This window comes from Pithys albifrons, chromosome 8 (assembly GCF_047495875.1).
Source record: "Pithys albifrons albifrons isolate INPA30051 chromosome 8, PitAlb_v1, whole genome shotgun sequence".
NCBI lineage: Eukaryota > Metazoa > Chordata > Aves > Passeriformes > Thamnophilidae > Pithys > Pithys albifrons.
Window position 1 is genome coordinate 22,196,457 of NC_092465.1, and position 121,896 is coordinate 22,318,352.

The following is a 121,896-nucleotide window of genomic DNA, read 5'->3' on the forward strand; positions in this document are numbered from 1 at the left end:
AATCACTCACTACCAAACATAGAATGTATTCTTTAAAGGATACTACTTTCCCCACATGAGGTATCTAAAACTGATGGAAAAAGCAAAAGCTGAAAAATACAGTGATACCCTTTTCCATCTGTGAGATATGATTAAATCAAAATGCCCCAACAGCCTGACCTGGCAGCCACACGAGCCTTCACTTTACTCACCCAGGCAGGCACACAGGACAGAGCCACACTGCCCAGGGGGGTGGAGGTATCCACACAGACACACCACCAGCTGTGGGACAGACAGGTGGGCAGCCATGCACTCCAGCAGCCTGTCTGCATATAGGAAGGGGCATCCAGCAGGACCACTCTTAATGACAGGAAGATATTAAAAGTAAACAAAGCAAAGATGTAATATTCCCTTGTCCAGAAGCACTGGCAGCTTTACAGTCGCTGTTCCCACTGTTGTCAGACCTGGCCATCACAGAAATGAGCTGTCTCAACTTTTTGTTTCTGTCATATAGTGAATTGCATCACCAGCTCCTCTCCCACCAGGACTCCAGACACAAGCACCCAGTGCTCCCTTGGCCCCTGGCCTTTCTGCCCTGTTGCCCTCTTGCTTCTCCTGCAGTACCAGCACTGCGGAACAGTGGGTAAGGCAACAGTGCATGCCTTAGGCACACATCCAAGAAGGCCAGAAAGAGCACAGTGCAGCACATGTATTGTTACACTTGAAGTGAAATCATTATATTAAAAACCTCAATGGTTTACACAACATATCCTTTAGTCAGGAAAGGTAGTTCGGAGTAAAAGGTAGACAATGAGCAGGAGAAGGATAAAGTACCTCCTACTTTTTAAGCTCTTTCTCCTTTTTCCCTCCCAGGAAGCAGGCTTGCATTTTTAGGAGCAGTTCTTGATCTAAAAAACATTATCGCGATTCTTTCACACAAAGAAGAAAAAAAACATTTCTAATTCAGTGCTTACACTGGATAGTTGGTTTAGGCCCCAAAACTGGCCACCAGGACTAGAGCGGTGATCATCTCCCTGTACTTGGCACTGGCAAGGCTGCACCTCCAATCCTGTGTTTGGTCTTGGGCCTCTCACTAAAAGAAAGACATTGAGATGCTGGAGTGTGTCCGGAGAAAGGCAAGGAAGATGTTGAAGAGTAGAAAGTCATGTGAAGAGCAGCTGAGGCATCTAGGGCTGTTTAGTCTAGAGAAAAGGAAACTCGGGGTGCACCTCATCACTCTCTACAACTACCCAAAAGGAGGTTGTAGCAAGGTGGGAGTTGATCTCTTCTCCTAAGTAACAAGCAATATAACAAGAGGAAACAGCCTCAAGTTGCACCAGGGGAGTTTAGATTAGATATTAGGAAAAAAACTCTTCACGGAAGGGGTTAACAAGCATTGGAACAGGCTGTCCAGATAAGTGGTGGAAACACCAACCCTGGAGGTGTTTAAAAACCATGTAGATTTGATGCTAGAGACACGGTTAGTGTTAGACTTGTTAGTGCTGGGTTTATGGCTGCACTGGATCTCAATGAACTTTTCCAACCTAAGTAATTCCATGATTCTAAAAAAGGAGTCATAACTCTCCCACCTTTTGTTTCTTTTCCAGTTTTGCTCAGTCCCTGGTCTACTTCTGCGGCTGATTTCATCTCTGTGTTTTTTTCATATGTCTTGTGAGATTACTCACTCCATCCATCACCTGTGCATTTGACACAGATTTGCTCCCATGCCAAAGTCCTGAGTGAGCTCTGTTATGCAGTCCAGACCAGCCCAAAGCTGCAGTCACCTACCTTGTCTTCCAGCACTTCTCTCTCTTCAGGTGTGTCCTTGACAGGTATTTTGGGCTGATCCAGGCTTTGCTGAGGGGAGCCCAAAACCCTCAGAGCTGGTGGTCCCACCTGAGTTCACTTGCTTCTTCCTGTCAGTGCTGCCCTGAATGCCATTAAGGCACAACAGTCACCAGAAAACCATGACCTTGAGCAAATTCTCTCCACTGCTGCAACACAAAGTGTAAAAAAACAGGATCACAAATACTGCTGCAGTAAGGTACTCTAGATTTTGGTGCACATTTACTTGAACATTCAGAGATCCCAGCTCATCTCAACAGCTTTTAGACCTTGTTAACATTTGCCCTGGTGTTTCTTTACCTCATGCATAAAGACTTAACAGTATATAAGCCACTATTCAGACCAAAATTGAAGGATACACAAGCAAATGGACCGACCATTCATTTGTTGTGTAGTGTTTAACCGTGGTATGAAATGAGCCATAAGAAAATGGCAGCCATTTACTGGAATTAGCACACTTACAAATAGATTGGGATAGTCATAATAACAAGATGCAACTTATATACCAGAGAAGTCTGTGCTTTGATTGTGTGCATCTGTTCAAAAATAGCACTTAAATGCTGCAGCACTAGGTGGTCATGCTGCTTGGTTGAACAAAGGGAAAAAACAGACACAAGGAGGGAAAGCAAACTGGCTCTTTGGGTCAGAGTGCTGACAGTCCACCTGCTCTGCTGCTCTGCCTGAGCACCTGAACATGATCACACTTGCACTTCTGAGGGATGAATACCAATACATCCCTTAGATTCTGACCAGCTGATCGCTTCTGTCTTGCAACATTTTAATATTAATTTTGGTATCCTTTTATTATAAGGCTGATAAATACAATCTGAACATGGAGGAAACTGGAAGATCCAGCATTCTTCCACACTGACATCGCATTCCTAGAATGTAAATCTGGTTAAGGCAAGTCTTAACCCTCTGCAGGAATTGAAAGAAAATGCCACATACTCCTAGTTTAGGTCTTTTATTGACTAGGTTTACACATGGAGCACAGCATGTCTCCCATGGAATTTTGTTGAGGGCTATTTGCTCCTTATGCTGCCAGTGAGACCCCAGGAGGTGCAGTGTGTGTCTGTTCCAGCTGCAGGACATCAGCTGGGGGTCAAGAAAATCAGAGGCAGAGTGGCATAAACTATTTTCTTACTCATCACAAAAAAAGCAATAGAAGAAAAAAAAACATATTAAAAATTATGCAGATGTGATACAAGTCACTCCCCAATAAACGAGAACTTTTCAAGAAGCTATTAGAATACTACATAGTTTGTAGTAATACTATGAAAACACAAAAAATATTTACAGTCTTCTAACTCAGGGATGTGCCAAAATGCAAAAAATAATTCTGGTAACAAGAAGACTTACCAACAAAATGGTCTTGCAGCATTTCCCAAGCTGTGAATAGTGGAAATGTGTTTGGATTCTGCTTGTTCACAGACACCATTTGAGCAGCAAACATCAGGTTTAAATATCAGGTCCCATCATAGGAGAGACAGCTCCTGCTGAACATCTGGCAGTGGCCATCTCCCACCTTGGTCTCAAAGAAATTAAAAGAAGTGAATGGAACAAGGTATCACACTCTCTAGACTCTTACAAATGAACTATTTCTAGCTGCTCTGAGTTGGAAGTTTCTGAGCATCAACCAATATCAGTCTTCTCATCACAGAGGTGCAAAGAAAACCAGTAGCTTCTCCAAGGCTGGGCAAGATTTAATGCTGAACACAGTGCTAAAAGATGAGCAGAAGGCACAATCAATCTATTTCACTGTTAGAGTCAGACCAGGTTTGGGATTCCTGGAGGAACCTATACATGTCACTCCTTTTCAGTACAGGGCAAGGATCCAAGTATCTCTCAAGTGAACTGTGCCTTCTGGTGCTGCTTTCTTAGCTGCTGTACTGGATTAGCCACTAGGGACTACAAAAGAAGTTGTCCCATTCTGTTGAAGCCCAGTCAAGCAGGCAGTGGCAGGACTACCAGAGTCATATCCAATGTCACATCTTGTGGTTTTTTATATCCCACCCCAAAATTCTTGCTTCGCTTTCCTGACCTATGATATTTTCTTTCTGTTCCCTTCATCCCTAGGTACCCTTGGTATTTATAGAAGTTTTAATTCTCATTTGTTCAGCTTTGTTTATTTTGTCTTCTTGTTGTTCTCAGTATTTTCACTCAAAGCTACATGCTTTCTCCTCTCCTTTCAACATACATGCACATTTGGAGGAAAAGCCACTGTGTGAACTCTGTATTTGTCCGTGAACAACCAAGGGGTAGAGAGGCATTGAGAAATGAGAAAAAGAAATGGGGAATGAGGCTGAGTTGGTTGCAGCTGCTGTGCTGCCTCTGAGCAAGGCTAGTCCTCCCACATGAGCCTAGAACCACCTACCTGCCTCATACCAACAGCAGTGACTTTAGCAACCTAAATGTCACAAGGCTTTGCCTCCTTCTGCCTGACATTCAGATAGTGGAGGGCATGCATCAAAGAACTCACCCATTAAAATAACACCTTCAGTGGATCTTTCCTAAACCTTTTAAAATGCCAAGCAGCTGCAGTGTTTTCAACAGGTCAGAAAATACAAGACTCCCTGGGATAACTCACCATTGTTCCCAGCTCTCCTTTCTCTGAATTCTGTTGAATCCTGGTGACCGCAGCATCGCACCCAGCCCGAAGTGTGGTTCCAGCTGGTGCTCTCCTACTGTGACATTTCACTGGGACCTGCCAGGAGCTTACAACTCCTCTGTAAGGTCCCCGTTCTTCCACCGTGCTGATGTAGAGGAAACAGATTGCTGCCTCTGGCTGGTGGCCTCCATGTGACCCTCAAAACGACCAGGGAGATAAATAGGCCTTGTGAGCTCTTGCACACACATTCCTTAATATGACTGTAGAGTCATAAACTTCAGAGAAAAACAGACCAGTTTCTCCTGTCTACCCATCAGTCAAAGTAGTCTTAGAAATTCATTTTAGTAACAGCAAGCAATTTTTACGTGGCAGATGTCTTTCAAATACTGAGTGACATCATGTATTCAGAGAGTCACAGCAAGGTTTTTGTTTTGAAAAAGGTTAACTTCCTGAAGGACATATCAAAATCCCACCCTGTGAATCCCTTCTGTGCAACTGAGCTCTCCTTGTTAAAATTCTACACAAGTGTATTTCCTCCCTGCTCCCTCAGGTACCATTCTCTGTCTGTACACTACAATAACAACTGCACCTTTACTAAAATTGAACACAATAACCAGGTCTTTGTAGAGGATAATTAACAGCCAGCAGTGAATCTTTGTGCTTATTCAATGGGATATGAATGAGTTATGAAAATTCTTTGCTGGAGAGGTAATGGGATATTGTTACATTTACATATGCTTTGCCTCTTGCATGATAGCATATTTATGGTGTTCGTAGTTTAAAGTCAGAAATATGTACAGATATATTATGCATTTGTATTCAGGCATTTATGCCTCAACATGTTTGCCTCCCTTTCTGTCATTAACAAAATCCCCACTCCATCTGCATCTAATCCAAATTCCTCGTGTCCATTCTGAGCAGGATGAGTAGACCTGAGCCTCTCCAGCTGTTCCTAGAGATGCGAAGGTTCATTTTGGAATTGAATTTCCCTGGTCTTACATAAGCTATCTAGGTTAGTGCCCTCACAAAGGCTACTTCACAGAGTACTTGGAGGTAAATATAATGACATTACACAGTTCTGAAATATGTGGAGCCCATAAATTTTTGTGTGCTTTTCATTTCATGATAGAAAAGTGTTCTGTTGTTCTTTACTACCAACCAGCTAAGTATGGGGGGAAAGCAGCAACTCTCATTTGCAGCAGCGTATATAAAGCCATAAAGGGTATTCATGCATGTATGTACATTATATATCTAAAATACAGAAATACCTCTCAGCATTTAAAGAACAATTTTAGCATAATTGAAGGGAGAACATGGTCTTTTTAAAGAACAAATATTAATGACCATTGCCAAAAAGGCAAAAGAAAGAAAATATTACCAGATATGTTTAAAAATAATTAGTAAATAAAAAATTATAATAATTAGTAAAGCAAAACCACTCTCACCTGGCTGCAATTGCAGGTGAACTCCTGCGTCACCAGGGCATAGAGACACAACTGCTTGCATGCAATAGCCAGATGAGGATGTGCTGAGCTTTGCCACTGCTCTCTCTTGGGGTTACTTTACTCAGGACACACAAAAGCTCAGGAACACTCCCAGAAAAGGAGTCTTCTCATCTGACCTTAAGCCTGTAAAATGGTTGGAAAAGAAATAACACAGTCACTGGCACTCCAAGAGGTGTTCCAGGCAGCCAGGCTGGTGTAGGAGTCCTGGCTGTAAACCAGCCACAACGGGTTGTTTCTCCTTGAAGGTCAGGGTTTGCCAAAACTGGAAAGACGGTCACACTTCACACCAGTGCTCCTGGCAACAGGCCTGACACCATTTCTCTAATTGTTACCAAATAAGTGGGGTTTTTCTTCTCCCTTGCATTCTCAAAATTCCTTTTCAGCCCAGCAAGTTTTTCACACTGAAGGTGTGTTTCCAAAGCAGTGATCTTAAGAGAGGATGGGGAATAAAAACATTGCAGCCATCGGCTGCAGCACAGAAGCCCTCAGAGGTGACCTCCAAAGGTACCCTCAGAGACTCTGACCTCCCTCGTCCTTGTATCGTATTTTGAAGGAGTCTTAGATTGTTTTTTTCTTTCAAAACTAGCAGGGATAGATGAGAGGTTTTACAGGATGCTTGGTTTATTTGTTTGTTTTCCTTTTGAAATGTAGGTCCCGTCTCTATGAGAAGGGGGTCTGGCTAACTGGGCAACTAATGAAACAATAATACTGTCCAAGACAAGGAAGTCAAAGTCTGGAGGGGAAACACATTTTTTAATTTAGTTTTTTGTTTTAATTTGCTTGGCATTCCTTCTTCCTAGCTGACATCTGCTGGAGTTCAGTCATCAACTGACATTTTGGAGGAAAAAAACCTTTTTGTAAAATTTCTAGGAGGTCCACTCTTCCTAGTAAAGCCTCCACACTAACAAACAGCTGCCAGCCCACAGAATGGTGTTTCAGGCAAGACGAGCATTTAGTGCTGTGAACATTTTAGGGGTTAAACAAAGCAAAAAAAAAAAAAAAGGGAATTTGTCTTTTAAGTATCTGTCCACTGCCTTTTTAACCATTGCACAAAAGAAAACAATAAAAAGAAAATAAGATTTGCTCTGTAAATCACCTGTGGGCAGGAGACATGAGTAGGAGATATTTAGTTCATTGGCAGAGATTTCTTCTGTGCATCGTAAAATGTGCTCTGTAGTCCTTAGCTAATGTATCCTGCACCGTGGTATCAATGAATGTGAACAGTTTGAACTGCTGGCCAGAAGGGCACTCGACAAGTGCTGCACTTGAAGTTATTTATTGAACAGATGAGTTAAAAACGAGACTGATTCTGCAGAGGTGCAAAAAAGCCACTCTTTGTACAGGAGGGGGTTTTGACATTAAATTCGGTTCAATAGATGGTGATGGAGATGCACATAATGAATTTGTGACTATGGGGAAGCAAAGCATTGCTTCTGACCCAGATAAAATCCGAAGAGCTTTGCTGATGTCCACATAAGAGGAGTCCTGCCCACCTCCCCCTCCAGCCACAGCCCTGCAGCTCCCTGCCTGGGGCTGACTGTGCTCCAGCACCTTTCCCAGCTCCAGCAGCCTCGTCACGGCAACAAACACAAGCACAGATTACTACACTGAACACGTCAGGCTAAGTCAATAGTTTAATAACTACTATTAAGGCTTTTTCAAATCCATTTAACAACTGTAAATTATTCCAAAATAAAATAGCCTCAGCCAATCAGCTGTACAGTCACTGACCCACGACTATGTGCTTATTTCTCAATTAAGCAAAAGTCCACATGCTGGTTGGCTTCAGCTGCTTATGTGGGTTTGTATGTTGCAAGATTCAGTGTGCAAATCCCTCTCCCCTGCCTGAGAGCCTCAGCTGTTTCTGATACCAGGTACTGCAGCTTCAACCTCGCTGGAGTCGAGGTTGGTGCTGGGATAAACCTCTCGACTCCAGTCGTCCCCTGCCATGTCCTCTCACATCCCCCAGCCAAAGATGCTGCCCAACCACCCCAGGCCTGCAAGGGTGCAGGACCACCCTGAAGCCTCGTCATTACCTGTGCAAGGAGAAGTGTTGCTCACTGGCTGGAGCCATCCCTGAGCTTGCTGGGTCCAAGCCGGGGCTGCTGCACTCCAGTTGGGCTCCAGGGCTTGCTGGGTCCTGGCAGCTTCACCAGCACCAGGGAGACACCTGGCAGCGGTGGCGCCGGCACCACCGACGAGGCAGCGCCTCAATCAGGCCGTGGAACCGTCAGTCGTTCAAAGCCAGAGAGTTTATAGTAGCCAATCAGCCCGTCAGGAGGAGCGAGGAGAGCCCGGCAGGCACAGCAGGAATAATTGGAGGGAGCTCCTAATTAATTTGATAATAACCCTATCCCTGTACTAACACTCCACATGCAGAAATGGGTAAAAAGTGCCAATTAGCAGTGAAAGTGAAGGAAAACACGTGATGGGGATTCAGGGAACCTCGCAGCCAAGGTCTGAAGCGCACAGGTGTGCCTGGCCCCCAGAGCCGTGTCGTTTCTCCTGCAGCTGAGTGAGGTGCTCTCAGCCCTTACAGCCTTGTGTCTGCTGCAGCCTGCACCTCCCATGGAAGGCGTTAGCTTCCTTCTTCACACTTGCACTCCTCAACTAGCTGTAGTAGATGGGCTTAGGGTATGTTTTAGGGGTGCTTTAGATTTTTTTCCTGGTTGGTTTTGCAAGACCTAAAATCCTCATCCTCCGCAAATGGCAGAGGAGCCTGTGGGAGCTGCATGCCTTCAAGCCCTAGGGAGTGGTAGAGCCAATACAGCAGGGCCTCAGCTTCTTTGAAAGTGGGGCTGTAGCATCATGGCCAAACTGGGCATCAACAGACATCTTAATCCTTCCACAGCCATCAGGGGTTTTTTTATTTTTCTTGACACTCTTTGGGGCAGAAAGGGCAGAGCAGCTGTCTGTGAGCTCCCTGCCCAGCTGGTGCTGCCACTGGGGTGCTGCCAGCAAAGAAGGCACCTGCAAAGCTCATGGAGCACCAGGGCCTGCAGGGACCTCGAAGCTGCCCCTTGCCCCCTGCAGCACTCACCAGAGGCTGCTGCTAGTCCCCTGATCAGACTTAGGATTTAATTTCTAAATACTGGTGTTGGCCTGCCACCAGCATGTAAGATAGCCTTTTTAATTCTTGTATTAGTGTGTGTTGAGCTGTTCTCTATTTTCACTTCTGAATTTTCTTAAAACTGTCAGCATTCTGTTTTACTGCCTAATCCCAGCACCAAAACTGGAAAATTCAATATATTTTTTCATAAAAGAGACAACTCAGATCTCATTATATGTTGTTAAAATCTTACCAGGTATCTTGTACTCACCACCTATAAAACTCCCAGGGAAGTGTGCAGCTATAATGAGCTTCGGCTTGCTTTCCAGGTAAATATAAAGGACAGGTTTTTTATCAGTATTTGTGAACAGAAGTCCATGCTATGTGGACACTCTTGGGATCGCTGGAACACACAGCAGTGTTTTACTTAATTCCTAATCTTGCAAAGCAGAGAGCAGATGTAGCCATTTGTGTATTCCCATCACTGAGCAGTTCATAGAACTGATAAGGAGAGGAAAGCAGAAGACACAGTGAGTTACTGCTTGCTTCTGTGGGGACCAGAGCAGGGAAAGGGGACTTGAGTCCAACAACCTGTCTTACAGCAGCAGGAGGTGACTTCCAGTCTCTCAATATCCAGCACTTGCTTTCATGCACAGGATGAGGATGGTTGGATGAAACAGGTAACCTCAACACAGCAGTGTCCCAGAGTCACCAGCCCTTGGGGAAGTCAGCCAGGAAGTAAATGGATGAGCAGGCAATTGTGGGAAGTTCTCAGCTGAGTAGAGATGCCTGTGCCTGGTGTGCTGGGTGAGCTGCACCCCAGCACCCTTGGCATACCCACGTGTGCTCAGCTGGGCTGAAACCATGTTTAACAAGCCTCAGAGGAACCTCCCACCCTTGAGGAGCACCCCCAGGCTGAGGAAGCAGAGGGTAAGTAGAGGGAGCCCAGATTGCAGCGTGGGCAGTGGTAGGAAGTGGGGTTTGTACCCATGCAGCAAAGCTGAGCAAAATTCCTCTCCACATGCATCTTTAACACTGGGGCCAAATCTTGGGTTTAAAACAAAGGCAAAAAGGAAAACTCTCTAAACATTTATAAGCCTCTTTAGAAAGCTTCAATTTAAGATGAGCCACAAACCAGGCTCCTTGGTGCTGGGACTGCACAACTTTTAGCTGACCCCATATGTAATGACAACCTGAGCAAGCTATTAAATGCTTTAATGCAGCCCTCTGGCCCCCAAGGCAACTTCCTCCTATGAATGCCAAAGCCAAATCTCTGCAAGAGTAAGCTTTAAGTCTGGGAACACAAACCACCTTCCCATCTTGTTAGAGAATCAAAGCATTCACTGGGACACAATGAACAATAAATTGAATGCCCAAGTTAGGGACAAGGAAGGCTGCTTCTCTCACTGCTTTGAGAGCACTCATGTTTGGGAAATGGGGTTGACTATTTGTGGGAGCACTTGGTCACAGCATAGTCTGCCTTCTGCCTTTAATTAAACAATGTTACAGAAAGGCTGTCCTTTGTAACACATGCAACAGAGAAGGCATTGGCTGTGAAAAGCATCCCTGCCACTGCTGTCAGCTCCCATACAAGCACATTGCACAGGAGGAGGCATCTGCTCCTCCTTCCATGGGAATTTATTAATTTTAGACTGCAATGCAGTAGAGCAGACACCCCCCAGCAGAAACAAGAAATAAAACACACTCTTTCCTTAGAGCAAAGAGACCAAAACTGAAGCATGGGATAAAATTAAAAAAAACCCAACACACAAAACTTTGATGTATTTGATGCAGGAAATGACATGGTTTCTCTAGCTACATTGCTATGAAATCTTAAGTGAAAGATTGCTTCCAGCAGAACACACTGATTAAATCTGAAGAGATTTAAGAAAAATTAACATTCCAAGACCCAATTAATTTTCTGATTAAGAAGTCAAGATGGGTAGGGAATTGGGAGTGGCAGCTGAGATACAAGTCTTTCTCCTTGATTGTGCTTCTGTTTACTAAAGAAGTTTTAAAAACCACGGTACAGTAGAATAAAAGACTGGCCTTTGATGTATGTGATATGCCATAAACCAGAACCAGTCCTCCAGATTTTTGCTTGTCAGCTTTGCATTTATGAAACAGAACCTGCCTTTGAATATAGTTTAACATGATTACAGGTCTCTCTGTGACTGAAGTTTACTCCTAAAAGTAGCCTATATACATTGCCCCTCCATCCTTTATGGTGTTTAAAAAAAGAAAAAGAGGCCTGAAAGTTATAAATCCATCGCTTCCTACCTGTCTCTTTTTCCTGGAATCCCAAACTTTTACAAAATCTTGTCCTTTTTTGCTAGAGAAATTTGTAGATGATCTTGTCTTCTCCATGAGTGTAGAGGGGTTTCCTTGCTCTTATGGAAAAGTAGGAGAAAGGCAGCTCCTTATTAAAAGAGCATTTCTTATAAATGTACTTGTAACAACCATAATAATGAGAACAGTCTAAATAAAAAACATTTCTCTGTGCTGAGCAAGGATATTTTGCGTTCAGCAGAAGTGAGCCCTTATCAGCCATCCTCCATCCAGCCACAGAGCCTCCCAGAACAGATGTGCCACTTCAGCTTAAAAACATACGACTGAAGAGCAAAACCCTTTCCAAGATATCCTTTAACATTAATAATCAAGCAGCACATTACTTTCAAGGCACAGTGGCCAGCAATAATTTCTTCAGAACCATTTTCCTAACAAAATCTAAACCTCCAGCAGAAAAGTTTGACTAGAAAGAGGGAAAACAGCCCAAATTACCCATGTCAAGGAATTTGAGAGACTTTCCCATGCCCAAATCAGACACATGCAAATGCTAGAACAGGGGCTTACTTAAAAAACTGGGGCAGGAAGTAATCCAGGAGTAAAGTCAAGTATACTGAGATTCCAATGTACTGCAAGTAGTGAAAACTGAATAACCCCTTCAAGTTTGCAATCCTCATCTAAAGTACTGTATACTCTGTAAGTAAAACCTCCTGCCCCAGAAATCCAAGGGAGGGTGAAAGAACTCACTTGAAGGTTTGTCTCTTTGAAAAAGACCTGAGGAAAGGGAAAAAAGGTCCATTTCAGGGCTCACAGAATAAGTGTATTTAGATACTCCTTCTTAAGAAAGGACCCAGAAGCAAGCAAGGTTTGTGCCATAGTTTAAATCCAGGTTCCCAGGAAAACTTGCTTACAGAAAGATGAGAAGATCTGAGGATCATTACTGCAGAGGATTCAGAGAAATTATCTCCTAATACACAGCTGAAGAGAGAACTAGTCTTGGTCTCTCTTTGGCTTGAACCTCTACTGAAATTTAATGCTGACAAATCAAAAAGGGATATATCCAGAATCCGTAACCCTGATAAAAATGGGAAATCTGTATCATCTTAATCAAAGGATATGCCACCCTGAGCTGGATCTGTGTCTTGTCCCTTGGCCTCATATGACTCCTGTGTGCTAGAGGTTAAGGGTTTGTTAAAGAATATCGGTTTTGATTAAGTGTCACATATGGTGTAAAACATCCTCTTTATCGCTGGCAGTGAAGGTTGGGGGCCAGACAGTGCCTTTTAGTAAGCTTCTAATATAAATTAGGTGTCTTAGGTAATAGGTGGTTTTCAGACAGGATTGATCTTTCTATGGACCAGTGAAAGTAGGTGTGTTTGGTGAGATGTCACAAAAGTGAAGCTTCCTGGCACCTATACTAATGGGCTGGTTACCCCTTTTGGAGTAGGACTTGAAAAATGTAGCACAGGAATACCCCCCTTCCCCCTTCCTAACTTTTTCATTTTTCTTGATGTAATGGGCAAAGGTCTATATATCCTTTACTCCTTTGGTATTTCAGTCCTTGTATTTGCAGTATCACTCACTGAATCTTAAGCCACTCATCCTTTTAGTCACTTACAGCTTCCTAAACTTGCATGAACTTAAAGATGAAGTGCTTATGAGTAGACTGGGTTACTATTTTTATCAGCGTACAACCTTTAAAGAAAAAGGTATCAAGTACACCATCACCACCACAACCAAATCATTTCTATTCCCCATTAAGTCCTCCCTGGAAACTTTGATGGCACAGAAATCTAGGAAGAACTGTAGAGATGTTAAACCCTAAGTTCCCCTGCCTCAAAAATAAGAGCAAACATGCATTTCTATAGACATCAAAACGTGTCTGTATTTTCCTCTTTATGAAGCAGAAATTCTCTCAGCTTTGTGCAAAGAGTGGCATGATCAAAAGCACAAACTGAGCACATGAGATCCAGAAGCTGTAATGCAGAGTCTAACCATGGACCTCAGGTAAAGAGGGTATATACAAAATAAATCTTTCCTTTATCGTTCATTGACATATTGTAGTTAAAACTTTTCAGAAAAGTTTCTATGGGTTTATGAAGAAGTGAAAGCACAAATGTTGGTACTAGAGGCTCATAAATCCAACTGCTGAACAAAATAAATATTTAAATACACAAGAATATGTCACAAACTTTTTAGTATTTCACTGCATTTCCCACATACCCCCTCATCATTGAAGTACCAGTAAATATCAAATTTGTTAAAAATATTTGGATAATTGAGATACATAAGTCTATTCTGATTCTGACCCAGAAAGGTTTCAATACCATCAAACAAAGTACACTCATTCTTATGCCCCATGTTTCCAAACCAATTCCTAGTTGTCACCTGCATCCAAAGGGGACAGATGGCTGTTTCTGCTTGGTAAATTGCATATCGAAACAAGAAAATAGGGGAGTATTTTTCAAGTGAAGATGCTTAGTGGGGACTCCTGAGGGAACCAACACACTTGCCACTTGTTGGGGTGCTCAGACAGGCCCTCAGCAAGGCTCAGGCACCAAAATGCCTTCAGGCCTATGGGCTGGTCTTTGAGCCCCACAAAGAAATCAAGCTTGCTTATTTTAAAGGTTTGCACCTGGACTGTCAGCAATATGATATGTCTTGATTTCTAATATGTTTAAAGATATTTTGTCCCAAATAAAGACATCAAATGAAATACAAATGCCATGTGTATTCTTACTGATTGCTAGAAATAATCCATGGGTGCTTCTAAAATACAATATGACATAGTATTAAAATACGAGTCATGCAAATACACCTCCATTGCCTTTGAAAACAGAACTACTAATTTCAGAGTGAACATACTCATCTCAAAGTGGCTGCAATGCCAGTGCCCTTCCAAACCACTTCAGGATGTTACTTAGGACATAAATACACATTTTCTGAGTCTGTCTTATATGACATCTCATGTTACTCCTCATGGAAGAACTGAAAAATATTTCAAAACTGCATTCACCCATCAGAAACCTCCCTCAGCTCAGTTGGTTAAAACTTGGTTTAATAATGCCAAGGTCATGGGTTCAATCCCCGATGTGGGCCATTGACTTAAGAGTTGGACTTGATGATCCTTGTGGGTCCCTTCCAACTCAGAATAGTCTGTGGTTCTGTGAAACACTCCCATCCTGCAGGAATAGCAGCCAGCAGCAGAGTCCCTGTGATGCTGAGCATCACTTAGCTTTGCCAATTTGCTGCCACTGTGACCATGCCATGAGGAACATGCAGGATACCTAGGACCAGGTTTGGAAGAACTGACGCCAGAGGCAGGGGAGGGAGGCAGATCCACTGTAGCAGAAGCACCCTGCAAGCTTCATGAGCCTCGGCAGGGCTACCTGGTACTGCTTCCTCTGACTCCCATCACTGTTCTACTTTCTTGTGTTGATAATTTTTTTAATGGCTCAGACAATCTCAAGGTTCTCCTGTATCCTTATTACATGGTACATGTTAGCACAGCCTAGTTTGTCACAGAAGCACCCCTTCTAACTGGAGAAATGGAAAGGGGTGGTGGGATGGAGCATGACCATGCCATGCTCGCTGCTCCTCTCCCAGGCACTGGGTTGGGAATTGGTACAGAGCTACAGGGGTGTGCTGGCCCAGTTGCTTCTCCATCCTTTCCAACGGTACTTTATCTCAGTCTGGGAGTTACTATTTCCCACAAGGATACACTAGTTTATTTCGAGCTTGCCCTGTCTGTCATCAGGACAGGAGTAAATGGGCTGTTTGCAGGACCAGGAGCAGCCTGGACCCCCTTGCAGCTCCATTTATCCAGTGGAGAGGGAAGTTTGCCAGGGGTTTACCTTACAGAGCCAGGATGGCAGCAGCAGCCCAGTGGCACTTTCTGGATTGCCTTGCCATCCTCTGTTTCCCAGAGACATCACTGGTGGCCCAAACCCCCTGTGTGGGGTCATGAGGAGCACACAACAGGATCTGGCAACTGGCAGTTCATTTCCTCTGTTCCACAGCAACATTACTGCAAAGGCAGATATGGAGAGACATCACTGCTGCCGAGAAGGATTATAGAAATGTAATATTCCACATACGGAGATTGTGTGTCTCCCTTGTGTTATTTAGATGGGCAGAGGGAACGACTGCTAGAAAGGTAACATTGAACTGAACTGAAGGATCAGTTCTACACTTATCACTCACTTTTTTGTGCTGATACAAATATAAATTAATGAAAGTAGTGCCAAAAAAAGTGTTTGGATTCCTGGAATTTACCATTTCACCCTGTGACCATCAAATGGTGGTCTGCTCTCCTGGTGAGCTGGCTGCCCTTGCCTGCGGTGTGAGGAAGGGAAAGTCCATTCTGTCTGGGACTGAAGCATGGGGAGAGGGGAGGACTTAAGGCCCATTGCCATGGGTAGTTCATGGGCCTTGCTGGTGGTCCTGATTAAATGTACAATAGCTTGTCATACTTGAAAGGTCAATCTATTTTAGCCAAAAAAAGGGTAAGTCTTACCTACAGTTTGATACCCCATCACTTCTACATACTCCTGTGACGGGGCTCTCCTGCAGCCCTTACCCATGCAAAATTGCTCTGTACAGAAGTGGTTCTTCCAAGGTTTGACAGTTTCCTATTTGAGAATGGAGAAGAGGAAAATATGACCAAAACCTCTTGACCTTTAAAGAACAGCAGTGTCAAATTTAAGGGACAATTTTTGTGAAACCAAGTGTTATATTGCTAAGTGTTCTGGCTAAGTTAAAGGTCCCCAATTGCTACTCTGCACCCACTTTGTTTTTCTTAATTTCTGATTCCTATTAGCCTTTATCCATTAGGTGGGAGAAGAGTGGGTTTCACATGCTGTGTTCCAGATCCACCTCTGCAGTGGGGAGACTGAGGCCGTTCCCACTCGCACAGGAGCCCTTGCTGCACAGCCCGTCCCCAGCCCAAAGCACTATCACACACGAGGCCTTTCTGAGCTGCATCTCAGCATCTCTGCTCCTTCAGGAGCTCAGGGTGCTTTGTGCCAAGCCGGGGTGTGCCAGGCTTTGCCTGAGGCTCCCGTGCTGGCTGGTGACAGATGAGCTTGACAGCCTGCTCAGTCCAGGTGACTGAGCATTAGCTTGCCTGCGAGTGCAGGCACTAAGTAAATCTCATTCCTAATCCAAATCGCTTTTGATAAGAAGAAAAACTGTGTGCAAATGAATATTTCCATCTTATTTCAAATTCTAGGTTTCAACTGCAATATTAATGCTATTTTACAGTGTAATTTACTTGTAATAATATGTCATTATTGCCATTTTACAGTTTTCTCTTAAAGTAGTAAAGAAAATGTTTTAAAAGGCACAAATAGCTGCAGCACAAATCTCCATTCAGACTAAGAATCTGTGCTCTCCCTTCAAAGTGGCACATAATTGAAAACAATGACATTCCCAATGGGCCAAACACTCCAGTTATTAACACATTTTTATTTTGGAATAAAAGAGCATATTTACAGGGTTTTTTTCTCAGATAGCAAATATAAATTACACATTTCTCTTCCTTTCCCAGAAGGGCATCTGCCAGTGAAGCCAGGGCTAATCTCCAATACTTTCCACAAATGTGTCTCAAACCAGCACACTGGGTTCAGACAAGAACCTCCCCAAGGCAAAGGGTTTCCTGCAACACAACACGTAAAAGGCAGCCTGCAATAGGAGAACAATCCTTACCTGGTGACAAGGTTCCTGAGCCCCTGGTGACTTTACTGCTGGCTTGGTAGGAGCTGCAGAAAACTCAGGCAGCCTTCAAAAGCCAGGCTGTGTACAGAGGGACAGAGGTGTCGTAAGAAGGCAGCGTCACTTCATGGAGAAGACATACATCATACATGTAACTATAAACCAGTTTGTTTCCATCTCTCCTATATATCTGTGGATGAAAACTGATGCACTCTTAGTACTCCTCATGACTGAGGGAACCTAAAGACTGTCACAGACTTCTCATCCTTCTCCAGGATTCCCACTATTTTTCCCCCATCATGACACTCCACAGGACTGATGGGGTCAAGGCTGTTTGAGATCCAAGTGGTCAGGAGGGTGTATGTTACTCATCAAATTATCTCCTGCAGGCTGAGAGTTTATCCCAGTAGTGACTATTTCTGAGCAGCTATGAGATTTATATCACATTTCCAAAAATATGATTTCTCAGTGTGATCTCTGTCTGAATTTGGCAGAAAAATATTTAATGACTGGCAAAACATTAGTAAATAAAAGCAGATCAAGATGATGTTGTTACAATAACAGATTACATTACTATTCCCTGTCCTTAGGAAAACCCTGATTAGACAAAGATCCTCATGGGGTCTTATGAATAAGTCAGGAAGGGGCTCTAATGACCCCACGTGAGAGTGTATGAGCTGCAGCACAGCCAGCGAGGTGCCAGGTGCCTCTCAGAAGCAGGCACTGCTCTGGAGGACTAACAGCAGTCATCACAGGGGGGCTGTTGAATTTCTTTAATAATTCGGGACAGATTTTCTGCTGATATAAAATAATACTGCTCTACTGAAGCCAAGAGAATGCTGCCAACAGAAAAAAACTGACCCTTAATCTGTTTTTAATCCCTTCATTATTAATTATCTTTTTGAAGAATTGTACCTCAGTCTGAATACACCCCACTACAGAGACAAGCAACAGACTTTTCTTGTTAATCCATGTATGGGAAACTCCAATATCTGAAGTACCTTCCACCTTTGCAAGCACACCTAGCATTGATTGCTGATCTTATATCTTGAAATGCATAATTACTGAACTAAGAGAAAATTATTTTTTGCTAGTGAGTGTCAGGACAGCTCTGAATTCATGAATGACTCACCCTCAGGCACTGGTGTTTAATTTATGAGTTATTTATCTCCTTGCACACACCCCAGCACAAACAATTATACTTAGTAATTTGTTGATCTTATCAAGGCTGTTTGATGTTCTATTGCTACCTCCAATAATACTGTGCTTTGAAACTTAAACAGGATTTATAACCAAATTTGGATACTTCACCCATGATTCATATTACAGGGAAATTTAACTCTTCAGCAACTAGACAGTTTTGCTTGCAATTTTCAAAGTATCTTTAGCTAACAAATTTGGCCAGTTGGTCCTTCAGCAGCATCAGAGCCCCTCATTAGTTAGAGCTAGTTCTGTCTGTACACAGCATGAGTGGGTGTTCCTAGCAGAGGACAAGAGAGGGAAGTGGGTCCCTGTCCTGGGCCAGAGCAACAGCATCCCCTCCATGCACCCTATCCACAGTTGGGGGCAGCTGCAGTGACCTGGTGTGGTCAAAACATCCGATGTTCACATACCAGTCCGCAGTGTCCTTCCTCCCTCAGAGCCTGTACTGCTGCTCTGGCTTGCTCCTGGGAACCTTTTCATGTGGGCAACAGCCTTCCTCATTACTGAGCAAGGACTTCATTAACCTTCAAACTATTACATGTTTACTATAAACCAAGCTCTATGAACCCCTTTGCACAATGTAACTCTGTTGTCAGGTGCAGGTGCCAAACCTGAGGCCACACCTCATGCCGTGTTTCAGGTGCAGGCAGCTCCTCTGCACCCATGGCTGTGAAGTGGGCTGTGAAGTGGGCAGGGTCCTTACAAATAGGTTTCCCAAATTGCCCTCATAAACCTTCTTGCCTCCCCCTTGCATGCTGCCATGATCATTAGGCTCACTGAAATACAGCAAGTGAGCTTGGTATAAAAGGTACAAGCAGTGCAGTGATTTCACAGAATCACAAAATGGTTTGGGTTGGCAGAGACCTTAAAGTCATCCAGTTCCAAGCCCCTGCAATGGGCAGGGACACTTTCCACTAGAGTGGGTTACTCAAAGCCCCATCCAACCTGGCCTTGAACACTTTCAGAGGTGGAGCTGCCACAGCTTCTCTGGGCAACCTATTCCAGTATCTCAGCATGATAATAATGAAGAATTTCTTCCTAATATCTAAAACCACCCTCTTTCAGTTTAAAGCCTCTTGTCCTGTCACTGTGTGTCCTTGTAAAAAAATAATTTAAGTCTGCCCTTTGAGTCCAGGCTCAGATTAGCCATACCTTCAGGCCTGGTGCTGCTGCCATAGGAGGGGGCGCAGCCAATGCACCCCACACCCCACTCTGCTTGGGCCGAAGGGTCTGGGTCACTGGGAATGAGAAAATGGTCAGCACAGAGAAGTACTTCTTCCATCCCTACCCTTAACCAAAATAGCCCTGGGTATGTTATTTGTGTTTGGACAAACCCTCATATATAACCTTAGGCTTTTCAATTCCCCCTGTTGCACAGAGTTCCTGCTCTGCCGAAGCCAAACTCCTTCCCCTCCCACAGCAACAGAGGAGCTGCCAAGGACAGGGAACCCCCATGTTCCTGCTCAGGCAGCCCAGGGCTGTTGCCCCAGTTACCTTCCGAGACTCGGGTGCATGTATTTTGTTACTTGCACATCCCACATGCTCTTTCAACAGCTGCAGATTAGATTTTCCATGTGGTTTATTAAGTTTTTCTGTGCTGAGCGCACACATTTTGCATGTAGAAAATAAAACGCTACAGGCATTCCATGACTGCACAGAGCCATAATGAGCTCTGATGGGCAGGCACCTACCCAATCACTGGCTCCTGACAGCAAGCACACATGTCACCTATTTCGCAATATGCAACACGCTGCCATATGTGTCTACTGCCATGGATCCAGAATGGGCACTACCTGTAGATAGAAGCCAAGAAATAACTGCTTCAAAGACAGCCTTGAAATGCACAATTCACTTTAAAACTTTCAAAGCCCAGCCAGCTATTTCAGTCCACAGGAATAATGTGATGAATGCTATTACTTTGATTATTATTATTCATGTTTTTCCAAAGCCTCTGGTGGTTTTCCTGTTTTAAATGGAGTGAAATGGTGGATTAGCATAATCAAACATATGGAATTAGTATGGGGAGAGTAAAAGCTAAAAGAAGTGGTTATTAGTTCTAACCATTACACACTTTAGTGACTTACCCTGGTTCATCTTCTGTGAGTTGAGTTCATAAGTGGAGAGAAATGGTAAAATTTCGCAAATATTCTTTAAACTGAAAATGTTGCCATGCACACTGAACTTTGAAAATGGAGTTTTCCAGTCCCATCCTGCAGCTGGTAGAATAGATACTCAGTGTTTAAAGCACCTGGTGAAACAAGGCATGAAGCATCTCTGCCAACCATCTCGATAAGGACTGACAGAGCTCTGCAAGGACAGTTTGAACAGGCTTGGCAACTATAAGAACATAAAATGCTGCACTGAGAACACACCTTCCTGTGCACATGAAGCTACACAGCTTTTGCCAGCTTGCTGGTGCAGAGGCAGGAGGGGAGCAGTCACAGGGCTGAATGCCTGGGGGCTGCTGCTTGGGGACACGTACTCAGCAGGGCTGCCCCTTCCCAGCACAGGCATTTGATGCAATATTGATGCAACAGCATCAATAAAGTGCCAGGAGGTGTTCAGAGAAGCTACAGTGCAGCCATTTCAGCCACAAGCCTGTTCTGTGGAAAAAGAGGAAGGAAAATATGGTTTGCAATATGGTGGTTTTGAAGCAGGTGCTCTGGCATACAGACTCCTCTACAGGTCCTGTGGTCTGGGAAGAGATCAGAGTGAACTTGGATAATGAAGGGGAGAAGGTAAATGGACAACCACAGCAGGTAAAAAAGGAAAGGTAATCCTTCAGGACAGGTATTCATTTGAAACAATTACAATAGTGCTACCAACCTCTACAGGGCTGAACACAGTACATGAAAGAAAAAAGTAACATGAAATTGAGAAAATACTTACTTTTTTAAGGAGGCAAGAATGGTGGTTATGGGTCAGATCAGAGGCCCAGCCAGTCCAGCATCCCATTTTGTGACAGTGACCAACAGATACTTGACAGGAACAAGATGTACACACCAGTCTTTTCCCCACCATCCAGCAATGTGTGACTTAAGGAAACTCCAAGTGCAGAGGTGATACCTTTTTTTTTAATGGGGTGTTTTCTTTCCTAATCAACTCACTTTTTCTTCCTTCCCTCCATGGCTTTGCCTAAGCATTTTTGAACCCTGGCAACCTTCAGCATTCACATCACCTTGTGGCAAGCAGTGCACACCTGAAACCATGTGAAATAAGTATTTGTTTTAGCCTGCCACCCACACCAGCCTGAGCACTGAATTTAGGAAGACATGGAAAGCCTTCAGTCCTTTGTGGAATTTTCTGATCCCAAAGATGCTTAAATGGCAGCCAAGAGATGGCCAGCTATACCTTGGTGCCTTTCATCCTACTGAAATGTTTTCCAATAGCTGGATTAACACACCAGAGTTTCAGACAGTGGCTATCTCTAGTTCATCATTGACCACACCCCCTATCTGTTTTACTTTAGGTAACATACTATGGAAACAACATTATACTTGATCTGCTACATTAATCCACACAAAAAGCCCAAGACTTCTTCTTTGTGCTGTTCTGAGAAATGCCTATTAGGACAGAAAATTACATCCTATACCGAGGTATCTGTGAGTACAAGTAGTCTTCAAAATTTTTGGGTTTTTTTATGCTTCTTTGTAGTCTGAAATGTCCCATCCTCAGGTGCCCAACAACATCACCTTGATATTATTATTGATGCTGCCAAAAGACAGCACTAAGCTCTTATGTGTCTACAGCAATGTTTTTATTTGACCAGGAAGATACCTTTAAAAGTGAATCTCCTTATCACACACACACACACTCTATCCCTGCCCTGCATTGCACAGGACTCTCATCACAGGCAAACTGGTGATGCTTGGGTATCTTACAGCAAACTGGTTTTCTCTTGAGAAACTGCCCTCTAAGTCCTCATGGGACAAGCCTGCAACTAGACCAAAGTACTCAAATACCTGCTATGGGAGCAACAGGTCCCCTATGCCAACTGTTTCACTCTCCAGATCTGCTCCTACAGAGTCAGCCCAAGGAGCAGTGCAGGCACAGCTGCCTTCACTGATGTCTCCACATCACTTTCAGGCACTCTCTTTGGTAGTTTGGAGGCTGGTAGCACCTGTTCCACTAGTGTTTGTTTAATCCCAGAAACAAGCCATCAATGTCATGGTTATTAGGCAATGAGGAATGCAAATGAAGAAGAAGGGTTATTACTCCTCTTCCTTTGCAAAATTCTCTCCTTTCTGTATTTTGGAAGAGCAGTGCCTACAATGTTTTCTCATTCTCCTCCAGCTGGAGAAACAACATGTCTCCTTCTACTCACTACCACCATGCCACTGGCCGTGAAAACCATGCAGGTAGATTTAATGCGGTTTTTCTTAAATAGCAAATGTGAGTAGGATGGACACATTGAACCTGGAGCCACCTATGCAGGTCAAATTGCATAAATAACATGTGCCTGGCTGATGTTAAATCACAGTTCTAGCTAAAACAGAGTGGTTGACACTTAGTACATATATCTAGAAAGTTTTAGGAGTTGTACATCTTGAATGCAAAGACACACTGAGGAGAAATGGGCTGCACAGTGATAGAAGTAACAGACCTTATCAGATTATTCTTTCTTTTAATAAAACTTGGGGTTATTTTGGAATAATTGATTAGCTTCAGTAGTTAAAAGAATGTTCGTTAAAACAGCTGAAGAGATGAACTATTCAAGCAAATTAATAAACGGAAACATAAAACATTATAGAACATACATTTTTAAGATGTGGTAAATATTTTAAGTTAATTTTCTGTTTACAGAATACTCTAGTAACTTCAGAAAACCTGTCTATTGAGAACAACTTAGTTTGATTTTTAATTATTTTTATTTTAAGAGCAGGGAAGTATCATGAAGTACACACACTCAAATTAAAACAATTTGGGAGCATGGGAATATTTAGGAAACCAGAACGTATTTCCAACAGGACAAGAGAACACGTTTCAGTAGGTATTAGTGCAGTAAAAAGGTTACTTCTCTTTCAGCAGCACATATACTCCACTTCTCACTCACCTTTCATTGTGTCTAAAACCCAGCATGAGCACTTCTCTGTTACCAGCACCTTGCTGACTTCCAAGAGAAACAGGTAGGCTCTGTTTTCTTTTGGATTTGACTTTTAACACAAGATTTGATGGTCCTAATCTTTTCTCAATTATGTAACATCAAAATAACACCAGGAACAAATACCAGCCACACCAGGGAGACGATACAAAAGAGAATTTCAAGGGTTCCAAAACATCTGAAGTTCTAATTTCTCTGCTTTACAATACTTTCTCCCCCTCCTGCCACCATGAAAAAAGGAGATGCTCTTTAAAACAAAATCAGCAACTACATATTGAAGTCATCTGCCCTCCCTCTTTCTCCTCAGTGCAATTAAAGGCATGATGCCAGCTTTTCAACAATGAGGCTCGTGGCTCTGGCTGAACCATGTCTTACTCTCAGAAATGAGTAATGAAGCTCAAAGGCAGCATCCCAAGGGAAGCCTTGGAGCAGGATGTGACCAGTGCTCCCAGTGTCTTACACAGAGTGGGAGTTAGCCAGTGACAATTGTCTTTTCAAAGTTTATAGTAAGTGAATTTATCACCTCGACACAAGAAGCCTGCCACACAACACAAACAAGCTATAGGTAACAACAGCATCTCTCCCAGCCCTGACCCCACCGAGCCTGTAGCTGAAACCTGAGGTACACAGGTACTCAGAAAAAGCCAGGCTGTTTTACATACACTAAACATACTGTGAGAAAGGGCAGTTCTACAGCTCACATTAAAAGTACAAACTTGGTTTTATTTTTGCCAACACCGTATTTTTCTGTGTTACCCAGAATGACCAGCTCTCTTTCATGGTTAAAAGGGGTAAAAAAAGTACTCACAGTTGCAACCTTATTTCAGCAGAAGAACTTACCTATCCAGCACAGCGTGACCTCTTCCTTCACAGCACTATCTGTGTCACCCTCTGCTGACCTGAAAACCAGACCTGAGATGACAACATGCAACATCAGGCACCACTGCTCCAGCCTCAATGATTTATTAATTTCAAGGCAAGAGTGAAACACTTTTCAAAATTATTTCAACAAAAAAATCTTCAGTCTCATAGATAACATCATTTTTCTACATGTATTTCCTCTCTCCAGTAAAATTCATTTATGCTGCCATCATTCTTACTATCATCTTTCAGTGAATGTCCATCTACAAATTCATTAACTTTTTTGAGACAAATCATTGGCATCCTAATCTTCTAATTCCCATGAAAGACTCACTTTCAAGATACAATTGCAGCTGGCCCACACTGCCAGTTACTGTATCATACACGTCTTAAAATTCTGTAATCAGCATCCACCAGGTGCCGTATCGCATTCAGCACACCACAGTCAGTCAATACAGACATCCCCAAACACACCAAGGCTGGTTTTGTCAAATGTTTTATTGAGTGTAGACATCTGGAGTACTGTAAAACATGCATTATCTGTAGATTCAAAAAGGAGCAAGCCACATTGTCCTCACTGTCAAACGTGTCAGGCCTGGCATACATGATGGAGATTAATGAAGTATCAGGAGAGTAATATGGTTCCCGAAAAGCTCCTACAGTTTGAAGTAGGGTCTTAATCGTTTGAAATGCAAAGCTGTTCACATTTAGTGAACTTGCATGTTCACTGGAGGTGCCGTATTTTAATTCAAAACAAACAAGAATAATTTCACTGGGGGGAGGGGAGGTTCCCTAGGTAGAAACTGTATGCTTTTTGTTTCCAGATATTCCATCCCAAATAAAAATTCCTATGCTTTTTGAAGCAACACAGTTTATTTTCTGAGTGAACAACATCTGATACTCATTTCTTCTTGGGTTGCTGAGGTGTATTAAATTTAAAGAAGATAATATCTCCATCCTCCACGACATAATTTCTGCCTTGTTGTCTGTATTTTCCAGCAGCCTGTAAATGAAACAGACAAAAGGAAAATGGGTTATTTCATCAGACATTTTACAGTATTTTCAAATGGCAATTATTTAAATACATTTTGGTAAAGAAATGGTACTACTTCAGCTTCAGATTTGGACAGTCACAATACTTCTCAGTTTGACACCCCTTGGTTTAACATACATGAAATACATACAGAAATAATTTAACCTCCACTGGATCTGTAGTGCTCAAAATGCATCTGTGTTATATAGTGGTAAACCCTGTAAACCCTGTCAAGTCTTAAGATCAAGGACACTAAAACAGCTTAATTTTTTTCCCCAGCTTTCTTTTCCTTCATCTGAAAAACCTGCAGATGGCAACACTGGTGGCAGGAATCTAAACCAGTGTTGCTAGTCAGGGCAATGGGCAACAGCCCTCAGTGGCTTTCAGGCGGATACCTGACCCGCTTCCGAGGTGGCCCAGCCAGGCCTGTCAAACTAACCATGGCAACACAGTGCAAAATCTCAACTGCTTCAAGTGGGGCTCTCTTGTCTGCTTCTGCCCAGATAATGAAGGCCTGAGGAGCACAAAATGCAGGCTCAGTTTTTTTGTCAGAAATTTCCTTTAGAAGAAACTTGCTTCAGAAGGACAGACAGAAGAGCAGATAGGCTGTGAAACCAGGATACAGGAGAAGGCATACGGACCAAAGACATGAAAAGGAAATTCGTTATGGAAATGCTGTACTTGAGGAGAACAGAAAATAGGCAAGGAATCTATTAAATATCAGTAGTCTCAACATTACAATTTATTATTATATTTTTCTACCATTATCTCACATTGCAATTAAACCTAGTATTTCAGAGGCTTGGCATTGGGACTGACAGGCTGGGCGGGAGGTGGTCTGTGGAAGCATTTATCTTGAAAAGTATCTGCAATACGGAAAAGTTGAGAGCTTCTGCTTTAGTTCAATAACCATTCCTGTTTTGAAGTTTTCCCTTGCCAGAGAAAGTGCTTCCATGCAAGACCTCACTGTGCCATTATTCTCAATGACACTATCACAGTGGTGGCATGCTAAGATCCCATTACAGGAAAGCTGTTAACTAATGACCTTAGTTGCCGTAGAACAGATCAGATTAATGGTACACAGTTAACTTAGACACCTTTCTTTCACGGAACCTGCTCTATAAAGAAACGTATTTCCCCATATTGCTGTCCAGAAATTCAGAGGCTCGGCAACCTTGTTGCTGCCATTCCTTATTTAAAGGCTGTCCCCAGTGACGCTGGCATGTGAAAAACTGCAGCTAAGACAGCCACAACAATAAATATACAGTGAAATACTAATTGACCCTACCCCATATGATACTATTGATAAGCAAGAAATAGTACTTTGCAAATGTTTTTTACATTTCCCCTGGAAATTTGTTTAGATTGTAAAAGGTTTCCTTTCAAGTTCTTTCCTTTGAAGATTCTAATAATGCTCAAAGTCAAGAGTAATTAGACTAATTGATGGCATAAACACTAATAAAACAGTGCTATAAAAATCATCAGCAAGTGTAAGCTGCAGGCACAGGTACAGAGACATTTTAAAGTTGAATACATTTACTAATCACAAATATGTGCAGAAAAAACTGTCCTCCACAAACTAACAACACAGATTCTTTTTAGCACAGTAGTGCATCCTGTCAAAGTGGCATAAGACTTCTTTAATTAAATACATTTTGAGACACTAATGTAAGTTTATGTATTTTTGTTAGCAGTTTACAGTTAATTAAAAGTGACAGTGTTCCTTTAAATTCTCTAGAGACCATTTAATCCATTTCCATTGCTATCAGAAACACTGGTTGAAAAAATCAATACCCATTTGTGAATCTTGAGTATGTATTAAACAAGACACGTCTAACCAGTTCATTTGCACTTGAAAGCAGCCATCTGTAGAAGCCAGCTTTGCCTAAGCAGATATGATTGCTAATAATGTGATATCCCTGTAGACTACAAAGCCCACACAGAGCTATTCAGTGTATAGTTCACAGCACTGGCATTAAATTAGTTATGCTGTACTGGTGTTAAACACACACAAAATCAAACTTAAAAATCGATCAACTTGATAAGATACAAAGCAAGCAACTCCCATTGCCACCGTTATTTCAGTTGACTCCTAAAAGCTCCTAAATTTAATTTTGAAATTTACCATCAATATAAAAGTAATTAGCATTGTGTATGGCATGAATCATTGTATTAAATGCAAATTAGAAAAGTCCAGAGGAATATGACACTTTATTCTAAGAATAAGATTTTTTCCTAACCTGGATTTTAAAACTGAGTAACAAATGCAAATATGCTTGCTTTACAGACACTTCATAACAATAAAAATTTAATAATTAAACATAACTTGAGCATGGAAGCTTGATTTTTAGAATCTCACATTTTGAAAAGCAAATAAAAATACATAAGTAAAATACTGATTAATTTAATAGGTGTTAACTGATGCAGCTTCTCATGGAAGGCATTCTTATTTGAGCATCAATAACTGTTGCTGGCAAAATTTGAATCTCAGTTACGTAAAGTGGTTTCTGACTGCAGAATATGAGATTTATTTATAGCTGTGGTTTCACTTTACAGCTACAACTCTACTTCCCTTTTCATAAAGCAGTTCACATGCCGCAACGAACCAATTATACGGGATTTTTTCCCCTCACTTCCTGGGGTTCAAACAAACCTATTAAAGTCCCGCTGCTCAGTATGATCTTCCTTAGTGATACCACTGAGAATAGGCTGAATTTGAAATCATAGTTTTGCATACCTTTCAAGCTATCAAATAGCAAACAATAAAGCTGAACCTTTAAAATTCTTTAACACATTATAGTGTGTAGGAGCCTTCAAATACTGAGAGTAAGTAAATCAAACTAATGTGCTTTGCAATTGCAATTTTCTATGCAAATCTTAAGAAAACGTAAAAAATGCCAAACAAGAAATCAAACGTGAATGAAATAAAGGGAGGTTTCTCTGCTTGAAAAAGGTGGAAATAATGCATTAGAAACACACAGAAGAACAGCTTCTCTTATGACATTTATTTGCCATGTACAAGTTCATTTCATACTTAATAACTTCAAATCAGATATAATTCGTCAGCTCCAAAAGGGCACAAGTTTGGGCACCCGAGCAGTCTCTGCCCTCTAGTGTTGAGAAAGCAGATAAAACACTTCTCAATGCAACTGTAACCACAAAGAACCGCGAGCTCAAGAAAAAAAGTTTTTCCTTAAATATCTTCCCTGTCTATTCAGCAGACAGTAACCAGAAAAACTCACCTGTCATATTCTGTGGACTACACACAGCTATTATTGGCGCCCTGACCGACCAACGTAAGGCATGGCATTTTTGAGTAAGACATCAAAGGGCAATTGAATTAAATACTGAAATGGTAAATTTTAAGATCCTAATTATGCCTATCAGAGCCTAGAAGTGGACCCCACTAATCCTGCAAAAAAGGGTATATTTTTATAATATAATATTTTCTTAATTGTTTGCATATGACATTTGTAATACCTTTATTCCAAACCCAAAACAAGATGACACATTATTAGAAGAAAAGATTTTCTGTATTTTTTGCATTTCCATTTAGAAGTGATTAAAAAAATCTTCCCTCTCATCTTAAAAATCTGATTTTCCAAAACCAAGCTAATTTTAAAGCTTATTAAATTCTGAACACAAACATTTAAACAGAGAGAAAAAAATCCAACACATTAACATAGCATTTGGTCTTAGTGCTGACACTTAGTCCATATACTGGATACTGAAACAGTCCAGTCATTTGGTGCATTTGAACTCTTCCTTAAGTAAGCAATGAAAATAGATTTTGGTCTATTGCTAAAGGTGACTGTGAAGATTCTCTTAGCATTAAGAACTTCTTACCAGTGAAAAATAGATTTGAAGTGGAAAAATGGCACATACAGAGGAAGAGAGTAGAGAAAGATGGGGAGCTCACCTTGACAGCAGCCTCTGAACCTCCTTCTTTAAAATCTTCATATTTCATTACTTCAGCCATAATGAATCCTTTTTCAAAATCAGTGTGAATCTTCCCTGCTGCCTGAGGAGCCTTCGTCCCTTTCTGTCAAAGGAAAGACCAGAAGAAAATTAATTGCATTTAAGAAGATTGATTGCAGGAAAGAGGTTTCTCCTTTTTTATATGCTTTCAAGATCTGCTGAAACTTTGTTTTGTATCAGCTGAACTGTCAGGCATTCAGCTGGGCGATTCTGCACACTGGGACACAGACAGATGCCTTCGTCACAGATAAACCAACCGATATTAAAGAACAGCAGCTTTGTTTTTCCTAATAGGTATCAACAGCAGTATTGATTTTAGAAGCTGTGATTGTGTTTTATTGTGAGATTCGCTTCGATCCCCAGCTTTCCACACAGAAAGCGAGGAAAATAAGGATTTTAAAACAACTTTTAAATCTAAATTACTGAAGACTTATACTTACATCCAAATAATTTCAGTCAAAGGACAACATTCATTGGTGAGCCAAATTTGCAATGAGAAACAATTTATGGATCTCAAACCCTACACATTATCTTATTTGTATTTAGAATAATTTTATTAAGTTTGATATAGAACAAATGGAGTATTCTTACCAAAACATCAACTGAATCACTGAAAAATAAAAAATCACAGGCAACTATAAGATAATTTAAGTTTATGCAGTAGAGCAGAGTGCATTATAACTGCATGCTTTAAATTACAACGACATACATTCTGTGCACATACAACCATGGAGAGAAATTTGAGAAATAATGGTGACCTAAAGGCTGCTTAATAAAGCATGTTAAAGTGCTAAGGAGTCTGACACTGTAAAGCACAGTTTTTACAATAAAAGATGTATTGGGTTAATATGGCTACTCACTGATGCTTACCTGACTAAATATCTTTGCACATTAAATCAAAGATACTTACAATCAGTCTTAAGATAAACCAGCTTTCAAATTTTCTAATAAAGAGCAAGCATTTCTCCTACTGAAAACAGAGGAATTTTACAATGTGCTTTTAAAAACTACAGTAAGACTCAGAAAAACAAAACTTCTGCTTTTATATTATTTGGTATTTCAAGGACTTTAGCTGATAGTTATCATGTAAAAGAATATGAGAGGAGAAAATGAAAAAAACCAAACACACTTATAAGAAAATAAGTTTAATGTGCTAAAACACATACACAAACATCTGTAGCAGTACTATTAAAATATAAATTTACAGGAAATTATGTTGATTAATGAAAACAAATTAATTCCATTGAATGAAATTAAATACAGCACTGAAATTCATTGCATAGCACTAAATACACTGATGCAAAAAAAAGAAAAGCTCAGAGTTGCAGCTCCAAAAGTTGACGTGGTTGTAAATTTTAAGTTTGCAACTACATGCATTTCAAAATATTTTGCAATATTGATCTTTACATTAAAATATATTTACATTCAAAGGCAAACCACTACAGCTTAGCTCTTTCTGTCCTCTGGGAATAAATTAGTCAATCTCTATGGCTATAATCATCCTGAATCAATATTTAAAATACATAATATCATTTTAGGCATTAAGTAAGTTCCTAGATAAACACATAGAACTACCAAAATAAACTAGGTCTAAACAGTAAAGTCAGTAAAAGACCTGAATTACTGTATACTGATTTTAGGTTTTTGAGCCCCACTGTGTATCCATGAGGAATATAATGATGTTATATTGCTTTTATTGCTGAAAATGTAATCCGAGCAAAGCAAAGGAGGAATGAACCATCCGCAACCCAAACAAACTTGGTGAATACAAAATGAAAAGCAACATCAATTTCACTGCAGACAAACCCAGTCACACAGATTAAGCAAGCACAATACTGGTACGTCTTATCTCTGACCACAGGAGGAGGGTAGACAGATTCTACAGGATGAAGAAATTCAGACTATGTAATAGGCAGAATCAATTGTTACCTGCCTCAATCAATGCAGCTCCACTTTCACTGTTCAGCAGCTCACAAATAATTAAAGTTATCCTGGACAAAAACCTCATCTGTAATGACTAGCTAACCGCCACCATGACAAACTTCAAAGTCAGTGATATCAATCTGAATTCAATAGTGTGGAACTGGATATAGCTGATGAATAAGTATGAATCTTACCCTGATGGTCCATGCACGCACTTCATCTGGGCCTGCAGTGAAAAAGTATTCTAGTTGGAGTGCTGCATATCCAGCCTTAATGATCTTTGCTAAAGCACTGAAAAAAATAAAAAGGCAAGAATCCAATTCATTCAGCATATATACATAAAACAGCTAAATGCAGCAAGTAATCAATTTATGTGGAAAGACATCACATATTTTGAAGATACTGGGTCTACTTTTTAAGTACAGCAATAATTGCAGTAGCCTTTTACTTTGAACTCTCTTCAGAGGAACTACTTTTTTACTGCACTTTCATAAAGATAGTATTTTGATTTGTTTATTTGGAAGGCTACTGAAACATGGGATAAATATAAATCACTCTATCAGGCAGCACTTTTGGTCTCACTAAATTTTCAGGACTCCAGGTCATGAAAGCATATCTGTTTGACTGAAATTCAATATTGAAACAATTATTACAGTTCTTCAGAAAATTATGGCAAAATTTTCTCCACCGTCCTCATTCCTCATGGATGACGAAACAGTTTTGGTGATCATTCCTTCTCAAAAATATACATAACTAATACCTATGTTATAATTAAAACACTGTACAGAGATGACAGATGACAGTTAAAAACTTAATTTAAAATAAATCTTTTCACTCTGTCTCATGGTAAAGAAAGGAGAAGATTCTCTCTTTATAATGGTAATTACTCTGTCATTTATTATTCTATCAGCGCAAGCAATTAAATTACTGCAAGGAAATAGTTGATAATAAAGTGTAGGGAAAATGAATGCTAATTAACCTTTGTGTCATGTTCTCTTCCAGATACTTCTGTTTCTCCTCAGCACTCATATCTTGCAACTTGAGCTCCAAGGCCCCACTAAAAGGAATGACCAAAGCACCCGGGTCGTGCTTGTCCACCCACTCTTTAATTTTTATCAACCTGTAGACAACAAAGGGCACAACATTATCTTGTAGTGCATGCATGGCTGTACCACATTCATTATTATCAAGTAGCACATACATATTCATAAGAATTGCACGGATTTATGATGCCATCTTTTTGTGTATTGCTTTCCAAGGTCAAGGCATTAACAGGCAGCAATTGCTTCAGGTGTACTCCATTAACATTTCACTGTTTCTTGGTTTCTGTTTGGCATTTAATCTATCAGAAATAGACATAATTTGGGACAATAACTAGGTGTTTGGTAGAGGTTAAATACTTGCAATCTAAAATGTATGAATAAAACTTTCTGAGAGAAAAATGTACTTCCAAGAGTGATATTTATCAAATGTGGTAAAACTGAAACTGAAGGCCTTCAGTTTTTCCTGACTATATATATACATATAGATCGATCTCTCTCTCTCATATATATATATATATATATATAATATCTACACAAAGAACACCATAAACTCCCTCTATATATAGCAAGTCACACTTTCCTGGCTACTGGTCTTGGACTATGCCATAGCTGATGAATACAGGGCAGCATTTCTACTAGTTTTGCCCACCTTTCTACTGCTGCTCCAGAACAAAGCCTCTGAATATTACACTACAATTATTTTAAAATAAAGAATAAAATTTCTGATTTATCTTTATCCTCAACAACTGGCAGCACTCATAGTACTTTGCTGTTCATAATTTCTTTTTAGTTGAATGAAACAACATATTTAGACCTACAGACTTACGGTGGTAGTTTTTGAATGTTCAATATTCTCTTAGAGTTAAGCAAAACTGGCAGCCTCCTGGCAGCCAGGAGGGCCAGCCGTGTCCTGGGGGCATCAGGCACAGCATCACCAGCCGGGCAAGGGAGGGGATTGTCCCGCTCTGCTCTGCCCTGCCCTGCCCTGGTGTGGCCTTACCTGGAATATTGTGTGCAGTTTTGGGCACCCCAATATAAAGACATAAAGCTATAGAGAGTGTCCAAGGGAGGGCAATGAAGATGGTGAAGGGTCTTGAGGGGAAGCTGTGTGAGGAGTGACTGAGGGCACTGGGTCTGTTCAGCCTGGAGGAGACTGAGGAGAGACCTTACTGCAGTTACAACTTCCTCTAGAGGGGAAGAAGAGGGGCAGGCACTGATCTCTTCTCTGTGGTGAGCAGTGATAGGACCCCAGGGAATGGCCTGAAGTTGTGTCAGGGGAGGTTTAGGCTGGATATTAGAAAGAGGTTCTTCACTCAGAGGGTGGTTGGGCACTGATACAGGACCCACGGGGAAGTGGGACAGCACCAAGGCTGACAGAGTTCAAGAAGTGTCTGGATGATATTCTCAGGCACCTGGTGGGACTCTTGGGAATGCTCCTGTGCAGAGCCACGAGTTGGACTTTGATAATTCTTGTAGTTCCCTTTCAACTCAAAATATTCTGTGATTCAGTGATAACTTTACAGCAATAGCTTGTATTTAAAAAAAATCTTTAAACACAAGCATCACATTCATGACTTCAAGTACTATTTATTTTACATTTAAGGGAGAAATTTACAAATTACCTGTAAGGAGTTCACTGTTATTAATAGGGCACTATTTCTGAACAGGTGAGAATGGTAAGAACAACTCTGTATGCTCAGCAAGCAAACACAAGAGGTAGGGGAATACTTCCTGTACCCAAATAATCAAATTACAAAACCGTACTTTTGGTGCCAGAGATGTTTCAGACCTGAAGCACCCACCATAGAGCACAGGGCTTTATGCTTGCTGAGTTCTTTTTCTTAGTCCTGCTAATCTGCAAGATTTAGACGCAGGTTTTAACTGCTATTATACTAAAGTGCTTTGAAACTGTGGCCTGCAAACCTTTAAATAATCAATGCAAATGTCACCAGAAAAAAAAATGAACTGAACCACAAGTTCATCAACACACATTTGTCAAAGAAAATAGCAGGGGATCAGAGCTATTATGAGATTAAGTGCATGGCCCACTGAGTAGGGTTTTAGATGGGACAAAGAATAGAGAAGTTTACTCAACAGTTTTCACACGTTTGTTATATAAGGCTGGTCTTCTGTAATTTACTTATGTAAATACCCCGTCAGTGTTTTTCAATCCTCATTATACTAATCTTTTTTTTCGTCCAGTTACCCAATGAGAACACAGTCTGGCATCCAGGATTGAAACTGAAACACTACTACCTTCAGAAACATCTGAACTGAAAATCACACCTAAAGTGTGTTTCTCAATGTGACATTTAACTGCACTTCTAAAACCAACATTTGTAGTTAACTAATTTAATTTGGCTAACAAACTGGGTATCAAAGTTCTGAGCTTATAAATGCCAACCTTATGCAGAAAATATATCTCAACATGAATCTGATATTTGTATGTGTACTTCAACACTTGTGCACACATCCTCTATAGATTTTTTTAAAGAAAATATCTAACATTGGTCTCTAGACTAATTCAATAATGTGCCAAGTGAAAGACAGAATGAAACATGCAAACTTGAAGAAGTGGAATGAACATGAATGAAAGTAATGTCAAAACTGGATTCAAATTCTGTTTGGTAAATATGGTCATAACTAATAAACTAAGAACTATTGTGAAAAAACAAGACAAGAAATAATTACTTTGGTTAAAACACCAATTCAGAATAATAATAGTCTTAGGCTGTCGTTATAACAGCTTTTCTATTGAGTCCTTAGAGGGATTATTTGCATTCCTCAGGTATTCTATTGTACGATTCAGATGAATAAAGACTTACAAATCATTCCTCTACCGCCAGTGTGAGACTTTGATCCAGTGAATACACCATTGTACCTTAACTATAATTGGCAAAAAACCTGACAGTGTAGAGCATCACAAGCTTAATAACAAAGGAGAATATCTCAAAGTGTTGACAGATGATCTTCATAATGCAGGAGCAGAGCTGGTACATTTTAGCAATAAATGAGCACTGAGGTCTAAAGGTCTCTGAAGTGACTGACATCAGACCTGCTACAGCCTCACTGAAAGAATAAGGTGCTGCATCCCACTCTGTACAGACAGTCGGGTTCTCTGCCCGAGTCTTTCACTTTTGTGACTTTCAGTGTCACAGGAATTACTAAAAAGTATTAAGGAATTCCCCTAAAGGTGAGAAAAATAAAGAAAAACAAAAAAGTAAATATGCAAATATAAACACTGATATATTTCAAAATTACATTTTCGACAGAGCGAAATGCTTGACTAATAATCAATAATAGTGCAAGTTTGCTTTCCTGTTAGGGATAACCAAGTGTGCTAAACAGAACAAAATCATCTTAACAAATGGTAACAATTAATGTCAAAATCTGTTTTATTTGAGCACCTAATTTGTCCAAGGAAATTATGTATGTCTGTAAAAGAACAGCATTAGTACAATCATTTGGGTCATTGTTAGGACAAGCAAATCCTGGGGTATCTCTCCATTATTTCCCATTATACGTCATGAAAATGAATGAAAGGTATTGGATTTAGGCTTAGAGAAAAGACTTTTGACACTGGAGACAGAAACACCACACACTAATACATTAACAAAATTAAAAAGCAAAAAAAATCCCCCAAAACTCCAAACAGTAGAACTGACAGCACCCATGACCATGATTAACAGCTGAAACTACTTTAAGAAGCAACTGCTCGAGATGAAAACCCTTCACCACAAAGTAAACCAAAAACTATGTGTACACATGAAAAGCAATTTAAAATATCCCCTTTCCCAATTAGGTTTCTAAAAATGTCATTATTAGTTGAGTTACAACTAAATTCTGATTATACAACATAAATCAGAAAGAAGAAAGGTTTATTCTAGTACTACTCAGTAGTAACAGGGAGAGAACTCCTCGACACCCGACAGCCTTTCCCTGCTGAGGTGTCTTGGTTCTTCCCTCCATGTGGAGGAGGAGTGTGTCAACAGCAACTATAGAGGGTTCCTGAATTGAAATTTAATTCCATTTACCACAATACGGACAAAATTTCCTTTCTGGAAGAAAACATATAGACCCAAGACACAGCAAAACATCCATTCCTTCTGTGACAGAAAATTTTATGTACAACTGTGTAAAAACCCAACACAAGAACAAAACCAAGGCAAGTGCAAAACCAGATCTGATCAACTTGCACGTGAAGGCAGCACTCAAAATTCTGACTAAGGAAAACAGTGAAGAGGAATTCAGATAGTCACTTCCACCCAGCACTGTTACTGTTGTTTGGCAGGGAGTATCAGAAACATATCAGCATATCTACTAAACAAAAGGTGCCAGTGACTTCAAGTGCAGAAGGATCAGGACAACTATCAGAGTTAACTCCTAATACAAAATGAGGATGCAGAAGACCTTGAAGAGAGATTTAAAAATGAGGGCAGTCACTGAGAAGGCCAATAAGCAAAGAGCACCAGAAAGGGGAGTTGTAAGGAGGGGATATTTTTGCTTTAACTTGGTGATGCTTGCTGAGGCAGAATAAACCAAAACCTGCAGCCAACCAAGAAAAAAAGGTATAAAAGTTGCAGAATGTACATTAACTACAAATCAATATTTGAGAGAGTTTCACATGAGAGATCCAGCTGGGAACAGAGACAGAGTTCAGATGGAAATCTGAAGTAGTGATGGAAGAGAGAAGCTGCAGAGAAAGTTTAAGCTCAGTGGACACCTGCAAGACGAGATGATCTGAAAAACTGACCCCTGAAAAGAAAGGTGATTTGTGAAAGTATGCTTTTGTACAAGCAAGACCAAAAAAACCCCCATCTAACTCACGGAAGAGAAACAATTGTTTTTCTGTTCTACACCTGAACTGTGAGGGAAAATAGCGGAAAAAAAAGAATGTGGCAAGGAAAAAGAAAACATCAGGCAGCACAAGAAGGAAAGAAACAAATGTAGGTAAGATCAAACTAAATGATCAAAATATACAAAAGACTGAAAAAAAGATCCACAGATAGAAGTGAGAACAAGAGGACATAGAAATTCCAACAAGCTCTTCCTGTTTGCAGTTCTAAGCAATCCCAGTTTTTAAAACCTTCTAAACTCAATTTGTTCAGTGCTTGCCGAAGTTTTCCGTATGTGTAGCCTAAGCCATCTTTATTTCAATTTAAATGCATTAGCTAAACTGAGCCTGTAGGCTATGGACTGGGAATACACACCCCTATTTATTTCCTAAAAATTGAGGTCTTTTTTATTCTGAGCTTTCCTTATAAACCACACACCACTTGTAACTTTGAACCTTTTTTTTCTGGAATCTCTTCAATTGGTCTAAAAGTTTCTGAAACCCATAGTACCTAATGCACTCCTCAGAGCTCTCAATAATAATGTCTTATGAGCATCAAAAAAAGGTAGAGGATTAACTCACCTTTTCAGGTGATTCTCCTGTTTATTAAACTCAGTGTAGCATTTGCTTTTTTGTGACAGCACTGCAACATTACCTCACACTCAGTTTATAACTCACTGCATGACCCTGCTTGACTAGCTATTCTTAATACTGTTTGCATAGCTGATTATTCCTGCATAAAATCCTTCTCAGGAGTGGCACTGTAGCTTCTCTTTTCTTAATGATTTCTTCTGTTTCTTGAGATGCTCCTATATTAAAATTTTGTTTGATACATACATGGACATCTAGTTTGGGGGTCATCTATAAATTTAACAAGAATGCTCACATGGGCTCATTAATGGACATACCTAACAGTATTCAACCAGCAGCTACTTCTGTGGCTCTCATGATGAGATACTCTTTGTTTGGAAAGTGCATCACTGATAACCATGCTCAGGGTATTATCTTCCAACCAGTCTTGCACATGCAACTTGAGGTAGTTTCCATCTAGCCAATATTTCCTATCTCATTTATGAAAATGTTGTATGGCATTGAGACCTTTAAAGGCTTAATAAAAATCTCAACATGTAGTAAAGTATATTTTTTCAATACATGCAAGACCATTAAATTTATCACAAACAAAATATTAGAGTCATATGGCAATTTAGACAAGTCATAAACAGTGAACATGAATTCATGAGGATGACTGGGTTGCTTTAAGGGGATTAAAAAGTTGAATTGTTCCAACATTTTTCTTGAGATTAAAGGAAAATAAACGGATTTAAAAATATCTTGTTTCTTCTTTCCTCTTTGTGACTTTCTTTTACCTTTTGAAGCTTCGTTATCCACAAATTATCTAAAATGAGGATGAATTCGGCAACCCTTTTTTGCCAGGCCCCAAAACTGTGAGGACCACGAGGTTTAGTTGATTTGGTGGGATGGAAGAGAAAGATTAATCTACCTAAGTACCACTACTGCATGAGACAGTTCCTAGGTGATTTTTTTCCCTTCTGTTCTGTTCGCATACACAGAATCCACAACAATCACGTTCTCATGCTCTACATATGTATGTATAGGGGAATATGTGTATGTATTCACACATACCAGAAATAATCACACCCTCAGTAAACTCTACAGGAGGTTTGGGAGTACATGTTAGAGACCTTGGCAACCGTATTTCAAATCATTGGTGACACTTCGGAATATATTCTTTTATTCCCTATTTCCTAGCTGGAACACAGCAATCCTTCAATTTCGAAAGGCCCTTTCCAAGCCCCCACCTGCAGACACTCTCTAGTAACAGTTCAGAACAAAAGCACTGCCTCCACACACTGGGTTGCTGCTGCTCCCTGGCCTCAACTCAGCACTGCATTTATCATCTATCCTGCACATCCTGAATGCTTGAAGTTCCTTGATGCCTTTCCAGAGTCCAACGTCCATTTCCCCTCCAGTAGTCACTGCATTCAGATGAATCTTACAAGAGACCAAGGTGGAGAACCCGTCCCATATGTCAGATATCACATCACCCAAACCAGATTGACTTGAACATTGAAATGTGCAGTGGAATAGTCCTTAAAATTCTTTTGCCACAACATTTTTGGGGACTTGGGACACATCCCATGATCTCAAGAATCTTATGAGAGAATGAGTATAAATAAGGTTTTTCACTCTAACAGATCCGGATTCCGTATTTTTTAACTTCATTGCCATTTCAACTTAACACTGTATCCAAAAAAATTAAAAAAACAAATATCATTGAAGTTCCTGATCAACACTGTCATTTGACATTCATTACAGATGTGATTTTAACTTTCCTTAACATTCTGCTTTGAAATGTAAGTAATCACAGGTTCTCTGCCTCATATGTGCCACAGCAAGTTCTTCCATGACCTTGACCTCTATCATGACCATTATCTTAAATCCCCTATAATTCTGCAAAATCATTTGTTAGATGGGGTGACTAGTATTGCACCTATTTTAGTTGTATCCCAGATTCTCAAGAAGCATATTCAAAATCTGGACATGAGCTTCTCATCCCATTCCTTATCCATCCAGATGTTCTCTTGATTTTCTGCCGCCAGCTGCACACAGAGCAGGAACCCTACCAGCACTCCCTGCAGGCATTACTGAGGCTGTTCACCAACAAAAATAGTCCAGCCAAAAAGCAGTTTTAGGAAGGACAATTTAGTTCCAGCCCTTGTGTTTTAAGACAGATCAGTTCACTTTCATGCATATTCTTGTAACTGGCTCTGCCAGTAGAACTGAAGGGTGTGCAGGAACAAGTGAAGGCTGTCAAGGACAGGGTGTCTAAATTAACCTGCCACCCCAGAAAGGGTGATGCCATGGACCCAAGTTCAGTTGGGAATGTTGTTGTTTGTTATTGGAGATTGCTTGTAAATGGCATAACTCCTGAGTAAAAGTGATCCCATATGAGATCACTTAGACATGGATTCTTTCCGGCAGAAAGCATGAATTGATGGGAATTAAATCAAGGCAATATTCTGAAAATTCATATCAAAGCACTTCATGCTCTCAAGATACAATGCTGTTAACAAACTAACATAAGATGTTAGTGAACACAGAGTCCTCATTTTGCCTGGTCTAGACAGCTACCTAGAGACACAGGCTGTTCAGTGGTACTCTAAAACCACACAAGGACACAACCTGTCACCTACAGTTTTATACTACCAGCCTCTTTTTCAACGTATTTTATATAAAGATTTGGCTTAACTGACATGAAACCTTTTCAGTTTGCAAGATGTGGGAACTATGGAAGAAATAATAACAGAGAATGTAATATTACCTGTAAATCAAATTCAGACAGTACTTGATGGACAAAACATCTCTACAACTAGGACAAATAAAGCATGCATAAGAGAAAAATAAAGTTCATGACCTACAAACAGTTTGATTTAAAAAATTTCGAGATGGTAGAAAGACAAAGAGGTAAAACTATCAAGAATTACTTTTTTTGCTAATATATATAGAGAGAGCTTACAGTAAGAAAAATTTTTCAGTGCATTATACAGCTTATGTAATTCCATCTAACAAAAGGTCAGTCAAGGTAACCCTATTTTAAACATTTGTAAGCAGCATCATTCATGAACTAAAAAGATCTTAAAATCCATTTTTAAAACATTAGATTCCGATCTGATTTTCAAGACTGCAGTAATATCTCTATCCAAATTTCTGGTTCTCACTAAAGTGATCAAAACTAATTATGACTTAAGCAATAAAGAAAATGGTACTACACTGTCACTGTACCACCTGCTGGTACTTGAAGGCTTACAGTCTCTAATTCTCCTCAGTCTGCCAATTGCAAAAATAAAACCCAGAAAATTTAAAAAAGCAAGAAAGACAAAAAAGAGATGGCTGTTGCTGTTAGCAAGGATCAAGCACAGTCAAGACTGAACTACTGATGAAGCTGCATAACAACACAGACTGTGCACATTACGTGTTCCAGTTACAGGCGTAACAGGCTGTTTGCAGCACGTACACCTTGGACTGGAAAGATGCCTTTAAAGTCACATCTTGTCATTTCTTCTGCTATAATTTATAAAATGCAGAGTTCAGAAAGGCTGTCTTGAAAACTACAAGGAAGTAATTTAACAAATGGTCATTCATAAACTACAGCAGAAGTAGCAAATCTCAGTCACAAGACTTATGTGCAGAATGATGATGACTGAGGTACTACAGATTAGTAGAAAGAATCCCTGTTCCACAGTCAGGCTTGTGCTACAGCATGATAATTTTAACTTTTGCCTCTTGACAGGGCTTCTTTATGTCACATGGAAAACTGTATTCTGAAGTGTCTTGTACAAAGTACAATTCATATCAACACAAAGTCTCAAATATATAAACCCAAAATTTACAACCTATTCATAAATAAAATATTTTATTAAAAAAACCCCAAAACATGTGATACCTTCGCAAGAGAAACTTTGCATGAAATGCACAATGGACAACACCATTTTGAATTTATATTCTTTAATTATTTTATGTACTGTGTGCATGCAAGTAAATACAAAGCCATCCTCCCAGACAAAAAACCAATTCTACATAAAACTCCCATGCAATGAATTTGGAACGTATTTCACTAGAGTTAATTAAAAATCCTGCAACGAGTAACACAAATGCAGCATTTTTAGTTTGGGTTTTCACTGATGTCACACAACATTTTAATGAAACCTAAATAAATTGGGTCAGAATATTCCCCCCTAGTTCTCTTATTGAAATATCCTCTCCTTCACACAAATAATAGAGGGAAACGCCTTCCTCGCTTCTCCAGAATTGGCCTGTGTGATCTTAATTGCAAAGCCTCTCCAGGCCACAGAATGTACATGAACATTCTCTTCCTCCCTCTATCAGTTGTTAAAAATTATACAAGTATTAAAATTGCAAGAGTTAAACGTAACACAATATTTGATTTTAAATAACAACCCCTGCTTTTCCCCCCTGCTCTCTTGGGGCATTAACAACTAGTAACATTTTGTGATCACACAATACTACAATTTTATGTTTTAAGAAACAATTTTAATGTGACTAGCAAAAAAAAATCATAGAAGCTGCTGACACTGGGCTAAGGTTGTGGGGGTTTTGATGAAAAAAGATCAAACTTGCTACTAGAGTAGAATATGCTACTCAGTCAATGAGAAATTAACTTTGGTATTTATCCAGACAAAGAATATCATCTAAGCTCTCAGATAACAACAAAAGAGTTTAGTTGAATGGTTAATACTCAAACTCAGCAACTCAAAGAATATAAGGTTCTATTTCAGACACCTGACAGGTACCTAATCTCTCTTTGCTCCCCTATTTAGTTAATGAAGCAGGAGGCTCTTCTGAGGGGCAATTCAGAGTGCTTAAATTAGGGTTCATTTTCTCACTTTCTTCTTACAGCATCTCCCCTCTCCCCTTTCCATTGGCTGCTTTAGAAACCAACCCTCACCTTAAGTGCCTAAAACACATAAAATTGTGTGGTGTGCCTCAGTCTTACCTCCTGCTGATACATTTCCCCAAAATACTGTCTAATAAATACAACAGCATATACTACAGTGTCATATGAACATGTCCGTGTCCAAGTAAAACGCTGAATGAATTCAGGATTTTCACAGTGCTCAGAGATGCCTCGGATGAAATGCACTTCACTAATTTGAAAAGCTGTCACAAAAATGTTCAATTCCACAGACACAGTCTGTTTACCTGTCTAAACTATGGTGAAATGAAAAAAAATTAACAATGTCTGAATAACCTACTAAAACATACTTGTCCTAGGGGAACACTAACTTTGATTTTTTTGAGAAGCAGGAATAAGTATCTGGATCAGTGTCACGTTCCATTTATCTGACAGACTAAAGGATCTGTTAGACACAGATTTTTAAGGCTGAAAATGGAATGACAAAGTAAATTTCTGTCAGAAATAAATACTCCTATTCTGTGGGTGGATGTGCATAGAAGATTTTTATGTGCAAGCACAAAACTAAAATCTGTTTCTTATAAAACTATTAGTTTACCTACCTTAATTTTCATATTGGTTTTGGAATTAGGAAGCATTCACTGCCTCCACCGTTTTCAACAATAAAACAATAATTTGACTGAAACTAAGTTTCACCTTGGAGTTACAGCACTCTGGTAGGGTTTACCCTTACCAACACTAGCACTAACAACAGGACCAAAAAGCCAAACCTAAAAAGCAAGCTTTTTTTTTTTTTTAATGACTTTGCCTAAAAACTGTTTTTCAATATAAAGTCAGAACATATATGAAAAATATACTAATTCATGTTCAGTCTCTTCTAAGTAAAGAAAAGGCTCCGTGTGTGGTGGCATACATGATAGTTGTCAACATAAATGAAAATGCTCATGAATAAAAAACAGGCTGCATAAAGAGCTAATTATAATATTGCTATCAATTGCTAGCTTGCGCTTGCAAATCTTTCATATCATATAAATGCATTGTTTTTGACATTTCTCTCTAGTTAAACATCACATCACTTTTTAAAAGTAGTTCAAATATGCATGGGATATACCATAAGGAATGTGATCTGATCCACAATTACACTGAAAAGGAAAAAACTTGAGATAAAGACACAGCGATTAAAAATTTAAAACATTAATCATCTCCCAAGTGAAAAAAAAGATCTAGACTTCTAACAGACTCTATAAAATTATTTCTACTTTCTGTATATTTATCCTTTCTATCCAAAACAGCAGTTGAAAACTCTTCATCCAATTATGCAATGGAAGACTGAAACAATGCATACATGCAAAGCACTAGTGACATTTTCTTATCATTACAAACACTGTTTATTTGCTTCAAGCAACCACCTACACTCTTCCAGCATGTAAGTTTTGAGAGATGTTTCAGTAACAAATGAAAAGCACCATTCCTGTTTCAATGCTCAAATGTTTTCTTCTGTTTTAGAAGTGGCATAGAATTTAAGTTTGTAAAAGACCTGCTCAACAAGTCCTAGTATGTAATAGGTAGTTAAAAACAGACCAAACCAAAGGAAAAATACTAAAAAACCACAGTGGGCAGTTATTCTGGGACATGATAGTCTATCAATTTCTTCACCAGAGTCACTTAATCAACATACACAACGCGATTTTAGTCTTAGTTTGGGTGAGCAATGACACACCAGCAAAGAAGAAATGATGAGAGAAAATAACCCTGGGTAAACACAAGTAATTTTATTTAAAGGAAAAACTGAAGTATGTCCTGATAAATTTATTCTCTCATTGATATGACATATGATTTTCTACGTAGGAGAAATACATCTATAAAGTATTTGACAGTGTGCTGTGTGTGAAACTACTCATTCAACTGGAGAAGAGGGGAAAGTGGCTTTGTACAGACCATGGGCCAAGTAATGCACTGGATATGTTAACAGGAGAGCAAATTGGTGTTTTAGGGTATCACTAATCAACCTTCACAAGGATCAAACTTAGGACTGATCTTGTTTAAATACATTAATGACCTTGACACAAATATCAGGTGCATGCAAAGTTTATGTTCAACATAGGAGCAGGAGATATTTTCCATGAGGAAAGTCATTATCATGTATTGGAAGTGACACAGAAGGGGGATGATGAAGAGTTAGAACACTAAGCTAACTCAATGCAACAGGAAAAAGCAAAGGTAATCTACAGATCCCATTGCAAATGCTTCCCTTTGTTTAACAGGATGCATTTCATCTGCATATAAGGTACTCGTGAAAGCACGTGGAGTACTACCTGCAGCTGTGGTCAGCTAAATTCACAACAGGTCTAAGATTATCAGAGGAATGGGAACCTCATGTAAATGGCAGAGACAAAAAAATTATTATTTTCTGCTCTAAATAAGTACTGCAAGTAAACACCAATTAGATAAGATACTATTTAGTCTACAGGACAAAGCTGCCGAAATCACCAACGAAGTAAGCCAGCCATGGAAAAACATTGACTGGAAATTAGCTGAACATTTTCAACCCATGGCAGCAGAATGGTTTTCTGAACAGCCTCCCAATACTAAGTACAAACCAAATAGCTAGTCTTAAAAAAACCCCAACAAAACAACACCACCTTAATTAATTTATGAAAGTCATTATACTGCGTAGTTACCAACAATAACTGGTTCTGTACTGAATGCAGAGGAGGGATTACAGTAATTTAGGGATTACCATATAGTTACAAGGAAGCACTACACTTTGTGAATTCAGAAGAACTTAGAGGCTATGCAGAAATGCAAAAGCAGGACAAAGGTCTCAATTTCATACATAGAAACCAAGGCCTCCACTGGGGAGAAGGCACAGAGAACTCAACCAGCACACACTCGACTCGGCTAGTGCCAGCCAGGTGACCAGCACCAGGGCTCTCAGACTGATCCCCATGCAGGAAATCCTCCCAAGCCAAGGAATATGACACTACCTGCTGTTCGGTGCCGCATGTCACCGCTTTCTAAAGTGACATGGAAATCAGGGATCACTGCTGTAAGGAAACAAGATTCCAACTCTTGGGCAACTAGACTTCATGAGTTCTGTTCTTCCAAAATAAAATGTAATCAAAGTCAAAAGTAGCCCATGATACCATATATAGTTACCAGTACCACTCACGAGAAAAGCACAGGCAAGGCAGAAGAGGCAGCTGCAGCACTTGTATCATAGCTTGGCAGTAAGTCATCTCAAAATTTGGGCAAGGTACAATTTTTAAAATAGCACTAATGGGAACACTGGACTTCATTATCCTCATTGGTCAAGTGAAGAAAATTAAGAACAATGTAACTATAAAATATATAAACATTTAAAATGAAATTTTCCTACTTGGCATCACAAACAGAGATCTAAAAAAGACAGAAGCAAAATCTATCACCAATTCTCCAGACACATAAAATGCCTTTAATATAAAGCCAAACACAATCCTTCTCTGGTTCCACATCAGTATCCAGCTTTGCTCTAGAGAATCTCATCATTGGGAGTCTCCGATCCTACCCAACCCTACGCATCCCCAAGAGCAAGCTTGTTCTTGGCATGGAGCAAGACAAGGTTGGCTGTACAGGGAAGGTACATCCGTAAGCAGACAACACTTGGGGCCAGGACACTGATTTTGGAATGCCCTGGCAACCTTCACTCTGCAACATTATCATAGAATCATAGAATCGATTGGGTTGGAAAAGACCTCCAAGATCATCGAGTCCAACCCTTGGTCCAACTCTAGTCCATTTACTAGATCATGGCACTCAGCGCCACGTCCAATCTGCGTTTAAAAATCTCTAGGGATGGTGAATCCACCACCTCTCTGGGCAGCCCGTTCCAATGCCTGATTACTCTCTCTGTAAAAAATTCTTTTCTGATATCCAACTTAAATTTCCCCTGGTAGAGCTTGAGCCCGTGCCCCCTTGTCCTATTGCTGAGTGCCTGGGAGAAGAGACCAGCCCCCACCTGGCTATAACTTCCCTTCAGGTAGTTATAGACAGTGATGAGGTCACCTCTGAGCCTCCTCTTCTCCAGGCTAAACAACCCCAGCTCCCTCAGCCTCTCCCCATAGGGCTTGTGCTCCAGTCCCTTCACCAGCCTTGTTGCTCTTCTCTGGACTCGCTCCAGCACCTCAATATCCTTTCTGAACTGAGGGGCCCAGAACTGAACACAGTACTCAAGGTGTGGCCTCACCAACGCAGAGTGCAGGGGAAGGATCACTTCCCTGGTCCTGCTGGCCATGCTATTTTTGACACAGGACAGGATCCCATTGGCCTTCTTGGCCACATGGGCACACTGCTGGCTCATGTTGAGCTTCCTGTCAATTATATTTGTTTAGAAAATAAATCACACAAAACCTGACATTTTAAAATTTTGTTCTGCACAAATCCAACGCATATTAATTTTTCGCACTAAAAAGAGGACAAAGTAATTATGTAATAGACTGAAATGAACTAGGCTCAGGAGCAAAATATCAATTTAATAAATAAAACCAAACAAACAAACAAAAACCCCAATCCACTGTATAGTTACTTAAGTACCAGAGACACAATAAAGATACATGTTATAAGATATATACAGTGATATCTATTATAAAGAAATAATCAATGTAAGTCCTTCAGTAGAGTCTAGAAAAGCACCAAGCACACAGTTATACTTCCAGTGCCTTCAGTTATCAGATGAAATCTCTTCACACAGGTAAAGCCCAAAACAACGGAAATCTAAATAGAGCAAACTGAACCATGGTAACAATAACCAACATTGTATCTTTCCTAGGAAGAAAAAATTCTCTCAGAACTACACAATTGATAGTTTCTGTTGTGCATGTCTAGGTCCTGTATGCTGTCCTTCTGGTACAAACCTGTGGAGTGCGCAACAAGACATGCCCAGGGTGCAAAAGACTATGTGTGACTTAATATTATTTTCATTGTGGCTGTGCATTTCCTCAGTTTGCTATTTACCACAAAGAAAGCCCAACTATACACTATAAACCAACCAGAAAGAAGACATATTTTTTGAAGTTTTAAGAAAAGAATGCAAAGTATGGAACTTCACTGTGATGAGATGCCTAAACCAGAAGCATTTTGCACAGTACTACAGCAGTTATAACATATTACATAATAATCCTTTATGGAGAAGGCTCTTACTGAGCTTTCTCAGTAACACACAAAACTTTGTATGTTGCAATTTTCAGAAAAGCAGCACTCTCTGTATAAATGCACCCCATTCATTCAGAAGCAACCCAGATTCAGTACCATAGATGCCAAAGGTACTTTCAATGCAATGATTCATAGTTTCCCTAATAGAAAGATTCAGCAGTTTTCAGACGAGACCTTTATTCCCTCTCTGAATAAATGATGCCTGAAATTTTTATTCTTGTTCTAATGGAATTTCAATGGCCTTCATTGCAAATCTACTGGAAATTTTCGCATATTAAGTGGAAAAAATTAAATGATGTTAACCACATTTTAATGTGATTAAGGCTGACAGGGTCATTATTTCTGCTAATCACTCAGTTTAAAAAGCTCAAACAAAACTTTGTAACAGCCAACATTTTTTCTGGTTTTCCGCACGTCTACTGTAGTTCAGAATTAAAGCCAGTACAGAATATGAAATGCAGCATGTACCATAAAAAGGATATATCAAATGTTTTCTGCAACTTGTACATGAATTTCATTATAATTAAGTAAAGATTAAAAAGGGGGGGAAATCACTCTTACAGTATGTATACCCCTCTACTTCCTTCATTTTCCTCAATCAAAAGACAAAATATAACAAGGGTGTATCTCTTCTCCTGTAGCGGCTATTTGCTATTGAAAAAGAGAAAACATTTCCGCAAGTCTTTACGATGAATCAAAAGATGTATATAATCACTGGAAATTCTGTCTTAGAGCATGCCTGTTAGGGTCTGCAATAAGGAGTTCTACTTATTACCATTTCGGTTGGCCTAAGTTGAAAAATGGGCATAAAAAAGTAGAAGACATGTAAAGTGACAGTGATGGAGAACAAAGAATATGTAGTTTTCAGAATGTCTTGTAGTTGTCTCTCGTGGAGGTTTCACAACAGAACAGAAAATGAAGGAGACTGCTGCTCTGGTCACTGGCTCAGCTTGAGCAGCACAGCCTTACACAGCCAGCCCTTTGCCCAAAGGTTGGCATCGACAGCAGCAACTGCTGATGGAGCAACTCCCCAGGATCAATCACAGAGCACAGAAGCCTGGAGGGGAATTCAAGACAGTGGAAGGACTAAAACTAAAAAACAGACACAAGTTTGTCTCATTCAGACTACCAGAGAAGGGGGAATCTTGTTTGTGTATTTTGCTTCTTTCTGGGTGGGAGGAGGCGTTTCACAGGTTTTCTCTGGCTTGGGTTTTAGGCTTTTTGAAGGATTACCATTTTCGGTAAACACCACCACTGTAATTCTTATTGCCTGCTCAGTAATCAATACTACCCTATTTGGATCATCATTTCTGAAGGACCTGTACCTCTCATGCCATGTTATCTCTCTCCTCACAAACTCCACACTTAAAGGTGATTTTAAAAACGGGGAAAAAAACCCATTTCAACATCCAAATAATTTTTTTTCTATGTAAGTAACTTGCTTAATGCTTAAGTTACTTAGAAGAGAATGAAAGTGCAGACAGACTGATTCACATTGATCATTCCCATATGGTTTAAAAGATACATTTCAACCTTACTGAATCACTAAAAACTATATTGAAGCAGCTTCTTGAATTACATAAAAAAAATTAAAAATAGTAAACAAGATCATTACCTTATTAACCTTAAAGTATGTGAAATTTATCTGAAAAATATTTTATTTCCTTCCCATCCCTTGGCAAAGTATTCAATCACAGACATTTCTATAACTATTTCATGATTACAAGAAAAAATCCTGAGTAAAAAAAGAGGTTAATTAATCACACACAAGTCTTTTCATATAAGACTTTATTTTTTCTTATAAGACTTTACTTCTACCTTCATATCTACATGTACTGCTAACTATTTTAACAGCTAGCAGTTTTATTTCCTAACACACATTTTCTTCACACCTGAACACTTTCCGTAACAAGGAAAAAAGAACAGTGATGTTAGATGACTTACTATCAAGGAATAAACTACGTTAACATTAATATCATATTACAGTTGTAGTTTGTGATGTTTTCAAAAAGAAACATTATTGGTATTGTTGGACTTTGTAGTTTTAGTGTGAAGCCATGCACTAGTGCATCAACCAACAACCCCACTGAATTCCTGTGCTCATCTAAGAAGGGATCCTGCTGAATGTCCTAATGCATCTTATTGTGAATCTGCAGCAAATAAAACTTCATGTATGAGCTCATGATGTGCTTTGCTGCTGGAAAGTCACAGGCTCTGTGGGAAGCTTTTTATCTTCCCAGCAGTCAGTTCTCTGAGAACATCAGTGCAGCTACTGTAGTTACCTGTAGATTACTTGTATTTTCTCACATCTGTGTCCAGCAATCTAAACCATGATGATAAAGGGTCATTAGGTTTTGAGTGAGGAAGGGGATGGACTAGACAATTTGCTCTGATAAGCTCCTTGTTGCGAGTGCCGGTTTAGAATGTGAAATGCAGGGTTATGCACATTCTCAACTCAAAACCCTGTGCTCCCAGAGCACCAATTAAAAATCATACTCAGCCCATCTTAAACTACATGAACACATCTTACCTGAAATTTTTACAATTAATAATATTGCAATAAACTAATTCTATCATGGTACAAGAAGGACATCAACTGTCTATTAGCCACAAAAGAATTCAGGTACAATTACTAAGATAACTGCTGTTTGGAGCACAGCAAAGCAATTTCCCACAGTGGGACTTACAGTTCAATTTACCAGTTGGGCAAATATTTTGTGCTCTGTAGTGGTCCGCAGAGTTAACAGTTACCTGTAACATTTGAGCAGTGTTATACTTGGAGAAAACTTTTTTCAAACTAAACAGGTGTTTCAGCTTTATCTGTTCCCATGAATACAGATTTTTTTCCAACCTTGTTCTAAGAACTCTTTTAAGACTTTTCAATTAACATTCAATGCAAATTTATGAAAGTGCCAACGGCCCTATTTTCCCATTCTAAGCTACTGACAATGACATCTTGTAAGTTCCAGACTTCTCATTGAAAGAGGGATGAGAATAAGCACAATGTCACCTATAAAATTATGTTAGTCCTCATGTAACTTGATGAAGTGGCAACGGGGTTTTTTTCCTAACTCTTTTTCCCTACAGCATAGTCTTAATTCAGTAAAATAATAAAAAAAACCAGTTACATGAATTGAACAATAATGGAAGAAAGCTGTGTTTTCATATGCAGCAAAACCAGATTATGCCACAAATACAGTAGAGTTCCACTGACATAGTCAGTGACAGAACTGTGAGAATTCTTTGAAGTATTTATAGTGAAATTTTATGTCAAACTCCACAGAGTATCATGGTATTATATTAGTCAACATTAAATACATAGAAAGACAAAGGAGACACTGAATATTTCTTGGTCCATGTACAATCCATCAAAAGAAATTCAGAGATTTAAGAGTATCAAGAATGTAACTACCACACTTCCCTCTTCTTGAAATTAAAGATTAAAATAATTACCATTCAAACACTAACTCATCAGCTTAGATAGTTCAAAAGGGTTTTTCTCCACTGCCCTTGCAGAGATGATGATATCCTGCTATGTTGCTTTTGAGTCTTAATTTCAAGCCAGTGAAGAAAAACAGAAGGCTGATATTTTACACAAAAAAGGTCCATTTCCAACTTAGAATAATTGTAAAAATGCATGAGCTCATAATGGATTTTTCACCAAGATTTAAAGACATAATTTGAAAAAGAGCTCTTTAATTTTATCGATTTTATTTTATACATCTTCTAGTTGTTACTTCTACAAGAGAACTAGCTACATAAACCACATCTGGGGTTTTTTTATTACTACATGGTCTTTAATGAAAATGCATCATTTTGAGAACATTAACAGTCTGCATCATCAGGAAAAAAGTATCCTTAGTAATTATTCATACACCAAGCAGCTGTAAACCCAAATCATTTCAGAAGACCTGAATGTGTCAAGAACTTTGACAATTATGACTGGAGCAAGGAAACTGTAGCACTGCAGAATTTCTTATGAATTTTTCTAGTTACTTTTTATAAATGCTGTCCTAGATGACAGCTTAATGTGTACCACATGCAATATTTATTCTTCTTCAGTGTCAGACTGTCTAGCCATCCAAGGGAATACAAAGAATGTCACTTATTAGGATAAAAGCACAAGGAAGGTAATCAAGGACATATGTAACATCAGCCAATCATGCCCTATTTCAACATCCTATTCCATTCATAACAGTTCAACAATTATTTGCTTACTGATAACTTGCTTTCAGGCTGTTTGTGTTCCCCATAATGGTGGTTTGCATTTATTTTGCTCTTTAGAATTGGACACTTGCTGTGCCATGCATGTTTGTCAAAACTTTCTATCTTCTGTCAGAAATAGCTTTAGCACATCAAATCATTTCTGTTTGTCAGAAATCACTAATAGAACAATCTAGTCCCTTCTACGTCAATAGGGTACCAACAAAACCAGAAATCAGAAACAAAAGGCCATCAGACACCACACACTACTGCAAGACAGGCAGCTAAACCTATGCTACTATTGAATATACTTTGATCATATAGCTGTGTCTTTACGGAAAGGCTAGTACGGAAATTAGACTGACCAGAAAGGAAATATACTTCAGCAAGACACTGTCTGAGTACAAAGACATTAACCTGTTTTTAAGTTTGAGAACTGAATTCCTTACTAGTGTTCCATGTCTCTTTACCCTATTTCTACTTATTTATTTATTTTACCAAATACCTACAGGAAATACTTGCAGACATCTTATCTGCTGATTCCAATCTATATGATAGATCAAGTAATGAAAAAGCATTAGTACAGAAAACAAGACAGGCAGATAGAGGGAGCCAAAGACAAACATTTGCCCTCCATAAAGTTATTTTTAAATAAAAGTAATAATAATAATTTTTAATAATTCTATGCGAAACTGAACACACATGCACATGCATGCACACTTCATTAATCTGAGTATCCTGGGACATAAAGATTTTATTAAATAAAAAACAGGTATGGATTTAATGAGCCTCTGAAACAAAGCATAAGCTGGAAGTACCATCACATGTTTTAGATGGACGACATTGTGCAGGTTTTCAATGTATTAGGTGTAAGACTTTCTTTTTAATAAAAGCCATTTGGATTTAAATACATTTTTGCTTCAGAAATGTCCTACTGTGCCAATGCATGAGAACAAGAGTGAGACTTAATATACAATGAACACGATTAATGAATTTTCATTGTTCGAGTCAATGAGTACAAAACCAGCACAGGCACTTAATTCTCTTTCAAGTATTTCTCTTCTAAATGTCTCTTTTATTTATTCTATTTAACTTCTCTTCAAATTAACAACAATTAAGGTCAAGCATTGGTAATAAAGCATAATAAGATACCCATGTCTCATCTGACAGTTCTTCCATTAAACATACAAAATGTACAAACTTTCCTCTTCAATTTAACATGAACTTGCATCTATTCCTGGTTTCAAGACAAAGACCCATGGTTCTATCCATTGTAAAACTAGTGACTATTAACATTTGAACATTAGTCATCAGTATTAGTCATTAGAAGAAATTCAAGTTGAGAAAATAAACTACTCTGCCAAAACTTTAGAAGGTAAGATGTTCCTTTGGAAAAACAAGCAGTTAAATGAAAACATATTTGCACTTACTCAATACAAAAAAAATGAGCTGTAAATAACCATAAAATTAAAACAAAAACTATTTTTTTAAAAAAATGCATCAGATTTTCAAAATAATCATCGATGAAAAATGTGTCTGTCAATTGTGAAACAAAGAATTCACTTAGAACAAAAGCAAACTTTAAAAATGGGTGCCTGTACTTCCAATTGTATAAAAGTCATCCTTCATAAACATTATTTTTCCATTTATAATAAATGATGTTTGATTGGCTGATGTTCCTCTGTAGCCGTTTACAGAACACAGAACAATGTTCCATAACATTCCCACAGAGTATGGAGATGTTGCAGACCATTCATGAAAAACAATTTCAACATGAGTATTTTCCTCAGATCCAAGAAATATCTCTATAATATCAATTGCAGTGACAGGAAGAAAAATGAACTTCAACTATGAGAACCAAATGATACTAACACAATTCTGTGGCAAGTGATAGCAAGAAACGTTTCAAGAAATGATCCAGACAAATTCAATATGCAGAATTTTAGAGGTATACAGAGATACTTTGCAAATCAGATACGTCAATACTGAGTAACACATTAGGGAAAGAAAGATACTTATAAATTTGGACATTGTTTAAGAGATAGTATTACAGTGATACTGATTGCAATACCAAATTCAAAAATGCAAAAGCAATATAAGTATATTCTTTTGTTATTTCTTAATATGAGACAAAATATTATCACGGGGGTTTTTTGCTTTTAAAAAAGTCTAAAATTAAAGCTCATCTGCCAGTTATTAAAACAGTTGATGTGCCTAATTTGAGAGTGAAGGACTCTCTTTCCTCTCAAAACCCACCAGTTACAGACGGCAAGGAGGTATCAAACCCTCCCACAGAGGAGGAGCTACTGACATTGCTTCCGTGTCACCAAGGGAGGCCACAGTCACCCACCTCTCTGGAGTCACACTGGACACTCTTCCTCCTCTCCATCTTCCAGATTTTCAACAGCACACCACAAAAACAACTGCTGGTTTTCAAATGCCATTATCAGATATAATTATCATGACCCAACAGATGTTAAAAGCTGGGGACACATGCCCACATTATCTATTTTCCCCTTGATTTGAAACATACAATAAATAAGAGGGAAGCATTGCTCAGCCAGCTAAGGTTGTAATACCATTGGCCACTGAGGGACAACTACATACAGCAGACACTTAGAGGACGCTGAGCACATTTGGAAAGCCTTTCAAAAAGAGGACTGACAGAATTATGTCTCTGCAGACATCATTCAGGAGATAAATCACTGATACTGTTCCAGAAGAAAATATGCAATTGCTAGACAGTATCAGTATTTTTATTAGGTAATTTGATTTTAAAGGAGAGAACATTTTCCAAAAAATTTTGCCTACGATTTCACCAGCACCAAGACTTTTAGGGAAATAGTGAAGAAAACTGAAGCATGAAGCACAAGTTTCTCAACAGTGAAAAGTCAGCTCTTTACACAGAACATTGGGAAGAAGGAAGACCAGTTATTTATCTGCCTCTGCTTTTTTCACACCCACTATGCAGTAAGAAAATCAATTCTCAGGAGACATCTCTGCATCCCAGGTTTGTTTCTGAGCAGTTTAAGCATTCTCCAGTTTTAAAAAAGACTGAAGTTCAGAAAGGATGCTGTACATCATATTGAATCCAGAGTCACAAACATGTCACATTGCAATGACTTTGCAAAAAAATTCACATCATTGTCTTGGACAAAGTCACCACATACTGTTTTCCTGTGGAGGTCCTTCTCTTTGCCGCTCATGTTACCTGTACATTGAATTGATTGAAGTCATGTAATTAATTGATTTTACATCTAGTGCAACATTATTCTCTCCCTTAGTACTTTTTCTCTTAAGCAGCAAGTGTTTATAAAGGTGACAAAAATATTTATTGAGAAATCCCAATTCCAATGAAAATCAGGAAGAACCAAAGCTTCTAGAGTGTTTAGACAGTATATACAAATAAAGGTGCCCTTTCTTACCCTGCACAGCTTTGGATAACTTTGTAAGTAGTGAAGTTTTTGCTTCTTGCAAGTCAGCATCTACTACTTTAGATTTTACCTATGAAAATCCAAGTGTCTAAATAAAATATCACACAAATTTCTTCTTTCTTTAACTGTCATGACAGATTAAACAAAAGCATCATTAGCAGGTAGCAGTTCCTAAGACTACACAAGCCAACCGGTGGAGCATCCAAACTCAGCTGCAGTTGTTCAGCGTTACAATGGAACCCACAGAACTGTGTATAAACAGCTCAGAAATTAAGGTCATGATAGCCAGAAAAAAACCCACCAACCAACCAAATGAGAAGAGCATCTGGATAGAAAAGAAGGAAAGGAAGAGACGATGGTAAGCAATGCTGAATTGTTCAAAGGGAGGTTTGGATGACACGCAGCTGGTAAGACAGGAATCATACACACAGCAGTGATGTTGAAAAGTTACTTGTAGCTGCTTTCACTCAGCACAGCCTTACTGATATGAAGTGCTAATACACAGCCCTTTTGCATTACTCTGTCAGTGTAATCAGCCTGGTGCACACAGATGCTCTCAGAGTACACAAGAGGCTCAGTGGGTTACGGCTGGGCTGTCAGGTGTGACTCCGAACACTGGAAAAACTGTTCCTCATTACTCTGGTCACGCTGCTCTCTACAGTCTGCAGTCTTTGATGAGTTCTAAGCATAGTGTAATGATACCTTTACCTACCAGGACAGGCTCTCTCAAAAACCAGAAGGTTCACCTCTACCACAGCCACCCCTCTTTTTACCAGTTCAAGACTGAATATATCCTGACTAAGTTACTAAGACTTTATTTCCTGACTTCACAATCTACATTTTAGCTATTTAGTAGTACCATGTTGTAATCAGGTGGACCAGAATTTTTATAAACAGCTTTACCATACAGTATTGTCCATTTTAAAAACATTTTATTTGAAAATATTTACTGTCCTAATACTTGGGAGCCAAGGCACAGAGATAACACATCACACTTGGGCGAAGGATGAAGCTATTGTGCTGGAAGGTGCACTTGTGCCTGGGGTGAGGTTACACACCAAAGCTGAGAGCAGGGACCTGTCCTTCCATGCCTAAAGGCATGTCCCAAACACCTGCTACTACCCAAACAATATGTATTCACATTCAAACGGACAGGGGACTTCAGAGGGGCAGGCATAAGAAAGCAAAGCAAAGCAGGAAGTCTGGTGAAAGAAATCATCCCAACCAGAGGACTGGACTGGAACTAAGCCAGTAAGAATGGGATGAAATCAAAGGAGAGGGAGACAGAAACTGGCAAAGACCACTGGAGAACACATCAACTAGGAAAAGGGTAGGGAAAAACATCTGAGATAGACAGAACAACTAAATGAAAAGTCACAGGAATCGGTAAAAAGGAAGACTACAAGAAGTCAACTGGCAATGTCAGGCAATGATGTTGGAAGGAAAACAGACTGCCATTTGGTTGACGGATGATTAATTAACTTGTATTCATAAATTAATTTGTGTGAGAAACAATAAAGAATAACTGTTCATTAAGCAAACAACATCAACTTTCCTCTACTACACTAGGTAAGTGCTCTATGGAAAACATATGCAATCCTCTAGTTAAAACAATCTGAGCTGTAAGGTTCTCTCTCTCATTCAGGCAGTAAACATGCAGCACGATGCCTATATTCTGGATCGGCTAAACTTTGAGTATCTGACTTCTCAACCTGTGTGTGCAAAACTCTGTTTATACATAGAGAGCATAAATAAACTCCTAATATTCTTTAAAAACATTGCAGTTGTAAGGCAGGAACAAGAAGCGTAATATGTTTTAAAAAATTTTTTTTCCAAATCTATCAGCATAGAAGACAACCTTAAAATCATTAAGCAGGTATGTCACGAAAACATCTCAATACCACAATGGCATTACAACTTGTAATTACGATTTTAAAATTTCTACAAATACATTTTTGAATATATTTGTAAGAATAAAAGGTATCTGCCTAAACATCCATACCCGCAGAAATACAACCAAGAACTTCAAGTCTCCATTTATTACCAGATAATAACTTTATTCCTATCTAGTTTAAAAGCGAAAGACCAAGTGAAGCAGTTTAATTCATACTCAAACCTATTGAGTCTTCCTTGTACTTGACCCATGATATTTCTTTCTTCATGTCAGATTTCCCCACTCCCTCCATTTTTTTTTAATATTTGGAACATCTGAAGCAATATGAAAAAGATTAATAGAAAAGGATTATTCACTCTCATACTACAAGATCTAAGGAGCATCAAATGAAATTATGATGTGGCAGATCCAAAACAAGCATAAGGAAGTACTTCTCCATATAGCACATAGTTAAGCTGTGGAAGTCCCTGTTCCAGGATATTGAGATGCCAAAAAGTATACTTGGGTTCAAAAGGTCAGTGACTAAATCTATAGGATAAAAATCAGTCAAAAACTATTAACCACAAGTATACCATATCTGGTTTAGTCAGTTTTACAATAACAGATTGCAAGAAGCTGGATGCTTACACTCTGTTTGCTTAATCTGTTCCTATCATCTTCCCCGGACATCTGTTAGTGGCCTGTCAGAAACACGATACCAGAAAAGACAGACCTTACATCTGACCTAATTATGTCTCTTCCAGCTTAAGAACATTAAAAATGCTATAAAAACTAATGGAGAAAATCTTTTTTATTATGATATATATGCCACTTTTCTAAATACATAGGAATAAGATTCTAACTTCTCTATCCCATCAACACCCAACTTATTTCTAACAGAATATCTACCATAACATTTTGAAGAACAATCCCTTAAAAATTATCTTAAGATACATTTGGATATTCATCAAGTCTGAATTATATTAAACAATGTTCAAAAATCCATATTAAGTCTCAGAAAATTTAATTACAATGCTAGAAAATCATTAGCAGCATAATCAGGTGACTGAATTACAGTTAAGGCATAGGACAAAAAAATTCACTTGACAAGACCTGAGAAGTTGAGTCAAAACATCAGTTTATGCAGCTTTGACACAGGCAGCATTCCTCGTTCTCACTGCAAAGAATAAAGTCCAAACTACCAAACCAAACAGGAAGCTAAGCATGGTCCACTACATTTGCTCATTAATTAGCTCAATATATTTCATAATTGGAATCCATATTATGAGCCACTAAAAGCACCCTCTTTAGCAAGACTAAAATGTAAACCTTTAATTAGATGAAGGGCTGATAAATCTGCTATCCTGAATTTAGGCGACATCCTGTGACTCAGAAACCTGTTTTAACTGATAATTAAAAGGCTTATCTAGAACTCAAATACATGTATACCATGTTAAGGTACTAGGTCCATATAAAAACCATGAAGAATTGTTAAAAAAAGGGTTTAAGTATTCACTTAGAGCACACCAAAATGTAGTAAGAATGGTTTCAGTGGATTCCCCCATAAACATCAAGATTACTGTCATCTGATCACAACACAAGTGCAACCAACACAGCTGCCATGTCAGCTCCTCTTCAGGGGCCAGGTCTTAATCATAAATCAACTGAATGACTAATTCAACATTGTTAAAACCAGCAAGTAACTGCTTGGAGCCATTCCAGTTTTTACATCTTTCAAAAGGTCAATACACCTACTCAAACACACAATAGTCCTATCGCTCAGTGTTTTCTTCTTTTCTTGGATTGAAAAATAACACGTTGGCACTTAATTTTAAGTGTGTTTTAACTAACAATTAAAATGTTCATTAATTCTGAAAGAGTGACCCAGTAAAACAAAGACAATTTTAGTTTTCCTCTCCACCCACAATCAAAAAGCCTCTCCTCTCTTTTGCTGTCTTAAACACTTTCATAGTTGCAAAAGTCTGACCAAAACATTTTACAGTGGAGCATTTCCTGTGTTAACCTAACTTTTGTTGCAGTAATATTATGAATTAAGCTCAGAAATAAATTTTTTTGAGATGAATGACTAGTCTAAATGTGGCTTGCATTTCAAATATGAATCCCTACCCCTCAAAATAATAACAAAAATCACAAAGTGGCATCTAACAGTAAAATATATTCTAATCATTTACATCTGCTTGCACCACACAAATGACAGAAGCCCACGGTTAGCATCCTTCATAGAAAACATTTATTCTGCTCTTAAATATAAAAGCTATGTTGCATAAACAGAGGATTTAAAGCTGTTGCAGAGTGGCTGAAGGAAAGGAAAAGGCAATCTTTCTGGTTCTAGTAGATGCTTTTCCCTATCACACAATGTTTCCCACTCATAAATACATGACAAATACTTCCTCAATCATTTTTTACGAGCAGGGATGCACAGGGGGTAGTCAATGGCTAGCTTGAGGGAAAATAGGAACAGCAGGAGGCAGAAACTGTACTGAAAATGGCTATGTGGTAAATTCTCTTCTGGAACATCACTCAGATACCCAGGCTTTGATCTTTCAGCTACAATTACACTCACATCCATGAGATCTGGGTATACTTTTTAAAAACTAAACCATTAATTGTAATAGAAACAGTTAAACTGTTGCATTATATGACTCCTCAACTCAAACATCTGATTTTTTACAAAATAAAAATTGCAATTTATCTGAAGATTTGCTTTCAATTGGGTTTAACTATGTCATCATCATGACTAGTCTCACAAAAACAAGGGGTGACTGGCGACAGCTAAATCACAGCCTGGCGTCGCCCAAGTCGTCTGGCTACCATTAGGGTCTGGGAAATGGTATTTACTGTACAATTAGAGCCAGTGAGCTCTACCTGTAATCATCCAAATACAGGTGTGAAGACCGTTTTTCGGCCAGGGAAACCAGCTCATCCATTTTCACATAAACTTCCACATCTGTACCATTTCAGCAAACCTGAGGAAACCTCAGCATTTGAACTTGGAAAAAAATATCACCTGACAATAACAGAGCAAATACAACTATCCTGATTTAAAAAACCTCCTTAGATAGAACCACTTCTTATTTTAAATTGTCATACTCAAAAAATATTCAAATAAAGAACAAATGAATTTAAAATTATAAAATTTGGCCAAATATTAAGAGTTTACATTATTATATTGGCTATCCAGTGAGTTTCAAAGTCTGTATTTAGGGCTGAGAGGGTTGCTATTAAAATACGTCAAATTTTGTTCTTTAATACTAACATAAAATGTCTTGTAGTATCAAAAGGACAGTTTTAGTTGCAGTAATTTCACAGAATTTATTCTAATGATTTATTGGAGCTAACCATCTGACATTAATTATTGTTTTGGCTTCCAGTCTATGAATGTTTATTTTTCAGTTTAAAGCCTTCTCACTCTTTGATATCATATGGAAATGAGAATTTTTAATGGAAAATTGAAACCATGTGCATCTAAGTACTTAATGAAGTACAGGGAGAAACAGAGGGTATACTTTAGGAGAATTCAGATATTCTGCTTTAGATACTTTTGATTTGTTTGGATGAGTTACACGCATATATCTGTCCACAAACACACATTTATACATCTCCAAAGTATCTCACAAGTGCAGTGTTTAAGATTCTGAATTTAAGAAAAGATTTGCTGTTTGGTTGCGTTTTTTTAAACTAAACACTCTGCTGCTATAGATTTTTTTAAATCATATGTTAACTACTCAATCTGCTCCCTCCTCCACAAATCAAGTGTTTATCCTATCTAGAGCCGGCAATAACATGCTAAATGCTGTACTTCTCAACAGTGGATTCCCACCATATGTCTGCCATGTTAGGACTGGATCTTCATCCAGTTCATTGAATGTCTGATAGATTGATTTTGTATCTGTCATGTCCTTGAGTCACAATATTGATGTCAGGAATACTTCACTATCCACGGCATTAAAGCCCATCAAAGAGGCCTGTAAACCATAATACACATGCAAGCAGTGGCAAGAAAGTCAGGCAGCCAACTGCAAAACCAAGAGTACTGTTAAAATGTGCCATTTTGCCACAGTTGCAAGATTCCTGTGCAACCCACATAGCTTTAGTCTTCTGACATTCAATTCATTCCTTTGGATTGAAAAATATATTGTTCAGACAATCAGCATTATATAACATGGTGAAGCCATGTGTTTATTTAAATCAAATCTATTTTCTTCAGAGTTCATGGATTAATGTAAAAACGTAAGGAAGGAAAGCACATTCCTTTCTGCAGTTTCAGTCAGGGTTTCACCATACGCATTGTACTCAAGCAGCATGTCAGTGGGAGCATAACAAGCAACAAAAGTGCAAGATTAATTCATCTTATTATTTTAATTAATCTCCTTGGTGATCTAAAGGTGCAAGGAATTACTGACCATTGAAAAAATGTGAAACAAACATAAATTTAGACATTTAACCTGTACACACTCACCACTTGTTTTTCTTTCTAATGTAGTCTTTTTCAGAGAGATTAACCAAGTAGATCATCGGTTTTGAAGTAAAAAACAAATGTTTGTTCAAAACATCAATCTGGAAGTGAAAATATAGGAGAAGAATTTTAGAAACAGGTTATACCGACCTGAATTAATGCTATGATCAGTTTCGTCATGGCCTGTCTGAGAAAGCTACAGAATTCGACTGTAATATATAAGTCACAGAAAAACAGAGAATCAGCTGATAAACTTAACATTCATACATTATGAAATAAATAAAAATAATTGAAAAAAACAAAACCAAACAAAAAAACCCCAAACCCTACCTTTGAAAAAAGGCAGTAACAGGTAGCAAAATTAGAAGTCAATTCATGGGGTAGTATTTATAGCCTACCTCTTTGTCATTCCAATCATGGTAGAAGCGGACAGCTTTCTTTTCATCTATTACCCATGTCTTGATTTTGCACATTACATCCTACACAAGATCAAGAAAAAAAGTCAAATACTCAGCTGGACACCGGACTATTCTCTCCCATAAACAAGGCATGTATACATTTAGATTCAAAATATACACACGAATTAAAAATTAGATAATACCCTTTAGAAACAAGTTTTTACTCTCCCAGAAAAACAGAAATTGCTGCTTTAAAAGTCACTAAAGAGCAATATGGTTTATTAAAACCATACAAATCCTACAATTAGGAAGTTAAATACATAATACTGAAGTATCATCTCTTATCACAAAAATAAGCAGAGCTCATAAAATATATGTAAAAATCAGTACATTTTAGATTGCTTTTAAAATTCAGTAAGACACGACATTTCAGCATCCAGCGGGAGAGACCACATACAATATAAACATGCCATTAAGAAAAGGGAATGGGTGGGACAAAACACAGAAAATATCTTTTTTTTTTCAAATTGTGAGCAAAAGAAATGGAGCCTATTATTGATGATCCACCCTCAAGAAATTAATTCAAATGGCCAAAGCCCTTTTTATTCCACATTAATTTTTTGCCAACACCTTCTCCCTCCCCCCCCCAAATGAAACCTGCCAAAGCCTCCATTACACAATGGCAAGAGCCTTGCACTGGTGACCTCCAACCAGCTGCATTCACTTTCAGAACATCTCTCTCGGCAGGAAATCTAAAGGCCTTTTAGTTAGCAAGCTAGTGTGCATTCAGAAGGAGTAACTGCAGGAAGAGCCCAATGTGCTTTGTTTCTCTGGCCTTTCTTCACAGAAAGATTAATCATCTGTGAAATGGAAACGGCAAACAGCAAGTGACACAAACTGAACCCTTCAAGCCTTTCCTCATCAGTTTTGTGGTCGTGAATCCGAAAGCTGCGTGTGGCACGGTTCTCCTTACAGGCAGGTGTTAATAAAAGGCTCTTGGGTCTGAAAGGTCAAACTTGCCTCTTCTAGGAGTAGTACATTTTAGAGTCGCCTATTTTTTGTTGTAGATAATTTATGATCATGCTTTAAATAATGCATTTTTTAAAGTTGTAATTGACACAACTGAGCATTAAGATCTTTCAAATGCAAGGAAACATTCCCTAAACTGTTGAGCACACAACATTTTTTGCACTTAATGCTATGTGATTGAAGTACATTTATAAACAACCACAAATAACATCAGTATTTACTACCACCTTTTCTAGTCTTGCAGTAGCTTTAGTGGAGGGGGGAAAAAAAAGAGAAAAAGAAAAAGCTCTTCTACATCTTCAGATCCTGATTTGAAACCCTCCAGGAACAGGACTCCCCACAGATTTTAACAAGGAAGGGGCAAGCTAAAACTTTTAATGAAATCTAACATGTTCTGCTTAAGAATAATCACTTTTACTCTCCTATAACTGAATTTCACTCATAAATGTTTAAAAGTGGCTAATATAACACCATTTCCTACAAGGAGAAGATCAAAGTGCTATATTACAAATGCATTATGATTAAAAAAGCACTGTGCAGCTTTGCTATTAACTGTTCTTTAAACCCTAAAAGGCTTCCCATAGATCTCACTTGGCACTGCATATACAACCTTTGACAAGTAATGTAGACCATTTTTATTCATTGCCTAAAATTGTAGGCAATTATGTGCGTCACACTGGCCACCTGCAAATTCTGAATGCCTGCTCCAGTTGTCAGAGCAAAAAACTAATGTCGGAGGGGATTAATCTAGGGGGAGAGAGTCCTCTTTAATGGCTCCAGCAGGTGAAATGGCCCAGCTGGTTACGATGATGAGTGGCCAGAACAGCTTATGTAGAGACATGCAACAAGATTACACATAAAGAAGAAAACAGTGGTACCATCTTATCTTTAACCCTATGTGCTTTTTATTTTTTAATTAATCAGTATAAACAAGATAAGGAAAGCAACTCTACCACTAAGTACTTTTCATTTAAGATCTTTATCCTCAGCTTCTCTTTAAACAGACATATATAAAAATCAACACAACCCCCAAGACTCCTGTTCAGCAGTGAAGGAATTCTGGTTACACACTGTTTGGGGTTTTAAACCAATTCTGTAGGCACCTACACTTTTGGCATTACAGCTTCCTCACAACAGCAACGTATTGCTACACATAAATTGGAGCTGATAAAAACTGACAGAAAAAACCCCCACTATTACTGCGCAAGTTATCAAATACAAACTTTCAGGCTTAAGCAGAAATTAAACGTTTCCTAATCACACTGTAAGGGAAGCCCATATAACACTGAACCTCCAGAAAATTTCAAGCATCAACACAGCAAACAAAGTGTGACCTTTCTAAAGCCTACCTAAGCACAGAGCTGCCAATGAAAGCCTCTCTCCCACATTCACCTGTTACCTACAGTGACACGTCTAAACCCATTTTGGCACTGACCTAATTTTTCTAAGTTCTCATTTAGGTATCTGACTTGATGGCATTTGCAACTCTTGTTCTAAGGGAGTGATTACATGGACAATTTCCATGGGGAAGGCTGACGGGGAAGGTGGTGGGGACATACTTGCCAATTTTCTTTTGGTTTGACAGAGAAGATGGCAAAGTACTGGAAAACTTTCTGTCAATAAAAGGATGGACGCTTGTAAGCAAATACAGCATTTATCTATGAAGCTGGCAAAGCAGTGAGACACAAAGATTTCTCTGATGGACTATCTGGGCAGCAGTCACACCATGCAGAAACATAAGGCAGACAGCACAGACGAACTGAGATTCCCCTGCATCAGTGGTGGTGTCCCATTTAAATGAGACTTACTATTATTCCTTAAAAACAAATTCTTAAACATAAACGACAATATGAAGAAAAGCAAATATTTCTATATATTTCTTTTCCACTCAGCTGCCCCAGCACTCTAATGAAACATGCAAAAAGCACATTTTCATGTCTTATCTCATGTAACACCATTTTTAGTTTTATTATTTACTTCTGTTTAGGACTGGTGAAAAAGTATGAACAAACCTTTTTATCTTTAAATGACTGTTACAGTAATAGTGAAGACATTTAATCACTACTCTAGTAAACGTCAAGATGCTTAATAACAGAATACAGAGGAATGATCCACTCTGTTTCATTAGATCTGGCCTCCCCAGTCACACACTTTCAGGTCAGTCTGTCAGCAGCAGAATGATCCACTCTGCCTTGTTTGAGGAGAGGGGCACTCTTGTTGTTTTTCACCCAGCAACATTATAACAAGCACCATTCAAAAAGCTGCCACAAACCCCTTCAAAATCCAATTTACTTACAGTTGTCAAGGCATATGAAATACAGCAAATTTCATGAATATCAAATATTACTGTTTTAAAAATCACTTAATTTCTGACTATATTCATGGCAATATATTTAGCACATGTGAATACTCTGCATATTTAGCCATATGTAATATAGTGATTTTACTTTATGTCCTGCTCTTGTTTTCCAAAGGCCACAAGTAGTCAACCCACAAATGCTAAGCAGGACTTTAACAGTAAGTCCAGCAGTATAAAATAATGAAATACATGTAAATTGCATATAGAAGATTTACCAAGACATGCTCATGAGACACCAGTGTGTAGAAAAATGTGCATACATTAATAAACTTCCTGGATGAATGATAGTAATAACGTGTGCCAATGCCAAATTCTTCTTACAGCATGAGGGACTAAACTGAAGCTTGGAAAACTCACTTGCCTCCTTGGCATCAGAGAATTGTGATTTTTCTGTTGTAAATTAGCAGGGCATGTAATTAACTTCCGCAAATTTAATAAAGAAGTAAGCATTTGTGAGGATTATGACTTCACACTTCAAAGTGCAAGTGAATTCTCTGTGATCCTGTAGGCAGTGCAAAAGTCTACACTACTACAAAGAGTAACTGTGAGTACAGCAGGTTTTTTCCTCCCATCAAGGGAAGTATGGATTTTCTCAGCACCTTATTCATTTCCTTCAAAACTTCCAAGATGTAATAACTTACCATTTCCCAGTAAAAGCTTCAAAAGCAGTTAAATACTATTCATTAAAGTGTTTCAATTGTCTAAAATTTTATCATTTCTACTGCTCTGCTGCTTCGAAAAGCTCTAAGGTGTACCTAAGACATTACCTGCAGCTCACAGTTAGCTCCTCATTTCACACTGAAGTTCAATAGCACAGCACATCAATATTGGAGTGTAAAATTAACATATGCTGACTTCCTTAAGGAACCTGGTGCAGTGGTGTAAGGTATTTCATTAATAAACCACTGCATACACTAAAAGCAGTCAACACCACCTAACCAGTAGGTCTCGGAATGTAACCACAAACAGAAAATCCAAGGAGTGTGTTTCTGGTGGCACAACGAACAAGCTCTTTGCATTTTCCCTGTTACCATCTTTCAAGAGCCAAAAAAGGCCACGCTAATGACACACAGATTCTGAGAATAATGAATTACTAGCAATGTGAACTGTGTGTAGTAACCAGAACTGCCACGCAGATTTAGTGAAAGCAAACACTGCTTTTCACTACAACACATTGCTGGGTGGGGCACAAGGGAGGGTGGGTACATTATTTACCAGACACAGGACTTCTGGAAGTGCGACTGAGAAGCCTGGAGGGTCACAAGCAAGTGAACTGTACTATAACTAAAAGGATAATGCAATCTTTGGCTATATAAATAGGCTAATGTCCAATGGTAGTAATTCTACACTTATCCCTCCTGAAATACTGAAAAACTGGAGGAGAAAAGTAAGAGATTTTGAAAAAGTGCTTATACATGAAGACTTGTTCTTAAATCCTATGCTTTTATATTTAACTGCATTTTATACACATATATAATTAATAAAAAACTCACACAACACAGGGTTTTGCACACCAGCACAGAGGAATCAAATGACTGAAAGTTGAAGCTTGACAAATAGAGACTAAAGCTCTACCTTATCCCTAAACATGAACAATATTTAATGACTGGCATAGCTTAAGTAAGTTAATTTACCTTTAGCCAGAAAACATTTAATTAGAGGTTAACTTTTCCTCTAAGAGATACATTCTATTTTAACTATGATTGTAAGAATTAAACTAGGATATACAAGAGATTAAGCCAGATGAGTATTCCATCTGGCCTTCAAAATTCCTATGATGTTTTTTCAGACACAGGTAGAGAACAATGCTACTGGAGGTACTCACAGCTAGTTGGGCTGTGCTGCACCAAAAGCAATTTATTGAGTACACACGATTTTCCCTGTTAACATGAAGTGTATGCTGTGCATTGTGCCTACAGTCCCTCCATGCATGGCTTTCCTTGGAAATCTGTTCTGTTCTACTGAGCATAGGCTCAGCTCTTGGCTTTGCCTGGAGGTTTTCTGGAAATTTAAGTGTGAGGCTGAAGTGACAAAGTAAGATTTTCTTCTAAAAACACTGATTAGAAACAATGGCATTTTTAAAGGGCAATTAAGATAAATTTTGCAGTTCAAAGCAAAGGCTACATCATGTTTTTCCATCGCATTAAGAGCTTAAATCAGCTGTAGCAGCCAGGTGCAGGAGAGAGAACCATCAGGTACTGCAGCAACTGGCGTACAATGAGCTCCTCCGTGGTACCAAACAATGTCTAATCTCTTACAATTCCCTTGCTCACTAAGAAAAATACAATGGGAGAAGTAATGGATTTAGAACGAGTATATTGTCCTTTCTTCTAGTTCATACCTTTTAACAGAGACACTACAAGCTGTACATGATACAAGATGTACTTAGAGGTAAATGCCAATAATGTTTATGAAACCACAACAAGTACTTTCACCCAAAACACCCTACAAGCATTCCAGGCAATGTAATTCATATCAATAATCCCCAAATTCTCCTCTGTGGGTCATCCTTGTGGGCTCTGTGGCGTTACACATAAAATGACAAAGAAAAAAGCAGGCAAGAATACAGAAAGCAGTCTATCAACAAGTGATTATTTCTAGCAGTTCAGAAATTAAGAACAGGAAAATTACACTGAAAAGTAAAATGAAACATCTTCCATAGAGTTTCACTAAACTTTTCTTACTGCACTTATTATATGTTCTTACTTACACTAATTTCCAAATAAATCCATGTGTGAATGCATTTGTTGTAAATGAGAATTAAGCCAAATGAAAATACAGCTATCCATATACAGAGTTACTCTGATATATCTACAGACAATGTACAGAAGTGGCTTGGATCTAGACATACCCAAACAGGCACTATTTACAAAAGTAATTACGTTAAGCCACTTGTCAAATCTACACAGGAAAGATCAGCCTTGACAGAAAATATTTAAGCACTGACTTCTCTTTGTCTACTGATAATACCAAAAGAATCTAAACATGTATTTACACATTATGTACTTTTAAGTCAGGCTTTACTACTGATTAATTCACAAACATCTGCCATGAATATTTTCCTGCTACATTCAAAATGTTCTCCAGAATGAACTTTAATTTTCTCTAAATACCACATTAAGCACAGTAAATGGTCCACTCAAGATTTTAGGCATAATTATATGCATTAAGAATCTAAATATTTTCTTGATTCCCTATGATTTAAGTTAGTAATTGTAAAAGCCATCGGCAGAAAGTATGTCAACAGTGTACGCGTGTGCTGCTCCTTTCTTCCCATCTCCAGTGGAAGAAACTGGCCTCTCAAACTCTCCTCTCACAAAAGGAGACCAAAGAAACTGGCAAAAAAAAGATTACACAATTCATTGCTGTATTTATCTTCAACTTGGAGTGAAAGAAAGGTGAAAATTCCCAACTGACATCATCAGTTAGAGGAAATAAGAGTTCATCCATCCGTGAGAACTCCGGCAGGCACTTGCAGCACGAGGTCAGCGAATTCTGCTTGGCACCATCCCATTCATCAGAATATTGCAGGAAGGAAAGATTTTCATCTTGTATATACTGGTAATAAGAAGAAACTGAATCTAGCAGCTCTCTGTTGTACATGAACTATCTCCCACAGCGTATCAGTGATTTTTAACAAGAAATTATGAACAGAAAAATATCTCTCAAACAGTTAGTGCATTTTCAGGACAAGACCGAGCCATTAAATGTAAGGGAGGAGGGCAGAAGGAATTAAAGCTACTTAAAACATCATTAGGAATATTTTGCTTTACTCCTCATAGTACATAAATGCTGAAAAATTCAATGAGCACAGGCAGAGTGTAAGTGTCAATCATTAGTTCATCACCCATCGCAGTAACAAAACAAAGCTTGATGCCTTTCTTTTAAGTTGAATATGCAGTAGATGGTTCTGGTGCCACTACATTAAAAAGGAGTCTCTAACAGCTCTTTTCATAACTGCAATTACTTTTGCATTTACAAAAAGTGTTTGATTTGAAAAACTAATCCTATTTTTAAACTGATTTTCACAATGAGATTTATGTATCTCACGCGACTTTTGAAAGCACCCTGTTCAAGTGAACACTCCAAGTTCAAATGCAGTGAACACTCATCATGACCTACTGTAAAAGCCACCGTTCAACTGAAAATTGGAAGCTCAAACACTCTTGACATTGACACTGACCTAATGATTTTGTCTTCATATCACTAACATTAATAATCTGCATCAACTCAACTATAAATAATATTCTTGTGGTCGGATATATGAATCTCAATATCACTGCTGAAAGAATTATTCTGTGCTGGAATTTAAGATTTCATGCACTGACAAAGACCCTGAAAGAGTATCTGTTGCATATCAGTGTCTAAGCACTAGAAGTGAATCACCATGGAAGAGTAATGGTTAAGAATCCTGCAATCATGTTCACTTAACTATATTAGATGATACTAACTTGAAGACTTCTCTCTCCATGACTGAAAACTCCTGTAAATGAAAAAATATTTTTTAAACTAATTTTATAATTTGCATGTTCTGATCTATAAATTCATACATATTTGAATTTTACTTTGAAATCTCCTGCTATCCAAAATAACAGATGAATAACAAGCTAATAATAAAGTTTAACTCAATATCTATCTCATGTCTCTGCAGATACCAGCACCAGAAAGATTTAAAACATAAAAACAAAATTACTCTGATTGCTTTCTGAAATCATATATGCACTGTTCTAATAGATGCAAATAACAGGAGTAACTTTATTCTATAATATCTCTTAAGAAGGTTATAGCCCAAATAATATTTAAAGGTATACTACGTCTGAAAGACTAGTACCCTTAGTAATAGCAGACAGTCATTTCTAAGCAGGTAGTGGAAACAAAACAGACAACAATGCATGCATAAAGGAAGTTTGCCAACATCCCACATTGCTAAACTTGGACCATATTGTGCCATTGATTTTTAAGTAGAACTTGAAAATTATTTCATTGGTGGCTCCTTAACAACAGTTGGCTATTTTATTTCTGCTGACAAGGGATTGAGAAATCAATTCTCAGAGACAGGACGAACAGTTAACACCATTCAACTGCAAAGCCAGGTCACTGCACAAAGGTTAACTTACCAACTGTAGGCAATGTGGGCTTAAGCAGAGAAAAACCAATAATTAACAAGTTATAACACAATGAGTGATCAAATACAAATCTCAGATTTAAGTGCTGTCGACTGACACACTGTGAATTTTCTATTTTTTTCCTCCTAAACTATTTGGAGATTTCAGACTACAGTTCTCTGATTTCAGGTTACACTTGTGGAGGCTTATTGATAAAGAGAATCCTCTAAAGCAGACAATTCATACTCAGGAAGTAAGTCAAATTACTTCTACAACTCTCAACCAGCTAAAATTCTTAAGAAATTCTCAAGTGTGTTCACTTTAAATTGCTCCCAAGGATGGGGGAAAAAACAATTTAAAAAAAATAGACTAATATTTTAACATTGGGCTGTAAAAACAAAATCAAAACAACATACAAAGTTTTTTCCCTTGTAACCTCCTAGTTTTCCTGAAAGTCGAACGACTGGGAACACTCAGAGCACAGACAAGAGCTGTTTGTTCCACACCTCTGCTATGGTAAGAACAGAGTATCAGCAATGGCTATGTATTATACTAGGAAATAACTTAAAAAGGCAAATCCTGAGAAGTACTTTCCCAGTCCCATCTGCTCCTCCCTTCTTTTTGAAAACAACCTGTTTGGATAAAAAGTATTAATTTCAGTCCGTACTATCTCTAAATGATTCTTCTGCCCTGGAAAGAGGAAGCCTTGACCAGTGGCTGCAAACCGCACAGAAACACTACAGATTGTGCTGGACAGGGAACTCTGGCCAACAAGCGAACTGCAGGATGCAATGGATTCGGGAAGTGCAGGATGGTCCAACAGCCACAACACACTCCTAACATTTGGCTATCACTTTAAGGAGTAGGCATCATCTTTAACTGCTTTTTCCACCAGTCCCATATGGTTTCCCTCCTAGACCAGTAAGTCATTTACTGCACAGTCAATCCCACAGTTCACTGTACAGAATGCAACCACAGGCTTTCTCTGCAACACAAAACATTAAAGGAAAAGAGGTAAAGCAAAATGTACAGGAGTGCCTCACAACCCCGTGGCTGAACATCTAAATAAACCTAGCAGTGGCTGGAAATGCACAAGAATTGCTGTTACAATCTTACAGCTACACAATTCTGTCTATAGAAGGTGTGTGACTGGCCCTAAGGATTGATTTATCAGAAAAGTAACCAGGCAGAGCTTTCACAGGCTCTTACCAGTAAAAAAAGTCCATTTTACAAAGGCCTACTGTCTACCTTACAATTCAGCACACAGGTCACAAAGGAAGACAAGCAAGAAAATCCAAGATCAGCAGGACTCAGGCACTATGCCCCACAGCACTTCCCTGAAGAGAAACCCCAGTGACTACAGTTCCAATTTGCAGCCTTTGTCTCAAGGGCAGCGTTAATTTGTGCCTCCTCCCTTTCTTCAGCTACCCCTTCCCATTAGACAAAAGAATGTAATGCCTTTGAAACCTCTATTGTTGTTGACAAACTCAGCTGAGACTGGTCATGTGTAACAGCTGTTACTGAGAACAGAACTGGTGAAGCAACATGACTTCAAGAACCTCGTGTGTTCATAAAAAAAAGAACTAAAAAAACCCCAGTGAATGACAGGAAGTTTAAGGTGGCAAAGTCATTTGACAGGTGAACTACAGATGAAGTAATAGTGAGAAGACTGAAGGAAGAGGCAAAGAGATGGATGAGAAACTGAAGCTGGGCAAAAACAGATTAATAATGCAGATTTAAAATTTTTCTTTAATTAATTTAAACTGCATTTCTAGATTTGAGGTTTTTATTTACTGTTTCCCTTGGATTTGAGAATAATCTGACATTTTCTGTTTTCCAACACATACCAACTTTCTGTAGTTAAAAAACGCATAAGAGCCACTCTGTTGTACAACCATAACTGTACCTACCACTTATTACAGTTACATGATCATTATTACAAATTTTATTTAAAGCCACTTCAGTTATGACTCTGCAATCGCAAAAGGACAAACTTCTTTCATGGCATAGGAAGAACACAGATTGTGATACAAATCACTGAAAAACTTGACAAGAATGTTCCATCATAAGGAGCTGAGCAAAGATGTTTCCAAAGACAAACACACAAGAAAGTAAGCGAGAAAAGCTCAAAACTGGGGCAGAGCAGCATCACAATACTCATTTTCATAATCTCATACAAATGTAAAATGTAGCCTTAGGCTGAACTTTGAATTCATTATGGACAGGATTTTTGCTTTGTGCCTTTTTTTAAGATAAATTAAAAGGTGTCAGACTGTGGATGCTACTTGAAATCACAGGCATAAGCTGCACTGCTCCTCTAAACATGTGAAACCTTTTGTAAAATGTTAAGATCACTGCTGACATGTACCCAGGGCTGCATTCACGTGTCAGACAAGACCCGAAATGAAGCAACCTCATTCTCTCTCATTCTGGACTTATGTGAAAGCCTTTAAATCACCCAATAATAGATATTTTTTCTGGCTTAGACCAACCAGGGAATAAAACACTTTTCAAGTCAGACGAAGATTAATTCTTCACCAACAGAGCCTACCAAAGAAGTGCTTTTCAACACTGCACTGTGAAGTTGAACATTTTGGAGGGACATTCACTTTCAGTTCCTATTCATTTCCAAACAAATTCACTACACTTCAATACTGATAAATTAACCCACTAGTATCAATGTAACAATGTTTTTCTTGATACTTGCTGTTGAAAAAGCCATGGGAGAAAACAGTATTTTTACTATTTAATTGCTCAGCATAAATAGTCTACTTCCACACTGATAAATTGCTGTAATAATTAGAGAATGTCTTTTATGTACCACCTGAAGTATTTATAGAAGATAAATGAAATAAATAAAAATTAATAACTAGACCACTAGCAAAGTGTAGAAGACTCAAAAGTCAAGTGGCAGTAAAATACCAATTTGCAAAAACATACTTGGAAGTTGATAATTATTATACATTTCTAATTTACAAAGAAACACCACTACTACCCTGTGATAATTGAGCTAATTTAAGCAGCTTTCCACACCAACATTTTAAAATTAATTTCAACTAGCAATCTTTATTTAACATGTACTGAAAGACACAAAGTGCAATCACACCAAGAAAATACACTCGATGGCTACAGGAATACCAGTATTAACATGACAGTAGAACTTAACAACAAGAGTAATTCAGAAGTGACTGATGGACTTGCAACTAAACGCTGATGTAAGTTTGATGAAGCATTGGCAATTCTTATTAACGCTGTGTCAACAAGAAAATAACAGTTAAATTTCAAAAGTTACAACTGGCTTAATCTGTGAAATCTTACACTGCCAACACAGCAAATCATTCTAGTAATTTTTCAACTCATAAAAATAATTAATTTTAAAAACATACAAAAATAGTAGTAGTGTTTTGCATTATACATGTGAGAGATCAATAACAAAACTAAACAATACAAATATTTCAATTAAATGCAGAGAGTACTTAATGATTTGCTTTTACAGGTTGTGTACTTACATATTCAGGTTTTAATTTCTTGTCTCCTCCTCTTACAGCTACTTTTTCAAGCTTGTCTATGCTCTGCATGATCAGCTCCTCATCTTTAAGCCTGAGCTCTTCATGTATTATTTCAATGTCACGAACAGGATCTACACTTCCTTCAACATGAGTGATATCATCATCTTCAAATGCTCCTAAAACAAAAGAAGAATTAAATTACCTATTAAGCTAAAAAAACAAGAAATATATACTTAGAACATACTACTACGAGTCACAAGAGTTGGAGATGAAAAAGTCAGCAGGTCTGTCGTACTGCCCATGTACATGTGTGACACACGATGTTTTATATTAAACTATTTTAGTACATTAATTTACAAACCAACTCCAGAATCCAAAGCTCTCTTTATATATACAAAGCATAGCACTTTGCCATTTCAGGAGAGCACTTCAGGCATATCCAGAAGAGTTTCTTCTAGGAAGGATAAGGCTACAGCAGTTTCTGGAGAATAGGTAACAGTGTATTTAACAGTGTCTGTCAGTAGCAAACATAACAACTAAATTGAACATCAGAGAACATTTTAATACACAGCAATGCCTACAAGAGTCACGGAAAGAAAACCTTACAAATCACCCTGGCAGACCTCACTGGCTGACCAATCTTATGCATTAAGAAAAAAGTTCTAGACAAAGAATTCTGAAGTTCTGCATGACTCTTAGTGTTTCCAAGGGAAACGGGGCTTAGAAAAAAAGGCCTGAAATCATCTGGCAGACCTCGTCCCTGTTTCAATCTACTTTATCACTGTGGTTCTGACGGTGATTAGATAATGAACCACTCAGACACACAATTTACACAGCAGCTAATTTCATCTGCCTGATTTGAGGGTATGGTTTTTAGGGGGCCATCAAAGAAGCAGATGAAGGTGCATTTGTCATATATGAGTGACAACCATTCACACTATCTGAACAAAATGGTGCTGGCCCTTATTAGAAACACATGCTATTATCACATATTTAAAGTGCAGTTGAAGCCATAATTTCAAATTGCCAACTGGAAACATAAGGTTAAAACAACCAGATATTACTGAAGCATGTGTGCTGACTTCATGCCCCTCAGATGACAATCTGGCAGCATAATTCAACTAGGATACAAATTATCAGATAAGCAGCATCACAAAAAAAATTCTACCCCCCCCCCTCCACCCCCAAAAAATCAATACCTATTTTAAATGTAAAAATATTAATGGTTAAAAGCAGTTTATTACTTCTTCCTGGATTAACTTTCAGACTATTTGCACTCCTAGCCTGTAACATTAAAGATACACCTGAGAAATCAATCACAAAAATAATGTTATTTTAACATTACCAAAATTAAAAACAACTGATTATTTACACAGGGAATAAAAGCCTAAGCCATTTCTTGTACTGAGAAAGATAGGAAACAGGGTAAACAACAAACAATTCCTTAACTGATACACAGAAAGTTCTTTGTTGTCAAGCACATCTTAAACTTCATCTTTTCTTCCAACTTGCTGAAAACAGTGGTTTCAGCAACAAAGATTTTGCATCAAAGTACATGGAACACAGGTTTAAAATGTTGACAGTCAAATGTCAAAATTATTTTCACATAAACTTATGAAAAGTCTTTACAACAGGGGTTACCGTAAGTTCCCTCCTCTCTCATTACCTGTTTCTCTCCAAAGATCATCAGTGCCATATGATGCTGGCAGTGATGGGAGAACAGGCTGCTCCATCAAATGGAAACTCACTGCAGTAGCCAACAGTAATGCCACACAATTAGGGAGAGACACTGGAGCCCTGGTCTTCCATAAATACTTAGCTGTGCACCTGACTGAATGGGACATGGGCTGTTTAGATGAATAAATACTAGAAGATGGTTTAACAGCTCTGTTCTAATTTACAAGGAAAAGACTGAATAAAAAGGGGGAAATAGGAAGATGTCACCACACAGACCAGCCAAAACTCTTTTTGCCCTGCCTTCTCAACACAAGTAGCATTTATGCAGCTAAAAGTTTATCTTTCTTCCTTGTATCAGGAAAAAAGCATCCATTACCATCTAAATAATATATTCCCAAGTTGTTTACATCTTCTTTCTGCATTTGGTGTCCATGGTTTAAAAAACAACAAAAACCTCCACACTGTTAAAGGCAGGGGAAAAGCTCCATGACTACGAAGATCTGGCATTTAGAACACAAAAATAAAAACTAAAGTAAGCAGCTTGTTTTGGTCTTAAGGAAGAATGGTGCTTTTCTGAAAAAGCAGGTGTAAGGTGAACTAGGTAACAACAAAAACCAGCTTATATTAGTTATACTTTTCCATATTCTTCAACAACAGTAAAATACTTCTCCAGCAACTACCTTCATTTCTTCACATCATTTTCATAAAAAATCCAGTTCTTTCTTCATTAATTAATTCAGTATATTTCCACCCCTATAAAACTGAATCCATACATTTCACCTCCACCCGCTTTTCAGTCCACTAAAGGCTCAATCCATGGGCACCTCAGTGTTCTGCCAGAGTTTTCTTCAAGCCTCCTCCTCCCGTCACGCCTGTGTCACAGCCATCCTGCAGCTCATTAAGGCAACACCGATGACAAGAGACCCTTGTCTGGCAACAGGCGGTTGCTTGCTCAGGTAAAAAGCTCCTCTACTGAGCTGATGATTTCCTACTTGAGGCAACAATTTACCCTTCTCTCCTCCTCACCAGGTTGCTTGATTCTTCTCATGGAAGAAACGAACACTAGAATATTCCATTAAAGCTGCGGATTTTGAGCTTCAATTTTCAATTCTACGTGTAGAGGAAAAGTATGTTTTCCTAACTTGAAAAGGAGAAAACCTATTAACAGTCGTGCTGACAAAGGCCAGACATTTCTCTTCTAAACAGATAGGCTATCCATTAAATTTATCATGGTTTTATTATTTCTTCAGTTATCAGGAACACTTAGATAAGAGAAATTTAAACCTCTTCCCACTAGACACAGAAAGTCAAAAAGGAAGTGGTATTTTCTAAATGCAGAGGACCAAACCGGCATTAATGTCCACATCTTAGAACAAACCAGATCCTTCTTGATAAGCAACAGGCATTGAGCTTTATTTGTCAATCTCTTGTTCAGTTTGTCAACGTCCACTTCAGTCAACAACCTAAAGCAGATCATTCTCTGACCACATGGGATGTATCTTGAACAATCTCTTATGCAGCCTCCAGCTTGCTTTGCAGTGAAGAGCTGGCACAAACCACACTGAGCCACATTCCCACTGTAGGGAATTGCACTCTTATCTGCAGAGCCACATGCAGACACAGCAAACCAGAACCGGTGCTAAACTTAGGAATTAGACTCTGGGCGAGAGATGAGATCTCTTGGAAAAGGTACAACTGTGAGAAATTAGCAAAGTTAAAGTACTAGAATAACATTTTACCCAGTCTCTGACTTAAAAAAACATCTAGATAAAAATGAAAAGTGGTAGGAAAAAATGGAGCTGTAAAACTGATTAAATAAATAGGACAGACAAGAAAATAGGTACACTATTTGCAACTTTCAGAGATGAAAATAAGAACTATAATATTAATCTACAAATCTTATCTGAAATAGATTAACAATATATTGCTATTTATTACTTTATCTCAGCCTTTGCATGACATTCCTCTGTCAAGCAAGGCCTTTAACTCTCATTAGGCAGGATGGTACGAAAGCTCCATGTGCTTTCCAGCATACACAGCAGTGACAGAGAAAGCTCTATTTTAAATTATAACAAATGGACTAAGAACGACATCACTGTCCTAGCCGGACAGTGCCACAGCTGTACAAGAACAAGACACACAAGGTGGACATGGGCCATGAACACTGAATAAGCAGTTAATATCAAGCACTATGTAGAGAAGCAGCCTGTTGAAACTAAAACCCACTGAATTGGAAGAAACAGGGAAGATAAGAAGTAGGTCTTGAGATGAAAGATGACAGCAAACAAATGAGAATTTAATTTTCCTGAAGGAACAGATAAGATTGTCTTGGGTATCAGGAAAAAAAACTTGTTTATGGATATTGAAGAAGTAAAATGAAAACTAAACACTGACAAGGAAATCCTCATATTGGCTTGTCTGATACCAATCTCTTATTACAAAAGAATCAATGAGAAAAATAATGGGGAGAAGGAGAAACAGACACCTGGCTACCTTGTTTTGATCTCAAGCTGATTACAGTTTGAGAGCGCTTGCTAGAAAAATGAAGGAGCAACAGTTTCCCAAAATTATCTAAACAGGGCATCCAGGTGAGGAAGCAAAGCACATAAATGGGACAGTTGCAGAAGAACAGAGAGGGCAAACATGGTCACATGTCAGAGGCAAAGCCCATTCTGATGATGAATTGTGTTTAAATTTGGTGAACTTCAAACACAACATGTCTGGCTTCTTATTGACATAATGAGGGTTCAACTTCTGTAAAGAGGAGGGACCTTTCCAAGGTCAGAAACTGTTCACACACTGTCCCCTGCAGCAGCTCACACCTGCCAGGCTACTGACTGCTGAGCTCAGTGGTCTAGCTGTCAAAGTTTTTATTTAAAAAATCAATTTTTTCAAAGTTGTGCTCAAAAATTTGTCTTGAAAAAAAGATGTTGTGATATTTTGGAATTTCAACACACAACAGATCAATCTAACTAGTTGTTTTATTTATTAAAAAATAATACTAATTAAAAATACATTTAATATTAACATCTCCAAAACTAGCCATACCACTGTGTTTTCAAGACAGTATGATCTATGAACAAAGACCTTTCCCAATGAATATAATGAAAATCCATTGTTCTTTCCCTGTCTTCATCTACTGCATGTGCTTTTAAAACGGAAGGACACAGGCTTTCCAAACTACACTACGTTACTTTTGACTGCTTCCCAAAGTCACACTGCCTGTGCTCCAAACCTGCCCTTTTCCTACTACAAGGAACTATGTCATAGCTGTGGAACAGAAAAAGGGATCAATTTACCACATGGGGAGGGAAAAATACATACATAAAACAGACTTACTCAAGAATCTCCCCAAGGAAGCACCTGTTTGTCAACAACTAAGCTAATCATACAGCAGGACAGGAAGGTCAACTGGGAGACCCTAACCACTAATTTCATTATTTAAAAATCTGATTATAACTTCTCTGGTGTCTTGCATATCCCACCAAAGGTAAACTATAATTTTATCTGAAGTTTGTCAAAAGCAAGTTGGACAGAAACCACATCTGTCCTAGCCATAAACCTTTTCTCAAATCATCTCCCTTAACATGCTGATGGATTTGCACTCTAGCTTTAAAGATACAACCCTGACACCCTGTAAAAGAACAAAGATAATAGAGTTCAAAACATCAGGCTCACTGTAAGTAAACATCTGCTGTGGTAAATTCCTATAATGTTTTAGTGGCATCCAGATACTGCTATTAAACCTATGCAGGTATTTAGACAGGAAAATAGTGAGGCATAATGCAGCAGCAGAACTCATTTTTGCAATCTAACAGCCCCCAAATAATTATTTAACCTGAAGTTACTAGAAATGACGAGTTTGGAAATTATCACTTGCCACATCCAGCTCCCTCTTCAGTAAGTTAAAACTTGAAATATTCTTCAGTTTCAGGGAAGGATTTATCTTTGTCTAAGAACTTTATCTGGGCTGTTTGCATCCAAGTGTGGCAAGCCCAAAAATATTTTTTAAATGGTATTAAAGATGTAATGCAGTGATAGCTGATTCTGCACTTTGCTTTCAAATGACACTAGATAAAAAAAAGGTGCAGAAATCAGAACAAATGTCTGGAGAAGATGTGCAACCTGACTTTGGTTTTAAACTGAGGAAGTGCAGGAACTGTGTATTTGTCAGGACTTGATGGCAGCCAGGACACACAGACTAGATCTGCTCTTCACACGCAAAAGCAACAGCACATCAATATGTCTTTGGCACAGCAGTAACAAATGCCACGTTTTAAACAGCATCATCTAATGGCATGCACGTTTCTTCCCATTTCTTTCAAGAATCGGCTTCAAAATTCTTTGATAAAATTTACCTCTCAGCCTCCAGAAATTTTTGCATTGCTTATGTTATACCTGTCAAGATCTGATGACTGTATGTTATGTATTCATCTGAACAGAACCACTACACTTAGTTACAGGCTATCATCAACCAATTCATTCTCTTGCTAAAATCAAGTCATCCAATTACTCCTTGACTAATCAAGGCTGTTTTGGCTTTTTCTTTTTTCAAAAGGTACTCAACAGCATAAACAGTTCACTTACAAGAAATGGAAAGGGGCTAATCAGCAGAATTATTGTTTTGCTGCCACAATTTGCAGTATTTAAATGTAGTTGCTGATTGGACTGAAAGTTTTATGATGTAGCATATAAAACTAGTTTGACACAAAAAGGAAGAAGCTGCCTATAGCCTAAACCTTATTGTTTCTATCTGCTCCAAACTGCTGCTGAGATGCTAAAATCCAAACCAAAATACTACCACTAATCTTATTCTGTTTGGAATTGCAATTATGGAAATTATTTAATAGTGTCAAGGTTAATTTATATTTGATATATATGTCACTTCATTTCTCTAATTATCCTTACCTTTAAAGTTAAATGGAACCAAATATTTGGCTAATAGTAAGCTCCACATAACAGCATTTTGGCATCTTGTATTCATTTACAAAATGTAAGCAACTGCATTGGTAAATGTTATGCTGTAATTAAGAGGGGTATTTACAATTTTTGATATTGATCAGAATCCGAACTGCATCACAAACTGAAACTCCCATCGATATTTAGGATAATGACCAGCACTTTTTGTCAATAAGCCGTAAGTGAATGTTAAATAACACCACCAAAAACCAGACCTAGACAATAATTGATACTTGCACCTCCTCTCCCACACACATTCATGACTTATCAAAAAGAGCTGTTCGTCTTAGACTGATGTGGCCCATCACAACACACACACACACACCCCTGCCATGAGCCCTGAAACGGATGAGCAATAATATCTATCTGGTCACTCACTGGCGGGAATGGGGAAGAGAACAAAAGGAAATAAAAAATGGTAACTTGGGTGGGGAGCTGAAAGCAAAGTATTTCTTTGAGCTATCAAGAAACAAGAATACAAGTGTCAAAAAAACACTGAATTATAAATAATATCTATATTTATACTGGGTTGACATGCTATCATCAGTATTGTGAAGATTTAAACAGTAAAAGATACTGCTACTTCTGACTGAAGCGCAGGTACATTTAACATTACAGAATGTACTAAACTTTGGTGATAGTACATTTTACTATCCATATTTATTTATTAGAAAGACAAAATAGTATCACCAGAGTCAACATTTTACAGCTTCTTAAACATAGCACATGTTATCAGAGTCAACAAATAAAGTAGGTTTAGCATGTTTTCCCTTGCTAACTAATTTCAAGTGAAATTAATCACCTGTAACACAAACCTAATATTCTTTAAGCAGAGTAATTTTCAATTGAAGAAGGTGCACCTGCCTACATCTTCAACATAAGCAAAATCAAGTACAAAAAACATTAAATAAAACGCAGTAGTAAACCTTGACTTCTGAAGAAACAATTTTTTCAGACATCTTTTGTAGCTTTGTTTTGTGCTACAGCCCCTTAAGTTTTGTCTTCATAAAGCCCTAACTAGTTGTAATCACTTGCAGTCTAATTGTGGACATTTATCTGCTTTTCTTATGCACAGAACATAGCTATTAAAGCTGAATGGTGATGGTGTGAAGTATAGGTTAAATTGGGTGAAATTAAAGCAAATTACTCTGGGATGTAGAACTCTGAAAATAGAAACCGCCAATGATTTGCAACCCTCTTGATGATCAGCTTCACAGAACCCTAAATGACAAGAAAACTTACATATTTTAAAGTTAACTAGATTTTTTTTTAAATAATATGTATAAATTTATTTTAAATGCAAGCAGTCACTGTGGCAATAATTATTTTGTTGTACCTGCACCATAAAAATATAAGAAAAGGTTTTAATTCGCATTTAAAACACTTGTTTTCCTTCTCAAGTTTAGCTGATTTTTAGCAACAAAAAGCCAGCTCAGAATATTCGTTGCAGCATTATTGACTTTGAACACAACACTGCAGTTTATGTGCACCATATGGCTACACGGACACAGGATGGCAAAAGCAGCTGCTTTGGGCTCTCCTGACTGGTGCGGTATTAGGACTTAATTCGTTACTTACCTATATAAATGACAAGCAGCTCCATTTACCCTGCTGAGCCCTAATACCACACCAGTCAGGAGACAGCAAATCAAGCACCCCTCCCCAAAAGTCTGAAACAGTGTCTGAATGGCAGTCCTTTCAATATCCAATCTATGAGGAGTATTTGACAAAAAAAGGCCATGTCTATTTCTGCACCGGCAGACACACAATGAGAGCCTGGAGCAGCAATACAGGATTCTAACTGACTGTAGAATCAACTTCTTAAGCATACACAGAATTTACATTTGCATAAAAGTACTCATCAAGCGAGTACTGCACAAGGTCAGAGAAGAGAATTATCACCTCCCCGGGAAACACTGAGGCAAAGCAATTCACTTCAGGACAGGAGATTTGGCAGAAGAAGCCACAATCCAGTTCCTGATGGAAGCAGTTTGAACAGAGAAAAGTTGATACCAAGACAGCCACTCCAATCTGTAAAATCCTGCTCCAGACTTCTCACTCTTGAGTCTGTCTGACAAATGTTAGTGATTTACTTCAAATGTAAAATGCGTTTACCTGCCATTGCTCTTTCATCCTGGCACCACTAGGATGTAGTCAACACTCCGCAGGCAAAACATAATACCTGCTAAGATTTGCTATTAAGCTGGTCATACTGGGTACAGGACATTATTTGACAGCTGAAGGAATAAATCTTTGAGCCCTTTGTGCCTCTGTTTGCCAAGGGCTTGCTCTGACTGCCCATGATCACATGTTTTAAACACTATCACTGCACTGTCCCCCAAATGGTGCTTGGGACACTCTTTAATTTCCCTTCTTGCAGCACAAGTTGCCCGGGATCACAGCACGTGGTCACTCACACAGACTCTCTACCAGAACACACCAGGAAGGGCCGCACTCGATGTAAAACTTCTTGAGATGGCTGACATACCACATAAATTGTTTAAAACAAGAATTTCTTAGGAGAAAAACCAGTCTCTCCGTTCCAACTTTTACAAACTTCATCTGTGTTAATTGGAAAGAGGGGGAAATTTGGAACCTTGCCTGGACCACCACAAAATGTTCAAAAGCCTAAAGGGTGATGAAGAAGGGCAACGTTTGCTTCAGTGAAGAGTGCTCTTGCCACCCTGAGCTCAGTCATGCTCTGTTGTATGTTACTTTCTGTTCTAATGACTGAAAACCTTCCTTTGCATGTCTAAGTCATGAAAAGAGAAGTAAACAGGAGCAAGGGGGAGTCTCCACGGAGTCACTCTCCCTGGCAAGAACACTGCACACAGAAGGCCTGGCCACAAACAGGACTGTAACATGGATTTTAACATGCCCCTGTGTACTGTATATCCTGGTAACTTTCCTGCTCAAAAGTGGACTGGAACTCATGTATTTGCAAACCTGACAATATCTACACTGTAAAAAAAACATGGTTCCCAGCAGAAACTGCAAAGTAGAAGCAATGCCTATACGTGTAACTGTGTATTCTTAGACCTTCCACCAACACCATATCTCTGTGCTGCATTTTACTCCTTTTTTTCTAAAGGTCAGTCATCCAGGTCTTCTCTTCAGGAATATGCAGTGCCAAGCTCTATGGTGTCAGTCTTAACTGGAATCTCTAGGGGCCATGAAACAACAAAATAAAAATGGTACCAATAACTGTGTTTTTAAGACAACATATCCACAGAGATCATGAACAGCAACTACCAGCCATCAGCAGAAATCCACAGGGCAGTTTTATCTGGCCTTGAATGGTCAGATATACAGGAAAAAATTTAATTTTTCATGGACTATTTATCTGGGTCACAGATTGACTATGTCTAAGATACAGAAATATAAAAAAACCCACTTGAGCCCTGAAGTTTTACTGGGTCTGCTATAGCACAACTGAGTGGTTACCACGACTGTACTCCTACTGCACCACTCTGGATACCCACAAAGTGAGCACCACTAAACTCCAGTGAGCCCACTCTGGCTCCTGGGCAGGGACAGCTCAACTCCCTGCTCTGCATTCCTCCACAATGTGGAGGATTACTAGTCTTTACAAAATAACAGAGAATGAGCAGTTCAGTTCAGCACAGAACGCAAAGCTACAACCCTCCTGGAACCCACAACAAAGGGTATAAAATGGTTTCAATACAGCAACTTCTCTTCAAAAATATTTAAAGCAATAACTTAAGCTATACAAATATCTAGACAAAACTCAGTAAGGACAAGTTTTCAGCTACAAGAAGTTAGTTATCCAAGCAGTTTCAAAGCATTACAAAACCTTAAATGATGTTTTCATTATGATAAAAAAGGCACTACAAAACTGTCAAAACTTCTTGCTGTGCCTTACAAAAATGCTATAAAAAATGGGTTATAGAAATAGACAGAGTAGAGGAAAAAGAAAAAGGGCTATGTTTACAGTCAGTCACTATTTACCAAAAGAGTAAGAGAGTGTTTAGAAGAATGGTATTTATAACGAGTTGTAAACTCTGTCCATCATGTGTTAACAAAGAACCTTATTCTTCATATCTGAATGTTTCTCCTTTGAGGATCTATTTCATTGCATAATGGAGGTATGAGGGAGTAAACACACTTGAGGGAATGTATAACCAGCCAATGTATAACAAAAATGAGAGTTGATAAAGATTTAAATCAGTAAAAACTGTTTTATCAGTGCTGTCCTAATGAACTGTTGTGTTGCTAAGTGAATAAAATATATCATTAGCTGCCTAAGAGCTTATTATTTTTCATATGCCATGTTTATTTTTCAACAAATTAAAGCTGATGTCACAAGTAACACAACCGTACAGGCTTAGAGTCACAAGAAATATCAAATGATCTTTTTAGAACAGAATGTGAAACACTGAAAACAAAAGGCAAAACATAATTTGCATCTTAGCTGAGAAGCTGAACTTGATAACAAGGTTTTGCAATATTTCTTGTTCCATCTTCAAATCTTAACGTAGCAGTTAACCAGATAAAATTCAATACTAATATTTTACTTTGCATATTAGTCTTTTCCTTGTAACGATTAAAACAACATCCCAACAAAAACCCTACACATTGCTTGCTATAGATTGCCTGGCCCATTATGTAGGAAGCACAGAGCTCATTTTGTACAGTGTTTTAGTAAAAAAATCCCTAGCCCTCAAACATTTCCTTTGCTTTTTAGCTGTGTTTTACTTTAATGGCAGCTGCATTGTGGAACACGTCAGTTGTGTTCTGTAACTATCTGGCACCACCTAGTAGCCACTGGTGTCTTCTTTACTAAAACACAGTAAGAGATTGTGTTAAGGGGTTGTGACAATGGTGATACTGAACAGCATAAAAGAATAACACAAACTTCTTTATTTGAAGTTCATATGGTCAAGCAAATGTTTTAAGTTGATAAGGTACAGACAGCTATAGTCACTTACTACACGTGCACTGAGCAAGTGACTTCTGCCCATCTTGGGAAAAGTACATTATATTCCTTGTATGCATGTTGGTGTTTTCAAGTAATTGAAGAATCTGCTGGCAAATATTAGCAACAGTCAACAAAAAGCACTGTTTTATACATCTATGCAAACATCAGCCAGTTACTCCCTTTTCCTATCCCTGAAAACATGCAAATAAATTAGAAACTAAGAAAGAAAACATATGCTTTGATTAATTTGAATCCTGGATATACAGGGTGGGGTTTTTCCATGATTGCCAAAGCAGTGTGTCTTGTAGGTCCTAAGATTAGGGGGAAGGGGGAGGGGGGCAATATGAACATATCAAGGCTACTCCTTTACGTTCCCAAGGTGTGATTGGCAGAAATCTTCATTTCCAACTGTACTACTCTTTTAGCCTGCAAGCAAATACAAATACACAGCCCCACTGTTCTGCTCCTTGCAAAACAAATATATAAATACGGTACTTTTGCAACATCCAACCATAGCTTTTTAAGCTGAAACAGTTCTTCTCCTTTCACTTTAGATGTCAAATCCATCACAGAAAAGAATTTTGTTTCTAAAAGACCTCCTCAGTGAAGCAGTTCGTTTCTCTGCCATTTAGCTCACTGTATTTTTACAAGCACCAGGCTGAGCAAACTACGATTGAGAGAAGCCATCTTATGCACATTGCTGTTGTCCCACATCATTCAGAACAAACCTTTTTAGATCGTTAACTACCACAGGAGTGCTGATTACACAGGCACCAGCAATTTCCTAACCAATGACCACCTGAACAATGATGTGTTCAGCTTCTCAGACCCTGAAGCCTTTCAGAGGTGAATCATTTCACAGTTTGGAACTAGATCTCCATAGCAACTTCCCTTTGAGGGTTTTAGAATCACCATCCCGTAATTCTATGATCATCAAGCTCAACCATTCCCAATGGTTCTTTTCACAGCAGATGGAAAAGGAAGCCTTGAAATTTTACAGTCTATTTCAAGCAATTCATCTGGCAGCCTATTAGAATTCAAAATATTTCGACCTTCAATCACAAAGCATGTTATCTGAAGCTGTGGTGATCTCAAGTCAAGACAAGCAGACGTTTTAGTCTAATCATCCATGATGAGAAGAGACTGACAAAAACTCTTAATTCAACCACCATCAAAATGCTTATTTTAACTGCATGAAAGTCTTTCAACAGGCAATGAAAACACACCATGTACCATTTTATCACAACCTTCCATTCAAGGGAAATACGAATTCTGAATATTGGCACGGATCTTTGCACTCCCCGACTGCTTTTGAACAAATATCTGCTTCTTGAAAGTCAGTATAAATCCAAATCTACCACATTATTTCCAATAGCTGTCAAGAAAAATGATGGACGCAAACTGCAATTAAACTTCTCATGACTGAGTACAATAATGCTGCAAATGAGTTACTTATTGATAGATCCAGTTCATTATAGGCATCTTCTAAGAAAGCCAAATCACTTACTACTTCTCAGAAAATAAATACCAATTAAATTATGAAAACACAGCATTGGCTAAAATCTTGAAGCAAAGCTCAGTCTCACGATAATCAGAGGAGTGTTTAAAGTTGGGGGTTTTTTCCCTCTGTTCACAATTCTCAACTGAATTCCCTCTGTTTGGAGTTAGAGAAACATTTCCCTTCCCCTAAGTGTTTCGGACAACCACTGAAATAATCTCATCAGGGGCACAAAGGCTTTAAATTTGAAAATATTTTCACCTAAAAGCCCAGGTTGATTCTTTCATATTTATCAACCTTAAATAAAAGTTAAATTCAAATGTTTAAAATCTCAGCTATACACTGCCACACACTACTACGTTATTTAAATGTAGTTATCTGGTGACTAAAGAATACAGAAAACTTCCAACTTTCCATACAAAAATGCCACTAATAGCATTTAACACAATCAGCAGTACATTTACTTAAAAAAAAAATTAAAATTGCCCTTTAGTGACTTGACAGTAAGATTTTGACACTTAAAAAAACAACTGCTGTAAAATCCATTAAACTTAAAAGCAACAACAGAAGGCCCCACCTGAATCAAAGCCCCAGAGCCCACTCTGAATAGTGAAATAAGGGAAATTAACATGTATGTTACATTTTATAACATTTGTAGAGGAAGGAAGACTTAATTGTTTTACTTTCTTTGAATGAAAAAAATGCATCTTCAGTGTCCAGAAGTAGTTACTTAACTGCAAGAGTGGCCACAATTGAGACCCGCTCTACAGCACTTAAAATGCCACATTTTATTATGTTACAGGGAAAAAACAACCAACCCCCTGTCAACTGACCTTATGCTCTTAGTATCGACACTGTTGGGCCCTACTTTCACTCTACTTCAAAGAAGAACTCTTCAAAAATTAGAAACTTATCAAAAAAGCCCATAACACTAAAATACCTTGAATATAATGATTTGTTGATGGGTGCTATACTGAGAGTTCATCTTTTGGGAAAGCAATTTCAAAAACCTTTCTGTAAAAGAAATGATGAAAATCTTTGGAGGAATAAACTGGATTTATCTTCATATACAGGATTTATCTCCATATATGTTGCACCATTGCAAAGTTAGCTTGTGATCAGCTTACGTTGTACTTGAAGATCCAAGTGGAAGTATGTGAACATAACCACAAAATTTAACAAAGGATGAAGTTAGAATTCAAGATATAACAAACTAAATGAAAAAGTTATGCATCAACTGAAAATGTAAACTGTTTTTTTCTATTTAAAATCAATTGAAACAAGTATGGATTTTATTCTAGCAATCTGAGAAACAAAACCATGAAAAAACCCTCTTGAGTATGCAAAGTACCATCTCCTGCAAAGACCAGAGATTATGGCAATTATACATGAACAATATTAAAATTCTTAGTGGTTTCCAGTGCTAGATTAGTTACATCAATAGCCAACATAAATACTACTGCAAGTATCTTTTTAAAGGAGAAAAAGAAATTACAGGATACATTTTACAATACTCAAAATTTTAGTAAAAAAAATTTCAACTTCTTTATTTTAAAATGGAAAGCAATTAAATATCTTTGTTACGAGAAGTTTTAAGTCATCTATAAAGCTTAACTTACTTTTTGTCTGTTTACTGCACATAACCACTACATACAGCCTCTCATTTGGTGCTTGTTTTAGCTGAAATTGAAAATAAAACTGCCCACGAGCAAAGTCATTTAAAACACTTGCTCATTAAAAAGTACAACTGTCATTGTAGTAACACTCCACTTATATGTGCACACATGTAATTTGGCAATGTAGCTACTGCTAAATGTAACTTGAACTGGAGCATTTTTAAAAAATTCTTTAGTAATAGTAAATGATAAGTATCTTGCATTGAACAATTAGACTGTCAGCAAGGGATGTCTATTAGTAACACACATGCAAATCATTCAAGTGTTACATCTTTACAACCTATTCTATGATTATGCAGTTATGATTCAACATATTTTCATGGTATTTTACCAGATATTGCTCATAAATAGTAATTTTAAAATCTAGGAGGCAATTCTTAAAATTGTCTTCACATACTAAGAATGAAACTGCACTTTTAGCTTTTCCTCTTCCCAATATCCCCATCACAGTATCTGAAAAATCTTGTCTTAAGCACAGTAGTTATATATCAGCTCACCGTTTAACAATCTAGAATAACCTTAAGTTTATTTCATAACATATAATCAAGCAACATACAGTAATTAAAGCACACTGAAAACAGCAGTTACTAGCTAATTAACATTACAGAAACACTTTTCTTAATGCTAGAAAAAGACAAAGATGTTATAAAGTACCATAGCATGAGGAAGAAACTGTTATAAACCTTTTCAACTTCAGGATTTGAAATTAAATTACATTTAACTCATACATTCAGTATGTCAGTGCAAGTAACACATGCTAGCTAAGCCGTTTAGGGACTACCCTTTCACTACATGATTCCTGTAGGGCAAGGACCATTAACATAAACTGCTTCACCCCTCAGGACAACTCACCATTTGCAAACATACCCAACCCCTGCATTATTGTATTCACGCAAAGTTAAAGAATTGATACAGTTTCACTATTTCCATGGCAGTAAGATGCATTTGGCATCACCACAGCACCTGACTGCAGCTAAGGACAAGCCACCGGGACGAACTGGAGCTGTGACAATGGCACCCTGAGCTGGAGTCAAGGCTCGGCTGCCAAGACAGTCACTGTGCTTTTCTAAACGCGCTGCCGTGCAACCCCCGTTCAGCAGCATGTACTTCTTTAGATAATTATGTTTTGCAGTTAAATTACCATTTTAAAACAGTGACAAGTATTATACCTCTACATGCTATTTTTAAACCCACCTTCTATTTATTACATCATATTTTATATTTCACCTCTGTCTGTATTAACAGCAACACCTAAAAGTGCCTGCTTGGTAAAGCCTCCTGTGCACACACAGCTCTAGCAAGGAGTCTCCTTAGAGACCAACACTTCCATATGAAAATATATTCTGATTTTTTTCCCCCACTATTTGTATCACACCATTATTTACCAGCTTCTATATATTCTTATCTGTTCTTATATATGTTTATTACTTCACAATTTTTCTACATTGGAATTACTTTGTGTCACTTGCCTTCTATTTAAGCTTTCCAAACAGTGCATATGAAGGCGTAACAGTTTTCCCCGCAGTTTCAAGATTAATAGATGGGCAAACACAAGGATTACAGTAGTTGTTGGTTCGCAGTAACAAGATCAGGCCTCCCATAAAGCTTGGTACATGAGCACAGTTAGTTTTGTGCTCACATGCAGGCACAGGATAGGGCACAAGCAAAGCCCCGTGGCCAGCACCAAATGGGTGCTGGGCTGCCTGTCTCAGCGGTGTTGCCTCAGCTCCAGTCACTGTAAGCTGGCAATAGTATGCACACCTCTGAAGCTGTTTTTTTAATTTTCAAATCCTACAGATTTAATGCTTAAAAAGAGGTACGCTCAAATTCTCGGAGTTCTCTACATATGTCAGTATGAACACTTTTATCATGCAGCAAAGAAGTCAAGCAGGCCACCAGGAATTGCCTTTTAGCATGAGGAAACATGGATCTTAAAACATTTCTTCTCTGATAAAAAACTAAATGTATTTTAAATTCAAACATTTCAAATTGAAAAACAATCAGTACTAATGTCATTATCCTTCATTTGACCACTGCCTTTTTAAACATAACTACCACAACATTTTTAATAGGTTGTTATACAAACTGTCAAGGCAGTGAGACACTTTCAGAAAACACTGACATAGACAATGTTGATTCCTAATTCCAGCACACACCACCTTCTGTTCTGCGTCTGGTTTGACACCGGTCTTATTTTCCTGATAAAATAAGCCTAAAAGTCATTCTTAGACAGAATGAAGACCCTCTCCACCTCAAAACACTCAAACTCTCCAGAAGAAAAGGACCATGCTGTATCACGCTTTGACAATTTTTGAAGCCTCTGAAGCAAGTCCTTGTCCATCTGCACTTCAATCTATAAAAATACTTTCATCCAATTATTGTAGCAAGGTTCCTTGCAATTTTCCCACAAAAGCTATCATGTAGCATTTGTCTTCAACCTTGTCTATCCTGAAGGGGCCATAATTCTTACAAGAAAAGACAGAACTACTCTAGGGCTCCTAACACTAGTAGACTCTCAGTAGATGCTGAACCACAATACTTAAATGTCTTCACAGTAGATGAAAGATGACAAAAAAACCCAAACCAAATTTCAAAGGACATGAAAAGGGTATATGCAGTATTTAAGCATTTACATAGATGCCTCTAACACTACTGCTATAGATACTTCCCTGAACAGCAAGTCAAGCACCACCACCCCCTCCAGGAAGCTTCACTCAGCCTACAGCCTGCTCACCCTTTGCCCGCAGGAACAGCTGCCAGGAGCAAGGCTGAGGACAGAACTGTCCTGGAAGACTTCGTGTCATCTGCTAGTTCAAGGAGGAGAATCTGACACAAAGGAAGATCTCTTGAGAGTTACATCCCACTTTTCAATAACCTTATGATTCCAAGCCTGTTTAACTTTGTTATACAGATACTGTTCACAGTTTAATTTTTCTCTTTTTGTAACAAACCCAATAAAGAATATTTTATGCCTTCTTTACATAATGTAATGTTCTAATCTAAATTGGATCAAGGATTAAAAAAAAAATCTGTATCACGCAACACAGAATGAAAATGTTACCCACCCAAGATTTATTCTTTTTCATTGGGCAGGAAAACTGACGCTCATACCTTATGAAAATACCACGCATAAACTTAAAAAAGGTTAGAAACACACCACAAATCAATAAGAGACTTTTTCTGCTACAAAAAAAAAAACAAAGTGAAGAAAGCATAGCTGCTGCAATGGTATAAAAATAATGAAAACAGGCTGCATTTTACTTTCAGCTAGCCACTGTTACCATGTTGCCTAAATGCTTATTTTTCAAACAATTTGTTTTTAAGAAAATTTTCTGAGATTTTATGAAGTACTACTGCAGAAGAGAGAAACTTCCAAGAAGCTACAAAGCTCTTAAGTTTCTGTTTTGACATTTATTTAATAGTACACACATATAGAAAACCTTTTTCTTTAAATAAACTGGTAAGAAGTATAGCTAAGGAAAGACACGTTAAGTGAACAGAAGATGGATTACCCTTGACTATGCTTTCCCGTTTACTGAAAAATCAGAACTCTGATCACAGAGTTTCTCTGTGGTTTGCTGATTACTAACATTAAAAAATGTTCTCTGAGTTATTTGAATCATCTGTCTCTTTACAATGTGCTTTCAGTTACTTGTTTTCAATTTACAACACAACATTGCTGATAACATTACAGTGTTCCTCCTCCTAAGAGAGGCTTTAGAGCCTGTTCGCATTCCCCAGGAAGACACCACTGCACTCTCAGATGCAGCTCCATCTGCCCAACACTGCAACCCCCAAGCCCAGCTTGACCATCTACTCACACCATCAAGATTTTAAAGCTGGTGGCACGTGATATAGAAAAAGTATTTATGTATTCAAAATGCATCTTATAAGTAATATTTTCCCTTACCAAAGATTTCCAAAAGGTTCTTTCTTCTCAAACATGCTGAATATTTTATCCTAGTTATGTGGAAATATTCCTATGCAGTGCTTCTGTAGCACAGAATTATTGCACTTCCACATAATTTGCATGTTCTGAAACAAAGAAGTTACTTGTTCTCCAAAGCAAAGTTTAATACACAGAAAAAAAGAAAAACAAAACATAACTTCCCACTGATTTTAAGGGTGAGATTTGAAATTGTTTTGTGCTAACTAATCAAATTCCACCAAATTTAACATTTCAATTTAAAGCAATTTTCCTACAGCTGCAGCGGTCCAAAAGATATCTTTCCAGTCCAAAAGCTTTTAGCTTTCTGAGACTGCAAACAAATTATTTTTGCTCATATTTTCCCTCCTCTAGTACAATAAATTAACAACATTCTAGTAAATAGCCCCACTGACGTACAAACTCCTGTTAACCAACATCACCCTCCTAATACAGAGCAAGAAAACAAAACGTAGGAAGGCAAAATACCTCAAACCAACAAACCATGTGCAGAGGCATTCTGAAAAAAAACATAAAATCCATAAACAGAAAGAGATGAAAGTGTAACTTGAGGTTTTTAGCTGACAAAGACAGTATTTCTCTCCAGCAGGGAGGGAATTTGGATGTCACTTATGAGAACCAGATGAAGGGACATGAAGAAAACTCTCTGTGTGTGACTGCGACACACAGGCTGGGAGCTCTGGTGGTCTGTACCAGCCTGTCCATCCATAGGTGGCTCAGTCAGCCTGAAGGCACTTTCCAGACAGGCAGTGCCTGACAGCCCCGCGGGCTCCTGGCATCACCCCTCCAGAGAATCCCACGTTCCCTCTCCCAAACATGGCCCAACGTGTCCCCAGCACAGGAGAACAGAGCTGAAACAGAGGAAGCCATCGAGCCTGCAGCAGAGAAGAGCAGGCTCGGGGCACACGGGAGAGGCTCGAGCACCATAAGCTGATCCCTTCACTCAGGGATACAGACGCATCCACAGGGCACAAATATGAGAACCACACTGTACATATCCAGACCCCACCAGCATACACTCTGCTCATGGACTTAATCATTCCCTTAATCCATCAAACAGCAAGCTGCACATTTCCATCTACAGCAAGAGTAGGACAAGCTGAAAAACATTTGCCTGAAACAGTGATGGATTAGAAAAATCAAGACTATGATGCATTTACCTTTGGAAGTGTCTAATCCATCATAATATTCAACAACAACACTCAAATGCAACAGCCAAACTATCATGACAACATTACACTCACCACAAGGGAGGAAAATGAAAATCATTAATATCTAACACTTCCTAAAAAAGTATAGGGCTTCATTAAAAACAAATTATCGAATATTCTGGATGTTTTCTTCTTCTGTTAATAATACTGCTGAGGTTTAGTGAGCAAGACAACTGCAAAGCTGAGTAGCCAATTCAACTGGCAGTATCCTTGCTCTGCCAGGTGTATGCCCACTGCACTCTCCAGCTCCAACAACAGCTGAAGCAAGTCCAAGAACACTGCAACACTTCTCCGTAAGGGAAAATACAGGCACACAACAAAACACCCCAATTACTTAAAGTGTGCAACTGCATCCATAATACTCAAAACTACTCAGAATGAAAAACATACAAAGAGGGAAAAATTAAATTTAAACAAGGGTACCACTATTGTTCTTTCATTTCAGTATGGGACAAATCAACTACAAGGAAATATTCTCTATTTTCGTAAGAAGAATGCGTATTTATAAATGATGAATTAACTCATACACTAAATTATTCATTTTATGTGGCACACCCACATTAATGTCAGTCCGCAAATGTAATCAATACAGAAGAGGGGAGGGTATTTATTTTGGAGGGGTTTTTCTAAATATAAACCAATTAGTTTAGGCTCAGACCAACACATCTTTATTTGCACTGAACAGAACTTGACTGCAATTCATAGAATTTGAATCACAGTATGAGTAAACAGAAGAATTGCACCCTTGGAAAGGATGCAGAAGTACTTTATAAAAGGTCACTTTTGTTCTCTCTCCCTACTTACATACACATTACACCAAAAATGACAACAGGAAAGCATACAAAAGGATGACACCAAGAAACAGCAGTTTGCCAGTTAGCAGCCTAAAATGATGTTTAAATAATAAAAATATCTTAATAAAGTGAATGCTGTTAATGGCTTATCAGTTTAAACAGAATCATATTCTTATCAAAGCCACTGTACAGGAAGAGACTATATGACTACAATTGCATTTTTTAACACAATTTTACTTTAGTCTTTAGCCAGCATTTACATCCATTTAATATCCCAGTTCCTACAGAATTATTGTTGGAACAGTGCTGTAGTCATTATTTGACTGTAAGCTACTTTTGACTTTATTTTTATCTAAATCTCTAACTTGCAGTATTCCTCAGAAGGGTAAGTTACCAGGCCAATGTGAAAGAACACAGAAGTCAAATATTTATGCTCCTGTCTCAGTTCTGCTGGCCTAAGGAGGGGTGACTGCTAAAGGCAGCCTTTAATGCTCCAGGACTGGTATGCTGTCACAGAGATTTTATCACAGACTGAGTAAAGGCAGTAATTCCTGCACACAAATTAATATGGAATTACCCAACTGTCATGTATTCCTTACAAAACCAGAGCAATTTAATATATAAATCAGCAACAGTGAAGCTTAGTTATAATCTTATTTCTTCAAATGGGAATTATGTCTCACATAACTTTAAGTACATAGAAATTCTGACGAGATGATAAGCCTTTCCTAAGGTTATGTGAAAAAAGACAGGCCTGTTGCATACTTAACCAACATATCAAAAACTATGCTGATTTTACCTGCTTGATGGAACTTTCCACAAAAAACACCCTTTACTAAACACTAAAGAATTTGAGGAGGGGGCAGTAGATTTTCCATGAATTTCTACAGCACTGAATATCTGCTTTAACACAAGGAAAACAATATTAAGAAATCAGAACCCAGTCACATGCAAATTCTTCCCATTCACTTTGAAGTGGAAAGGTATGTAAATAAAGGAAAAATAAAGCCCTAACAGAGGAATAGAACATCACAGATTAGGTATTTCCAACAGAGAAAGCCATTCAGTAGGTATCTGTACAGTCCCTAATATAGGAGGGTCAGAGTCAGAAAAACGTGCCTTGGTTTGGGGTTTTATTTTAAACCATGCAAACAACAACTATTCTGTTCATGTCAAAACGTGTTCATATGGAACAAAACATCTCCTGCAGTCCAGATCACTTCACTGCGAGGCTTTTTTCTCTGTGGCAATATCATCATTTCACGTTAATTTGCTAGTTGAAAAAAAAAAAACCTGAAGCCTAGCATGTATTTTTATCTACGTGTTAAAAAAAATACAAGAAAAGCTTTCCATAATGGAGAAGGGAGGAGGAATGGAAGGGCTGGGAGACAAGAACAGGACACAAAAAAACACCTTTTCCGAAGATTGTTCCAGGCAAAAAGGACATGTCATGTTAAACAGTAGTCAATAGCTGTATACAACCAGTAAACAAATTCAGCTCTGTGAAAAAAGAACTACATCACCATTTAGTGGTTGCAATTTAGATTATTCTAGCGTGTAATACTTTAATTGTATAAAACAAAGCTGATGTCACAAACACAAAAGAACTTCTTGCAAAGCAAGCACCACAAGTAATTTTTATGCTGCCACTGATGGCTGACAAGTGATGAGCACTTTGTTCAAATTCACACACTTACACATCGAAGGCAACAGGTGGCTTATAAAAAGAAAACACTGAGAGCTTTTTAACTCTTCATTATCAAAATTTTTATAATATGTTTTATCATAATGACTAAACAATCTCTACAAATAAAAGCTCAACATACTAACTGCAAAGATGAACTATGGCTCAGCGAAAATTATCCATCTTTTGCTAAAAGCAGAAACTGAGGTAAGACTGAGGGAAGGTTCTGGATCCCATTGACTTGAGCTCTGCCTACACTCACAATGTTTTGTAATTGCACAAAGCACTCAAAATTTAAACAGTACCTTGTGATACATTAATCAAATCAATTTAAGACAAGAAATTTTATATTTTCTTGCTGACTGTATTTTCTATACCATATCAAACAATAGCTGGATATTGTAGCACCACAGGAAGGAAATTTCTATTTTCAGGTCTTGAAACCAACTGAAAGTGATGCGTGTCAGTTGTAGCTCAACGCAGTTTTGCACCAAGAGTGGCACTACAGAAATGAAGGGGGTTTTTCTAAATACTGCACAGTCCAGTGAACAGTTTGGTTTTCTTTAAGCACACAGAGTTACAAAAAAAAATAACCAATTAAAACATCTACACTACCATGAATGCAGGAAAATACTTCACATTCACATTTAAGTGCAAGACTTCCAAAATAAACTATAAACACACAGATAATCCAGATCAAAAATTTAAAAATAAAATAAGATAATCTAGAATGGTATTGACTGATTTAGTTACATATTTAAAAAACTGCAAGACAAGTTGAGAAGACAAAAATGCAATGAGCATACCATAAAAAGCTTTATATTCTGCCTTGTAATTAAACTATGAAATTATCACCTGATTAAAACATTTTAGTGTTTGCTGGTTTGGGCAAACTAAACTCACCAAGATACCAGATTTTTTTCTCTACGTGGTAATTTTACCGTGCCATCCCTAACAATTAAAAAATATGACACATCAGTATTTCTTGTCTGTACACTACAAACACATATATATAAACACACAATTTCTATGATGTTCACTAGATTAATGTTTCTTCTTTATAACACCTCAGAGCAGCCCAACCCAGAGTCTTAAACTGCCTGTCTTTCAGATTCCCCCTGCTTCTTTCCCTATTTTCTCTCAAAGCAAGCCATCCCTCTCAGGTAGGCTGCATTCCTGTAGTTCTACATTCTCCCCCTTCTGCAACTCTCACACACTTGACTTCCCATTCTTACTGCTATTTAGTTTTGAGACATCAATTTTCACATCAAATTACCAAAGCTGGGGGCATAAAAATATTCAATAAGCATCATGGAACTGATGATATCTCAGTAACAGCTATCTAGGTAAACACTAAAACACAAACATATTTTTGAAGTTTAACTAGTAAAGTGAGCTTGAGGCACAGCAGCTTATCTGCCATCATCCTTATTGGGAGAAAAACCTGTATGATGGGACAGGGGGGTGGAAATGAAGCAGGCAGCAAGAAGGAAGAAGAGTGTGCTTGATTTTGTAAAGAAAGTCTTTTAACTTTAATAGAAAAGAAATTAAACATGTAATACCTCAATACTCCAAAAATTAATTATGTAGCTAAGGATAAACACTAAGGTTCTGAAGAATCTTCTTGCTGTTTTACCAGCAAGAGATGAAACTCCACTTTTACTGCAAAACTCAAATTAAGAACCCAAAGCAGCATTTGTGAGGTATTTCACAAGAACACATAGTTGGATTGGTAACTCATGTATTTTGTTAGTTGTCTGCAGGCACTGAGGCTTCAGGGTGTCCTTTGAGTCTGGATACTCCCTGGCATCAAATCCAAAACGAGTTTTCAAAGCATCTCCAGCAACTACTGCTGACAAACATCGAGCACTCAAATCCAGCATGGTGCTAATCCTGTTCTTCCACACAAGATTTCAGAATAAAAATACATCCTGAAATACACAAAAGAAATAGCAGGGAGAAATCCGAGAGGAGCAAATGCAAGAGTGACAAGTTCCAAACAGAAAAAAAAACCAGGCCATGAGAATTTCTGCTGAGATGCAGATGCCTTGAAAACTGATTAATTTAAGATCACCTCTAAAACCAAGCAGGAAAGCAAAACATCTTCAGCCAATGTGAAGCTGGGCTTCATCAGGATGGAAGAGGATATTTGGAAAGCATATTGAAAATGTAACAACTTCCTTAGTTCAAGGCTCCCCAAAAGAAGTCAGCAGACTTCCACATCAGTACTTTTGCATTACAACAGCATAAAGGCACATCTGCAAACAAACAGTGCATCTCACTAATATCTCAGCATAAATAACAATCATCAGAAATTCAGATTTCCTCAGACTCCAGTGGACAACATGCAAGGTTTGAAACAAAACATCTCTAAGTCTTGTAGACTTGGAAGAAAAAAAAGGGATGCAAGTGGTATCACATATTTCTTATTTGCCTATGCTTTTTACAAATGTTTTTCAATTTACCAATCTCAGCCTAATGCTCCCTCAGCTGGAACACCATGACTGTTTGCTGCATTACATGTTAAATCTGATTAGAGAAATTACCTATTTTTAAAGTAACCCAGCAAGAAGAATATGGTTATTTTTAAAAAACAAAAGCCCTTTTACTACATGGTTCCACAATCAGTTCCAACAGCACAGGAGAAAGCAGCAGCATATAGAAGAGAAAGGTGTTGGGATATGGAGCTGCTTCAGCTCTCAAAAGACATGCATATCCAGTGCACAAGTCTTGGTACAAAGTATGACTTGGAAAGGGACAGACACCTATTTGTATAAAAAATGGCATTTTGGTCATTTTGGAAACCAGATCTTTTCCAATAAATAGCAATTCTGAAAGAAAACTGAACCAGAGGGTTTTTTGTTAGTTTATTAAACACTCTCATAGGCAAAGAAAAAGGAAGGAACTCCAAATGGACACCCCAAGGATCTCAGACAGATTTGACACATAACAAAAAGGAGGCATATTTTAATTAAGTCTTACAACAGCGTATCTTAACCAACCTAGTACCCTTGTTTAGTTTCTCTAGGATAACTAACTTATAGCTATAAAAACACACCCAAAGGCAGGTTCCTCCTGGTCTTCATTTGCAGTATTTGCTCCACCATTCAGTACACAGCAATCATGTACATCACAGAAATACCAATACAACAAATTCAGACAATTAGGGAGAATTTAATTCATACATTCTGAGAGTGGGCCAGAAGACCTAAAAGAAGATAAAGTGCATTCAAAACAATTTGCAAGTATAAAGCTCACAGTAAACATAAACACAATGAATGTATGTCCAATGATGCACACACATGTTAAAAGAATATGAGTTGAACACATGGCAAAATACTTTTTAATAAAATAAAATAAGCCAGCACAAAAAAAGCCAGCTCTTCTTCACAGGCACTTCAAATATATTTTATCCCTTCTTCAACTGGATTACTGTCTTTACGGTTTTTTTCCTTAAAATTCTTAGACTTTAGTTCCTATTCAAAGAGAGGAAGATAAATTTCCATAGTAACTTGGTTCCTCGCCTCAAGGTACTAAAAGCTACAGTACTTGTATACCTAGCAGGAGCCAAAGCACTGGCTCCCCCATCACCTGGACATCACCACTCCCACAGATGATGCACTGCAACCACTTTTGCAACTGCTCCCTGTCTAATTTAATATGAAGTCACATCAGCCTCAGAAATAATTACATCAGCTCATTTGATTTGACACACTTGCACACTTGCCAAATTCAACTCTGGAGCAATGAGGGAAGACAACAAAGAACCCCTGAACACCAACAGTTAACTCCTTGATGTTTACAAACCCAACACAGGCCCATGCCCTCAGCTGTGTCAGGAAGCACAGCCATCTATGTTTAAATTGGAAGTGCTTCTAAGGACCTGTTCTAAAGTTTTTCTTAAAACTCTGAATTAAAAAACAAACAAACAAACCAAAAAAAGGCACAAAAAGCCACAACAAAAAGCAATTAACTCCCTATTATCATTTGAGAAAGCAACTTTCTGAAAGGAATGCTAAAATATTCTCAGTTTACAGACCACTCACCTTTCTCATTCAATCACTGCAGCTAATTAAAGTGAAAGCCACTTACCTTTTTTGGTTCCTACAGTCTTTCAAAGAACTCTTATTTTACCTTTCCTGAGGTAGCCTTCCTCCAACCAAAGGAAAACAGGTTTTCATATTCCGTATAAGCAAAAAATAACTACCACCACCACCCCAAAATCAAACCAAACCAGAATCAAAAGACAAAATCCATCTGCAACATTTTCCCCGTCAAGCTTTCAAGAAAGTTCATGGAACAGCAACCAAAAAATTACTAATAAAGTATTAAACTACCACTGTCTTTAAAAAGCCAGGACACCCTACCCTAAGTGTAGGTTACCCTACACTAAAGACTCCCACTCAAACATGTATTTCAGAAGCAGTCACCTGAACTCCCCAATACTATCAAACATTGACAATTTCTTCAAAGTACTACAAACTCATCTGCATTGCCTAAATAGCAATTATACACTGCCAAACCACACACAGAATTATAATAAAAGTAGTTGTAGGTCAAACAATAGCAATGAATCAGTAAAGATAGCCTGCCTGGTCTTTATTCTCAGGGGAGGGGGGAGCTTAGTGGTCAAGTACTTTATGACTCACAGTACAGTATATTAGAAAGTTTCTATGTATTCTTTAGAATTGAGAGATTGCCCTTGCAGCTCAGTAGGCAGCTCTCCTGCTTCTGGCCTACGAGGTCATAGCTTTAAGTCCCTGCTGAGGAAACTTAACAAGTTCCATCTATAAATAGAATGGCATTAGATGCTGCTACTCCAGCAAGGGTGGTGGCCTTCAGACAAGAAATTTTTATGTTTTCATCTGTTCTGATATGAAAAAGAAACTGGACATAGAGAAGCACAGAGTATTATGCTAAAGATGAATGACAAAGTGGACTCCAAAATCCACTGTAACTTCAATTAGTGTGAGACTAACAATTCTAGTATTATCAAACTTCAATAATGGTTAGAGAAGACTGCAAGAACACTAATTTTCCTTCTCAAGAGATAATTAACTAAAATTACAGACTTCACAATAATTGAGGCTGAAAAGAAACCTCCTAGGTACTACACAATCAAAATTCAGCTTGTGACATCAAGAGGCAACCTCAACATAAAACAAACTTCAGAGTGTCTGATTAGTTACAAGATGTTTGAGCATTCACAGCTCTCATTCGTTCTCAAGAAGTATATGCTTGAAAGACATTTATTTAATTACCAGGGATTAAAATTATATTACTCTGCAAAGTATAAATTTTTGCTTCTAATATCCATATATTTGGGGATGCTTATTCATTTCTCAGAACAATAATTAGTTGTGAGAAATTTGAAAACAAAGCCTATTTAAAATCCTTACCTGAGTTTATTTGTGCTTTAAACTGTAGTTACCTGGCCTTAGAGGAGTATGGATTAAAGCTCTGGTATCACTTTCACTCAGCCTGGCAATGTAATTTACTGCTCAATAAAGACAAAGGCTAACTCACTACAGCGATGACAATTTTCCAGCACTTTTTTCCCAGTCTGCACCCATGTGCCCAGGAAAATAAATTCACTCCTCTGCAGGAAACAAAGCCACAAACAGCACACTGCAAACAGCTTCGAGGTACAAACCCATGTACTTGGTCACTACATGCATACCCAAAGGAAAGAAACACTAGCAATAAAACAGAAGATGAGGGTGATTTTACAGTGTGATTTCCTGAATCTCAAACACACTAATATGACGCTGAAGAATGGCAGGTCTTGCAAAATTCTTCTGCAGTTGTTCAGCTCACGAGGTTATTGCCTTTCCTGTAATTATCTTCTTGCCCAAGTGAAAAATCTGATCAGTTGAAAGTTTTCTGCAGCTGGCCAAATTAAACTAGTTGACCCTGCACTGGCACTAATCTATCGAACAGGATGCTGGTGTACAAAATTACTCCCTCCATCTTGCAGGTTTAGCTTTCAAGGTAGTACTAGTTCAAACTGTGTATCTGAAGATTCACAAGAATTCCATCTTGGTCCTTTAACTCCACTATCAGCATTTTGGACAATAACACTACTGTGCAAAGCACACACAAGATTCCTTTCTGCTTTTCAGATGCTTCTACAAAGTAGACTGCATCAACAGACAAGTGCTTTTGAGCATCAGCCTTCATTCTAGGTCTCTTCTCATGCTATTGTATTGAAGAGTAGGCACATGAGAAAAGACAACAACCATTGCAACGCCTGTTCTTGCTTGTAATCTACTCCTGTTCATTCACATCCACTGTCCCTGCTGCTGGTGCTGCACTAACACTCCAATCCTATGTGGTTATTTCTCAAGAAGCTTCTTTGAGGAGGTGTCTGTACAAACATTTCTTCTCTCTACCAACAGTATTTCTGAGCAGAAAGTCTGCTGTGCTTCCACCCTTGGAACCAGCAAGAAAAATCCAACAGCACTAGACAGCACTAGTTCTCCAAGATGGCTCAAGGCTAGTACATGACACTAATGACAACTACATTTCCCTGCAACAAATCTTGTGTCAAGGCAGCACTTCTCGAAAATCAGTCTTCCATGTCTCACTGCCTCTTCAAATCCCTTTTGTACTGGGTACTTTGGGGGTTTGGGTGTTGTTGGGTTTTTTTGCCTCAAACAGAATTCTGTGTCCAAATGAAAAAAAAAAGAAAAAAAGCTTTATTCAAACATGCTTCCTTTTCACAGAATCACAGAATATGCTGAGTTGGAAGGGGCCCACACACACCATCGAGTCCAGCCCTTAGCCCCACACAGGATCATGCCCAAGAGTCACACAATTTTCATTTATTTGTATGAATCTCCATAAATATTGTTATTAGTCTCCCTTCAAGGTGGTGGGCTTAGTGTCTCAATGCTGAGAAGTAAAATTCAAAGACAGGTATAACATGGCCTGAGACAAATTGCCTCTATTTTTTTTCTGTGACCTGATACTCTGAAATTGCAACTTACAACGCAAAAATAGTCTTATTAACATAAACTACTTCACTTTTGATGATAACTCTGTGATCACAAAAATCCCCTATGCAAAGCCTTTTTTTCAAACAAAACACTGTACAATATTTTATAAAAAAAAGAAGCAAACAAAAAACCCACCAACAAACCAAAAAACCCGAGCATCAGGTTAATACACAGCCACAACAGCCACTTTAATTTGAAACCCTTCACAGTGTCTGGATTTAATATGTAGAAGTCACTGTGCCTAACTAAAAGTTTAGATGAACTATGAGCCACTCCAAATATTTTGTTAAACTTTAATTTAGTTATTCTAAAGAAGGAAGAGAAAATCTCAACAATAATCATCTACTCAATAGCATATAGCAATACATCTTGATTGTGTAACACTACCAAGTTTAATATGTGCTAACTATTTTTAAATTTTGTTAGCTCAGCAGTGAAAGGTTTGTAACTGAGTGACCCTTTTTTAACAGGTGGCAACTACATTTAGTAATATAAACCAAAACCAAAGTATCTTCAAAAAATAGAACCAAAATATGTCAAAGACAATAAATTTTCTGTAATTCAAGGTGAATTCTGACACATTATAAAAATGAAAAAATAGCTTCAGATATTAGAAGTGACATAGCAAAGGTACAGCTGCATAAACAGAGCCACTGTGACTCAATTAACAGAACACACACACTGAAGGGATGAGATGTAACTCCTGCTTTGTTCACTGAAATGCTGGGGCAGTGAGTGTGGCTAAATGATACCCTCATATGCCTCCTCTCTGCAGTAGTCAAGATTCCAGGAGCAGCAATGATTTCTTCTTAGAGAACATGGGGGGAAAAATGCATCATGCCTCAACTATATAAAAACTACAGAATGATTAGCATCTTAATACAGAAAATACAGGTTTATAGAAAGTCAAAAAGTTAAGCAAAAAAAAAGAAGATGTATCTTATTTAATTTATTGCTGTGAGTGCCCCCAAAACAGGAAAAATCAGAAATCCCTTTGGCATCAAGTTTAATAATTTTGTTATCATTTCTTTGATTTTTACAGGCAAATCAACACACTGGCAGTATTACCATGAGTTACCATTAACCATGATGATAAAATAATAGTCAACTTGATTTTAAATGCTGAGCAAACTTCAGTACAAATGCTGTCAAACTCAGTTTTGATAAGTGCTTATTTCAAATAAGAATAAACTACACTCAGCTGAGGTGATTCATACCTATCGAAGCTTTAAATAATGATAAACAGGTTTAGAAGTTACAAGGGAGTGTGCTAAATATTTCTAGTTTAAACAGACACAAAACTGGAGTAAATGCAATTAAAGCTTTCTAGGAACCAACTCACATTGCCCACACCAGTCACTTCTGTCAGACTGCAGGGGATGTTCAGCTTCATGGTTCTTTCACTCTTCGCATAAAGAACAAGATTTCACGGATTATCAGTTTCCAAACTCCCCATCCTGCTGCTAAAAGGCAGCTGCAGCTTCTCTGCTGTGAAGTCAGAGCCCTTCCAGGCAGAGCAGGAGCCTCCCGCCCTTACCTGCCTGCACCCCCCAACACTGTGTCACCGAGGGCAGCTCACATGTCCCTCTGCAGCACTGGCACACCGGTGATGGCACACGGGTGATGGCAGCTCACATGTCCCTCTGCAGCACTGGCACACGGGTGATGGCACACGGGTGAGCTCCCAAGTTCTTCCACAAACACTGTGTCACCTGCCCTACTTCTAACACTGGGCATCCAATCCTGGATTTTTTTTATTAATTGAAAAGGAGCATTTGACAGCAAAGTACTTTTACAGACAAAGGTCTTCCCCATTTCTGTGACTTTGAAGAGAAAGACTGGATTTCATTAAAGAAACTAAAAATAAGAGAAAAATGTGGAACATATTTTCTAGAAAACCAGGACTGCAGGACATCAATGAGAAGAGAAACTCAAAAACATGAAGAGCTCTGGCTATTTAGCAGCCAGTACATTCAAAAACTTGACAGAGCTATAGCAAGGACTAAATACTGACATCTACCACTCTTTTCACTGAAGCATTGTTTAAAAGTAACTTGTAAATTTACACTTGTAACAAGGTGGCCATTTATAGTTCACCATACAAAGAAAGTAATTTTCTACAAGTACTTGTGACTGATCTGCCATAAAAGTTGAAAGGTGGTTAAAGCCATTAAACTTGGGAAGAAACACTATCAGAACCTTCAAACAGCCTGCCTTCTGTCACCACAAAAACATTGCTGCCTCAGTAGAAACCGTAATACACTTGAAACACAGAACTGCCAGAAATGTTCCAAATTAAACAGTGAAACTTGGAAGATGAACAAAGCTGTAACTACCTTAAAGCACATGTCAGGTTACTACGGCACTACTGCTGTAGACACCACTACCCAGGACATGCAATCACTTAAAATTAAATTCCCCATTCACTCAGCCAATAAGTAAGCAAGTATATCTGTCTAAGGTTTTGATGACTGGATTTGGCCAAAGGTAAGTTCTACCCCTATCCCTAAGAAATTGGGTTAACATCTGAAATTTTTCTTTTTAAGTGTACGGAGACCAAATGGTTTAGTTTAAATACAAGTAAATAATTTTCAGTTTGCGCACATTAACAGAAACAGAATCTACAGAAAGTATCAAACACTAAGAATGGACTGCTCTATTCTATATAAGAAAACTTAATCACTTTGTTGAACAAAGAGAATCTGATTCATACTGTTACTAATTATGTACCAAAATACACTGGTGTGCAACAAACTTACTTCTCCTTTTTCTTGTCTTATTACCCACCATGTGCTGTCCTCACAGACCTTGCCCGTTACTTTGCATATATTAAAATTTACTTTAGACATAAAAACAATGTTTTTATTGATTCAATGAGTACATGTCTCTCAGGGAAAATAACAGTCTACCAAGAACACGGAAATTTGAAAGCTGAAAATACACTGTCATTTTAAGGTGGGAGTATTCTCTTGTTTTAAATGAAGTAAGGGAAGTAGAGTATTAGCCACATGGAAACCATTTTCATTTCTCCTCAGCTTTATGACATGCAAGAAACAGTTTGGGTAGACACCACACAGAACTTCCACCGTTCCAACAAAAATGTATTATGATTACTTTGAAAGTACTGCAGCTGCAGCTCACCTGTGTGCCCTGTGGTGGATGAACTGATAGGCCACAGCCTTCTTCAAAAGCCATCTCGTAACACACAGAGGTAGCAACAGAGTATTCTGTTATGGCAACTAAATAACCGCAAATAAACCTCCTCACTTAAAGAAAACACAGTTCAACACATCCTCAATGAACTAAGAAAACAGGATCAAAACCTTTAGTCTGGGACTATAAACACCTTTGGTGAGATACTCTGGCTCATACTCAACAAAAGCTTTCCACTCCTAGCAAGCCACTTCCTTGCCTATCGTTACCTTAATTAATACAATGGGAGTTAATTCTCACACTCTTTCTGCAAAAATACCAACTGAACAAAGCTAAGTCAAACAAGCCTTTCTTCAATACACTCAGGCATGCAGACCTTGACGTTTACAGCACAAATCCCACAATGACCTGACTTCCTGACTGGCATTCATCAATAAGAAAAAGATCAATTTTGGAAAGGACTCTGCTTCCCAAGCCAGCCATCACCATGGGCAGCAGTAGTGCACATGACAACAGCATAAGGACAGGGAGCAACAGTTTCAGTACTCAAAGGTGAAGATTTGTTCCAGAGCTAATCAAAGCCTTAGTGAAAACAAACACTAAATTTTTCATGCTTTGAAAACACACAGTTTCCCAGATCACTGCTTAGTACAGGTCTTCTTACGAACACTTTATTATTCTCATCTTCTCTTCATTTTCAGCAACAGCTCCTTTCCAGCCTGCTGGCATACACACCTCACTTCCTAGACCACTGCCTATTTCCCTTGGAACAGGAGCAGCCTGTCTTGGTCCCACGTCAGTTTCTACATGGCTGCAGAGGTTCGGTATTCAGTGCCCACCTCCCAGGCTGAAAACTGACAGCTGCTCTCAGGTTCACAAAGACACACAGTCCATTAAGAACTTGGACCAAACCCTGGTGAAAGGGAACAAAGGAGCTTCACCCTCCCAGGATCAAGGATTTACAAAAGCAGTTCAGGTAGTTTCTATAATCCAACAGAAATCATGCAAGCTCCAGACATGACATACTCATTGGAAAAAATGTTGGCAGGTGGATGGGTGTAAAAACATTACAGCATATAAAAAGGCTTACACATTTTTATAATACAGGTTAGCATGGTGTATTGAAAACTTCAGTGAGTTATAGGCTTTAACTAGAGTTTATGTTGCATAACTAATAGATTATTTTAAAAAAAATTTATTTGCCAGAGTGCTATTACTAATTTTCAGTACCAAATCTTCAATAATTTAGTACTCTGGGGAAAGTAGAACTACTGTGCCTTTTACGGGGGTAACAAAAAGTGATTTTACATCGCTCAAGTACAATGAGCTTTATTATTAGCTGCTTTATTATCCCTAAGCAGTATTTTGAAAGAGCTTTGTGTTTATTAGGCAATCAACACCCACAACAGTTGTCTCATTACAATCCCTAATGAAAAATACAAATAGTATTTTCTCTTATAACAGCTACCTGAAGCAAATGTCTAAGGTTATTCAACATTATAGATTAAAAAGCATCTCCTCCACTGGCTATTGTATCAACCCATTCCTTAGCAAGCATTTATGATACAAGTATCAAAACAGAGTAAGTATAAAAGTTTATCAAACATGGCAAAACAGTATCAATCCCAGGATAGCAATGGATTTGAAGAAATTCATCTCTAACTCACCCTTTTTCTAGTGTTACTGTAGGAACGACTCTTGGGTAATTATAAATATTTAAAATATACTGATGTCTTACTATACTAATATTGGCTTTGTTTTAGAAACACCCTGCCCACAGAACTTTTTGCTCCAATCACCAAATAAAAAGTTTTGGGTTTTTTTATTTTGTTTTACAAACCAACATACACTTTCAACAAGATTTTAAGTGCCAAGGTTGTAAGTGCTGTTATATGACTCTGAGGGCCAGTTCTGCATCACGGTAATAGATGACTAAAGGGAATCAAAATCCTTGGTCTAACTCAGCCATGTTCAGAATTCACACAGAGGAAGAGGTGTAAGGGGGTGTTCAAGACTCAATATGAGTCACACAGACATCAGGAAAAGGAAAAAAGTGAGGCTTGCCCAGTGAGGAAAAGAATCCCAGAGTCTGCTACTAACTCCACATTTTCATTTTCTACTTTCATTTCATCCTTTTATTATCACATTAATTCCTCCTCTTTTATGAAACTAAACAAATAAACTGTCCTGCAATGCTGGCAAAAGAAAATAACAAAACATTGCTGCAGATTTCCAAAAACCCAGTTCTTTTGTAAGTCTTCAGTACAATGATAATGAAGAAAGGCAGAGGATGGAATTGTCTTGGTTGGACAAACCCAAAATCTGATGACTTTGAATTGAATGGTTAAAATTGCAATGGCTCTTTGCTCCACAATTATTAATTAGAGTACAAAAATGCTGTCCTTGAGCTAGAGAAAACAGATAAACAAGTTTACATACGCATCAGATGAAAGATCCCATCGCAGGCATTAATATGAGACAAGAAGGAATTTCCTAAGCCTTGTCCGGTGTGGGCTCCTTTCACAAGGCCAGCAATATCCACCACATTCAGAAAAGCTGGGATTTTGCTGAAATATAAAAGTTAAAAGTTCCATTACTGAAGCATATTAGCCAAAACTTTTGGCAGAAAAATAAACTCAGAACATGAAAACCCAACATTTCTTTTTTCTAGAACAAGTTGAACAGCATGGCATGGAACGCTTAAGACAAAATTCCCCCCTTCCCATGTGAAACATCCATTCTCTAATTTCTCTGTAAATATTTACACAAAATTAAGTAAACTAGTTTTGAAGTGTGGAACTATACAGACAACTATACAATAATCAACCAGGCCTGGAACATGGGGCATAAAGTCTGTCACATGTAATGCACAGTTTTCACAGCACCAAAGGGATGAATGGGACACACCAACAGCCACTGCTCTCTGCTATCACATACCTCTAAGGTTACCATTCAGTAAGTTATGCAACTTTCTCAGAAGGCAACTGCATTTTTTTAATACAGTGGTGCTTAAAACTAACAGTGATCAGACTTATGCAAATAATTTGAAAGAAAGCAGAAAACAAGTTAAGATGAAGCTGGTATTATGATGCAGAGCACAGTGAACACCAAAGGGTTAAACAGACATGACCACATGACATTTTATACAGCAATAACAGAATAGTCAGGAAGTTCAAATTAGCTGAGAAAAAAATGGAAAAAAGCTTTTAAAGTTATGGGAAATGCATATAGAAATTTATAAACTGTGAACTCTATCCTCTGCAAATTCTCAAGTTGTTTTAAAGTGAGCAAATACCTTAACAGGCATTAATGTTTTCAAGTATACTCTAAACCAAATCACTTCTCAAAATTCATCTTGTTCAGTAAAAAAAAATAAAACACAAACTTTTTGATAAGGTGTTGGCTAAAAGTACCTTCACATGGTCTATGCAAATGACAACAGCATCACAGAGACACCAATGCAAAGGGTGTGACTTGTACTCTGAAGTCTGCAGGAATTTACAGTGCCAATTTGTAAAGCAGCAAGTGTAGTGTCTTATGATGAGTGTTGTGCCTTAGGGTGAGTGTTCTTGAAGGTGAGATTCAAATCTAAAGATACAAATTCTGTGGTCTTTTCCAAAGACCCACCTTTGTAGTGCTGCTCACAGACAGAAGCAACCACTAAGGTGGGAATGAGGGCTAGGGATGACCCAGCCAGTGAAGTCCTGAACAGCGCTACACAGAAACCTTCTCTGAGCAGCATGACCCTTCTAAAGTCTTTATTGTCCACACCCAGCCGAGCTTTACTTTTTTGTGTGTGATAACTTACTGATAAAAACATTTGTTTTTCCAAATATTGAAATATTTGACAGCATGACTGCTGTCAATTCTGTAACAGCAGGAAACTCCACCGGCATCAGAAAACAACTTCTCTTTTTAACCCAGTGCCTGGTAAGGCAGCTACGGCCCAGACAGAAGGAAATGTAGTTATGGAATTCTATGATCATTGTCTGTGCATTAGAGTAATGGGTTTAGGTAGAAAAAACATATTTCTAACTTTTTTTCTCAGTGCTATCCCACTTTCATGTGACTACAAAGGGCACAACATATGGTATAATATCAGCAGAAGTACTTCCTGACTTCAAATTAACTCCCTAATTTGGGAAGACATGATCCCCTAGAGTCTGTCTTTGTATGGAATATCAATTATTTCTGGAAGACTGGTGACCTAAAAGTTTTGTTTTCAATCTTGCTCTAATACTTTCCAAGAAAAATTATTTCTCCCAAGTAAAATAATTTCACAAGATCTGGACAAAATCTTTTTTTTTTTAATTTTTGCTTCCAAGGTGAAATTCAAAGTATTACTAAACCTGTCAGGGTAATAAATTAGGAACTTAATGACATGTTTCATGCCATTAATACCCTTGCAATGTACTTAGAAAGAAGCATGAACATAACACAGTATTCTGAAGGGTGATTTTGAAAAAATACGCAAGAAAATATTTACAACATAGTACAAGTTACTTAAATTTAGGTACACAACATGTTGACTTTAAGCTTTAAACTCCACCAAGCCTATGAAGAGAAGGGCCCATCCTTGGGAAGGCAGTGTCGTGTGCTGCATGTTAATGCTGTGGAATGCAGTAGAAAAAAACATGATAAAAGAACATTCTGAAGTAAATCAATTTTGCAAATTTCTCAGTTCTGTCCCACTATGGTTTTCTCAGCAAACTATCTTTTTTTTTAACTACCAGTACACAAACTGAGAAACAAAAAATCCTTATTTAAGGGCACTATCCAGAGTAACTCACATTCTGAAGACAGAAGCCAGTAACTTAATAGATTTATTAATAGATAAATCTATTTATTAATAGATAAACCCAGTCATTCCTTTAGCCTGACACAAACGCAGAGCTAACATACTTCAGAAGAAACATCAGCAACTTCCCAGCCAGAATTGTTAGAACTCCTCGCTTTTTGACACCTAACTCAAAGTTTTTTAAGACAGAAAAACACCATTCTTTAAAGGACTTCTCCATTGTCATTTTAAACTTTGGTTTAAGAAAAACAAAGGTGGTGTTAGAAATGTTGTATGCTCCACTCTCATCTTTCTAGTAGGATTAACTTCCTGACCAGGCATCAGAACAATTCACACTTTCCCTACAAAGATGCCACATTAAGAGCAAGACAGAGACCTTCATATGCAGATGGCCACTTCAGCACCAGATTCAACCTCATTTGCCAGACAATGGAAAGAAAACCCCAGCACATTTATTTCACAGCTGACTAACACAAGCAAGAGACCTTTGAAGTATCCGCATTTCCCATAGGCTTTCTCACCTTCACTTCGAATACCACACAGTTAACATTCCAAACAGATCAAAACTATCCCAACTAGTAGTCTCTTTCCTAGGTCTAAATCAATGTTTCATCATAGAAAGATGAACAGAGCAGACAAAGGCACAAGCTGTTCACACTTGCCTGTACTCTGAAGGAAAAAGAGTAATCATGAAACTAAATAAATGGGAAACACTGCACAGAATGGCAGGAAAGTACCATATATCTCCAATATGGTTTATTAAAGACTTAACTGGATTGTTCTATTTTTTTAACTTGTCCTCTAAACAAATGAATTTCCATTTCTTAAGATTCGTTAGTCAGCATTAGCATAATGTCACTGAGTCTCAAATGATCATCAGGAACAGGTGGCATCGACTGATCATTTGTACAAATCAGTGCAACACCAACCTACCACAAAGCATGTCACAGGAATTTATAACATGAAACAGAATACCCAATCCAGAAGTATCTGTATACTTCAACCACAGGTATAATCCTTGAGCAAGGATTTTTCCCCTCAGAAAGGCAGCAGCGGTGGGTTTGTGTTAGTGCACCACCTTCACTGTGTGGGCGACTGTGCAGTCAAGAGCACAAGACTCACTGGGCCAGACAAAGGCAGTGGTTAGGGCATTTATTCAGGAATAAAACACTGATAGATCCATAGGGCTACACACTTTACAGTGGATGAGGCCTATTTTTCACCAACTTTGTCTCAAATTTCATTTCCAACTTCAATCCAAACCAGTTATTTCAACAGGCAAGAGGAGTTCTTTTTACCTGACCTGTTTGCCCAGTACAACAATTCTGAATGGTACAATGCAACCAGTTACCTTTTTGTTTCTAATATGCCCACACATACAATAGCTCTAATTTGCTGTGCATTTTTCCCCCCAAAATTCAAGGGGAAGAGGCACACATTTATTTCTTCAGTTTCCACTAGTAATTGCTTTGTTGAAAACACTCGCAGTCAGCATGCTCTGCAGCTCTGACTTCAACTGAAACAGGATAACCAAAATGCTGTTTCTCTCCCTCGATTTTTACACTTCAAAGTTGCCATAATCTCTCTTCTCCAATGAAAACAAAACCCCACTAGTTTCTCTGCACCATTTACTACAGTTTATAAATCTCATATCCACCCTGGAAAGCCACATGACAGCTTCAAGTAAATTCAAAATGCAGCAGTTTTCCAGTAAGCTTAGATGATAATACTCATAACACATTTTTTTACCAATTTCTTTAATAGTTCAAGAAATTTCTCTCAACTCAAATTCTACCTGATCCTATAGATCCCACACACTAAAAAGGCCAGATTCTTCAGTATTCAGGTATAATGCCCAGCTCCCCTTTGTTTTTCATAAAGCCAAATGTGCTATTCATCTGGTTCCAGCACAGGCTCTTCTGCCTTTGAAAGCATCTATGTTAAGTGTGTTAAAAAAGAGAAATTATTCTTCTTTCCCGAAAATTCATACAACTTAACTATGTTCAGGTTTCACAAACGACTCAAATCAGCAACACAGAAGGAGAACATGTATATTGTGACAACCTCTTAGAGACCCATTCAACTTCCAGTGTATCCTCACTGCTATTTTTGGCTCATTTCCAAACAGAAATGAACAGCTCACAGTCCCTCCCTCTTCCAGGAGACTGTACTCCCTATTACAGCTCCTGCAATCAATCTTGCCAGCAGTTTTGACCAATGTAAGCAAAATCCCTCACTGGGCAATTAGAGGAATCTGCTTCTGAAGAACCAGGTACTGCAGATAAACCCTGGCCATTTCTATGCAAGAGTGATTTCATTAATAGCATTTTATCCATGGTACTGACAAACAAGAATTCAACCTAATGGCACATGAACCAGAAGTAGAATCTGCTAATTAAATTGCACTTATATGAATCATAAAAAGGTAAGAGATTCAATGGGGATTACGACACATACTCTGTGTCCTGCATCTATCAAACACCTGCATTCTCAAACTATTCAGTAAGTTATTACACCAACAAAATACCACCATTGAAATCTTGCCTTCTCACACCAGGCAGAAAAGACGGCTCAGGTCACCAGGACTTAAGGTCTTTCATTCACTGCTGACAAATTTGCCATGTTAGAACAGGCATCACAGCCCAGTTGATTTACACAGGCTCAGAACCAACTGAAGAGAAGGCAAATTCAGTGACACCAAAGGAAGAACAACATTAACAAAAGAATATACTTGTCAATTTTCAGTCATTTTCTGTAAAAAATGGGATTCTCTTACAGATGCTGGTATATTAGAGTTACATACAGTTAAGTTATTGGTGTCCCATTCTGGAATTACAGGTGATTTCCATTTACATCTAGATTAAGTCCCACATGATGTCACTCAGAAAGTCCCACTGCTGATCTGCTTCCCACACACAACTTTCCAGCAACTGATTACATAATTTTGACTTTAAAACTTTATCAAGCATGTGGGTATGCTACCCTACAATGATAGTCCTATCCTACAGTGCTCAAGAGAACTTTTATTTAATACGGCAGAGGACTTTCAGGACCTAGATAGCAATGGAGGTTACTCAGATTTAGTTCAGTAACCATCACCTGAGCACTAAATATCTAAATGCATGAATTTTATCAGTCTTAAATGCACCAGAACAGACCACAGCAATCTGCTGACAAAAAGGACAGAGATCCTGAAGTACAATAGACAGTGCTAGAGTTGAAGAGTGGTAGCTGCAATTTACGTATTATTCTCCTTTGAGATAATCACAATTGCTTTAAAATTCAAGTTTGAAAAGCACATCCAAGATAGATTAAAAACAGACTAAGTGAAATAGCAGTGTTTGTGTTTTTTGAACACATGTGCCAGGCAACTCACCCCCTTACAAGTGCAAACAACGAATGAAACAAATACTGACAGTTTTGAAGCAGTTTGGTTCACCCTTTCTCATTTTACTCATTCTTGCTTATAATCTCATTTGAGTTTAACCAAGGGAGGAAGTGGAAACATAGACTTGAAAATCACTGGGGTTTTTTACTAATGTTTTCACACAGGTTGATTACTATCAGCCAATACAGGCCTTCAGTTGTACCTAGTTAGGCTGCAGATTAGTTTGCTTAGGCTTACAGTGCTTCTTCCTGAGCCCTTCTTTTAGTTAATCATGGAGCTTATGGTATGGAGGAAAGAATGCAAATAGTTGCAGCGAGGAGATTATTTGGGCCACAAAATAAATAAAATAAAGAGGAAATTGCAGTTTCCTTCACCCTTTCAATCACAATCACTTTGAGGCTTGAATCAAATGCCACCCCTGAGGCACATCTCCTGGTCAGGCACAGCATGCTGTAGCTGTTGGCAGCAGGCAGGACTGTACTGGCTGAGCCCAGTGGGCACATACAGTCTGAGGCTTCCAAGACATTGTGAATTATGGCACAGATCATTTGTTTAAATTACATGAGTCTGACATAGTTACACTAAAAAGTATTTCTAGGTTTAAGGTGATTAAGCAGAATCTTAATGAAATTTAGAACAAGGAATTCAAGAAAAAAGCTTTATTAAACCTTTCATTAAGTTACTAAAATTTCTTTAGGTGTGCTACACACACAGTTCTTTTCTTGTGTGAGAAACCATCACTTTTAAAAACATAATGTCCCATAAAATATTAACTGCAGATTACAGATCAAGTGTTTCTGGCTTCCATGTCACAATTTTCATTGCAGGAGCTATCTGTTAAGATGAAGAACATCTCTTTTCCATTTTAGAATTAACAAACCTCATCCTCTGCTACCTACTTAGGATTCACAAATTAGTTGGGGGAAAATACACCTTTCTGCTTTAGTTCCTGCTGAAGTGAATCAGTCTAAAGAAAATACTGTCTTTCCAATTACTACACTGGAACTAATCCAATCATTACCCTGTCAAACCCTGCCTGAAAGTACCTTTGTTGGGGAAACAGGAGTAGGAGGACAACAAAATAAAAAGCAAGAGTGTCCTTCCTGAAGAAGCTACATGAGGGGCACAAGGTAACAAATACAAGTTTTCCCTGAATATAGCATTAAATATAACTCAAACAAGTAAGTATTTTAAATATATACATTAAGTTAGTAACATGGTATAAACAAAGACCTTAACAAGCATTCAGAACTGGTTTTAACATATTAAGGTTTCTTCTTTTTTTTTATATTCACAATTGCATTCACACCAACAAGCAAGGAATAGGTAACATTAGAGCTCAGAGAAATTTGCTCATCTATATAATTTGGCAATAACATTTTTTACAGGAAATTTTTGGAGCCCACCTTCTGCGTACAGTCTATATCACTGAACTTATTTATTGTCAACAGTCATGTACATCCCACTGCTGCAGAAAGAAAAAAGCACAGGTGATAAGTTCTGGCAGTGTACCTTAATCTGTGAGGTACAGATTTACCTGCATGGAATAGTCTCTAAATTGTTGCCCACGTGACTTCATTTACAAACATTTACATTTCCAGTTAAGTAATACCAGTCAGCTTTCAGCATGGGGTAGCAAGTAGCACACCAGTCCCAAACAAGCTTATTCTCTCTTCTTTCAGATAGAGAAATCAATCTTCAAGCAACAAACAGCAGCTGAGGAGTCTAATAACTCTCTCTGACGGCAGAACAGCCACTGGCTCATACCAGACATCCCTGGCAATGCTCAGTCTCGCTGCAGCAGCAGCAATCTCAGCTCAGTGGGACAGACAGCAGCTGTCAGCCCTGCCCTGCCCTGCCCTCCCTGCCTCACAGCAGGCAGCAACACAAGATCACTTTGGCCTGTCATACATTTTAGGTAAGACAAAGTCACCCCTTTTGTTTTTTCCCCACCTCACAACAATGTCTGCAGTTTTGTGAAGACTAAATGCAACATATGGGAAATAAAAACTTGAATGCTTTAGATTTTGAAAGACAAAATCTTGAGGCTAGACAAGAGTCTAATTTAAAGAGAATTCACTGTTTATAAAACATTCTGCGTGCACAGATGGATTATGTCCACTAATCCAAACAAGTACAAAATTAACATAGAACGTATTACATAAAGATGAAGAACAAAATCAAGACTATACAGAGAAATTAAGATATTTAAATTACAATTCAGTAGCATATCTTTGTGACTATAGCCTTCTTTTCCAGAGTTAGTCTCAGGCAGACAAGAACAGACAGCCCAGTAAGCAACCTCAGGCTACTGTGCTACAGAATTATCACTATCACTGCTTTATTACTGTCACACTGAAATACTATAAAATCGTATAAGCAGCATTAAGTGAACTCTGGAGCTCTAACTATCCACTGATGCCCATATTCATTAACTATAAGTAACAAATACCATCTTCAAAAAGTCAAATGAGCATTCAAATGAAAGATGATTATCCAGCTCATTATCAAATAAACACACATTCAGCAAATATACTATTTTCATCAATATTTAAGAGTGATGAGAGATGGGGAAAAAAGAGCAAGGGAGGGAATGTGCAAGTCTGAGAACACACATATGGGTATTTACAATCTTATCACTCCTTGACAGATGGCCAAAGGCAGGTGAGGGAGAGATAATAATAATCTTTGTCACTTCAACTATTAATTGAAAAGTAGCCAGTCATAATTGAGAAAAAAAGAGATTACTGAAGTGGCCAAAGCAGCACTAATATTATAATTTAGAAGAAATTTGTCAACTAAACTTAAAGACCACAACATTATCTCTGCCCAACCAACAGTCTTAAAGTTTTGTCTCCAATTCAGCAGTTTAGTTTTCATGACCCATCCAGTAACAAGTACGTTTAATATCAACTTGAGTAGGAAAAACAAGATAACATGTTATAACTAAACAAATTCACCTAAACAGCTTTGTATTAATGCAGTGTTTTAAAAGTGCACACTAATTACAGATGGAAGCAGTTCATTTGGATCTGAAAATTAAGTCAGCAAAAAGATTTTATTAGCAACTCATCAACCTTCCTTTTAATTGTGGGTGTGATCTGGCTCTAAAACTGAGGGCCAAGTGCTGAACAAAAGCACAGACATGCTGGTCTGCCCTAAGCTTTATGTACACTCACTTTATTCAAGATACCTCTGCAAGTAACTACAAGCTGCAATTAACAAGGTGCAAGTCCTTATTTAAGTATCTGCTTTCTGAAAGCACCTTAAATTTTGATGTTCAAGAAAAAAAAAAGTTTCCACACTGAACATATGGAGCAGATTACAGAAACAGTCAATTGCAGAAACCATTGATGTGACAGACTTAATACACCCCTAGAATAATGAAACAATTAGAAGAGATGTAATATAAGAATATCCCTGAATATACCAAGTACCAAAGCCTATAAAAAGAAAAGTCACAGGCAAAACCGGCTGCCCATAAAGTTTGCTGCCAAATGACTGAGGATGCAGGAAGGCTGACATGTATTGGCTACCTACACCACATACAATACTCTGAATGATACAAAAACAGGGGGAAGATCTTGGAAATCATCAACCTCGTGACACATTAGGTATGGCCACTACTGTTCACTTTCCAAACCTCTTCAGAAGATCCTCCAAGTCACGTGGGAGCAAACATCTTCAAGGACAGGAAAACCAAGTGGCGAAGGGTGCTGAGCAATGACTAGCAGCTCTTACATTTATCATTCTCATTCAACAAAAGTCATACCAGGGGCATGGGAAAGGTATAATCCAGGCAGAGACATAATTTCACATTCTAAAACAGATGTCAGTAAAAACTTAGGGATATTGCACTAAACTTTTATGAAAGCTTTTAGTTCAGTAATAGTACTTCAGCTGCTTAACTGAAGAAAAGGATTAAGAATTTGAGTTACCTTGGAGGTTTGTGATACTGGCATAGGAAGTCAAATCTGTCATCTGGCACCGGCACCCGACTCTCATTCGGATCAATAGTACAGAAAGGAAAATTTTCTGCTGCTGCTTGACTCTTTGTCAATACATTGAAAAATGTTGATTTCCTATAAATGAAATACACACATTCTTGAAGAAGTTCAATTTAGAAGCATTTAAAAGGACTGGATAAAAACACATTCCAATGCAAAAGCAATACTGACCTTTCCCTTTACTTCAATGAGAGTGGCCCTTCCCCTGACTCTAGAAGAAGACAAATATGTACCTGGAATGTCCCACTGAAACCAAATGATGTTTACCTCTCTTCCCTACCCTTCAATATTTCCGTAAGTAACTATATTGCACATGCCAGTCAGCAAAAAAAAATGAAAGTCAAAAGCAATGCACAGGCCTACTAGCCACTTCTCATTTTCCTCAAGTACAAAGTGAGACGCCCATAAAGATGCTTGGAGAATTTAATTGTTGAAATAGTTTTGCCATGACTCACCAGCTATTTCCATAAATGTATTGTTTCTTCAGATTTATTTACATACTAACACCATTTCAGTAGTGAACCAAAAAAAGCCAACAATCAAAAGAGAAAAAAGGGGGACAGAAAGCAAACCACACCAGTTCATCAACTATAAGTAATGTTTTGTAGCTATGAACATACAGTTCTATCTTACCAAATCTTTTTCATCCTTTTTAAATATCAATGGAAAAGCCTAGAAGTGCTGTATCAGGGAAAAAAAGAACACTTTCCCTTAAACAAAGTAGCAGATTACTTTGATAACTGCATTTATTACACCAAAAGAGAACAATTCTTGAGTTATTGCTAAGAGAGCTCTTTATGAACTCACAAATCTTCTACCATAAATATCCAGGTTGTTGTGTTTTTTGGTTCATTTTTTTGTTTCACATAACTTCTCAGCCACTGGAAAGTAAAAAAAAAGCTGAGAGCTGCCCTGCATATGGCCAATATGCTCAAAAGTCATTAACAATTTTCTTTTGAAAGTTACTGCTAATTATTTCCTGTATGAAGTACATCTTACCTAGACCCTGGAAAATAAAATAAATTATAATGAGAAGCCAGGAAAGCAATGCTTACAGCTTCTAGACATGCAAAAAGGCTTTTTCTTTATTTTTTTAAAGATTTGAAGTTTGAGAATGCTGCAAACTTCTCTTAGTAAATATGATACATAGATGAATACAAAAAAGTTACACACTTTCTTCTAGTAATCAATTCATTATCCTTTTCAAGTACAGCTCCTCCGAGGAGCCATAACAACTATGGATGAAAAGCATGACAGAAAGCAACAATTCACCTTCCGTCATCTCTCCCAACCTGTCACTTACACAACTTTTTTCATTACAAACTCAGAGGAAGTTCCAAGAATAGAAGTCCTCTTCCCTATTAATGACACTTATGGAATAATTTTAATACCTTCCTGAGCACATCATCCCAAAATGTAAAAGGAATTTGTGTTCATGTGTGCCTATGTATCTGCACGAAAATATACATTACACACACACAACAGTGGAAACAAGGAAATGCAAAGGACACAGCGTTTTATAAAACAGCAGTTGCTAAGACTTCCTTTCTCTAAATCCTTGACTATTATCTTGCCCAGACTTGTGCACTGCCTCTCACTACCTGTTTTACATCGCCCCACCTGCAAGCAGCTCCAGCTAAAGAAGGAAGCCCAGAGCCGAGTAGCAACGCTCGGCCCGTGTCCCTCCCCCGACCCGTGTCCCCCTCCCCCGGCCCGTGTCCCTCCCCCGACCCGTGTCCCTCTCCTCCGGCCCCCACCCACGGAGCGCCCCAGGCCGCCCTGCCCGGAGAGGAGCAGCCCCGGGAGCGCTGCCCGCTCCCCGCCACCGCCTACCCCACGTTCGGCAGCCCGACGATCCCGATCTTCAGGGACGTCCCGAACCTTCCGATGATCGGGTGCGACTTCACTCCGTCTCCTCCCTTCTTCGGGGGCATCTGAAAGCACAGAACAGGCACGCTGAGCTCCCCGCGACACCTCCGCGCCCCTCCCGGCACGGCGGCCCAGGCGGGGCCTCGCCAGGCCGCGGCCAGAAGGGTACGGGGGTGCCAGGTGGCGGTGCGGAGTGCCCGGGGCGGTGCGGGGGTGCCAGGAGGTGCCCGGGGGCGGTGCGGGGCAGTGCGGGAGTGCCCGGAGCCGGTGCGGGGGTGCCCGGTGCGGGGGTGCCTGGGGGCGGTCCGGGGCAGTGCGGAGGTACCCGGTGCGGAGGTGCCCGGTGCGGGGGTACCCGGGTCGGCCCCGCTCACCTCGGCTCGGCCCGGCCCGGCCGCGCAGCCCCAGCGCCCGCGGCCTCGCACGCGGACGCGCCGGCGGAAGGGGCGGAGCCGCGGCCATGGCGGCGGCGCCGCGCGGGGAAAGGTCGCGCATGGGGGCGGTGCGGGAGGGGCGCGGAGCGAACCCGCCCCCGGCCCAGACCGGCCCGGCGGGAATGGGCACGGAAAGGGCAGCGGAGAGGGAGGCACAGAGCGCTGCCGGCTGCTTACAGGGATGCGTGGGCGCAAAGCACCGAATCGACGAGGTTGCAAAAGACGTCTGAGATCACCGAGTCCAACCTATGACTGAAGCCCACGTTGTCAGCCTGACCACGGCACCGGGTGCCATGAGCAGCCCTTCCTTAAACACCGCCAGGGACGGTGACTCCACCGCCCCCATGGGCAGCCCATTCCAAAGTCTGATCACCTTTCCTGTGATGAAGTTCTCCCCGATGCCCGACCCGAGCCCCCCGTGGCCAGCACAGCGCTGTGCCCGCTCGCCCCGGTCAGCGGTGGCGCCCCTGAACCTCCTCCCCTCCTCCAGATTAATGTCCTGCTCCTCTGTGCCCCAACCCAACCATCCTGCACCAGAGCGGGAAGCGCTGGAAAGGTGAAATATCCCGTGCCCAAAAAGTGTCCTGGGCATCCATCTGCTTTTGGGAGCGATGGTGGTTGGGCGCACCGCTAGATTCTTGTTCATGCTTATCTAGATAATTATAAAGATGGTCAAGAGGAAACACATTGGGATTTATGTGTAACAATTTACATGGCAAATTAATAAAGTAATCTATGAATAAAATAGATATTTAATTAAGAAAAGATATAATTTAGAATCCATAAAAAATTAATTGTGGAATGTTCCAGAAGTCAGACCAGGACTCTTCAAAAAAAATTAGACATTTTCTTTAACTCAGACTCTGCTTTTCT

The 121,896-nt window shown here is 38.6% G+C and overlaps 1 protein-coding gene across 2 annotated transcripts; it reads right to left on the minus strand.

Moving 5' to 3' along the window:
• Positions 1-24,629: 24,629 nt before the first annotated feature.
• On the minus strand, positions 24,630-121,099 carry OLA1 (Obg like ATPase 1). Of its 2 annotated transcripts, none has more exons than XM_071562439.1 (11): positions 120,964-121,099; positions 120,504-120,654; positions 118,652-118,795; positions 108,967-109,094; positions 73,993-74,168; positions 61,991-62,071; positions 61,596-61,693; positions 32,063-32,203; positions 31,278-31,374; positions 29,102-29,224; positions 24,630-25,152 (listed from the first exon to the last, which is right to left on the minus strand). In XM_071562439.1, exons 1-11 carry the CDS (start codon positions 121,082-121,084, stop codon positions 25,051-25,053), a joined length of 1,362 nt encoding a protein of 453 aa, XP_071418540.1. In that variant the 5' UTR covers positions 121,085-121,099; the 3' UTR covers positions 24,630-25,050. The 2 variants fall into 2 exon arrangements, with proteins under 2 accessions (XP_071418540.1, XP_071418539.1); XM_071562438.1 differs by having other exon boundaries at positions 120,554-120,654; positions 120,964-121,048.
• Between the last annotated feature and the right edge of the window lie 797 nt (positions 121,100-121,896).

Coding starts and splice junctions, on each gene's coding strand:
- OLA1 (XM_071562439.1), bottom strand. CDS start 121,084: ATGCGCGACCTTTCCCCGCGCGGCGCCGCCGCCATGGCCGCGGCTCCG. Junction 120,655..120,963: donor CCGGGCCGGGCCGAGCCGAG/GTGAGCGGGGCC, acceptor CTGTGCTTTCAG/ATGCCCCCGAAGAAGGGAGG. Junction 61,694..61,990: donor ATGATTGGAATGACAAAGAG/GTAGGCTATAAA, acceptor TTTCACTTCCAG/ATTGATGTTTTGAACAAACA.